The sequence below is a fragment of the Papilio machaon genome, chromosome 26, assembly GCF_912999745.1.
Source record: "Papilio machaon chromosome 26, ilPapMach1.1, whole genome shotgun sequence".
Classification (NCBI taxonomy): domain Eukaryota; kingdom Metazoa; phylum Arthropoda; class Insecta; order Lepidoptera; family Papilionidae; genus Papilio; species Papilio machaon.
Window position 1 is genome coordinate 2,030,977 of NC_060011.1, and position 112,699 is coordinate 2,143,675.

At 34.2% G+C, this 112,699-nt stretch overlaps 4 protein-coding genes across 7 annotated transcripts; 2 read left to right on the forward strand and 2 right to left on the reverse strand.

Moving 5' to 3' along the window:
• Positions 1–889: 889 nt before the first annotated feature.
• On the forward strand, positions 890–20,636 carry LOC106718665 (mediator of RNA polymerase II transcription subunit 25). Of its 3 annotated transcripts, XM_045684428.1 has the most exons (15): positions 890–1,190; positions 1,549–1,707; positions 2,560–2,723; positions 8,953–9,107; positions 9,366–9,466; positions 9,925–10,117; positions 11,237–11,407; positions 13,197–13,394; positions 13,715–13,858; positions 14,115–14,199; positions 14,884–15,038; positions 15,356–15,616; positions 15,961–16,086; positions 18,536–18,602; positions 20,467–20,545. In XM_045684428.1, exons 1-14 carry the CDS (start codon positions 1,069–1,071, stop codon positions 18,572–18,574), a joined length of 2,073 nt encoding a protein of 690 aa, XP_045540384.1. In that variant the 5' UTR covers positions 890–1,068; the 3' UTR covers positions 18,575–18,602; positions 20,467–20,545. The 3 variants fall into 3 exon arrangements, with proteins under 3 accessions (XP_045540384.1, XP_045540382.1, XP_045540383.1); XM_045684426.1 differs by lacking the exon at positions 18,536–18,602 and having other exon boundaries at positions 20,467–20,636; XM_045684427.1 differs by lacking the exon at positions 18,536–18,602 and having other exon boundaries at positions 14,887–15,038; positions 20,467–20,633.
• A 4,037-nt stretch (positions 20,637–24,673) lies between these two features.
• LOC106718664 (transmembrane protein 68) lies at positions 24,674–45,921 on the reverse strand. Of its 2 annotated transcripts, none has more exons than XM_045684536.1 (7): positions 45,698–45,921; positions 29,177–29,315; positions 27,242–27,336; positions 26,925–27,089; positions 26,444–26,637; positions 25,604–25,807; positions 24,674–25,115 (listed from the first exon to the last, which is right to left on the reverse strand). In XM_045684536.1, the coding sequence occupies exons 1-7, from the start codon at positions 45,753–45,755 to the stop codon at positions 24,918–24,920; spliced, it is 1,053 nt and encodes a 350-aa protein (XP_045540492.1). In that variant the 5' UTR covers positions 45,756–45,921; the 3' UTR covers positions 24,674–24,917. The 2 variants fall into 2 exon arrangements, with proteins under 2 accessions (XP_045540492.1, XP_045540491.1); XM_045684535.1 differs by lacking the exon at positions 45,698–45,921 and adding an exon at positions 36,042–36,330.
• A 343-nt stretch (positions 45,922–46,264) lies between these two features.
• Positions 46,265–49,215, forward strand: LOC106718663 (probable enoyl-CoA hydratase). The gene is made up of 6 exons (XM_045684547.1): positions 46,265–46,474; positions 46,705–46,937; positions 47,191–47,341; positions 47,725–47,874; positions 48,331–48,528; positions 48,927–49,215. Exons 1-6 carry the CDS (start codon positions 46,345–46,347, stop codon positions 49,043–49,045), a joined length of 981 nt encoding a protein of 326 aa, XP_045540503.1. The 5' UTR covers positions 46,265–46,344; the 3' UTR covers positions 49,046–49,215.
• Positions 49,216–49,677: 462 nt separating this feature from the next.
• LOC106718720 (proteasome subunit beta type-5) lies at positions 49,678–52,953 on the reverse strand. The gene is made up of 6 exons (XM_014512881.2): positions 52,725–52,953; positions 52,554–52,655; positions 52,009–52,108; positions 51,625–51,818; positions 50,641–50,779; positions 49,678–49,865 (listed from the first exon to the last, which is right to left on the reverse strand). Exons 1-6 carry the CDS (start codon positions 52,866–52,868, stop codon positions 49,693–49,695), a joined length of 852 nt encoding a protein of 283 aa, XP_014368367.1. The 5' UTR covers positions 52,869–52,953; the 3' UTR covers positions 49,678–49,692.
• Positions 52,954–112,699: the final 59,746 nt, after the last annotated feature.

Genomic DNA, 112,699 nt, shown 5'->3' on the forward strand with positions numbered 1-112,699 from the left:
GGTGCGGCGGCGGGCCAAAGTGTGCCCCCAATGATTTTTCCGCCAGTGCGTGGCAGGCCCTTCTCGACCCACCAGCATAAGGTTTGATTAAATCGCTATAACTTTGCGAAAACATAATATAGGTGTGTACTTTTTGGACCGTTAGAATAACCTTGAACCCACCTTCTTTAGAGTTTATTCGCCCCGGGATCTGCCAAACAGGAAATGAGAAATGAACCAGGGAAAGTGGCGGGTCGATATCGACCAGCACCGCACTAGAAAGTATTTTTAGTAGTGATGGGAAAGACAAAAATAAGGAAATATCGAAAATAAAATAGAATTGTAGAAAAGAAATGAAAAATAGTTTATTTAATTATTTATTTATGCTTGTCTTTAAAACATTTCGCACAAAGATTTTGTGTGCACATCCTATTTTTTTTCTTGAAGGAAAATATCTATTTTTTTCTTGAAGGAAAATTTCTATTTTTTTTCTTGAAGAAAAATATTTCCTCACTTTTATCTGCTTCGCGAATTAGTTTATTTTCCAAAATTTTTATTTTTCTTTTGTTTCCTGCCATCATGCGTCGTTAATTTTATCGTCGAAAAGAAAAAACGCGACGCCGACGTACAGTTCAGTTAGATGGCTCAACACTAACTAGCGAAGCGGGGCGCTCCGTGCGGTATCGGGTCGCCAACCGCCTGTTGGGACGGCGGGCCGCGATAGACCCCTGCCGCACCGAGTTGATATTTTTCACCGTCAGTGCGTGGTAGGCCGATAAAGGCCTGCCGTGATTTTTTATGAGATAATCGTGCCGCACCTAGTGAGAGGGACATAGTTTTCTTCGTCCGCACCAGCTGAAATTCCGCGGCAGGTCGATCTGGGCCTGATCCGCAGTGAACGTGTTAAATGTCAATTGTCAAACAATCGCAAACATCTCAAAGCTCAAACGAAATGAACGAAGTGTTGTGACAAATTGCAAAATAAAAAATAAATGTTTCCAATTTATATTATAAGAACATATTTCAAAACCACTTAAAGTATTATTTAAAGGTTTAAATGTATACTAGTTATTAGTAAATTACATAAATATGGTGGTTAACGCACCAGAATCTCCAATACAAGCTGAAATCATATTTGTTATAGAAGCTACATCAGCAAACAGCGCCTATATAACTGAATTGAGAACAAATTATATCGTGCCCACATTAGAGTAAGTATATAACAATTTAATTAAAGTACAAACCATTTAATTACTTTCCGTTACAAGATTGTTTCGATCATTGTAGAGTACATCTATAATGTATGTTTTTTCCAATGTGCTATTGTTTTTCTGTATTGGGACAGTAAAATAATGGCAGTTTTATTTATTGACAAGTGATAATTATGAATAGGGTTGAAGGGTTTATCAGTAGAGGTAGCACTAAGAATAGATGGATGGTTTATGTAAAAGGTGTTTAGGAAACAAGTGATGAAATTGAAATAATGCAAAATACATTGATATCAGGAACAAAAAACACCCCGATATAGAGTAGGGTAAGATTATTAATAATTAAATTTCTTTATTTCAGATATTTTCATGGCGGTGCACTAGAGGAAGGTGGGGGATGTGGTTCAGTTTACGGGATAGTTGCATACAAAGCAGCCGACTGTCATCCTGGTCTCCCTGTTGCTACATATGGACCATTTTCATGTCCCAAGAGCGTTGTAGAGACAGTTGATAAAATACAGTGAGTTTATATTACATGTGAAGCTAAATTTTAAGTAAAATTTTTTTAGGAAATTGTATGAATGGATGAATTTGAAACAATTGAAGTTAATATAAATAAGAATGGTATTAAGCTATTTTTTATTAAAAACAAAAAATCTTTGTTTATGGAATTATGATCGAATTTCGTCCAATGGAGGACTATTATTTAATAGAATTACGTATTGTAAACAAAATTGTTAGAATTATTTAATATGCAGAAAGTAACAATGATATTGCAGACCTATTTGAATCGAGAACCAAATAATGCTCCAAACTGAGTGGCTCAGAGCCTACCCTAAGTTAAGGGTGACTAGACAGTGATCAACCATGCTGGCTCAGTGCGAGTTGGTTGACTTCACACATATTTTTGAATTTCTTCTCAGATATGTGCAGGTTGTATCACAATGTTTTTCTTCACCACATCGGATAAATGTACATATCGACGCTGGAAAGCGTAAACGCTGTAACCCCGAAAGTATGAACTTTACAGGAGAGCCAAAAAATGATAACTCGTGAGCTGATACGCCTACAAGCATGCGGTATTTAGCAATGTTGTGTAGTTTGTGCTAACCTATAATAAAATCATTATCGTTTGATAATGGTTGAAATTATTAACGTGTGAAAAACATATTCGCGATTTCAAGGGTTACAGCGTTTATGCTTTCCAGCGTCGATATGTAAATCGAAAAACACATTGGTACATGGCGGGATTCAAACCCAGGACCTTGTTTTCCTACTCCATAAGAACATTAATGTTAGCCATCTGTTAAAAATGTTATCCAAATACATAATTTCCTGTAATAGTGATTATGGCATACAATTTGGTTTTTAGATACATTGGTGGTAATGCAGAGAACCGTGGTTGTATCACTGAAGCCCTATCAACAGCGTTATCTTGCTTCGATGAGCTGGGACGTACTGATCTTCCAATGCACATATTACTGTTGTGTTGTTCACCTCCTTATTCTGCATATGCTGGAGGTTTGGTACCACAGGGTGAGTTTGACCATTTTACTCTTAGATTTACTTAAATTAGACATTGTATGGTCTCTTAAAAATATTCCCAAGTGATGTTAGCCACGAGCAGGCAACCGGCTGTAAAAAATTAAGTCAAAACTTTAAGGTTTATATTACCTTATGTGCTTGTTTAATTCGGAGAGCGGGACCACAAAAATAAAACTCTTGATAGAACTTCACTACTATATTTAAATTTTAATCTAAACATCTTATCAGTGACATTTTCAAATAAAACACCACCGTGATTTAAAAGATTAGTAACTCCATCTATTGATTAGCTTTAACATAAACCGCCCACCAAGGACACACTTTGTCCTTCATTTTATTATAACTAAACATCAAATTAAAATAACACTAACATAGCATAAACAAAAATATAAACATTAAAGATAAACCGCCCACCATGCCACAAGCTATTTGGTCAGGACACAAACTTTACTCATTGGTCTTTTTTTTGTACCATTGATTGTCCTGATCGAAACTACTCTGGTGATATTATCTTTTCCAGTATATTTTTCTACTATAGTGCCTAGCTGCCACTTGGCTGGTGGTACGTTGTCATCTTTGATTAACACTACTTCGCCAAGTTCAGGTTCTTTACCTTTGTGATACCATTTGTATCTTTGGCTTATATTTGAAAGGTACTCCCGACTCCATCTTTTCCAAAAAATGGAGACCATTTTTTGTACCATTCTCCATCTATCAATTCCTACGACCTCACTTTGATCTTGATCTTGATCAGAAATGCTGATCAAGGGTTCGCCAACCAAAAAATGGCCGGGTGTCAATGGGAGTGGATCATTCGGATCACTACTAAGCACTGAAAGAGGGCGCGAGTTCAAGCATGATTCAATTTGAGTCAAAACCGTACTTAATTCCTCAAATGTGAGCGCACTGTCACCAATCGTTTTTCGTAAATTATTTTTAACACTACGCACGCCAGCCTCCCACAATCCACCAAAATTAGGTGCGTGTGGAGGGTTAAAATGCCAAGTAGTTGATTCTAATGTTAACAATTGGGCAATTTCTTCTGGCCAAGACCTTTGGGCCGCCTTAAGCATATCGAATAACAACTTATTTGATCCTACAAAGTTCGTGGCATTATCACTATATAGATCCTTGCAATGGCCTCTTCTAGCTATGAATCGTCTAAACGCAGCGATAAACCCTTTAGTAGTTAAATCCGAGACAACTTCAAGATGCACTGCGCGTGTGACCATACATACAAATAAACATATGTAGCCTTTGTACGCTTTAGATCCTCTTCCAGGTGAGAAACGAACATTTATAGGACCGGCGTAATCAACGCCCGATGATTTAAATGGTTTACTTGGCTTGAGTCTTACATCTGGAATTTGTCCCATCAATTGAGATCTGTTAGCGGATGAATATCTTCGACACTTGACACAGTTTCGATAATACTTCTTGACTTGAACTCGAGCATTGATGATGAAGTACGTATATCTAATGTAATTTAGCATAAGCTGTGGTCCGCCGTGGAGAGTCTTAAAGTGAGCATCTTGAATAACCAACCATGTAAGATGATTCTTAGCAGGCAGTATGATTGGATGTTTTCTCTCATACGTAAGTTCAGATCTCTCCAATCTTCCACCGACTCTTAACGTCCCCTTAGAATCTAATATCGGACAAAGAGTATGTAATGTACTCCGTTTTAGAACACAACCACGTGATTTGATAGAATAGATCTCTTCTTTAAAAGATATAGCTTGTACTACACCCACCAATGTCAACAATGTGTCGTTCATCTCTTGAACTGATATGGAACCTGTATTTGTCATTTGATTACCTTGAGGCGTTCTATAATGTGACCAACGTCTACAATATGATAAAACCCTAAGCATTCTTGTTAGAGATGAAAATCTTCCTATCAATCCTTCTGAATCATTTTCTTCCATTACATTCGCTAATAGACATATCTTCTTACTAGCTTTTTCTTCTAAACTTGTGTTCTTAAAAATTCCTTTACTGTATTTGATTTCTTTGTCACTTAACCACTTTGGACCCTTTTTCCATAGTTCTAAACCTATTAACTCCTTTGCTTTAATACCTTTCGATGCACAATCAGCAGGATTCTCTTCGGATGGTACATGTGACCACTGATTACTATCCATCTTCGTGAGTATCTCTGACACACGGTTGGCGACGAAAGTCTTCCATTTACTTGGATGACTGCTTAACCAAGCGATGACAACCGATGAGTCCGTCCACGCGTGTATATTCTCTTTTGGTACCTGTAACACCTGTGATACATCAGATAGAAGTTTGGCCAGTAATACCGCACCACATAGCTCCAGACGGGGAATCGATACCTGCTTAACAGGCGCAACCTTTGTTCTGGAACGGAGAAGGTTGACAATTACCTCTCCTTGATGATCGATTATTCGCGCATACACAACTGCAGCATAAGCAATATTAGAAGCGTCGCAGAAGCCTTGAAGTTCCAGTCGTTTGTTATTTATGCTACTTCCAATCCACCGAGGAATGCGAAATTCTGCAAGTGTATAAAGATCTTGCCGATATGTGATCCATTCCTTCAGCATGTTTTCTGGCAGTTCTTGATCCCATTCGATTCCAGCCAGCCACAATTTCTGTATGAAAGCCTTGGCTGTGATGATTGTAGGAGCCACCCACCCTAACGGATCAAACAGCATTGCAATGTCCGAAAGCACCTTGCGTTTGGTAACCGGAGTAGATAATGGAGATAACCTGACAACATATTCAAACCTGTCTTCACATCTATTCCAAGTCATTCCTAATATTTTTAGCGTCTCATCCAATTTGATAGGTATAGATTCTTTATCTGTCATTCCGTCTTGTCCAATGTGTTCCAACAATGTATTAGAATTACTGCTCCACTTTTGAAATTGAAACCCTCCTAACTTCATAAGATTGCTCAACTCTTCAAAAATAATAACTGCTTCAGACTCCGTCTCACAACCTGTCATTAAGTCATCCATATACAGATCGTTTTTAGTGATTTCTGCTCCAATTGGATATAACAGTTTCTCATCTTCTGCAAGTTGATGTAATGCTTTTACTGCTAGATACGGTGCGCAAGCTGTCCCAAATGTCAATGTTAACAACTGATAATGTTCAATTGATTCTGTCCTATTAGGTCTCCATAAAATCCGTTGATAATTCACATCTTCTTCATGAACACGAACCTGTCGATACATCTTGATCAGATCGGCTATAATAGCGATTCTGTGAATACGCCATCGTAACAGGAGATGTTGTAAATCTTGCTGTAACTTAGGCCCAACAAGAAGGTTGTCGTTGAGCGACACATCATTTACGCCTTTGCAGGAAGCATCAAATACTACACGGACCTTTGTCGTGTCTCTATCTTCTTTTACCACTGCATGATGTGGAAGGTATACAGCCTTGGGATTGTCGATGTCGTCTTTAGGAACAGGTTTCATGTGATTTAATGTCTTATATTCTTCTATAACTTTAGCATATTCTTCACTTAATTTTGGATTTCTGGCGAGTTTATTCTCTAAAGACATAAATCTGTCTTGTGCTATCTTCATCATGTTACCATATTGACATTCTGGGTCAACCGAGTTGAAGGGTAGTCTGACGATGTATCTACCATCTTCATTTCTCGTTGTTGTCGAAGCAAATATCTCTTCACATTTCTTCTCCTCTTCTGTCAATATCTTCTGATTTGTTTCTGTTTCTTGCTCCAACTCCCAAAACCTTTTTAATAAATCCTCTGCTCGGATTTGTGTGTGCATACTTATGACTCTTTCTGGTGAGCCTGATTCTGACATCTTTCCTGAAACAATCCAACCAAGAATTGTGTCCTGTGCGATTAATCTTCTTGTTGGATTCTTGATTACGTCGCCTTTTAAAATCTCACAGTAGACTTCAGCTCCGAGTAAAACGTCGATCTTACTCGGTGATAAATATGATGGGTCAGCTAGAGGTAGCATTTCTAGCTCGAGCCAGTCAGGTGAATGAATAAACTTTGAAGGAAGCATAGTTGTTAGGGAACTTAATACATAAGCGTTAACTTTGATAGAATTGTAAGGAGGATGGCGTGATGTGATATGCAATGATACCATATATTTTACTCTAGTATGACCATCTCCCACTCCAGACACCAAACCATTGATTGGCTGGCGTTTGAGCCCTAACAATTGGACAGTTTCTTCCGTGATAAAAGACGCTTGCGACCCTTGATCAATAAGCGCTCTGATTACATGACTAACACCATTAACTGACATAGCCCTAACGATTGCGGTTGCTAATAATACTTCACAGGGTGATGATTGTTTCGCAAACGTTGATACGATAGTAGTGCTCTCCTTAGATTGAGTTTTTATATTTTCTGTGGTTTCCTGCGCTTTCTCCTTCTCTTGTTCTCGTTCTAGATGTAGTAAAGAGTGATGACGTCGGCCGCATCTACGACAGCTGGTTGATTGGTGACATTTATTTACAGAATGATTTGGTGCCAAACAGTTAAAACAAAGACCTTTTTCTTTGACAAGCTCCGATCTTTCTTTAGGTGTTAAGTTTGAAAACTTCTTGCATTGATATAAGTAATGTTCACTGTGGCACATCCCGCAACTTATTGTTTTCTTATTTTCTATTGCGTGAAATGTCTTTGCTTTCCATGTCGTCGGCGTTTGTTTTACTCCTTCTAACATCTCCATTGTTCTATATCTTGTCTCCAAAAAGTCCTTTAGTTGGTTCCATGATGGTAGCTCATCCATACTAATCTGGCTTAAATGAAGTTCCCACTGCTTACGGCTTTCCTGATCTAACTTAGTAACAACAACATAGTTGATAATAGTATCCCACGATGTAATATCTATTTTCAAATTATTTAACGACTTCAGACAAGCTGATGTTGTATCCAATAATCGTTTGACAGCCGTAGATGACTCTGTGATAGTTTTTTGTGAAAACAGTGTCTTTAGCACCTCATTCGTATTGAAGCGTCGATTATTATATCTTCGTGTTAACTGAAGCCAGGCTTCATGGTAGTTGGCTTCGGTGATCGTAAGATTTTTTAATACTTGCTCAGCTTCTCCACGAAGACAGCTCTTAAGATAATGCATCTTCTGAACTGATGTTAGTTTTTCATTATTGTGGATTAATGATACAAACAAATCATGAAAAGACTGCCACTCCTCGTATCCAGACGTAAATGTCGGCAAATTTATTTGCGGTAGCCTTACATCACAACTGGGTGAACTTGCAATGACATTTGTGCTAGTGGCTGATGTTGATGACTGAGAGAAACTCTTTAAATCTTCCTTCATTTTCGAATGATAGTCTGTATATAATTCTTCCACTTGATCGTATAAGTCTTCCGTAAAATACTCCAATTCCGCTTGTTCACTTTTATCTATGCTTCTTGTAATATTGTCGTGATTATCTTGAAATTTTGCCCAATATGTTTTTAAAGATTCTAAACGTGTTTCAATGTATGATGAAGTTATTCGCGCCTTCGGAGACTTAGAATAGTTGTTGATTGCTTTCTTTATTAATTTTGATAGCTCTTCTTGATTACTAATAAGTGACTTTACCATTTTTAATTTTTTTTTTTTTAAGTTACAGTCAATTCTAAATTATTCTATGTTTTTTATGTATGACAAAATCCACAAACTACACGTAACACATGAAATTGTCCAAAGTCCAACACTTACTGCAACATATTCTAAGTCTATGACCACTCACGTGAAATAGTCCGGAGTCCAGATATAAACACACTGTTTTTCAGAGTCACATACACTCACTGAAACTTTTTCTAAGTAACTGTTCACTTCACTGATCACATTTCACTTGGAACTAACTGAAGCACTGCACTGATTCACTCAATCGTCCCTGGTTTCGGCACCATGTTTAATTCGGAGAGCGGGACCACAAAAATAAAACTCTTGATAGAACTTCACTACTATATTTAAATTTTAATCTAAACATCTTATCAGTGACATTTTCAAATAAAACACCACCGTGATTTAAAAGATTAGTAACTCCATCTATTGATTAGCTTTAACAGTGCTGATCCCACATAAGTTTGATAAGGTCAGGGAGCTGATGACATTCTGTAAGGTTTTAATACTAGGTTTAACTTTTTTCGTCTGGGGAAATCCTAAGTTTCCTAAGTCAGGAATCGTAAGGTGGTACTGAAGGTTATGCTTAGGGTTCACAAGTTGAAGAATGTTTTCTATAGGTGCTCCGGCTACAATAGAACAAGCTGCACGTTTGATCAGCGAGCGTGGTGCTCATTTATCAATAGCATCTGCTAAACGATTGCCCGCTCTGCTGGCTCTTTACGAACACGCGGGCGGGGAGCTGCATCAAGCGCAGCAGAGGAATTATGCTAAGGTTAATATTCTGTGACTTAGTGACAAATAGTTTTAATTATATAAAGGGAGCTTCGATATTTTAGTAATAAACGATAGTCTTTATAACTATGATTTTACTAGCTTTCGTCCGCGACTCCGTCTTCCGTTCTTTTAGACTGTGTTTTACATCTGTACCAAATTTCATCAAGATCCGTTGAGCTGTTTCGGAGATGATGGTATGTTTTATACAGATGTTTTGGTCTCAGAAACCATTGGTGACTATTATAAGGTCTTTCAGGACCCGCGACATCTGGTACTGATGCGGGGTTACAGTTTGAAGGAACGGCCACCGAGTCCCGCACCGCCGCCCGCACCCGATGTACAGCCTGACATATATGGGTGAGTTATATCTAATATTAAGACTATATATGGATTTTTTTTTATATTTGGCAAGTTTTATCAAAATCGTGGGAAATGCATTGAAACATAGATTTGCGCTAGCTTTTTTTTTATTTTTTTTAAGGTGGAAATTTAGCTAGCGATCACCTTAATGTCGAATTAAGGTGGCCACTGACCATAGACGGTTGCCCATAGACATCCGAAATTGCAGATACGTTGCTTACCTTTAAGACACACAGAAAGATAATATTTTCCCTTGGTTTTCCCTCTTTGGATTTGACACTTCCCTTTCCCATCAATTCTTTATAAGGAAAAGATGGAAAGGTCTAAAATTAGGCCCATTAGTACAACGAACGTTGTTATTTCTGGCATCTACTACTGTTTTAAATTGTTCCAAGAACAGCTATTATTCGAATACTGAAGTTTTCTTTGTATTTTATATTGATACATTTGTATAGTCCAGCGCGTGCGATGGGAGCGGCACCCCGCGCTCCAGCCGCGGGTCAATTCCAGCGAGACATCCGCGCTCCAGTGCGGCCCGGCTGGATGGGTGTGCACCCACAGCGACAGCCAATATACGCCAACAACTCTGCGCTGCTCACACAGCTGGCTCAGCCTTCTTATCCTCCACCTCCAGCCGCACATGCCCAGGTAAACAACAGTCACTATGTAAGGCCCTTTTAGTCAGTTACTCTAGTTACTAGTTACCTTTTACTTAGTTACTTAATACAATGTCAAAAAAGGTTGTACAAAGTGTAAACGTTGCCACTTTTTTATATCATAAGATGGCAAACGAGCAACTGGTCACCTGAATCCGCCTAAATAGTGAAGCGATCGCTGCCCATAGATATCCACAGTTGCAGATGCGTTGCCTACCTTTAATCGACAGAGGCACACAGATAAAGGATATATCTTCTTCCTATGCCTCCTCCGTCAAATACACTTCTCCTTCCCATCCTTTCCTTATAAGAACAGGGTGGGAAGGGAATGTAAACTAAAATTAGTCCTCGCGGCATCACACTCATCAGACTGTACGAGGAATTGCTTCCACTTCACGTCTGTCTTCTGTGTGGTCGTGGTATTGCACTGGTCGATTGGCCACTATAACATAGAGGCAGTTGTCCTACCATAGATAATTTAAAAATATCAATTAGACAAAAAACTAATTCGAATAAATGATAGCTGAATTCCCCCCCCCCCCCCCACCTCCTTAGACTTAGCCTAGATTATCGGCAGCACCAATAGTACACAGTACGGTCGCAGATAGACCTGTTTCTGACGATCTCTTAAACCAGTCGCTTGCAACCTGTTTGTCAAGATCGTAGTTAGAAAAGACGCTTTGCTTTTTAGTCGCAATGATTGTACTGATCGAATATCCGACTCGCGTCGACGATTTACGTTAGATTACGTAACCTTGTGTAAGAAGGTGCTAAGTAATACGTACTGTAAATAGTACAATCTATACTTTTTTTAAAGTATAAATAGGCAAAAGAACAAGCGGGTATCTCTCATCAGTGCGGGTTGGTCTACTTCACACATATCTTTGAATTTCTTCTCAGATATGTGCAGGTTACAGATGTTTTCCTTCATCGTAAGAACGTCAGATAAATGTACATATGTAAATCGAAAAACACATTGGTATATGGCGGGATTCGAATCCAGAACCTGCAGATTGCAAGTGCTCCTTTCACGATATGTACTTAGTACGTACTTTATGCCAAGATAAATGGAGATACGTTATCTGCATCTTTAAGTTAACTTTATTTATAGGGCAACATGCAGCGCATGCCATCTCTGATGAATCAAGGGGCTGGACCCTCCGCCTCTGGTGTGGCTCCGCCCCTCAAGCGCACCTACATCTGGTCCGGGATCCTCGAGTGGATGGAGAAGGGGAAGACATCTGGTGACCAGCAAAAGGTCACCAAGCATCTGCCGTGTCAGGTTATTGTTTTATCTATTAATTTTGTTTCTACTATCGACAAATAATATTCATATAAAACTAGCTATTGTCCGCGACTCCGTCCGCGCGGGATTAAAAAAAAAACGTAATAAGTAGGTTATGTGTTCTTCCAGACTATGTTCTACATCTGTGCCCAATTTCATCAAGATTTGTTGAGCCGTTCTGGAGATACCTTCAAACAAACATCCATCCATCTAAACATTCGCATCTATAATATCTCTATATATTAGGTCCTTACATATGAAATTGGCGTTTTTCGTACTGGCCACTTTAATCACGAATTTCTCCTCTTTGGTAAGGAATTCCAAATTCAAATTTGTACAGCTATAGACTCATGTATTTGTGGTTCGATGACCGTCATTCATTTGTTTTTTTTCTTCTGTTTTTTTCTGTTTGCGTCACTCATTTTACAAAATGGAAAACTTAAAATATCGCATTATTTACGAGTACGAGTTCCGCCGTGGCACTAGTGCTGCGGAAACGACTCGAAGGGTGAATGATGTGTATGGCGGTCGTGTTGCAAAAGAAAACACAGTTCGTTTTTGGTTCCAACGTTTTCGTTCTGGAAATTTCGATCTGCAGAACAAGCCCCGTGGATGGCCTGTGACTCAAGTTGATAATGAAGAGTTGAAGGCTATTGTGGAAGCGGATCCATCGCAAACCACGTCCGAGTTAGCTGCAGGCTGCGATGTTAGTGATAAAACTGTTTTAATTCACTTGAAGCAAATTGGGAAGATTAAAAAGCTTGAAAGGTGGGTACCTCACGAATTGACCGAAGCAAACCGGCAAACACGCGTCGACTGTTGCGTTACATTACTGAACCGGCACAATAATGAAGGTATTTTAAACCGAATCATTACCTGTGATGAAAAATGGGTTCTTTACGATAATCGGAAGCGCTCAGCGCAATGGTTGGATCCTGGCCAGCCAGCCAAATCCTGCCCCAAGCGAAAATTAACCCCAAAAAAGTTACTTGTAAGCGTTTGGTGGACTAGTGCCGGTATTGTTCATTACAGTTTTCTCAAATCTGGCCAGACTATTACGGCTGATGTCTATTGTCAGCAATTGCAAACCATGATGGAAAAGCTAGCGGCTAAACAACCTAGGCTGGTCAATCGCTCCACGCCACTGCTGCTTCACGACAACGCTAGACCACACACTGCGCAACAGACGGCTACTAAATTAGAAGAGCTTCAATTGGAAAGTCTAAGACATCCTCCGTACTCCCCGGACCTTGCTCCAACAGATTACCATTTTTTTCGAAATTTGGATAACTTCTTGCAAGGGAAAAAATTCAACTCCGATGGGGCAGTCCAAATCGCCTTCAAAGATTTTATTGATTCCCCTCCGACTGGTTTTTTTTAGTAAAGGGATCAATGAACTACCTATGAGATGGCAAAAGTGCATAGAAAATAATGGTTCATACTTTGATTAATTAAATATATTATATTAAAAAATATTCGACTTTTTGTTCCTCCCATACAAAACGCCAATTTCATATGTAAGGACCTAATATTTAAAAGAAAGTCGTGTTAGTTACACTATTTATAACTCAAGAACGGCTGAATCGATTTGACTGAAAATTGGTGGGCAAGTAGCTTAGAACCAGGAAAAGGACATAGGATAATTTTTACCCCGTTTTCTATTTTTTATTCCGCGCGGACGGAGTCGCGGATAAAAGCTAGTTTATAATATTAGTAAGAAGTAAGATTATTTGTACTATTTAAGGCCAAACTCTGATAAATCATAATAATGAATATATTGTTGCAGGTATCAGCTAACTCCAAGGATGTAGAACCGGAGCTGAAGGTGGAGACTTGGCCGAGCAAGTTGCTGATGCAGCTGATGCCCAAGCAGGTGATCAGCAACATCGGTGGTCAGTACCTCCGCGACAGCAAGTCAGTACTCTTCCATCTCCAGCCCAATGAGGTGGTGGAGGCCCTCACTAAGGTCATGGTTAATGGTTATGTGAGTATTACAAGCTCCTATGTAAATTGATGTAACTCATAATTTTTAATTTTTAAGAATAGTATTTTTTTTTTATCTTTTCGAATAACTATTATGTATTTCGTTCATCTGTATGTTCTTTAAATTAAGAAAAATTAAGTATTATTTAATTCTTTGTGTTGAAAAGTTTTGGTAATTTAAAAGTGATTTTCCTTTTTTTTAACTTTAAAAAATTTTTCGGTGAAATTTTTTTTTTATATTAGGGACCATTAAATTTTGATTTTATATAAATATCAGTCAATCTTTTTTTTATACGTATATATTTTACCTTTGGTGTGAAGGCGGGGTGCGTCCACTTCTCCCCGATGTCATCACCGCCGCAGTGCGACATCAAGGTGCTGATCCTCCTGTACACTCCTGACAAGAAGGCTTACCTCGGCTTCATACCCAACAACCAGGCCACCTTCGTCGAGAGATTGAGGAAGGTAGGCAAATCTTTGTTATACACTGTACAATTGTCTGAAACTGTACCTTTATCTGAAACTGTACCCTTATCTCAAACTATACACTTGTCTGCAACTGTACAATTGTCTGAAACCGTACAATTGTATGAAACTTTACATTTTTCTAAAACTGTACTTAATAGCAATCTTAATGTTACTTTTAATCAAAAAAAAAATCGATAAATATCTCCGTCTCTTTCTATCTCATTTGAGTTGATTGAGGAATTTGTTTTGGCAGGTGATCCAGCAGCAAAAGATAACGCAGATAATCAAACATGTCCCGGCAGCAGCTGCTGGCGCTTTGCCCTCCTCAACTATCGCTGGTCAGTTACATTCACTAATACCCTACCAATGTAATAGGATTTTGATTTGGCACGTCAAGAATAAGAATACTCTTGTACCCGACGTGCCAATTAAATTACTGAATACTAGATTATTATTACTAGTTTTAACTAGCTGTCGCCCGCGAGTCCGTTCGGGATTAAAATAACTTGATTAGTAGCCTATGTGTTATTCCAGACTATGCTCTACATCTATGCCAAATTTAATCGAGATACGTTGACTTGTTTTGGAGATACCTTCAAACAAACATCCATCCATCAATCTAAACATTCGCATTTATAATATTAGTAAGATTTGCCCACATTTCCAAATCACTAGCTATATATAGTTGGTAGTTAATCAGATTGTGTGCTTTTTTGCAATATTATTATACTAGCTTTTACCCGCGACTCTGTCCGCGCGGAATAAAAAATAGAAAACGAGGTAAAAATTATCCTATGTCCGTTTCCTGGTTCTAAGCTACCTGCACACCAATTTTCAGTCAAATCGATTCAGCCGTTCTTGAGTTATAAATAGTGTAACTAACACGACTTTCTTTTATATATATAGATAACTTTATAGTGCTATTGTATAAGTTGATGTTCTCAGGTAGGGACTCATAGGAAGGGAAAATATCTTTTTTCTGTGCGTTCTACAAATAAGTGATGAATTAAAATTTTGCCCAGCAGGGAGCGGAGGCATGCCCTCGTCGAGTATGGGACCATCTAACATTGGAGCGGCGCTAAGCAATGCGCTTAACTCGAGCGTGGGCGTAGTGGGCCAGATGGCCGGGCCCACTGGGCCGGGCATGGTGCAGCCGCAGATGCAGCCGCACAATCAAGTATGTATTGATAAGGTTTGCCCACGACTAGATAGTGGGAATACAAATTTTGTCCACTCACTCAAAAACGACCTCAGATAGATCCGAAACATAGGGTGAGATTGTTATTTATTCGAGAAATGGAAATTAAAATACAGACTAACAATTTCTAGACTAGATATTTCATATAAAGTAACACATTTTTTTGTAATAACGTGGTTATTGCAAGGAAAAATTTTCGATAAACGGAATACCGCGAACAAAATTTGCTGTTCAAATGTTATAGTACTCGAAAATGCTATCAGGTGTTGAATTTATTTGCACGTATCTGTGTACAGCAAACTATGATGATAGCCAACAACATGGGTGGGCAAGTGGGCAATGTGCCCGGCGTGGGCGTGGGCGGGAAGGGTCCACGGCCGGTGACACAGCTGGACGGGCTGGAGGCGGCGCGCCAGCAGAACCTGGAGAAGATCCAGCACTTGCAGCAGACGCTGGAGGCGGCGCACCAGCAGGAGGCGCAGTTCAAGTCCCAGATGGACATCATGACACACCTGCACGCCGCGCAGCAGCAGGAGCAGCAGTACAAGCAGCTCGAGGTTTACTTTTTAATCTTATCTAATTTTATAAATGCGAAAGTTTAGATGTATGGATGGATAGATGGATGGACGTTTGTTAGTAATTACCTCCAAAACGGCTGAACATTGTTTGGAATAACATAGAAGCTACTTATTAAGCTTTTGTTTAAATACCGCCCAGACGGAGTCGCGGGCGACAGCTAATCATTGAATAGTTTTCTAAATATCTAGAAAACACTTTCTCCATTTTTTTTAATTTCTATTGGTTTATAAAACAGCTGTGGGCAGAGTCCTTCCGAAATACATTCCAATAAATCCATACATTGGCATTTATAATATTAGTAAGATTACTATTATACTTTCAGGAGCAACAAAGGAAGCAGCAGTTGCAGCAGCAGCAGCAGCTGCAGCAACAGCTGCGCGGTGGCGCTGGTCATCCGCCGCGTGTGATGCAGAGCGTCAACCAGGGTCTGCGTAACTTGCTGCAGCAGGTAACATCGTATTTACAGTCGAATTCAATGGAAATGAAAAATCATGTTTTTTTTTACACATGTCACTGACTGACAATGTTTTTCAGTCTATGAATTTCGTTTTTAACAATAGATCTTTAAAATTTGTTGGGTGCATAAGAAATACCACGACCTTACAGAAGACAGGCGTCAAGTGAAAGTAATTCCAAGTACAGCCGAATTTTAGTCCTCTTTCCCTTCCCACCCTTTTCTTATTAGGAAAGCGTGGGAGAGGGGAGTGAATTTGGCGGAAGAGGGGACGCATAGGAAGGAGAAATATCCTCTTTCTGTGCGTCCCCTTCTTTAATTAATGGTAGGCAACAAATTATCTATAGTGAGAAAAAGGCAGTTTTTCTCCACATTCATGTTACAAACAAGATGCGAGCGAGATGAGATCTGCGATACAAGGCTGTACCTTGTATAGTTCTTTTCAAATATCTCGACGGCCCAAGATCAAAGAGCTACTCAGTTCCCCCCCCCGTATCCCACTACACCTAATATTGTGTCCTGCTTCAACGACTGACATGAACTTAAGAGCCATCAAAATTTGATAAAACCACTATACAGTAAAGTGGCTTAGTTTTGTTAAAATTTCTCATTTCCATTGAATTCGGATATTAACTGTATATATCAAATAGAAATCTCAGCTTATTTTTTTTCCAACTAGTCACATGTTATCACATAATTTTTCTTCTTTTACACAACAGACAACCAGTTTTTTTTATGAAATAAAAACTCTTTGTTGCTTTTTTTAGTATATTCTTTAAAAAATTATTTTTTATACTACATTTAGAATCACTTCGTATTAGCACTAAGCATGTTTCTCATTAATAATTATTTCACTATCTCTTTCATATTTTTTCAATTTTGGCAACTAAAAAAAATTATTTTACAAAATCATCACATATTTTAATTAATTAATACCATATTATTAGTTTAATGGTCATTTTACATTACTAAACATTAAATGCATTGTTGAACATTAACAAATCATGTTCAGTGTTACTGCTTTTCAGTATAACTCAGTATTGTTCAGCAATACTCAATATTGTTCAGTGCACCTAAGTATCGTTCAGCAATGCTACTGAGCATCATCTGCCTGACCTTTTTTTTTTTTTTTTTATACAAGGAGGAATGCTTAATGCATACTCCGTGCCTCGGGGAAGACACGCGAGTTATGTGAGATTCTCTCCCCGAATGGGAGCATACCCACTAAACCTCCTTGTTCCCTCATGGCCATAGTGTGGGGCGCCACGGGATCGCGTGAGCTTGCCACCGCGACGCCCCACTGACCGCCCCGGGAAGGGCCCTCTCTGCACCCCCGAAGGGGTGCTGCGCCCTTAGGCGCTCCTCAAGACGACACCGTGCAATGCAGGTTCGGAATCCCCGCCTCCCCCGCTGGTGCCGCCAGGGTTTATAGAGACCCACCTCTTGGCCCCCGTCTTGATCAAGACAGGGGCCCGCGGTCCCAGTGAAGATGTTGAGCCACCGGGATTACGCGTGGGGACGCAGGATCACACGCCATCGTATAACAGAGTGTTACCGAGGTCGTGCTCCCACGTCCCGACCGGCGGCCACGCCCCTAATGGGTCGCGCCACCCTCCACATTAGGCTTGCCCTCCCTTTTCGCTGCCCTGAAAAGGGCAGTTACTCGGTTTGGGTTCGCCGCCCTCTCATATGCGGACCCACAAGTGGGCCCGCACCCTAACCTAACTTAGCTAACTTAACTACCTTAAACCTAGCCTACTCTAAACTAACCTAAGTCCGGCGGCCGCGACCCTCGACCAAAGAGGTCGGGTCCTAGTGGTATCATCTGCCTGACCTAAGTCAACTCACGTGAGGTCAGCCACGAGGTTTTATAAACTTTAAAGTTTTGGCTTAATTTTACACAGCTTGGGAGGAATATTTAAGTGTCATGCTCAGTAGCATAGCATAGCAGTGATGCTTCTGAGCATTACAATAAAATAATATTGATTATTCAATGTAGCTTAGTGTTCAGCAATGCTCAGTATTGTTCAGCACTACTCAATATTGTTCAGCAATGCTCAATATTGTTCAGCACTACTCAATATTGTTCAGCACTACTCAATATTGTTCAGCACTACTCAATATTGTTCAGCAATGCTCAATATTGTTCAGTACTACTCAATATTGTTCAGTACTACTCAATATTGTTCAGCATTATACAATATTGTTCAGCATTACTCAATATTGTTCAGCACTACTCAATATTGTTAAGCACTACTCAATATTGTTCAGCACTACTCAATATTGTTCAGCACTACTCAATATTGTTCAGCACTACTCAATATTGTTCAGCATTACTCAATATTGTTCAGCACTATTCAATATTGTTCAGCACTACTCAATATTGTTCAGCATTACACAATATAGTTCAGCGTGGCTCAGCTGTGTGGCTGTATGTTTCTAGCAGCAGCAGGGGCCGCGCGGCAGCAGACCTCACATGTGACAACGCCTTCATAACCTCGCACGCATAAGTAATGCTTTCACAAACTTTCTGCTTTTACATTAGATACTTATGAATCACTTAAATACAATTTCCACTGGTGCTGTCACGTTTACTGTACTAAATGGCGACCTCCTAGTGGAAATTGGCACTTAATTTTATTAAATTACTCATGTTATGTAACTTTATTGTAGTTAACTAAACAGTAATTTATTCTGTTTTCACCAGAGACAATATTTTTTAAATGTAATTCGTAAGTATCTATTTTCTTTTTTGCACTAACAGTATTGAATATTATTACAATATTATCTGATTAATATTTATAAAAGCAATTCCTTTTGTATCCATAAAGTTTTTTTGCTCATCTGTTCAATGTAATTTTTTTTTGGATCGTAATGAATTATTATTTTTTTTTTTCATATGTTCATGGATTGGTTGGTCTTAAGATAAACATATGACTTTAGAATTTATTTATTAAACTTTAACAGACCCTTAAGTAATCTTATAATAATCATCTAATCTAAATAAATTCAAAACTTTTTTTTACGTTCCGTTTTCCGATGACACCTGTCAACTATATTGTTGACAGGTGACAACAATCAGAGAGCGCGAGTTTTTTTTTACTCTGTGGCTTTTACGCCACATGTTATTTTCATTTTGTTTTTGTTTTTAAAGACTTTTTATAGTAATAAAAAATAGTAATAAAAATGTGGTAAACATAAGTTTTTATAAATCTTACTAATATTATAAATGTGAATTTTTGGATGGATGTTTGTTTGACTGTATATCCAGAACGGTTCAACTTATCTTGATGAAATTTGACACATATATAGAAAAATATCTGGAAGAACACATACATATGCTACTTATTACGTTTTTTTTTAAATTCCGCGCGGACGGAGTCGCGGGCGACAGCTAATGTTGTAATAATGTTCAATACGAAATCATCTCATGAATACATTTGTATATAAAACCATTTAAATTATGTAGCATTTGTAAATAATTTGTTATTTAGATTTTTGCATGTCTTTTTTTATCTCTATCTTTAAATCAACTTTCTCGAGCATTTCTTCTATGTTTAAAAGAAACTTTAAAACTAAAGTGAGCTTTACTAACAGGGAATTAAGTATGAAGTAAAAACTACATTAAGCAGAAGTTATACTAAATACGTATAACAATTTGTTGAGTATTTAAATATTCAATATTCAATGACAAAAATTTGTGAAAGTAATGACAAAAGACAGAAATTGATGGCTCCTATGTAAGGGGCCAAAGTAAAAAAATTATAATTTTTACTTTTTCATGTTAAAAGCTACATCTTAGTCTAATTAACGACATGCACAAAACACAAATACACATTTACAGGTGTAAACGTGTTTTTTTGCTGAAGTAAAAGTGCCTATACGGTATCTTTTCCTATATGGGTGAAACTTTGAGAGCTTCTCCTGAAAAATTCTTTGCACATTGGCCCTTATTCGTAGGAGCCATCGAAATGACAGCCACAAATAGACAGAAAGTCTGACACTGACATAAATGACAGACAGAGATAACATTAATCACTGACCTCTATAAATGGACTGGCTATCAGATGCAGTTTTTTGTGCCTATTTGATTTTCAACATTTTGGCGCTGATGGTTGCGATTTGTAGCGTGGTGTGGATTTAAACTAATAAAATAGACAGAATTAACTGTCACGTAACATAAACAAAGTAAAAACTGCCATTTCCAAGCAATAGCCTATCTCTTTATAGAGATCAGTGACAGTAATAGAAAAAGGCGCGGATAGAAATGACAGATACAGGTACAATGTGAGACGTACGACCATGTTGTTGTTGTACAGGTTTTACTACAATGGAGACTGCAGTTGTGTTAATATTTGTATATTATTTGTCCAGCCTCAGTACAGGCCGGCGGGGGGCGCGGTGAGACCCACCGTACAGACACAACAGTTCGATGATGTCAACAATTACAACGACTTCCTACAGCCTTGACTGAACTCTAGTTCGTATAAAGTTAATTTTTTATTGATAAGTAAAAATCTTAAAAAATAAAAAAAATATTTTTTTTTAATCTTAATGGAATAAGTAACATGTAGTTACCAGATTCTTACCTGGATTTGGATTTCCAAGGAATACTTATAGACAAAAAAAAAAGAGTGCGAAAGACATATTGAAGAGTATACGCCGTGGTATTTTGTGCCCATTTGATTTTCGCCATGTTGAATCTTAAGGCGGTTGGTTGCGATGTTTTCAAGTTACTAATCGGCTAATAAGAAAGAAGGAAAACCTATTCAATATATATCTATAGATCAGTGCAAAGAATAGATTGTAACTTTCACAGTAATGTTTAGTAAAAAGTACAATTTCAGTTTGAAAATAAAAGCAGTTTTGTAAAGAAAATAGCATTTATTACAAATGTTCAATACGCAAAGAACACTAATTAGATAACACAAGTTTGTAGTTAACACTTTTCATGCGACCGATTCGCTCTGCGAGTCCAATTTCGCATCTTATAGTGGCATTGAATGTGTTAATACATTAGTCACTTAAGAGTAAACAAAATTGATTACATAATATACAAAAATTAGTACATTATGTACACAAATTTACATACAAAAATGTATTACATTATTTAAAAAAAATGTATGTATTTTTACTAAACTAGTTTTCTATTAATAACAATAGTAAAAATATAAAACGTGATAATTTGATTCGTGAATAAATAAATGCAAAATCGTTATTTGTAATTTATTTTCAATACAAAAAGATAAAATTTACTGTGGCTTTCGTCTGCAGTGATATTTTGACACATACTGTCATCCTTCACATTGTCTTTCAAAAAAAAAAAACAATACGCAATATTACAAGTGTCAAAGATCAAAAACCAAGTATCGAAAACCACAGTAACATGAAGCAATATTCAATTCTTAAGCCATCTTTTTGGCCATACATAAACTATTTAATTAACAAATAAAAAATCCTTTTTAAAACACGCTTTTATTAAGTTCGTTAATGAAAAAAAAAAAGACATTCGTTATGGCTATTCAAATGAGACCAAACTCGAAGATGTGTCGTTTCATTGCGAAGTTCCTATGGCCATCTTCCAGCTCCATCATCAGATCAGCACTATGTCATCTATCACGAGATTTATATAAGTATGCAAAATTTCAGCAAAAGGGATCAATTTTAATTTGCAACATTTGATGATAAACATCAGGACTGGTGAAACTAAATAAAAGCTAGTAAAAAAAATTACAATTTCATATAAGCCGTAATCATACGAAAAACTCTCAGCAGTCAAGTCAGAGCGATACAAACTTATGGGAAATACATACTTATCTCACTCTGACGCAATACCACAGAAACCTAATGATTTCGAAACTGACTAAGGAAAAGAGATTGCCAATTTAAACCAAAATCGTAATATTTATTGAATAAATAATAACTGCTTTATTGTAACACTCATACACAACAATTATGTAGGAGTTTTAACTAACTTTTTAAACTACTAACTTTTTTTTAAACTAAAAAAAAGTCTTGGTTCGTGAACTAGGGCAAAGACCTATGTGTCAGGAACCAATCCCCTATCATTAAATTTATTTTACATTTAGTTTTTTAGGCAGTTATATGGCATTCAATAATATGGTTCTACGGTTTATTTTACTTTACCGATGTCGTATTAAGTTTTATATAGTTATAAAAAATATTACTACAGTAGGAATGTTACAAAAATATTGAAATGTTGTAACAGACTTCTAGTCACTACTGATTTTGTGACAAAATATCAAAAAACATTATAAAAACTTAGTTTTTATAAATAAATGCTTTTTTTATAAATCTTTTACAATTAATAAATATTTAGGACAAGGCCCTTTAAATGATAAAAGGTGCTGTCACAGTTTTGTTAGAAAATATATAATAATACTTAGGCATATAAAATTATATAAAAGAACGACGTTTTGACACTTTTTGACATTGACATAAGAGCGTTAGGTGAGCTGTCAAAAGTTCGACTTAAACGTCTATAGTATGGGTTAATAAAAAAGAAAACAGCTGTTTAATATCTTAAAACTAAAACGTGGAATAAAATCTGAATTTTGGATTACTTAAATTTAATTTGTAACTAAAATTTATTTATGAAAATTAGTTAATAATTACATAAAAAAACATTAGTATGACTAAATTAAAAAATTACTTACTATTTAAAAAAAATTGGAATTCAACTTATTTTAGGTTTAAATGATTCGAGGTTGATATATTTTTTTTAAATTTCCAAATGTTTTTATTCAAAATTTCTTATTATAGGTACCTACGTAAATAAAATAGTCAAATTATACCTTTATTAACGTTTGTTTCTGAGACCAAAATCCCCTTTTAAAACATATTGTTATCTCTGTTTTTTCAAAGGTAATCTATAACTTATATATCTACAGGGATATCTATATCTTATATATTTCAAAGAAAGTCGTGTTAGTTACACTATTTATAACTCAAGAACGGCTGAATCGATTTGACTGAATCTTGGTGGGCAGGTAGCTTAGAACCAGGAAACGGACATAGGATAATTTTTACCCCGTTTTCTTTTTTTATTCCGCGCGGACGGCGTCGCGGGTCAAAGCTAGTGTTTTATACAAAGATTTTGGTCTCAGAAACCAACAGTAAGTAATGTCATATTGGGTGAATTGATATAAGACGCGAGTGAAATGTTCTATCTCTGTTACACGTGTATTTTGTGCATGTCTTTTTCACAATGACACAGTGTTTTTCTTTTAATACATTCATTATGAGGAAAAAAAACGTCAAAAATTCATAAAATTATATTATTTTTAAGTATCTATTCCATTTAATTAAGTTTTCGTCAATAACTTGTATATATTAAAAAAACTAAAAACAATTTTATTCAGCACATAATTATCACAATATTAAAAAATATTTGAGTTAATTTTTTATATTTATTTTTTAATTATTAAGTAGTGTATCATAAATAACTAATTAAATTAAAAAAAAATCATATAATATAGAACACTATATTTTTGTATATAATCAGTCATACTATAGAAGTATACAAGAATTAATGGTCTCAAGATTAAATAAACTTAATTTAACATACAGGATGTTCAGATATTCTTTGAACAACGGACCACAAATTAGGTTGAAAAAGAACGACTTTACTAGAGTCAGTGAAGTCGTGATTTTTTTTTTCACTTACTGAAAAAGGACCTCAATCGAAGGTCTGAAAATAATTGGTAATTATACCGGACTTCGCATAAATACTAAAGGAATTTTATTATTACTTTATTATGTCTCTCGAATTTTTTAACAAAATAAAAAGATATTTTTAAAATTACAGAGAAATACCTGTCGCACTCAATGAAGGTTATTGGTTACTCTCACTAAATTGACATTAACTAACCTATGATCACTAAGGGTAACCTTAAGTGTAGATTTATGGGAAACCTACAATAAAGGATTGCGTAAGTAGGGTAAATGACTCTAAGAGTGGTAGTATTTCTCTTTTTTACCAGCGCTCTAATAAGTAATCAGAGAAAGCTAAGGGAGCCCTACACTCCCCAACATTTATAATTTTGTACTTTATGTAACACTTTACTAAGCAAACAGTTGCTCTTTCAGATTTGGGCTTTGGCACAGTAATTTCAAGTTATTTCTAGACTAGATGTTATCCTATCGTAAAAAATCTATTTTATACTAATGAAAAAAATAGATCATGATACAATTTTTATATTCCAAGCTCGTATTATCATTTCTAGTTTAAAAAAGGGCAAACTTCTCCGCCATTTTGGCTTTTGAGTTTCATCCCTTACGCCTGTACATTTATGTCAACTTTTTTAACTCTGACGTTCGTATAAGTAATTTAGCCAGTAAGTTTAGTATAGTAAATGGTAAAAAAAAATTATAATTAAGTTAAATTATATGTATTTATAAGTAAGCAGGAACAAACAATGTAGCACAGGGATATTAATAAAAAAAAAAGATAACTAAAACCTGTGCAGAAAAGAGTACGGACCAAGCGTCTGTAGATGTGATTTTATAAAAAAAAAAAAAAAACTCTGACGTTCGCATTGTCATTTTAATAGTTGTTACGCATTTGGACAAAGATATACAAATTAGGCCAAGAATAAAAGTAAAGATTTTTGCTAATTATAGATAGGTCATGTTGAATTTATTAAACTAATTTATGGTCTTTTGTTTTTGGAACATCCTGTATTACGATCTCTATCATACTTCTAAAAATCCAAGCTTCTCAGAAGCTTATAAAATGCCACAATATTGTACATACAAATATATATATAACTTAACACTAAATTAATACAAAGATTATCCATAAATTAAGATGTTTTACTTTTGTCACTGTCACACTTGTCACTCACACTATCTGACGTGTCTTTCTGACATTTTCCATTGACTATGGTTTTTGTTTTGTCTTTCTTCTTTGGCATTTCATAAATCCTCTCGGCTAAAGCGAAGAAGATGTTCCCGGGAACTCTCTGGTGTTCCTCAACTAATTTTTCTATGGCACTTGCAACCTTGAGAATGGATAAAATTTAAACTAAATGTTTTTTTAAATTGAAATTTAGAACGATTAATACATTATTCTTCCTCGAGATATATATTTAGTAAGATTACATTATTAGAAAGAAATACAGAGATATATATATTATGTTCCGTCTCCCTCATGTAACAGAAATGCGCATAAAAGTGATGCGACCTTGAAAACATATTAAAGTTTATTAACAGGCATATTGCTTCATCTATATATATAAAAGAAAGTCGTGTTAGTTACACTATTTATAACTCATGAACGGCTGAATCGATTTGACTGAAAATTGGTGGGCAGGTAGCTTAGAACCAGGAAACGGACATAGGATCATTTTTACCCCGTTTTCTATTTTTTATTCCGCGCGGACGGAATCGCGGGTAAAAGCTAGTATTTATTAATATATTAGTATTTATTCGTAAAGTTTCAAGAACTATAATCTGGTGACTTATGGTCTTTCGTAGTATATTTTGTTACCTTCTTCTGGAGCTGTTCAGGTGTGATGTTGTCATCGTGTGGTATTGGTGTGCCAAGATGTGTGACAAGTTTGACAGGGAAGCCGCCGTACACTGGCGCGAGAGGAATTCTCGTCTTGGCGTAGATACGTAGACACAGACCGCGCAGCCACCCCACTGTGCGGAATGCCTCGCGCACGTTGCGTGTGAACATCGGCACTATTGGCTACATACATACATACATACATATAGATGATTACAAATCACATATAGGAATAAAAAAAATATAGGGAGTTGCTTTAGTCGGTATGAGACTCGAGACCAATAAGCCATAGGATATTTAGCTCCCATTTTTGATAGTGCCCCAAAGGCATTTTTTTCCTTAATTAGTCTTTCGTCCTAGAAAATAACCTAATTAATAAAGAAAACTTTAATAGATGAAATAGCGCCATCTATTGTCTACTTTTTAAAACAAAGATTTAAAAAAATAGTATAACTAAATAAATTTTAATGTGTCACAATTTATTATTTTTGAATATACTCGAAAACATCGAAAAGAGAAATTATTAATGAAAAAAAAAATTTTGGCGAGTGAGATTTGAACTCGTTCTGTTCACAATTTTTTTTTTAGAATTTCATATCTCACGTCCACTTTATATGTTTTATACCGATGTAATATCAAAATCTAAAAAATTAAAAAAAAACTCAGGGAAAGAAGGCGACTCGAAGGACATAACAACATCAGTTCAGTTGTTACGACTTTAGGTCATCACATAGAATTTTCATACATACAAACTCACATACATAAAAACAAACTGACAAAATAAATTACCCTCTTTATCAGTCGGGTAAAACTACTTACAACTTTAGCTTCTAGGGCGACTTTAGCGAATCCTATCCTAGACTTCCAATTGAGTCTATAATAGTGGTCTCCGAACTGAGCCTCGTACACTCCGCCCGGGGAGATGGCCAGCGAGTTGCCAGCTCTCAGCACGCTGGTACAAGTCTGCACCGTGCCGGGGATCACACATAGACCTTCCAGTAGAGTCTTCCAGCCTGACACAAGAAGCAGTCAGTTTATAAGGGGGTTTAAAACCCCCTAAGTTGATACTAAGCTTAACCAAAAATATGGACAGTAGCGGATTTAAGGTAGAGACGAAGAATAACGGAACTTAACAGGCGTCAGAGTCGGACATAAAGGGACTCCTAAGATGAGCTATTTTTGGAAGATTTTCCCTGACACCAGAAGGAAAAAAGGAAGCGACGCAAAAATCTCGCCCAAGGCGTATATGTTAGCTAGTCTTCAGTTTGTAATCTTGACGTCTATTCTCCGATCAACTTACCTGGTATCTTAAACATGAATCTATCAGCTACTGTGTGCATGTGCCGTCTCTTGAAGAGCAGCAGTCTTGCGGTGAAGTAGTACATGTCAATGGGCAGCGCGCCGTGGTAGTAGATGAGGAGGAACGGACCTTCTGGAATATTCTCCAGTCCACGGATCTCGTAGCCTAGAAACAGTAGAAAAAAAACAGTTTTAAAATAGCAACCCTAAGCCATTGGACTCTGACATATAGTTCCAGTAGCTACATCTGACGAATAGAGTTACATCTCTTATAATAACTTGAAGACATGTAACTTTTTTCGTCGTTTGGAGTGTTACCATGCCACAGCCAGCCGTGCGCATCCCAAAGTGCGCAGACCGCGAGCCGCGCCGCCTGTCTCCAGTCGCTCTCCACGCCGTCTATAACTCGCAATCTGAAAAAGACATTATTATTTGTAATAAACGACAATTACAAATATACATATTAAAGTGTAGATTACCATGATAATTACAGAAAATTATTAAAAAAAGACACACACAGAAAATGTCATCTATTTATAGTGCAAGTTTTTTTTTAATTATTTTATAAAATCACATCTACAGACGCTTGGTCCGTACTCTTTTCTGCACAGGTTATAGTTATCTTTTTTTTTTTTGTTTATTAATATTATCCCTGCACTACATTGTTTGTTCCTGCTTAATACATTGCTACTTATAAATACATATAATTTAACTTAATTATAATTTTTTTTATTTTTTTTTAATCATTTACTATCTACTAAACTTACTAACTAAATTACTTATACTATAACTTGTTTTTTTTTTTTTAATTTTGGACTGTGGCGACGGATGTAGTGTTTCTCATTTTTACAAGACCTTCAACAGTTAAGCCCCTTCGAGTTTCTTCGTCTGATTTTTTAAGTTACACATATCAACAGCAAATCGTGTACGAAGTCAGTTTGTAAATTGTCCAGGTAAATCGTTAAATGGGCAAATTGCACATCGAACGAAATCATACATAATTAATTATAAAGTGCCTTATTAATTTGATTACAAGATGATGTAAGGACAATATATATTTCACTTACTCTTACCGGTTGAACTTCAATCTCATTTAAAACTTTCATTTTTAATAAGGTATTATTGATAATAATAGTGGATCACGCAGTGTGTTCGCTACCTTCGGACCATCAACTCGAGGACACATTTGATAAGACGTAGACATAACAATATACCAGATATTCCTATTTCACTTGTCTGGTTCTATATATAAATTTAAATTGATTCCGCAGGCAAACTTATCTTGTTCCAAGCAAATGTAAGTAACCACACTCTCCATAACTCTTAAATTCACTCATTTAACATCACACATTACCAAACATTATTCATATCATACGATATATAACAATTTTCACAACCTAACTGAAAAAAAAATGTGAGCCGTCATGGGACGCCTGACAGATGTGAAACATCATGTGTGTACAACTAATATGCATAAAATATTAAATATTATAATTAAATAAATAAATAATAATATATGTATATACATATATATATATGTATACCTCAGTATAGCGTGGTGACCCGTCGCCACGGCAAGCGTCGCCACGCCAACAATTCGGTTTACAAGTGATCCTATAGATGTTTCACATCAAAAAAAATGTCAAATAGCATAATGGTCGACGTGTACGAAATTTAATATACCTCTGTTTACCAATTGAGCATTGGAGTAAAATGACATACAGGATGTTTATAGTTCATATACAGATGAACCTGGATAAGAATCCAAGGAACGGCAATATAGAGGTTGTTCTCTAACTTGAGTTAGAGTCGGGACCGGACAGTGACTCTCGCTTATAGAAGTTTCTTTGTTATCTAGGTTCCACTGCATACATTGCACAATGCCTATACAATCATCATCATCATCATCAGCTCACTATACGTCCCCACCGAGGGGCTCGGAGCCTACCCTAACTTAGGGGTGACTTCACACATATCTTTGAATTTCTTCTCAGATATGTGCAGCATCACGATGTTTTCCTTAACCGTAAGAACGTCGGATAAATGTACATATATAAATCGAAACTCGAAAAACACATTGATACATGGCGGGATTCGAACCCATGACCTGCAGATTGTGTCAAGTCATAAGGCAAGTGCTTAACCTCTGAGCCACCGATGCCTATACAATAGATACACACCTTTATAATTTGTAAAACCTTTAAGACATTCACTTGTAGAGCGTGTACAACCTGTACAATTAGTACAACGTACCTGTAGAGCCTGTACAAATGGAAGATGATGCTGCTGATATAAATGAGCACGATGATGACTGCGGGCAGCAGGAAGGTGACGATGACGGGCATCAGGAACCATGTCAGCCATAGACTGTACTCCGTATCCACGTACTCCACTGTCAACAAACGTATTTTGTTAATACAAGAATTTCCACTATTAATATACTTGTATAACAACATATTGTCATTTTTAGCTCTGTTTATTTTGATCAAATTAATCATATATCTAACTATATAGATTAATTCTTAAAGAAATGTTCTTGACCGAATTTATTACTTAATAAATTCGCTCGTCCGCGTGAAACTAAAAAAAAGAACTTAATTAGTAACCTATGTGTTGTTCATCCATGCCAAATTCCATCAAGATTCGTTGAACCGTTCTGGAGATACCTTCTAACAAACATCCATCCATCCATCTATCTAAATATATAAAAGAAAGTCGTGTTAGTTACACTATTTATAACTCAAGAACGGCTGAATCGATTTGACTGAAAATTGGTGGGCAGGTAGCTTAGAACCAGGAAACGGACATAGGATAATTTTTACCCCGTTTTTTTATTTTTTATTCCGCGCGGACCGAGTCGCGGGTAAAAGCTAGTTTATAATATTAGTAAGGAGTAAGACTAATAAGTTTTTAATACACATCAAATATAGTACACCAATTTGTTGCAAATTTAATAGTTGTAACTTTTTATTTACACAATAAATCTATAATATTGCCCTTAGTAACATCTATTCAAATCTACTTTGGCACTGTCCGGCATCTGGGACGTTATCAGTGTCGTCTGACCGTCGTCTGCCGCTGCCACGGAGACCTCAATTACACCGTCACGCGGCTACCATGGCTCCCAGATAATGTAACTTTGATCTTATACAAAAACACGACAAAATTAACAACACGTCAACCAATATGGTAATATTAAATAAACCGTTTAGAATCTATATTCCAATTTCATAGACACATTTTTAATATTTCAATTCATACCATAATTATTTCAGATAAAATGCATATTTCTTGTACTACTCGTCAATTTCCAAAATATTTCGAGTTCAAACACTTATTTTTTTAAATTAAAACCAAAAAAAAAATAACGACTTTTAACAGATCAAGGTCGACAATTTTAATTTGAAACATACATCCACACATACAAACGAAAAACAACAATCAATAAGACTAAAAGCAGACAGGTCTGCAAGTTTAGGTGAGCAATAAATATCTTTTAATGGCTCTACAACGATAATATAAATGTAATTTAGATTGCAGTTTCATAATATTGGATAGCCTCTTGACCAATGATACATGATCAATGCACATGTCTCCACAACATGTGACTTATATAATTGCGTTTTCACTGCAGAAACATATACAATAACATAATGTTATCTCTTTCATTGTATTTGATAGAAACTATGATATATGTAAGTTGGTTGTGTGAATGTTCGATTAATTGGCGAAGCACAAGTACCATATGGTACCCAATGGCGGATTTATTAGCAGGCTCAATAGGCTGGAGTCTAGGGCGGCAATTTAGGGGGCGGCTAATTTTACCCATTTTTTTTTTGTTTTACAGATTTAAAAATAAAAAAGGCCTCCGTAACCCTTCTAACACGCCTCACTTTTGTGCTCAGGACATCGAATGTTCCATGAAGAAAATTCACTGAACAGGTTTAGAATGAATGAAGTTTTTAATTTTTCATAAGATGTAGATTATATTAATAACAAAAAAACATTTTTTAGTGTTTTTATTCTAATTTTTTTGTATCATCTGTTTTGCCGTATAGGGTTGTTGTATCGAAATTCAGAGGTCAAAAGGGGCGGCAAAATCTGAATAAATGTTTTAGTCCTCCACTGATGTTGCCAAGTGAAGTTATCCATTTGATTTTATTTTCTTTGATCACAAATCAAATGGATAACTTTCTTACTTGATTATCAATGTTATTAGACTTCTTTAATAGATATAAAAAAATTGCAGTATCTGTAATACTAATAATATAAATGCATATGTTTGTAAGGGGGTATCTCCAGAACGGCTGCACGAATCTCGCTGATATTTAGCACAGATTTAGAACATAATCTAGAAGCAAACATAGATTAACAATTATTATTTTTATAATTCCGCACAGACGGAGTCGCGGGCGACAGTTAGTATCCAAACAAAATATTCGCATTTCGTGATTTATAACGAAAAACCAGTCTGTTCGCAAGACCACGTTTGTGTCGGGTTATCTCCGAAACTGCTCAACCAATTCGAGCCTTTTTACTAGTAGGAGAATATGAACAACTTTAGGCCAACTGACGAAGTCGCGATCAACGTTTACAGCATATTTATAAAATAGATACATTAATAATGACGAAAGATAATTTCATCTTTAATTTATTCTAATACTAGCTTTCGCACGCGACTCTGTGCGCGGATTTGAAAAAAAAACTTAATTGCCTATGTGTTCTTCTAGACTATGTTCTACATCTGTGCCAAATTTCGTGAAGATCCATTGAGCCATTCTGCAGATAATTTCTAACAAACATCCATCAATCCATACATACATACATCCAAACATTCGCATTTATAATATTAGTAAAATTTACCAAATAAACAACACTTTATCTTATATTTTTATTACATTTTAACATTTATATTTGAAAACATCAATTATTATGGTTATCGTCTTTTAGTTATATCAAAAAAGAAATTTTTACACGATAGAATAGCAATTTGTTTAACTACTACTAAATTCAGAATAATATAAATATAAGTACATTTTTTGTTAATTTTACTTACATTTCTTTTAACCATTTCAGGCAAGCTACTAAAAACTTCGGTGGTTCAGAGGTTAAGCACTTGACTTGCAATCTGCAGGTCCTGGGTTCGAATCCAGCCATGTACCAATGTGTTTTTCGATTTACATATGTACATTTATCCGACGTTCTTAGGGTGAAGAAAAACATCGTGATGCTGCACATATCTGAGAAGAAATTCAATGATATGTGTGAAGTCAACCTGCACTGGGCTGTGGTTGACTATGACCTAGTTACCCCTAATTTGGGTATGCTTCGAGCCCCTCGATGGGGACGTATAGTGAGCTGATGACGGATAAAAATTTGTATTAGTATATCACCGTCAGCCTTTGTTTTTGTTACTTGTATGATATGGTTCAAAACAATTGTGAAATGACGAAGGATTCGGACCTACCACCGCACACTGGGACAATAGTTCGACTTTCATAGACATTTTCGTCTGATATTTTAGTTTTTTTTTGTCTTAATGTGCCAAAAATATCCAAATACAACTTAGAAACATCGTCTTTCTTACTAATATTATAAATGCGAATGTTTAGATGGATGGATGTTAGTTTGAAGGTATCTCCGAAACGGGTCAACGGGTCTTGATGAAATTTGGCACAGATGTAGAACATAGTCTGGAAGAATACATAGGCTTATTACGTTTGTCTTTAATTCCGCGCGGACGGAGTCGCTTGCGACAGCTAGTGAGGTAATAAAGGGCAACAGTTTGATAGCTGTGTATACAAATTTTCAGGGGAATGATTCTAATAACGCATTAATATTCATTTTTACGTTATAAGATGTGTATTGAGTCACACAAAGCACATTCAAGCAAAAAGAAATATACTCAAAAATAACAGACGAAAATGTCTATGAAAGCCGAAATTATTGCCCAGTGTGCACCGCTAGATCGGTAGTCCGTACCCTTGACTATTAGGATATATTATTTATGTATAATGCAACTATGAGAGTGTCGTTATATCTTGAGAGTGATCGTTTCCGAGGTAAAGGTTATCTAATACCTCGAGGAAAATTCAACGTTCACTGATTACACAAACACGGACATAATATAAATATCCGTGAGTAATAGACAAACGTAAAAAAAGGAAAAACACCTCTTTAAAAAAAACAAACAAACGACGGTAACAGCGAGGTGATGATCATTGAAGTCCATGGCCATCGACAACACCAGAGGAATTGCAGATGCATTGCCAGTTTTTTTGAAAGGGGTACGTTGTCTTCTTGATGAAACTTAAGTAATACTACTTTGGAATTGAGGATAGTACCACAGCGCAAATCTGTAGGTACATCTGATTTCCGAAAAACCAAAATGTACACGCGCATTCGCTCTCGTATTCACGTTACGGAATTGCATTGCGTCTAACTTCTTACAAATAACCAATAAGTGTATTGTTGATGTTTTGATCAAGTAAATAATAAATATCAATTGTATCCCTGACTAATTTCTGTTGTATTTGTATTGTATTTAACATTTCAAGACATACAAATAATTCAAACTATTATTTTTTATAAAGGTGCCAGCTGAAAACCAGGGCAGGGGCAGTTTAGTCTGTCCCTGCTTCGCTGAGCTGGCTCCCTTTTGCCACACTTTGTGCCTTGTATGTGTGTGTTTTTTTTTCTTTTTTTGATTTTATATATATTTTTTTTTGTGTGTGGCAATAAATACTTTTTCTTTTTTCTTTCTTTCTTTCTTTCAAACGTTTTTTTTCTAGATGCAATACCGCCAATTAACGTGATTGTACATAGATTGAACCGGTATACAGCGATAATTATGAGAGCTCGGGTGACATTGAAAACGATCAGAATGTTTTCTTAGCGCGGGTTCAAGGGTATGTTTCCAATGATAACGCACTTTTGATCATTCGAACTATACTCGGTACCAATTCAATTAACATCACCGATTTTTTACAAACTTAGAATTACTATTAAAAAGAAAAACATCTTGGAATAACAAAAAGTTTTTATGACAGCTCATGATATTTTAAATTATATAATATCAGAGAGCGTTTATTAGACTTAGTAATTATACAAAATATTAGTGCATAATCAGTGCTTGAAGGTACAAAATGTAAAATTTTTTGTAATCAAAATTTACAAATTTTACAATACTTTTACACTGCCGAAACGCTCATACAAAAAACATACTACTGTCCCTTTCATTATTTCCGATAACAACTGAGATAACAACATATTTACGTACATATGTAAGGGTTTTTCGACAATGTAAAACCACGTTAAAGATGGCCGCTCGACATGTTTCCCGCCAATTTATGCTGACTCCAGTTTTGTTAATCCACTGACACACTTAACAGTCAGTTACAAGAATGATTCGTAATTTTAAATATTGACGTAAACAATTTATTGTTCTATATTTTAAATTAATTAAAATATTATTTTTTTAATGATTGTAAATAAATACTGCCGCGCAGTCTTGTTAAATACACTTAAGGTCTTACTTAGTGAATATTAGACGTCTCTGAGTATGATAGAAATTTTATAGAGATTCATGAGCTGTCTTTGGACGACGTCCGTTGACTTTTGACGGAATTTTTTATAATTTTTTATTAATCTTCAAGACTTATGTATGAATTCTTAATTCTATTTTTAGAAATCCTTTGTAAAAATACCATGATTATTCAATAATGTACATAATTTACTCAAAATAATACCGAAACGGAGCGAATCTGTCAAACTCATTCAACGGAGTCACATCTTTTGGTAGATTTTATAAGAGACTAGCTTTTACCCGCGACTCCGTCCGCGCGGAATAAAAAATAGAAAACGGGGTAAAAATTATCCTATGGCCGTTTCCTGGTTCTAAGCTACCTGCCCACCAATTTTCAGTCAAATCAATTCAGCCGTTCAATAGTGTAACTAAAACGACTTTCTTTTATATATATAAGATAGATAGATATTTTATTAGAACTATTTTCTTTGTATACGGTGCGTACGTGTTTACGGACACGATCTTCCACCTTTCATATTTCCTTTAAAATACCTTTGTTCAATCTGGAAGGTTATTGTCCTTGTTCGTAACACTTTTACCGAAATAAAGTAAACCAAATATTTGGCAACGAATGAAGTCGTGCGTAAAAATATCTTCCTTGTTAATTTATTTTATTATAATTAATGTCACGTAAGTTCAAAATTATTCCACAAAGTAACGTGACAAAGAACAATGTATAGTATACAAAAGAAAAATTTAAACTTTCACGACGAATCATAATGAGGTAGTCAGAGATAAATGTAGCTTTGCATCACCTTACCAGATTAACAATTATATCAGATACTGGCAGTTATTAATAAAATCTAGTAATAAATATAGTCTATGTCACTCGAGAAAAGTGTAGGTTTCCAACAGTAAAAGAATATTTCAACTCGGCTTAGTAGTTTCGAAGCATATACAATACAAACGAGCAATCAAATCTTTCCTATTTATAACAGCTATTCCCCGCGACTCCGTTCGCGTGGATTAAAAAATGTATAATTAGCATATATGTGTTCTTCCAAACTATGTTCTACAACTCTGTCAAAATCCATCCATCCATCTAAACATTCGCATTTATAATATTATTAAGAAAGTAAAATAGATAAATTGAAATGTTATAATTCAAAGAAATATTCATATGTTTCAGTTTTGCTGATATAATAATTTAACTAGCTGTTTAAATTTTGCTTAATTACGTAAAAAAATTGCTTATGAAATAAAAAAAATGATTACAATTACAGTAAATTCCCAAAGAGACCAAATAATAAGAGTAATTTAACCACCACTTTATATACCCCGGTTATTCGTTTAGTTAATGAATGTTTTTTCAAAACGCAAAAAAAAAACAGTTTCGATTAATGTAAGTAAAAGACTGTTAATGGTATTAAAACTTATTTAAACAAGTATTAAAATTTACAAATTATTTTGGTATAAAATATTAATTCAAGTTTTAAAAAAATCTGATTTTTTTTACTTAATCATCAAACCATCGTACTTTTACAAAGTAAAAAAAAAACACAATTTACTTACTATAGAAAAAAAAAAACTTACAGTAAAACATCCCTATATAAAATCCGATGACAGCGATTGACAATTTGACAACATCATTAGTCGTATCAAAATCGAATCTCTTGAGCAAATCACTCATAATGTAAGCTTTCACAGGTCCCGCGTTACACTGATTGTCCACCATTGTGCACGAAAACGTTTTATTATAATATTTTAAAATTTATTTATACGATAACCTGACGACCGATAGATAGAAAATGCACTCGCAAACCGCATGCGACAATTTTCACGTAACAAAACGTATGCAGCAACCAACGTCTGACATCAGAATGATTTGTCATGTCAAATGGTAGCTTGCTGACCCTACAAGTTTTATCTTTGCCATTTAAATAAATTATAACGTAGTAACTAATCTATCTCAATTTCACTCGATCTATCTGTGTTGACGATGTTTTTTTTTGTTTAGTTTTATTGATAAACGATATGAAAAAAAAAAAAAAATAAGTTTCATAAATTTTTGACAAAATTACTGGCTGAATTAACTTTAGCCAGTGACTTCGGGAATCGGACATTTTTCAACTCTTTCTTTCGATAAAATATGGTCTGCGTTATATACGTATTAAAAGTTATTATCACCGTATTATCAGAGAGAGAGAATGGGAGCGATCCAAATATGTTTTTATACAAAGGTTTCGGCAGTGGAATCTCATTATAACATCTGTCATTTTATCAATCTGATGTTCTTCTCTATTATTTCGCATATAAGGTCATTGACTTTCAACGAATTCTGTCAGAACGTCCGACCTTGACAAAGAAATAACAAGACTTAGGACGCTTCCACAGTTCGACAGTATTCATCCTTTTTACTCTCTTTGAAAATACGCAAATGACACTATTTTAATAAAAGTTTTTATGAAATGAAAGATTAAAAAAAAGATTAGTACATTTTTTTATTTATATGTATTAATATAACAGTAATAGAATTTATTTAAATAATAGCGGCCAGCGACTCCGTCCGCGCGAAAATAATTAAAAAAAACTTATGCTATGCGTTTTTCCAGATTATGTTCTACATCTATGCTAAATTTAATCTAGATTCATTGAGCCGTTTTGAAAATACCCTGTAAGATATATATCTGGCGGTCGCCTGCGACTTTGTCTGCTCGGAATAAAAGTAGCCTATTACATTCCCGCTTATACAGCGACTTTTTCGTCAAAGTTCCGATAAAATCCGGTAAACCGTTACGGAGATTACCCGGAACAAACGCAGACTTGTGGACAAACAGACAGAATTTTTTTTTAGTTATTTTTCGTTATTATAACGTCATCATTGTGAATTTTTCATGTATGCGAAATGTGTTTTTTTTTCGATATTACATACAGACAATCCAATTTTATCATTTTTATATTTAATTACGAAACTAATCGTAGCTTATTTTTTAATTAATAAATCCAAAGATAAAATGTATCCACTGAAAAGGCTTGATATATAAACTAATTGAATACTTCAACATAAATAAATTCGGTATGAACACAGTATTACGATGACTGAATTGATAAATCGTCCCGTGCCCTAATCAAATTTAAAAGTAAACAATTGTCAAAATGTTTTTCTTTAACAATGATAAGTAAAAATGTCGACAACGAAATAGAAGTACTAGTTATATCATATAATAAAAATATAAATCAACATATAAATCAACAAATATCAGAAACTGTGTGTGTAACTAGATACTTATAGTTGGTCACTGCATTTCACGTACAAGATTTGTTAATATACTAGCGATCGCTCGCAACTTCGTCTGCGCGGAATAAAAAAGTAGGCTATAGTATGGCCGCACACATCAGCTACTTTCCAGTGAAATTTCCGTCAAAATAGGACCAGCCGTTTCGGAGATTACCCCGAACAAATGACGGAGAAAAATAAAACAATGGTTTCGTTATAACTTAAGTTAATACATCACGTACAAGAAATCTATATATATATATAAAAGAAAGTCGTGTTAGTTACACTATTTATAACTCAAGAACGGCTGAATCGATTTGACTGAAAATTGGTGGACAGGTAGCTTAGAACCAGGAAACGGACATAGGATAATTTTTACCCCGTTTTTTATTTCTGATTCCGCGCGGACGGAGTCGCGGGTAAAAGCTAGTATGATATATTTTTTGGATATCATATACGGACACTTCTGTTTAATTAACTCTAGATAGATACTGGCATCCTTTTCATTTTTTTTTACAAAACGAAGCCTACAATATGTATTAAAACAAAAGTATGCAGTGGACTTCTACTGTAAAGCTATGTTCTTCAATTCTGGTACATTTTCACAGTCAAAGCGTTAATATAAAGTTACTATGAACTCGGTTTTACGAAGCAGGTGTAAGAGAATCACCTGGGCAAGTTCAGAATTCCATTGACCCGTCCTTTGGAACCTGTTGGTAACAAAAAAGATCTAGACACCTGTGCGAAGACGGTCCACGATCCGGTCTTATTGCATTAAAAGCTCCTACGCAAATAGACGTAACCCAAAAACTGCTATTTTTCAAAAGTGACAATTATTTTACATTAACGACATGGATGGGTTTCTATTAAGACTAAATTGTATTCAAAGTCTGGAGGAGGAGCCAGGAATATAATGATCTTGTTAGGTAAGCGGAGTTCGATAACTACGAAATTTAATTTTGCACAAAAAACTAGTTATAGCGATATACGTAGGAGCCCTTTATTTATCGAACCTATCCTTAAAATAATATTAGGTTTACCAACTTATCATTATAATTGATGAATGTACGTCGAAAGGTATTTTTTTTTTAAAGACGAGGTAATTTAAGATGCAATTTAAATTTATACTCGCTGGATTGTCTACTAACATAAAATAAGTATAGAAATTGTTATTTTTATTTCTTACTATTGCAAATAGATATTCTATTTTTCATCATCAACCTGCCCTTATCCCTATGGAGGGTCGTCACAGTATGTACTACTCCTCCATACATCTCTATCAGCCGTCATATCTGAAATTACCCTCTTACGCATATCCTCTTTCACACAATCCATCCATACTTTCTTTGGTCTTCCTCTATCTTTATAGACATCCAAATTCAATCTATTATTTTTATTATCTTTATATCGAGTGACATTTGGTTGTGATAAAAACCGAGAAATGTTGAGAGATTTTGTGAGTTTACAATTCCGAACTTCACCGTATAGAAGCATTATGCAAACGGCTATATACAATTGAATACTGAACTTTGCTTACATGATATAACTTTATCTTTTAAAATGATAAATAATTTCACCGGAAAGAAAGAAAAAAAAAGATAAAATTAATATTTTTTTTAGTCTGTGCATATCTTTGTATGTCCCGACAGGAGGTGCAAAGTCTGTGGCGATAATTATTTTCACTATTGACAAGTCTATTTTTGAAACAAGAGTAACGGTACTGATATTAAATTATAGATTAATTATTCAGTGGAAACTACACTTAACTAAGAGACGTTTGATGCTCACTTAAGCGTCCCTTAGTGTAGATTGCCCTTAGTAAATGAATATGTTTTTTTCATATTTCATAAACTTACGAGCTAACTCTAATTAAATAATTACCTTGGTACGCAAACCTTCATATGAATTCAATATTTTTATAAAAAAAAAATATACTAGGACTTAATGTACGAGAACATTGTAAATGTCTTGTCGTTCCCATCGTTAACTTAAAACTTCAACCTTTTTGCTTTTGTTTATACCCACGGTGTTTTTTTTTGTATGTACCTAATTGGAAAATTGTAAAATAAAAATTCACTCAAAAGTAACATAAAAAAACAATTTCAAACAAAAACCAATTTCAAACAAAATGCACTCAAAAGTAACCTAAAAAAACCAATTTCAAACAAAATGCACTCAAAAGTAACATAAAAAAAAATTCAAACAAAATGCACTAAAAAGAAACAAAATAATGTCATGAAAACTCTCTAAACTCTAGTAGTTAGTAGTAGGGGCTCAGTTTTCCGCAACTCCACGACAAGCGCGTATTTTGGGTGTCTCTAAACTCTAAAGAAAGTTCTCTTCTTTCTTGTAACATGTCTATATTGTATAATTATTGTTATTTCGCAGTCGGTGTCGGCCGAAGTAAATATATGAAATTTTATATTTGAGATGTATTAGACATACTTACGTTTATGTCCCTACTTAGGCCGAAACCGACTCCAAAATAACAATAATTATACAATATAGGCATGTTACAAGAAAGAAGAGAACTTTCTTTAGAGTTTAGAGACACCCAAAATACGCGCTTGTCGTGGAGTTGCGGAAAACTGAGCCCCTACTACTAACTACTAGAGTTTAGAGAGTTTTCATGACATTATTTTGTTTCTTTTTAGTGCATTTTGTTTGAATTTTTTTTTATGTTACTTTTGAGTGCATTTTGTTTGAAATTGGTTTTTTTAGGTTACTTTTGAGTGCATTTTGTTTGAAATTGGTTTTTTTAGGTAACTTTTGAGTGCATTTTGTTTGCGATTGTTTTTTTTTGAAGTCGGCTATTTTTTTTTCTTAAAATTTTTGTTTTATTTCACAATTTTTAGTGAATTTGAAGTTCAATTACAAATTTCCTTAATACATATAAAGACATAAATAAGACAAATAAAGAAAAGGACTTTCCTATTTGATATGTGTGTACTTCAATTCAAAAACTAATTTAGAATGCAGCAGATAACCACTTATCCTTTAAACAATGAAATAATTATCAAAATCGGTATACAAATTGAAAATTACCGAACTAATACATCGTAGCCTGCCTTTAATTTTGTCCAGCCGCGCGCCGCACTAGCATTTTTCGAATGCGCGTAGTTTTTAATTATTTAATATCTCCCAAACTATTGATCAGAATTACATAGTTTAAAGGCTAACGTAATCTGCATTTAATACTCTAGCCATCAAACATATTTATTTGGATAAGGATTCATATCGAATATAATATAATAGCGCCGTAAGCTTACGACGCTGTTTTTCTTGTGCATTTTAATCGAAGTTTGTTCACAATAACATGGTTTTTGTGAGACATCCATAGATGATAGATATATGCCACCGAAGACGTTTATTTAGCAAATTTAAGGATGTATAATTACTCCATACATCATTTTTATGTAAGTCATATAGTTTGACCTACGTAAGCCCAGAAAGCAAAATTGTGCTTTTCGTGTAGCATTTTTCGTTTCCGCGTAATTTTATTCTTACGATATCTCCTAAACTATTAGACAGAATGATATAGTTTCAATTGCAAATATAATCTACATTAAATTCTCTTGATAATGAACATGTTTATTTACATAAGGGTTAATACTGAACTCGAATAATAGCGTCGGAAATAGGGCATGAATTTAATTGATGTTTCTGAAGATAAAAATGGTTATTGTGAGAAAACTATAAAAGATAGATATATGCTATCGCGGACTTTTATTTAGCACATTTAAAGAGCTTCAATTCGCCATACATCATTTTTATGTAGGTCCTATAGTTTAGCCTACGTAAGCGCTGAAAGCAAAAATGTCCCTAATGTTCGCAACAAATTTTGAAGCTATATTCAAAATCTACTAGTCTTCTAGTTATTTTAAAAAAAAAACAAAAAAATGGGACCCACCTGCAAGCACTTCCTTTCGATTAAAATATTTTTCATCAAAATCGGACCACCAGGGGCGGAGTTTCGCGGTAACACACATAAAAAAAAAAAAAAAAAAAAAAATACAGTCGAATTGATAACCTCCTTCTTTTTGAAGTCGGCTAAAAATGCATTCAAAAGTACCATAAAAAACAATCTCAAACAAAATACACTAAAAAGAAACAAAATAATGTCATGAAAACTTCTTTCTTTCTTTCTTCTCTCTTTCAAAAACCCTCTAAACTCTAAAGAAAGTTCTCTTCTTTCTTGTAACATGTCTATATTGTATAATTATTGTTATTTCGCAGTCGGTGTCGGCCGAAGTAAATAGGTGACATTTTATATTTGAGATGTATTAGACATACTTACGTTATGTCCCTACTTAGGCCGAAACCGACTCCAAAATAACAATAATTATACAATATAGACATGTTACAAGAAAGAAGAGAACTTTCTTTAGAGTTTAGAGGGTTTTTGAAAGAGAGAAGAAAGAAAGAAAGAAGTTTTCATGACATTATTTTGTTTCTTTTTAGTGTATTTTGTTTGAGATTGTTTTTTATGGTACTTTTGAATGCATTTTGTTTTAAATTGTTTTTTTATGTTACTTTTGAGTGAATTTTGTTTGAAATTGTTTTTTTACGTTACTTTTGAGTGCATTTTGTTTGAAATTGTTTTTTTTTAAGTTACTTTGAGCGCATTTTGTTTGAGATAGTTTTTTTTGTTTTGAAGTCGGCTATTTTTTTTTCTTAAAATGTTTGTTTTATTTCTCAATTTTTAGTGAATTTGAAGTTTAATTACAAATTTCCTTAATACGTATAAGGACATAAATAAGACAAATAAAGAAAAGGACTTTCCTATTTAATATGTGTGTACTTCAATTCAAAAACTAATTTAGAATACACCAGATAACCACTTATCCTTTAAACAATGAAATAATTATCAAAATCGGTATACAAATTGAAAATTAACGAACTAATACATCGTAGCGTGCCTTTAATTTTGTCCAGCCGCGCGCCGCAGTAGCATTTTTCGAATGCGCGTAGTTTTTAATAATTTAATATCTTCCAAACTATTCATCAGAATTACATAGTTTAAAGGCTAATGTAATCTGCATTTAATACTCTAGCCATCAAACATATTTATTTGGATAAGGATTCATATCGAATATAATATAATAGCGCCGTAAGCTTACGACGCTGTTTTTCGTGAGCAATTTAATCGAAGTTTGTTCATAATAACATGGTTTTTGTGAGACATCCATAGATGATAGATATATGCCACCTGAGACTTTTATTTAGCAAATTTAAGGATCTATAATTACTCGATACATCATTTTAATGTAGGTCATATAGTTTGACCTACGTAAGCCCAGAAAGCAAATTTGTGCTATTCATTGTAACGCGATGTAGCATTTTTCGTTTCCGCGTAATTTTATTCTTACGATATCTCCTAAACTATTAGACAGAATGATATAGTTTCAATTGCAAATATAATCTACATTTAATTCTCTTGATAATGAACATATTTATTTACATAAGGGTTAATACTGAACTTGAATAATAGCGTCGGAAATAGGGCATGAATTTAATTAATGTTTCTAAAGAAAAAAAATGGTTATTGTGAGAAAACTATAAAAGATAGATATATGCTATCGCGGACTTTTATTTAGCACATTTAAAGAGCTACAATTCGCCATACATCATTTTTATGTAGGTCCTATAGTTTAGCCTACGTAAGCGCTGAAAGCAAAAATGTCCCTAATTTCCGCAACAAATTTTGAAGCTATATTCAAAATCTACTAGTCTTCTAGTTATTTTAAAAAAAAACAAAAAAATGGGACCCACCTGCAAGCACTTCCTTTCGATTAAAATAATTTTTATCAAAATCGGACCACCAGGGGCCGAGTTTCGCGGTAACACACATAAAAAAAAAAAAAAAAAAAACAGTCGAATTGATAACCTCCTTCTTTTTGAAGTCGGCTAAAAATGATGTACAGAACTGTACACGTATGGCAACATTGTTATTGTAGTTACGTATGCGTACACCACAACGATGATATTTTTCTTTTATAAATAAACTACTAATTAAGTAAACAAAACAACAAGCCAGTTTTCTGTACCTCGACACACCGGAGAACAATACTAATGGAATGACATCTAATTCTTTATAATTGGGAAGTCGCAATGGATCAAACATACTCTCGAATAGCGTTGCCAGGCGTCCGGATAAAGCCGGACATAGGTAGGCTTTTTGATTGCGTGTCCGGCCAAAATAAACGGATTTCCGGCTTTTGTTAGGCTTTTTACATATCCCAAACGAGAGTGTACCTATTAATACTGAGAAAAAATAATATAGAGTGTCCGACCTTTCTACCCAAATGTCCGGCCAAACTGGCTGGTCTGTCCGGCTAGTAGGTTTGGCGACCTGGCAACTCTACTCTCGAATATTTCCATTCCAAACAGTCGGAGGAATAAATACAGGCGAAAATAAGCCAATGAAATGGTAATTATATGGCAGTGTTATTTAAAATGCGTTCTTTTCAATTATATGTATATGAAAATTAAGCAAATAATATGACACCAAATAAATTCCAATAAATCAACATACAATACAATATAACCATCAACAATACAAGATCCTTTGTTTAATTCCAACTAGCTTTTACCCGCGACTCCGTCCGCGCGGAATTAAAAAAATGCACACAAGATAAAAAAGTTCCTATGTCCGTCTCCTAGTTCTAAGCTACCTCCCCATCAATTTTCAGCTAAATCGTAGTTTCAGGTAAATAAATAGCGTAACTAACACGACTTTCTTTTATATATATAGATTATCATATTTTTTCTTTGAATGATTCGAATTTAAATTACCTTGCATGCATTATTAATAATCAAAAATTAGTTAAAGTTGAAATTGAAAGAGCAGAGGCTTTACAACCGAATTATTCGAGTTCCAGATAAACGATAAAACTACTAGGTATATGTATCCTATCCTATACACGAGTGAAATCAGAACGCGTCGCTGTTACAAAAAAAGATACACCCTTACAATTATATAGGTAAATACGAAAGAAACTCTTTCTAACTACTTGTCTGTCTCGCTTTTACAAAACTACTAAACCAATTTAAAATAAATTTGGTACACTGATAGTCGAGGACAAAGTCAGTCAGGATTTTTACATAACAAAATTGAATTATTTAAAAAAATATTCAAACCAACTAAATAACCAATAGGCAACCCAATTTTGTATTAAACATGCTATTAAATAGTAAGTAAATGTATTCATTTGAACAAGCAAAAGTCCAAGAAACCGCAATATTTATTCACTTATAGAGGTCTGTAACATGAGCTTCTCGCTCATAGAGGTTGTCTGTCAAGACCAGACAATGACTCTCACTTATGCAGATTCATTTGTATAAGTTTTGACTGAAGCAAATAACTGAAGAAGACAACATTACTTAACTATGAAGATTTAAAATTGGGAACAATGTTTTTGTTGGAATATAAACATTGATGTGATCATAATTTAAATTACAAGTGTCGTCGAAGAACACCTTGGTGTTCCCGCTGTTCGTTTGCCCCCTTCTCTTATATAAAAAAAAAGTGTATAATTATGTTAACATACTATCAAGATTCTTAGTACCATGGACTTTGGTTCATTGAAGTAGTTACAGTAGCAAAAAAAAATCTATAAGCAACAAGTTTTCCATGATTGATAATGATAAAAACTTAATTGTTTCAAGGTAATATGGTAGATATTATTTATATGATTCATATTACCTTCAAGTAAAGTGATAATATGATAAAATCTATTATATATCTAAATCTATTAGTTTCTGTTTTTTTTTTCAATAACATAGTTTTACAATTTCTTTATTATAATATAATATTCATTAAAAAATCATGCAATAAAGTTAGTTATGTTTAATTTTGGTAAGACCTGCTTTTATCAAAGCAAACCGGAAATTAATCACTGAGAAAAATACTACGTTACTTTTGAGATTTTTCTGTGAAATTGATTATTTGTGTTTATAATCTAATACTTACCTATAATGTTATACAGGCTCGCAGTATAATTATCCACGAAATACGAAAGGTAACTCATTTTACTTTAACAGCTGATCGTAAAGTTTGAAAGATTAAAAGTTCCGGTTCGCTAATAATATTCTTTAACTGCATTTAATGTTAAGTCACGCGTCAGCCATAACACAAACTTATTCAGAATTTTATAATGGATAGAAACTATGAAATAGTTTATTATTATATTCGCAATTAACAAAATAATAATATTATTTAGTTGAGAAAATCGAATCGAAGAACAACGTTCTGACATTGACAGTTGGCAAACCATAAATTTGGGAAAGTGCATAGATATCGTATAAGATAGAGGTCAGTGTTGAAGTAACTTTAATTCTCTTCTTTGATATTAACAGGATGAAAAAAGCAAAATTTCAAAATTTTTATTAATAGCTAGAAATAAGTCATAATTTTACGTTCGTTATTTTTTATAAAACTAAATTAATTACAAAAATAATAACATACTTAAGGGGCGGCAGTTGCAGCTATAATAAGTGAGCATTGTGCGTTCTACGCAATTCCTATTTGACATTGACATATAATATAATTTTTAGGTTAAATTGTTGGTTTGCGTTTGCAATTTTAACCGGCAAATAGTTTGCAATAAATAATATATCATGAAATCTATGTTAAGAGTTGTTTTATCAAGAAATGTGTCATTTTCACGTATTAACATTATTCGATTCGCGTCGAACGATGCCAAAAAAAAAGAGCAGGAACCACAAAAAGTTGAAGAAATTGTTAAAAGTATGTAAAATTTTACTTCGTTTTACACAATACAATAAAACTATACAATATTGATTTTGAAATATTAGAAGAAAAATTATATCTAGCTCAGCTTAGTTTTAAATGCGACTACCAAGATTAGACTAACAGTTTTAATATATACGGTTATAAGAGTAGTTACGAATTTTGGTCATAAATTATTCACTAATAAAACCAATGTTTCAAAACATTAATATAATATTGTCTTTCAGATATTACTATTGAGAAATATGGCGGCATCACCACACTAAACATAGATCGCCAGAAGTCCAGGAACAGTCTGGATGAAGCCACACTACATGAAATGACAGCTGCAATAAATGCTTTCGATAAAGACCCAGAGTCCAAGGTTCTTGTATTCAATGGAGAAGGTGGCACATTCAGCTCTGGTTTTGACCTTGATGAGATGGGAACCAAAGGTTACAATATTCTTCGAGATGCAGCTGTAAGTTTAGTAAAATGTCTATTTATAATATTAGAATTATTTCTAATAATGGCAATTTTCAATTAAATTGTTGTAAAAACATAAACGGCCTCACTTACTTTTAGTTTTTAAAGTCAGACCCCATATGAATCATCTCAATTCCTGTCACCCAGAAGAAAAACCCACACCATCACAAAACTAGTCTGTATAGACATTGTATTTGCAATATAGCGGTTTTTATTTACTTTTTAGTGATTTCCTTTGGTTATTTCAGTCCCGACTTCTCAGACGACCTCTATGTGATAAGCCTACTATAGCAGCGGTAACAGGCTATGCTGTAGCTGAAGGATTTGAATTAGCATTAGCTTGTGATCTACGTATCATTGAGGATACTGCAGTAGTTGGTTGTCTCGGCAGAAGATTTGGTAAGTTGTTTATCTTATACTTTTACTAGAAATATATTTTTTGTATGCATATGAATATTAGGCAATTTATTAGTTAACTAGCTGTCACATGCGACTCTGTTCCCGCAGAATTACATAAAAACGTAATAACTAGCTTATGTGTTCTTTCAGACTATGTTCTAAATTTGTGACAAATTTAATCAAGATCCGTTGAGTTGTTTCGGAGATAACTTCAAACAAAAATCCATCTAAAACAGCAATTTAACATACTAACAAGCTTCATGTTTAAATTACATATAGTTTGTTGCATACCAATATATTAATTTCATTTCATGCTTCATTATTCTTCAAATTTATATCCATCATATTTTTTAATTGCCATAAATATTGTTGTTTTATTTCAGGGGTGCCACAAAGTTTATATGGAGCTAGACGTCTGACAAGTCTGATAGGGCTGTCGCGTGCACTAGACTTGTTGATGACAGGTCGCCTGATAACTGGCACCGAAGCACATACAATGGGACTGGCTTGTAAACTTACTTCTACTGGAACTGGTAATTGTGCTATTTCTTCACACTCTGTTGTCTCAGGGTTCGGAAGTGCTCCCATCAATGCTTATAATTATTGGGCTCAAAAGCAATCCAATACATTCTAGGTAGTTTTTTTTTGTAGGGTAAAATTTTTGTGTAAAAAAATAATTGTGTAGTGTGACTTACAAATTCTTTACATAATTAATGTCAAAAGTTTTTGAAGATAACGACTTAAAATAACATCCATCTATATATATAAAAGAAAGTCGTGTTAGTTACACTATTTATAACTCAGAACGGTTGAATCGATTTTACTGAAAATTGGTGGGCAGGTAGCTTAGAACCAGGAAACGGACATAGGATAATTTTTACCCCGTTTTCTATTTTTTATTCCGCGCGGAAGGAGTCGCGGGTAAAAGCTAATATTTAATATTTATGAATGCATATTATATTTTATATATAAAATACTTTATATTGTAGCACTTGGTGAAGCAGTTAAATTAGCTAAATCTCTGGTCAAGTTCCCACAAAATGCATTAATAATGGACAAGTTAGCTGCCGTAAATTCCCAATTGAACCCCAACAGTGAAGAGAGCATGAGAGAAGAGGCAATCATCGCCAGCCTACTCGGAGGTGCTATACAAGATATGGATGAGGGAGTCAAGAAATTCCAAAAAGGTAAATCATAAAAATCTATTAAGAATACAGGGTGTTATGTAAAATTGTTCCAGATTGTCAAGATATTTTTAAATTTGAATACATACATTTAACTCAAATTTGCTTTTTATACAGGGTGGTTTGTTTTTACACATTCATTATTGAAAATCACCATAAAATAGCGAGAATAGATTAACTAAATCTTACTAATATTATAAATGGGAATGTTTAGATGGATGGATGTTTGTATGTATCACCGGAACGGCTCAACAGATCTTGATGAAATTTGGCACAGATATAGAACATAGTCTGGAAGAAAACAGACTACCTATTGTTTTTTTTTAATTCCGCGCGGACGACAGCTATATATTTACAGTTTATTTGTATAATAGATTAATTCGCGTTTGTTTTTTTTTAAGGTATTGGTAAACATGGCAAGTTTTACAAGCTAACGGAAGTGCCTTTAAAGGATTGGGAGCTCGAGGAAACATATGAAGAAGTAACGGTACAAACTGATAAAGGGGAAAAGAAACCTTAATATTATTATTATGTTAGTTTTCATATGTAAATTGTTTGTAATATAATATTTCTAGTCGCAAATAGACTTTAATTGAATGTAGGCCTTTATATTCTGTAACCTTGACAGTCTTCAGTGAATTGTCATTGTTGTATTAACCCGTGGTTGGTGAATTTTATTTGTTATATTCTGGTTGTTATTAAAAATATTTGCATAGTATTCATGTGAGGTTAATTTAAATTAAAGTTGATTTAATTAATACATTGTTAATTACGTAATTAAGTTGCGACATTTTCTTGTCACAACAAACTTAATTTTGTATTAATTAGTTTTTTAAGTTACATGTTATTAGTGTTTTAGTTAATGTTTTTTTTTTTACTGAATTTAGAATTAATTAACAATAAAAGCTGTCTTCAAAAATTTTTCTTTCAATTTAAAATAAATTTAAAAAATCTTAACAACGTGGTAAAGGTAGTAAATGAATAAAGGTAGTAAGTGGCCACCTAATGACACTAAAATGGCGAAGTAACCGCTGTCCATAGACTGAAAGTTTGAAGATCCATTGGTTACATAAGAAATTAAATTTCTTCAACAAGTGTTAATCATGTTTGTAGGGTTGTCACAAATAAAAATCATATAAAAAATTTAATGAATTTATAATAAAGGATTTAAAAAGAATCATCAGACAGTCCCTTTTCTGCTTGATATTTGTAATGCAAGTCGGAGCAATCCTCATTGGAGATGTTGACCCAGCCATTCTCACTAATGTGATACACTCGGATAATGCCACCAGAGTAAGCGTCGCGGTGAGTCGCGTGGTAGATGGCGCGGCGACCTAACTCTGGAGAGGTACAATAATAAAATTCAAAATGACTCCACAATAATCAAAATTAACATCAATAAAATATTGGAAAAATGAAACATCCTGTAAATGATTTTTTTTTCTTTAATTCTATAAGGTCGTTCGGAAAGTCATTTTGTTTTTCCTCGATTTAGGTATTCGTGTATTTTCGATAAAAATTCACCACATCTTGGAAGGTCGGTTGGAGCTGATAAATTCATTATTAAACATAGAAAATAGAAATAAAAACGAAATGACTTTCCGAACAACCCAATATGTATATATCAAAATATTTGTTTTTCAAAATCTGTGTCCATATTTAAAATATTTTGACACATTTAATCATTTATCAGGGAAATAAATAAAAAAACTTGAGTGGTGTCAAGGGACACCCGGATGGAACGAAGTTCCTCTCAATTAATTAGTGAAGGAACCAATGTTTATTCTATGAATAAAAAACTTAAGTCTTCACAAGAAGTTCATTTTATTTCTATGAATTTTCGTTATATATTGTCACGTCGTTGCCATGGTGAAGTAGCGCTCATTCGTCGTTAACATACTTACTATAGCAAAAAGTGTCGTGACAACTTTTCGTAAGAATTTTTTCCGTCTAGCCCCCTTTTACAACGCGCGATAAGGAACTTCGTTCCAAAAATTAGTAAGAAAAAATTTATAAGTATTGAAAATGTAAACAATAATAAAAAAAATATAAAGTAAGATGAACTTTTAAGGCATAAAAGTAAATATGACATATGTATAAATAAAATGTACATACCCTGTGCTTCCTTATCCTCAAGATCCCACTTGTAGCCAGAGTCAAGTACACCGAACGCATACACAGAACCTGAGCCCACAGAGAAGACAGTTCCTGGTGTTCTTGTACCTTCACTGTCCACATAATACAGCTGTGCGCCCTGAAATATTTTTTATTATAAGTGTTGGCAACAAAATATACTCCTCGCATATATGAAATCTTATATATATAAAAGAAAGTCGTGTTAGTTACACTATTTATAACTCAAGATCGGCTGAATCGATTTGATTGAAAATTGGTGGGCAGGTAGCATAGAACCAGGAAACGGACATAGGATAATTTTTACCCCGTTTTCTATTTTTTTATTCCGCGCGGACGGAGTCGCGGGAAAAAGCTAGTACTGCATAAAATAGAGTCAAAATACAGTCGTAAAACAGTTTTAGTACTAATGACTGGACAATCTCACTGGATCTAGATAAAGGAGATACTCCTATAAGAGAGAATTGTTGATGAACAACCTTAATATGCAAGAAACTCATGTTAGAGATAAACTTCTAAAAGCAAGGAATATAATGCACTCTCTTAGACTCCTGCCTATCCAAGTTCCACTGTATTTCCACTGGGTTGAAATTACAATGACTATGACAAAGAAGTCATGCAGCTAGGCACTTGTGGAAAAGGAGTTTTAGTTGGTAACTAAGACTCCTTTTCCACTAGTAATATGCTTTAATCTCCTGCTACATTTTGAAATAAACAAAATTAAAATAGGCATAGAAGAGGTAAGGCCTTCCAAGTAGGTTAGGTGACAGACAGGCTGACATAAAAAATTAAGCCAAAACTTTCAGGTTTACAAAACCTTGTGCGCCGACCCCACATTAGTAGGATAAGGCCAGGGAAATAATGAAATGATGAGGCCATAGAAGAGAGTGAAGTTGAAAGCTGCAATCACTGCCTATCTCTCAGGTGTCACAGTGAGATTTATATTGCGGTAAATTAAGTACTTACTCTCTTATCAAAACCAGCTAGCATCATACCCATACTGAGTCCCATGCCTTTGTAGTTATACACCATGTTGGACATAAGCTTGCTGGCCGCGGCCACTGAGATACGCTCACGGTTACGGAGTTCGTACAAACGACACTGCTTGGCGAGCACACGATCCCAGTACACACAGTCCGCAGCACCACCCGCCAATGTACCTGGACACATACAAAGATATAATAAAGAGAACATTTGAATTTTTTATTAACTAAAAAACTAAGAATTAGTTTTTTTTTAAACAAAGTAGTTTAGACTATATTTAATTTATCTATTGACATCAAAATTGAATCTATGTAAAAACAGTATTCCGCAATTTATTATTTTTTGTTATTTGATAAATAAACTTACCCAAAAGGTAGTCATTGATTTCAACAATTTTTTTCATGGTCTGAGAACCAATGAACTGACCACCAGTAGCTCGGGAATCCACTGCCAGCAAAACTCCTCCCTAAACATATATATTAATTTAAAAGTATAACATAGAAATAACATTTATAGATAACTCAACTAAAATTGACCTGTAGATCAGCTTACAATTTATATATGTATAGCAGATCATTGAACTGGCTTGCAAATCAGCTCAATTTGTTATCCAAGTAAGTTATGATTGGTCTCTCTGCAACTCACAGGCTGCCAATTTAGATGTTGAGCCACAGGTCAATAGTTCAAGCCTATCTTAGCTGCAGTTTAGAACCGATTAAGAGCTGATCTACAAGTGTCTACATTTTACATATTTTTACAACTATCAACATTGGCCATGTTAAATTGTAGGTAGGAAATTCTTATAATAAACTAGTCATGCATTGGATAGATGATAGTTTGCTTAAAAATCAGCCCGATCGTGGAAATCCGTTTCTGGTGGGATCACGAGAAACACTAAAAATGCTTCTTACCTTATACCGGAATCCCAAAGTTGTAGTTCCATGGTCGAACTCAATTTTAATGTCTCGTCCAGTCTCATCTTTTGAGTTAAACTGTGCTAAAGTTTGGACCGGCTGTAATATAAGATGGAAGTATTAAAATTATGCTGATATGTAAAATAATAAAAAATAACCTGAACTTACATTAGCAAACGGCGGAGTCGCAAGTTGAGCGCTGTTCATAAAGTTTTGACTGTACCCGATAACATCATTTTGAAACGAAGCAAGAGAATCAACGGGTTTTAAATTAATCTTTTCGTTGAGATGGCATAAATCTAGTAAAGCCATTGTTTTTAAATTAGCTTTAAAAAGTTTAAATGATTATTACAAATTCGGATGACAAGCGAAATCTGAATACAAAAATGTTTGACATATCAATTTAATGTTGCTCACAGGAAGACCGTTTTTACATTTGGCAATAAAGAATTATGTTTTTTGTTTTTTTTAATTTCTTTTTATTTTATTGTTTAAGCATTGACTGTTTTCTCTTATTTATTAAATCTAATAAAAATATAAAAAATCTTAAAAGTTAGTTTTCTGATTTTGATTAGATTTTTGCACTCTAGCTTCGAATATTGTATACCTTTCACATTGTTAGTGTTACTCTTCACCACTAGATGACAAGTTTATAGTTAAATTTAATTTTTGCATCATTATATTTTGGTTTATTACAAACTTTCATTAAATACAAAAGATACAAAAAAGTTATTTAAAATGATTAACTATTGAACCAATAAAATTTTAAATTTCCCCTACTCGCCATTAGATGGCGATGTCCACTGCCGAAAATAATTTTGTCATCAATTTATTTTCTACTTCTCGTCATCGTGGACTGGAATAGTTTAATGTATTTTACATATTTAGTAACAAACATTTTAATGTCAACAATAATCATAGTTTGCTAGTAAATAAAAATAGTTAATATAAAATATAGTAAAAAACAGTATAAAAACAAATTTAAGATGTAGTAAAAAAAATTACAGATACTAATTATCTGTTTACGGTTTAACCCATACCCTATATACCTTTAATTCTAAAAGCTAAAATACTTAAGATTTAAATAGATAATTATATAAAGTTAAACAAGAGAACATTTGAATAAGATTCAGAGAACTGGCTAACGATAACTTGTGATAAGTTAGCGAACCTATTATTACTATGAGTCAGAGTCGAAGGAAGTCAAGGGAAGAACGTTGTCGATGCGATGCGATGCGATACAATCTATAATATCGATTAAATTGGAAGATTTTGCATAATGTCTGACATTACAGACTATATCTCGATACTAGATAATGTATACAAGACAATTATAATGTTACATGCAAATCGAAATGTACTAAGTCTGATATAGAAGTAAAGATACATATATATGTTTTCTATAACAAAAGGTGTCAAAGAGCAAGCGACCACTTTTATTCGATCGTTGCCCATAGACATCTGCATTTGCACATCCGTTGCTTACCTTTAAACTACAGAGGAGGATGCACTGGAAGGGAATATACCACTTAACTTATTTACTTTTATTTTATATTAATTTAAATTTAAATTTTTCATTTCAAATTATTTTATATAATTTTGTGGGACATAGTTGTATTTTAGGTTATCATTGTATTATAAATAAATAAATAAATAATACCGTTCTATGCGTTCCCTCCTCTGACAAATACACCTCCCCTTCTCATTCTTTCTTATAAGAAAAGGGTTGGAAGGGTAAAAGTACTAAAATTAGGCCTCCGGCATGCATGTGTAATTATTATTACTTCTACTTTGTGGTTTTAGGTGATTAAATCAAGACCTAAAATTTATAATTAAAAGGCACAATAACTTTAGTTTGTTTCATCTATTGACACATCTATTGATGGATAACGTCTTTTGTCTTTGTTTTTGCGACAGAAATATCCACATTTTAATGCAAATAGATACATCAAAAAAAGATAATACTAAACTCTCGTTACGTTATTATCTAGCAAAGAATCACAGTTGATTTATTCTTAAGTAAGGTAATCTTCAGTAATTAGACGTTTAATTTTGACAGCGAAGGTCGGCGCCATGTTGCCCTCCCACACAAACATATTCAGAAATCGTGAATGCCCAAAATGATGAAAGTCACGACTCTGTGAGGGCTAAAGTGCGTATTAAGAACTAACCTAGTCCCGGCCAAATGATAGCCTAAACACGTATAATTGGAACTTATGTGTGGATGCATTTCACACCGTAGTGTATTTGAAAACGAACATGGTACAAATAGAGATAATACTGATTGGTTTTTATATCAATTATTAGCTTTTGCTGTTACCTATAAAGATAATTTGACTAGTAAGTATAAGAAAGAAGTATTAAATTCATACAAGTAACGTTTTTAGGCTACGACTTTTACTATATAAAAAAGTGCGTTATCATTCGTTTATTTATTTTTGCAAAAAAAAAACACATAGACAAATATAATTAAAATACCATTCTAGTCATAATTCTTTTCCATTAAAAACAGTTATTTTGAAAACAGTTCCGTTACACGTCGGTGTAACATGGTGCGAAATTTGAAAGGTTATTAACGCATTCTTGTAACAAATCCTTGCAATTCGCGTTAGGGCGAGGGCGGAGGCATTGGGCCTCCGTTCCCATAGGAAACCGTATGCATCGCCACCGTCACGCGATACTTGTCTCTTCTGGTATGCCAATACGTTCACCATGGGTTTATGGCACTTACGAGTTTTTGTTAGATTCTGTTTACACTACAGCAACGAATTACGAGACTAGATAAATAAGAAACGACTAAAACTCACGCGTATATCCTGTGACGGCACTATTTTCGAGCCCATCAGTGGGCCCTTCTTCAGGGTGAATTTCGCGGTCGCGGCCCGTCTCTCACTCAGTGAGAGTGCATATACCGGTGAGTGTTAATCGTTTCATATTTAATTTACAATGATATCTATTCAGCTATTTCAGTAAGGAATGTAAAGTACTATTTTTGGCGGAGAAGTGTTCTTATGTTTTCATGTCTTGAGCCGTGGAAGTCCCCTTGCACTGATGTGTAAAAAAGGCAGAGATCAAGGAGTGGCTGCGTCTTGTAAAGCGACTCTTTGGTACATGTGGTCACCATTAACCATTCTGACAGGACTGCCAACTAAACAGAAGTTTATAACGGAGTAATATTTAAAAGTACTCTTTGGATAGTCCTTCGCTATTGTTCTGTTTATTTTGTCTTTTATTTTGTCCTGATTTATGGTGACTCTAGTTAGTAAGTGTTTGTGAGTCCGGCCCGCGGCTGTGACATAATGTCATGCATTTCGGCTGCGCTAATGATGCCCGAATGAACCCTGCTCGTTACTATTGACATATAAATTGTGGATAAATTATTATATTGTCTCAAAGCGACCGATACAAATGTATTGATACCAATCTTTGCAGACAGAGACAGATATATTTATTACATTGTAAATTATCTTTGTCTAGTGAAAAGTTTTTTAGAAGAAATAAGTTTTGAATATTCTTTCGAATCTTTACCTCTCAGCAATGGATTGGAACAATTTGCCGGCGTCTGTGTTTTCGTCCAAGTATGACAAAGGCCTTCAAGAGTTTATTAGGAATTAAGTTAATTTACTAAATAAGAGGTAGATTTGGGCTCCTAGTACAAAGATCGTTCTTTGTATACTAAGCGCCGAAATCTGCTGATCATCTTGAATTCAAATGTCGTTTTGTAAATTCGATAGTGCGAAGAGTTTGAATATATTGATGATAGATAAGTGTGAGGGGGACGGGTGACGATGTTAGTCGATGTGAAATACGGCGTAATGTTGCACGCTCCTTATTAATATTCGAAAATAAAGAATGTTGCCATTCGCCCCGGGGAAAGGGGAGTAAATTTTAATGCGAGTGATGGGATACTATACGATATGGTTATCGATGTTGAAGATTTAATTTGACATTTTATGAGAAATAATTTCGTGGATTTTTTAAGATTGAGCTAGCTGCAAATATTTTGTATTCAAATTAGAGTAATATGTATAACCAGAGTGTTTATTGTATTGTATTCGAAAAAATTTAACACCAGTTTTTCTTAATTTGTCACACTTTAATGTCGTAGAGATTTCTGTAAAAGTATGTGAAACTGGCAAAAAAATCGAATAGAAAGTAAAAAGAAAAAATTGCAGGTATAGTAATTAGTTGTAGTGTTACATTTTATTTTAACGTTAAATATTTTTGAACTACTTTATGATGCTAAATATCTCAGTATATCGACATTTGATAGACCCGTAGCACATCACTATTGAAGGCAGACACGATGGTGAACGATAGTAGTGGTCGCGCCGCGGGCTGCGTGTGCGCCACCCTTTCATTTTCTAATTATATAACTGGCAACACCGGCCCGTGCGCGACTGCTCATCGTAACTTCTTCAATTTTGAATTTAGAATTATTATCGAACATTATGCTCTCGGACGCGGCAGCGAACAGACGTGCGTGTTGTTATGTCGTTACATTATTGTCATGACATGTTTTGTAATTGCATTTAGCTTTTCTTATTTTACCAAGCAAATATTTTATTGATAGCCATAAAAATACTTCAATCAAATACTTAATATCAACTGTCTGTGAGATTACGGTTGGCATTACCAGCTTGAATTTATCTGGTTCGCATAAGACACCAGCGGTGTCACAAATCTCAATTCTAAATTCAATTTTGCAATATTTTGAGTCTCTCATTATCAATATTGTTACTGGGCACAAGAATCGACTATGTAAAGCCAAGTTACACAAACAAACATTACAGTCTACGCTTAATTAATTTACCACGTTTCGTGATGTTTTCATGAATAACAAATACTTCATAGGGTATAGATTTTATAGACAAGTAATCACTTAAACTTTGATGACGATATTTTCTTATTTTTAAAATGGCCAATATTATGAAAACTTTACAACCAAAAACTTAAAAAGATAACTTTATATAAGTTTTAAAAATATGATTACAAAACAAATCTCATTCGGTAAGGTGTCAAAGAAGTAGTTTGAGCGTACTATTTATGGATTGGCGGTTGTATTATTATAATCTGGCATACCGTGAAAATGTTTAATCGAATGGCATTATTCAAATTGCTAGCCGGCGGCTGCGAGCGGAGAGCGCTGCCGTTATCCGAACGCGAACGCTGGTGCGTCAAACGCGGATGACGTTTTGAGATGGCACGCATTGGCGAAATGGCGGGAAAAGTTAGTACATTTTCTAGGTTAAGAAGATAACAATCAAATAGGATTTGTTATAGACTACAAAAAGTCTACTAAAAATAACAATTTTTTAAGTAATAAGTTACATATTTTGAAATGTAAAACGTTGACAAAGTTGAATTTTAGTTTGGCACCCAAATTATGATCTTTCGTTTTAAATAATCACGTTGCTTTAAAGAATTACTGCAACAACTTAATATTGAATCTTATTTTCATCTAATAGCGTATCGGACTTTGAAATTTTGTCAGGATTTTTAACTATTGACAAATTAAGTATAGTAAACATTACAAAACAATTTCTTGGCAATAAATTTGTTTGCTTTCATTTTCTTTCAATAAAATCTCAATCTATTAATTGATTAATCTCTTACAAAAAATAGTAATTAAGCATTTAATCAAAGGTTTATCGGTAACGGATTGTGTTGCCAGTTCGCACTGACAAGTTGCTGCCTAGAGCGCCTTACTAAATATTACGTGCTCGAAATACGTTCATTGTTAATTGTAATTTGCCCACATGATACAATTAATCAAACACTTTATTATGGGCAGTGACGGACGGTTTAGTGTTGTATTAACAAAATTATATATTAGGTCCTTACATATGAAATTGGCGTTTTTAGTACTGGCCACTTTAATCACGAATTTCTCCTCTTTGGTAAGGAATTCCAAATTCAAATTTGTACAGCTATAGACTCATGTATTTGTGGTTCGATGACCGTCATTCATTTGTTTTTTTCTTCTGTTTTTTTCTGTTTGCGTCACTCATTTTACAAAATGGAAAACTTAAAATATCGCATTATTTACGAGTACGAGTTCCGCCGTGGCACTAGTGCTGCGGAAACGACTCGAAGGGTGAATGATGTGTATGGCGGTCGTGTTGCAAAAGAAAACACAGTTCGTTTTTGGTTCCAACGTTTTCGTTCTGGAAATTTCGAGCTGCAGAACAAGCCCCGTGGACGGCCTGAGACTCAAGTTGATAATGAAGAGTTGAAGGCTATTGTGGAAGCGGATCCATCGCAAACCACGTCCGAGTTAGCTGCAGGCTGCGATGTTAGTGATAAAACTGTTTTAATTCACTTGAAGCAAATTGGGAAGATTAAAAAGCTTGAAAGGTGGGCACCTCACGAATTGACTGAAGCAAACCGGCAAACGCGCGTTGACTGTTGCGTTACATTACTAAACCGGCACAATAATGAAGGTATTTTAAACCGAATCATTACCTGTGATGAAAAATGGGTTCTTTACGATAATCGGAAGCGCTCAGCGCAATGGTTGGATCCTGGCCAGCCAGCCAAATCCTGCCCCAAGCGAAAATTAACCCCAAAAAAGTTACTTGTAAGCGTTTGGTGGACTAGTGCCGGTATTGTTCATTACAGTTTTCTCAAATCTGGCCAGACTATTACGGCTGATGTCTATTGTCAGCAATTGCAAACCATGATGGAAAAGCTAGCGGCTAAACAACCTAGGCTGGTCAATCGCTCCACGCCACTGCTGCTTCACGACAACGCTAGACCACACACTGCGCAACAGACGGCTACTAAATTAGAAGAGCTTCAATTGGAAAGTCTAAGACATCCTCCGTACTCCCCGGACCTTGCTCCAACAGATTACCATTTTTTTCGAAATTTGGATAACTTCTTGCAAGGGAAAAAATTCAACTCCGATGGGGCAGTCCAAATCGCCTTCAAAGATTTTATTGATTCCCGTCCGACTGGTTTTTTTTAGTAAAGGGATCAATGAACTACCTGTGAGATGGCAAAAGTGCATAGAAAATAATGGTTCATACTTTGATTAATTAAATATATTATATTAAAAAATATTCGACTTTTTGTTCCTCCCATACAAAACGCCAATTTCATATGTAAGGACCTAATATTATAAGTAAGGACTATGAATTAAAAAAAAACTTAATTGTCGCCAAAGTGCTATTCCAAGCTGTAATCTAACCCTATGCCGAATTTCATGAAAGTCCGTTCTGGAGTTACAACACATCTATTCATCCAAACTTTCGCATTTATAATATACTAGTTGTCGCCCGCGACTCCGTCCCCGCGGAATTAAAAACAAACTTAATAAATGTGCCTATGTGTTCTTCCAGACTATGATCTACATCTGTGCAAATCATGATCCGTTGAGCCGTTCTGGATTTGAAGGTAAATCAACAAACATCTATCCATCCATCTTCCATTTAATTGCAATATAATTTTAACGGAAAAATTGTGCTATGTCACCGAGAGCATTACCGGTTTTGAAAGATTTTTTCGTGCTTACATTTTTGACTTCCTATTTACTTCATAAATAGGAGTGTTGGAGTGATGGTGGTAGCACTGCAGGGACTTACAGAGCATAGACAATTTTGCGCGCGAAAGATCACTATCTGTTTGCGGGTGGGTCACGTGGCGCTCTCATCGGCGGTCACGTGACCCTGTTTGCTCAGCAAAAAGCCCTTTATTGCCTACAACTTTGCTCTTGCCCACTTTAAAGTCAAGCACCAATATGGAAAACCAGTGGAAATGTTTACTTTGGTTTTTGATTAACTGTAAGGCAAAAAACTTTTTTTAAAGTTGCTCTATTACTGGCAGAACAGCGTATCAAGACAGTTTTCAAGGTACGTATAACAATCTTTTTGGTGTATTTTTTAAGTCGGTAACTTTTAAGATACGAATTATTAGAGGTAGCCTTAATAATAGTTAGAAATAAAGATGCAAAATATGAGTTAGTTGTGAAGTTAAGTACCAATTCCAAAGATTTGTTGTGGATTTCGTTTTCAAACAATATTATCTTCGTGATTTGGAACATATTTTATAATCTATATTTTTCTCACACAATATTCATAGAGTAATAAAGCTCAAGAGCTGCAAACACTATCCGACTCGTCCGTACATAATCTGTTGTGTCAATATTTCGCGCCAATTCTGAGTGACACTTGACATTCGGAAAGCGCTAATCCCGATGGATTACAAGGGTGAATGTTAAAATGGAGGAGGCAATTTCGTCATCGATTTTTTTTGTAAGGAATTGACTTATTTAGACTGAAGAGATTTACGACTTTTGCCATTTATGTTTTGTCAACGTTTTGTTAAAATCTATGGTTTCTGTATACACCGTAGTATGGAATGAGTAATGTAGAGCTTTAAAGTCTAAAACATTTTAAGTACTAAAGTTAAAGTCATAAATAATTTATACTTATGTACCACACAATAGTTGTGAACATACAACATAAGTCAAACGAATACTTATTGTACCGTAAAATAATGTATGTTTGAAATTAATTGCACATCTTTTAGTAATTGCCGCATCCATACAATCATATGTCGTTGTAAATCGCTTGAAATGAACAGCATTGGGGCAATGTAAGTGTTGATTTTTGTTCTCAACTGCACCGCGCAGAGGGATTCAGTATTCATCCCGTTTTCCCAGACTGTAATGAAATATATAACCTCTTGGGACGTGCGCTGACAAATTTTTCGGCTAATAGTAAGCTCGTTATGACCCTAGTGCGGTTTTGCGGAATTTTTGGCGGGATAATACCAAAGACTGTGGTATGAGCAGTACAGAAAATTGTTACATTATAAATACATAGATATAATGGAGTAAAGTTACTGTTCAGTTTGTTTAAGAGTAATTTCTAAACTTTAAAAGTGCTCGTAAAACCTCGATCATTTACTTGACATGTTGATTTTTCGTTACATTTTTATGACACTCATATTGTGCTACAAATTAAGAGCATAAAACTTTTCTAACAGTCCCACACGTGGTATTATATTTTTCATTTTTTAAGAAGCATAAAGTTTGACAGCATCCACGAATTATGTTTAGTTCGCCTCAATTAAGTGACACGTTCTCGTTATTTATAATGAAAAATAATGCTGGCAACTGGTGATCTATATCCTCTTTGTTCTTAAAATTGCAACACAGTAAAAAAATAATAGCGCGTTACCAAAAAGTTTCCGATACGCCTCCGCCCCGGGCGTAGAGACCGCACCATCAAAACGCATCATAATCGGCATCATTACCAAATCTGCATAACTTCATTCCCCGTGCAGTACTGTCACGAATTCAAACTCCACAGGGAACGTTTAATATTATAAAAAAAATAACTGTATCAACCTAAACAGTATTACACGAATATAGAGCTTATAGTAATAAAAATATGATTTCTTTTCACTTGTATTTTGTTTGAATTTGGAACGTTCTAAAATTGTTACATGCGTATGTCACCCCAACTGTTATTACATGCAAATAATACGCATAATTTAGGGTTTGGTCTATTCCGTGTTTTATCTACTTATCTGTGAAATGGCTCAATTAACGGAGCGTGCTTTTGGTCTGCGGTCGCGCGAGGGTCGCCATGCAAATTGTGCTATCATTTGAAATATGCTAAATTATTAATTGTACTGAGATACCTTTTTAAAATTTTGTTAAGAAAAAACTAAAATATTGTTTTCGATTTTTTTAATTACGGCAGCATCTAAGCGGCAGCATGAAGATAGGTATTAAAATGTATCAATTGTTACCATCTACTCTACAAATACAATTATTTGACATACGATAAAGACAATGAATGCAAATTCGACTCAAATAATATTCTAGAGATGTTTTTGGACAGTTTACAGAATGTGTCAAAATGAATAAATAGTGTATTTTCTTTGTTATTAAAATAAAAATTCATAAACATAAAAAATATATTTTTTAAATAATTGATAACACACATTTGTAACCATTAGCGTCTAACACAAAAACCGTCCCAACCACTAATTTCACCGAATCTATAAAACTAAATAAATCAAGAAAAAAAGCAAACACAGACTATTAATATCTCTATCCGTATACTTAAAGTTCGGAAATCGGATAATTACAGTTTACGAACGTCGAGTTTAACGTTCGAAAATTAAAAGAGTTCAGAGCGTTCTAAAACGCGCCACGTATCATTATGTTTGCATTATTTTGTTTTTATTTTAACGCGACCCGAGGTTAAGTTGGGTCACGACACATCCCAATTAGGGGTGATTAGGTATTGTAATTTATTGAGTGCGTTCGGAAACGCGCCGCGGCGCTGCGGTTCTCTTTGCTGGCTGAATGTCGTGGAACTTTTGTCATTTATTTTTAAAAGGTGTTGATTTGCGAATAGCTTCTTGGAATATTTGAAAAATTAATGTTTTACCGCCTGGATGTTTAATAATCGATCTTTAATGACTCATCATAAGTTGTCTGCACATTTCATTTTGTTTTAAATTAAGGTTCATTCTGACGCAGAAGTTTGTATAAATATTTGTAACTGGTCTGGTGCATATTAATCCGTATTTTGAGTTTGAACATGTGACTGAAATACGAATAAATCTACTTTTTTAATTCAGTTTAAAATGCTCCTATTTTAATTTTGATGGAAATGAAACCAAAAATGTGCAAATACACTAACTACATTCACACATATAATAATTAATTAATATATAATTTTGGCATTAGTTTGACCTAACCCTTGTCCCGGGCATTACAAGGCATTAATTACTGGCAACCCCGTACAGCGCGGGAATGGTAAAGTTGGCGCCAAGCCGCCCTGTGATTAGGCACTGGCCGTTCACGATGCGTGCCCTTTGAAAAAAAATCTCGCACGTTTATAACAGTTTTTAAGTTTACGCATTAGACTTATATAAAGTAGAGTATTGCCATGTACAATTAAAATATATATTTGTAGGTATCATAACCTGCACATTAATAGGATGGCATGTAAGGTTAAGTCGGTTTTTAAGATTATAAAAAGTGTATGTGTATGACGAGAGTAATGTTGGTAGTGGGCAGTGGGCATTAATGTCGTAGCCCAGCGATGGGCGATAACGATCGGCTAACGGTTGAGCGGCCAGTGTGGGCATAATTACTGGCTGTCCGTCGGTTATAGTTATTATTAGTTATTAATCTATTGCTTATCGAGAGAGCGCGTGCGCGACACCCGAAGGCGTTTTGTTCGAAGATCACTAAAGATTAAGACTTCGACCAAAGGCTGTTTGTATCTGTGACAGTGGGTCTGCACTGTGTGTCAGGCGACATGAAAGCGTGCTGCATGTTGCAAATAAACGTCATTTACCAAGAGCGCCATCTGAGTAAATTGAAAAGATGTTATGTGACTCATCAAAGGAATTAAAAAGGCAAAAAAAAAAAGAGAGTGCTGGTGTACATCTTCTGCTGTTGATCAGTGACAAAATATAAGACAGAGATAAGTTAGGACTTAGTCAGTGTTTCGTTATAGGTTATGTATAGTAAGTTTTAAGTCCAATGTTTAAGTAGTCGCACGCTTACGGGTTAAGTAAAAATACTTGGTCCACAACAGTTAGGTGCTTACGTCAGATAACGGCGACTTATCATTTCAGTTCTATTATTTGATTGTATTCACGTGAAGTAAGTTAATTTGAGCCGTGATTTATAAACGTCTAGTCTAGATTTGTAAGTATAGGACGAGATGTGTGTAAAACAGCTGAAATATCACGTGTTTTTATGAAAACTTAAAAAAACAACATAACTCAAATGGGTAGGCAAAGACGGACTTCGGCTCTCTGACCATTTCATCAGTCAAGATGGTATAAATCCATCTGAAACGGCCCTGACTAACACTACCACTGACTTTCGCGCTTTCCTTTGTTAATCTCCATTCATTCATCCTTTTAATGTATTCCAATCAAAGCATAAAAGTCATTAAAAATATGTTTTTTTACAATACTTTCAGCAGTAGAAACTCATTATTACATTAAACTAAATAATTATCTTTCCATCAGGATAAATGATTTAACTAAGCTGTAGGTTTCCGATTATATGAAGTTAGATTAGTACATAGGCGTGTCGTAAGTAAATAAAGCAAAGATTCCTAGATTGATATGTAAGGTAGTTGTAGAATTGATTTACAACATGTAGGTAGTATATCTTTTGATCAACCACTGTAATAACAATAGCATAAATCAGAAGACTAGTATCTAACGACTGCATCTGTCGAAAGTAAGATCAAAGATTATTGGTTGGAACTTGGAACGTAGTTACTGTAAGCGTTTTCAAATCTTTAAATTTTACTTGTGTTCTAAAATGGGTTTGCATAAATATTGCTACGTGCTTATGTAATCTTTATTTACCTTTTTATGTTCAGCTATATGTATGTGATCGCACTCAGAGACGTTTATTGATTTAATGATTTAAGGGAGTTCCTTAATGAAGTTATTCTCATAAAACTACACTAAGGGAGACGAAAGGAAGACAACGTGCGGCTTAAAGTTAAACTAACTAATGTAAATGCGGATGTTTAGATGGATGTATGGTTTAGTTAGAAGGTATCTTTGAAACGTTTAAACGCCTCTTGATGAAACTTGGCAAAGATCATCGTCTGGAAGAACACACACAAACTTATTGAGTTATTTTTTTAATACCGCGCGGACAGAGTTGCGGACGACAGTATTATAAATGTGAAGGTTTGGATGGATCGATGGATGTTTATTTAGCAGGTAACCCCAAAATGGCTAAAGCTATCTGGATAAAATTTGCCACAGATTTTTTTTTCAAATTCCGCTCTGATGAAGTCGCAAGTAACGGTTAGTTTTTGTAGGCAATAATCACAATGAATACAGATGGATTTAAATAAAAAGAAAGTTTTTTCTATGATTTGAGTACGTTGAAATTATGAATTTCTATTATTTAAATCTTCGCCCTAAAGATAGTTAGTACAAATTACAGACATTTGGTAGCTAGGTCAATGATTATGACCTAGCTATTACGCGTACTACCTCGGGGTTAAAAGGTAGAAAATTGTATTATACATGGGCTCGTAATTATTTTAATGATTGCAGAATTGTCAACGAATAGTTAAAGTGTTGAGTCATAAAATGACAAGGCACTGTTATTGATGTATATAATTTCGTTAGGTAGGTAACTTTGCTTCGTTCGCTGACCTCTTCTTAGGACAGTGGTTAAACTAAAGAAGTTTTAAATCAAGGATCCTAAGCTCAGTGGTATTTTACTTTGATGTTATAAATGCGAAAGTTTAGATGGATCGATGGATGTTTGTTTGAAGGTATATCCGGAACGGCTATACACATTCTGGAAGAACACATAGACTACTTACAATTTTTTTTTCTTAATTCCGCGCAGACGAATGCGCGGGCGACAGCTAGAAAAAAAAAAACTTGAGAGGTGTCAAGGGACACCCGGATGGAACGAAGTTCCTTTCAATTAATTAGTGAAGGAACCAATGTTTATTCTATGCATAAAAAACTTAAGTCTTCACAAGAAGTACATTTTATTTCTATGAATTTTCGTTATATATTGTCACGTCGTTGCCATGGCGATATAGCAAAAAGTGTCGTGACAACTTTTCGTAAGAATATTTTCCGTCTAGCCCCCTTTCACAACGCGCGATAAGGAACTTCGTTCCAATCGTTCCAAAAAGTTAAAATTCAATTTGGAATGTTTAAAATATAAATTTATAACTTAAAGATAGATGGAAGTGTTTAATACGATAAGATTGACATTTAAACGAGATTTAATATTCGAAATATCATTTTGTATTGTAAATGGCAACACTTAGGGCATTTATCCATAGGCCTCAGCAGGTATTTTTTACGCCTTACTTTTGTGCTACTTTTCAGATATCTATAAGTACATATACCTTAAGGTAGAACCTGATAACAACAATTTTGCAGATACGTTGCCTTCCTAGGACAATCTACTCTGTATTTTCTGCCTGACGATGCTAAGGCGTATTAGCATCATTGTATTAACACGTGAAGCAATAAAAATGATCGTGAATTATGTGGAGCAGAAGTGTGAAGTGAAAAAAAATTGATAATGGTTATGTTTCGACCAATCAGCGACCATTAGTAGTATAACTATGTTACATATATTACTACAGTTGTTCAGAACTCTATACAATATCTAAAATAAGCCAATTTGTATATTCTTAATAATGAAGGGATGCGGTAGAGTCGCTGTAATTTAGTTACGACCGCGCTGCGGGTAGGCGATTGGCAAAATTTGTCGTTTGAAGACCGCGGGGGTGAGTAATGACATCTTTATCACGATCCCAGTGTACACCCTTACAAAACCCCATTGTTTATTCAACCCCGTCCACTGCTGAGGGTTTTTGTAGTAGGCATTGTTTATCTTTTCTTTTTATTATCTGCAATAGATTTTGCATAAAATAATGTTATTGTGGTATTTTTAAGTTTATCGATAATTGAATAATATTTTTTTTATAAAAAGAAAATATTAAAATTGTGAATTTATGATGTTTGAAATTTGAATAAATTAGTTATTATTTTCTATAGAAGGTGAAATTAAAGTTATCAATATAAGTTACAGTTTACTTAGGTTGAGGCTAAGTTTAAGTTACGGTTTACTTTATTTATAACTTTAAATACAACAGAAGTTTTCTAAGTGTGGCAATATACCATTAATATGCTTGAAGTGATTTCGTTTAATCTTACTAATATTATAAATCTGAAAGTTTAGATGGATGGATGTTTGTTAGAAGGTATCTGAAACGGCTAAGCGGATCTTGATGAAATTCGGCACAGGTGTAGAACACAGTCAGGAAGAAAACATAAAACAATTATATTTGTTATTTTCCTATTAAGTTGTAAAACTAATGATCTGAACTAAGTATGTGTTTAGAATTTAAGCAATTTTTTGTAATTTTTAACAATATAACCTGGCAACACTGGTCATTAGAGCAACAGTCATTTTTACAAGGTTAAAATGGATTACCAAACTGATTCGCTAATCACCAGTAATAAACAGCAATGTTTACATCTTACAAGGCGTAACTGAACGCTAAAATCATGATTATGGTCCCAAAATGTCTGACATTTTCGGACACGGCCAAATTGCGTGGCTGTATGCGAAGAATGCCTTTAACAGCCGAGTCGGAAAGAAAAGAATATTTAGAACGAAAAAGTCGTGATAGCTATTCAAAAAAGGAACGCTCCGCAATTACTGGCACGCGAGCACAGTCGCGCGCCGGATACGGTTCTGTTCACATTTGTGTGTTTTTCATATTATGTATAAAATATATGTATTATTACAATCAGTGTAGTTTTTATAATATACAAAATAAAAATGCACACTTGTATAAAAGATAATGCATTAAAACTAAATACTGATAGGAATATATAGTACTGTATAGAATCCGAATGGAAACCAATGTTTATAAATACGAAAAAGTACTAAGTGCTCTTGAAAATTTCAATAATCGTACCTTTCATTTTACATAGAGCACGTTACTGACTGGTAGGATACTTAAGTAGGTATTTAAATAATTTTGTATACACTCAACGTCTTATTTCCATTGTGTATGTAGCCTAATCGATCGTTGTCGTGACCGCCGCGAGCCGCTGACTGATCGCCCACCCCGCGCCCCGCGAGTCAATCCCTTAGCAGCTCTGCGCTCCTAGTAACTGTCCGGTCGTATCGGAAGACAATCCTAGCAGGTCTGCGCGCCTGGTATCTTGTTCGATGTTTAGAGCCGGTTTCATTTTACTTCCTAGCATTTCTGATGCCCTGTTTATTCAAATTGACTTTGTCCTTACCCCCTATTTAGAAAGAATTAATAGAAAATTATTTTTTTCTTACTTTTATTATTTACTTTTCTAGTCTACTTAATTTAGTTCTTTGCTCTAGTTTTAGTCGCCAATTGTTACAATTTTCTTTAAATTTAAATTCTGTACCCTAAAAAAATAGATTTTCTTTAATAACTGAAAAAAAAATTGAAAAAGCAAAACAAGGTTTAAGAATATTTAGCAGTACACAATATTATGGTCCATTACAAGGGTATTTATTTCAGTATGTAGTTCTCCGACCGGAATGGCCTGAAGCTGTCACGATTGACTGTAACTACTGTAATGAGACCGCACTCTGCTATTCAATTCTTCCTGCGCTCTCTTTGTTTTCAAAAGTTCAAGGTCCTATTGTAGATTCAATGCAATTCAGTCTATTAATTACTGTTAGCAAAAAGCAAGGCAAGCAAGCAAGCACAGTTAAAGAGCATCCCATGTTGCATAAACAAAAATTTAAATAAGTAGAGATGAATACTAGCTTTTAGTTCCTTGAAAAATGCTTAAAATAAGTTTAGATACGATACGATGATGCGAGAGTGAGAGGAAGTTCGGTGATATTAATTTTACAAGAAAAAATGCAGAATTTTAAACGAAAAACGAGAAAACCTAGAAACAGGTTGAAATGAATAGCTCACTAGATGGCGCTGGACCATATAATATATATTATACAGTATCGGTATCTCAATGTACATACACTGTATTAATAAAACCTTGTCTCATCCAATAAATACGATAAAAAGCATCGTTATTTGCAACGGAGTCATTGTTAGGGTGTTATTAAAGGGGGGGCACAGATTGTCTTATACCAATATGCCTACATTCGCCACGAGTAAATACCTCGAGGCACTCCCCGACCCCACGTCAGCTAAACAAAGCTGCAGCGCTGGCTGAACGATTGATCCCCGAGAATATGTTTCAATTAAAAACAAAACTCGAAAGACGAACGTTCCATTTTCAAATTTAGAGACCAACTAGACCTTTAGAAGTAAGTAGCCAGTGTTAACATTGTTTAAATACTCAAAATGCTTATTTTATCTGTTGGTTTGCAATGAAGTGTTACAAAACTCAACCACTGTTTTATCTGGAGTTTGGCAGAGATAACAGACTTCCAACTGGCGCGGTCCTGGTACACCTCTTATGCTTCTTTGACGATTATTTATATATATATATATATATATATATATATATATATATATATATATATATATATATATATATATATATATATATATATATATATATATATATATATATGCGCGTCGATTTCGGTATGAGTATGTCTAGTGCGATTTCGACGGATCCGAAAGTAAAAATAATTCTAAGATGTTGAAATTCAAGCCCCTGTATCGCACAAATTCGATAGCGCGGGAGACACTACCCCGCGGGTATTTACTCTGCAGTCGAGGTGAGCTGCAGGGAGCGGATTATACATTTCATTACCTAATGGTAATGCGGGGTGGATGTTTGAGCTAACAACATGCACTTCCATTCGAATTCTAATCTCCCTGTTATATTTTCATCAACTTAAAAATGTTTTAAATGAATTGTACATTTTAAATCTGTTTGTCGAATTGGCATTGTAAGAAAATGCAAGAGACCCCCGCTCAGCTGTGCGTTGCAATTTTAAAATTGCCAATCAGAGGTCAATAATTTTGGATGTCACGCGGGACGTCGATCGACCACTCATCAAGCACTTGTGTTTATGTGGGTGTGTGGTATTTGTGTGTGTGGTATGTGTGTTATGTAAATGTGTGTATGTGTAACTATGGAGTGTTTTTGGGAATATATAGAAGGTCACCTACAAGTATACATCCGTTATTATTATCCGTTATTCTAGTGTTATGTAACAGTCAAAGTCAAAGTAGAGCCGGTGAGAGGCGCTGCTATCGCGATTACTTCTGTCACAAAATATGTAAAAGCTTCATGGGCATAGAAAATGGCAAAAAAAATGAAGTGACATACAGTACGAAAAGGACACATTTTTGACGGTGACACGGGGGCGCTAGTGAATATAAGTTACTTTGACTAATGTTCAATGTTCATTGGGTCAGATTTCTTTGTCAGTCTATTATGTATGTTCAGACCAGTTCCGACTAAAGAAAGCAACAATCAAAATTCAACAACCTGTAATATCGGCACAACGCATCCATCTAATATATACGAGTAAAATTCTCGTGTCACAGTTTTCGTTCCCGTACTCCTCCGAAACGGCTTGACCGATTCTCATGAAATTTTGTGAGCATATTCAGTAGGTCTGAATATGCTCACATAGTTAATTTTTTTTTTTAAATCGCGCGGACGGAGTCGCGGGCGACAGCTAGTTTATTCTATAAAAAAAATTGTCTAAGGGCGTAAAAATTACAACCGGCCAGTGTTGTCCGTCGACGTATGAATCGATAAATCGAATCGAATTTTAATGAAATGGCTACAAATGCAACATAAAAACAAGATATCAGCGGTCACGCAGTGTTGCCAACATACGCTACTCGGTTGTTAAGCGATGCACAGCGGGTGGTGGCATCCAGCAGCGCCGAGGTCGGAGCTACCGCAAGATTTTTCATTACATTTTGACATATCGATGTGATTATGATTTACAAATTATTTTTTTTAGGTTACATTTATGTCAAAGTAAGTAATTGAGTTATTAAAAACAGTATTTGTGGAGAGGATCTTGAGGATTCTTATAAGAATTTGTTGTAATTTATAATGTTGTTACTTGGTTGGAATGTATAGAAGTAAATGTTGCGAAAAGATAAAAGATCCTATCTGTCAATGGGGCATACGTTTGCTCACCATAGTGGTGTGCTGGTACAAAGCAATCGCGCCCTCTCCCTTGCGTCAATTAAAAATATCTTGAATAAGTAATTGAGAACGACTTTATGTTATAAGTGATGATTATTTTTTTTATTTTAATCAAAGCATGACATTTTATTGTTAGAAGTTAATACGGTTCATGATAATATAGTGCCAATTTGTAGAGTTGTTGAAAGATACTACAAATCTATTCGTTTCATTTAATTAATTTGGAATTTGAAAAAAAGTACATACATGTGCTTTATTTATGTTTAAGGTGACTATTTGTTTAATTATTCAAATAATGTAACTTTCTGCATTAGGTGCGGTGTAAAAAATAGCGTGAAATAAAAAATAATAGCTTAGTGCACTTTTGCATTACACATTTCCTGCGTGTTTTATCACACATATCAACCCTAAAGGTTTCAGGTTCCCTTCAATTTTTGCCAAGTCATTTTCGCAACGATAGATATTTATATAAAAATCAATCAAAACAGTCAAAATCTGTTTTTACCACTTTGACTAAAACATACAAACATTTTCGCTTTATAAAAACCCATACACTCTAAATCCATGCATGAAAGTATGAAATATGAATACAGGATGTTTCAGTGACTATAACAAAAAATACCTACATCAGCCCCGCCTCTTGTTCTCGACTAATCAACTGACATATGCGAAGTGCCTACAATGTTCCAGCACTAAGAGGTTTAAGCACTTTCACAAATGAACTTCTTATTGCAAGTTTAATGCGAAGATAATGAGCGAACGCGAAGGCGAGTGCAGCAAAATCTGCGCGGCTCGGAGTTCGCGCCCGCCCCGGGCACCGCCATCTGTTACGGTTTCAAGAAGTTCCACTAGACGTGTAGTGATGTGCTGTGCTGTTCATCGATTATTTTTAAACGTTTTAAATTAATTATTTACTTCATCTAAACGATGATGTACGAATTAAATACGTAATATACCCATTCCTTTTTTACAATTATTACAATTAATATTATAGATATCATATAGTTCAAGTGTTTTATTAAAATATTTACTAAATTTAAATTATTTTTTAAGAGTCACTACTTTTAATAAAAAACCTAGTTCAATACTATTATACTATTTGTCTATCTTATTACCGTACACGTACCATGAAAATTCAATACAACTTGAGTAACATAAAATCGATATTTCGGTATCGGTATCAAGCACATCCCTATTCACGTCGGACCATGTAAATTATTAAATAGTCAGTTTTTTAACCATCATTTGTAAACAAAACGGCGCGACAGATGGCACTGTTTACAGAAAATTAGCTGTCAAATGGTTTGTGTAATAGATCCGGTGGGATTGATTGTGGGGAACTTTTTTACGTCTTAAAATATGACTGCTTATTGCGGAATAGTCTAGTAATCGTATCTATGTGCTTACTATGAATTAAACTCAGTTATCTCTAATCTCAGTATCTCACTTATACTTTGTCACTATTCATAGTGTAGTTGACGTTAAACTTTTATAATAAGCATCTTTAAAACTATTACTATAGTTAATATATACTATGAATATAGTCCTTCTCTTTCCTATTAAGTTTTCAGATTAATTTTTTGTGCGTGTTTGAATGCGAATCTTTTGAAACTTCAATATAATGGAGGTCGCAATGGAACTAGTAGAGAAATTTATAATACAGCCGAACCTGGATGGATTTCTCGCTTTTAGTGGCTTCTCGCTTGTCCAGGTTCGACTGTTTTATGTCATAAAAGGCCGAGTATTATTTGAATATACTCTTCTAATTCAATATTAAGCCTCTCATAATACTTGCTATATAAATCAGAAACCTTTATTTAAGGGCCTCAGATATTCGCACCCGAGCACTCAATATACGGCCCTTTAAGAAATGATTCCTTGAAGTTTTGTTTGTTATAAGTCAGTATAAGAAATAAAATTGAAACTCACATCTTTAGTCTCTAGTTATTCTCGCGTGACTTATAGATTATCGGCACACATAATTGTGTTGTACACTCATAAAATCAAGTGAGCATCGAGATATTAAATTATTATTCACCTGTAATGTTGCGATTAATTAAATGTTGCCAGTTACATTGTTTTTATTCTTGAATAATCAGAGAGGAAACATTTATGATCATAACGAAATAAGTCCGCGTTTAAAATCATGGTAATAACAACATAGTGGGCAATTATTATAATCAATAATTTAAAGAAAAACAAAAAAAATATCATTGTGTTTTTAACTGATAGACGAAACATGATAAAATCATCTCTATTTAAAAATATACATGTTCTAAAATTTTACGTTACGTGTGTATTAATGTTTTTAAAAGAATGTTAGGAGAATTTTAAATTAAAACGTGGCAACACCGAGCACAGCGTGTGTCGATAGCGTGCGTTAAATGTTATCATGCGATGACACATGTACTGATAAATATAGAATATGCCAATTTTAACGACCAAAGTACTGTTTTAGTCAAATCAAGTTTACATTTTATAGCAACTTTATTAATTTTGTTTACAAGATGGCTTTGCTTTCAAAATTTTAGAATAAAAATCAACATTTGTGGTAAAAGAAAATGCAATATTTATATAATTATAAACATATTAAGAAATATAAAATCTAAAAACTTAATCTACGGTGCTGTTAAATCCATTTTAGGACTGTCTATTCAAAAAATAACCTATGCACAAGTAATCAAAATAATCGTCTTCTTGAAGATCGACAGGTGAGTTAGGCGAGCCTAACGGCGTTCCAGATTCAGTTCCTTATTATGGTACAGAACCCTAAAACAGTTATCAAGGATGTTAGTAAAGATGGCGGCAACTAGCCTAGCTGGATATATCGTGCTCACGGAGAATATATCAAGTGTTTGTGCGCTGTTGGTGCCTCAAAATTCCACTACGTTATATTACACGTTTTATGACTCACTAGCTGTCGTCCGCAACTCCGTCCACGCGGAATTAAAAAAAAAACAATAAGTAGCCTATGTGTTCATCAAGACTATGTTCTTCATCTGCCAAATTTCTTCAAGATCCGTTAAGCCGTTTCGGAGGTACCTTCAAACAAACATTCGCTTTTATAATATTAGTAACATGTACTTCAGTGAACAGTGGAAAAGTTTGGTTCGATTTTCAAATTTTATTTTTGGAAAATTAAAATTTCTGTTTTTGGACTAACTGGTCAATGATAGCTAAATAACATCACTAGTCAACGATACGTAGAAAAGTTTCAGCAGTCACTGCTTTGTAGTTTTTGCTGTTTTATACTGAAGTTTAGATCATATAGCCATTTATTATAAGAGCTTTTATACCTACTCGTTTGATTTCAGTATCATTCTCACTTGGAATTTCAAATTATATTCTCTCAAAATAAAATCTTTTATCCATTTGTAATATACAATGGTACGGCGAGCTTGTCTGCTGTGACGTAGGGCCGTAATCCTACAAAGTGACGTCACAGGCAGGCGGGAACGTTTGATCTGCACAAAGCTGCGCTAGGGCATGTCATCTGCCACAAAGATTTAGGGTCTAGCAAATTGTATTTTAATTAATTATAATATTACACTTATTTCAATATGGAAATTGTTTCACAAGACGTAAAAACCGGCAATAGAATATTTAAAACATTTTAATCGTAGATCAGAATAATTTTGTTATTTTTTTCCCAAAAAAAGTCCTCTACTACTTACCTAGCAACACTGAGCAACAATTTAGTGATGAAAAGTAATAAACCGTTTAATCATCTCCTAAACAGTTATACGTTAGGAACATGTTTGCATTCCTTGATTCCTTGCGTGTGATGCCCAATAACGGCGCAAATTGATTTGTGCCCGCGCATCGCGGAGAGGTTATAATTTTCGCGCCACGCGGCGCGCGGGCACACGCTGCGCCACAGACTACGATTAACTAAAGAATATGCTACCACAGATAAAATTTTAATTAAGCTCTGTTTTACATTTAGTAATATTCCATTTGAGTTTATTTTGTTTCTTTACAGAGTTAACTAAGTTAATGAATACACTAGGTATCACGCAATCTTTTTAAACTCAACTCACTAACTTAACCTATACCTTAAATGCACATATTTTCTGTCATTAATATTACTGTTTATTCCTATATTTAAGCAAAAAAACAACACCAAAAATTGTACATTTATTACTTTGCATTGCACTTAAGTTTTAAAAATAGAAAACGAATGAAAATGTACTAGATTGAAAAGAATAAAATAAGCAATTAATAATTTAACTGTAGTTATTCGGAGTTTAAAAAAATATGGATACAGCTTATCTGTTATCCCATTTTCAATTATTTGTCCGTGCAAAAAACTGTGATACTTTTTCTAAACCAACGAAAGTACCAGGGCGTCAGAGACTGAAAAGGGTCGTGGCTTCTCGCATACGAACAATATACGCGGCCTGCGAGTAGAAAGAAGCGCTAATGACCTCTGAATTATTTAATACGACCTCTATCTATGCGCGCCTCATGCAAAAGCCTTTACACTGCCTGCCGTTGAAGCGCTCTTTGACTTTTTTACATGTACAATTTTCCTTTTATTTAAAAATAGACCATTTCTCTCTTGGAAGTACGCATTTCATTGCAAGTTGACCGTATGCTGACTTTTAGTTTAGAAAAGTTTATTTATTCAGAGAATTTTTCGTTTTTAAATTAGTTTACTTGGTCACTAAAAATCATGGAATTTTTGTACGTGTTGTTTATTTTTTTAATTTACTACTTCAGAAACGAAGTTTATTGAATTTAAATTTAATCTTACGATACATGGGAACCTGTAGTTTGATACTTAACAAAGAAATCAACCATTCAACCTACAATTTGTGACGCTTCTCCAAATTTCACAAACAACTGAATAAAGACCACAGACAAAACAAAAAAAAAATACATTCGATTTCAAATCATTCGAATAATAGTTCCGAATACACCCACGTATAAAGATTTATCGAAAAAAGTAAAGTGTTTTTAAAATTGTATAGGGTTCCGTAGTTCTTTATTCAGGAGAGTTCATTGACCGTTTGTTTGCGTAGTTTTTTCTTTTATATCACAGAGGAAGAGAAGGAATATGCTTTTGTAAGTGTTTTTTGGTAGTGAAAATCCATGGTTAAAACTCTCGATGACAGAAAATATACGCCTAAAGCAAGTGACGGCTCGCGTCGTCCTCTTGCGTTGCGAATTCGTTCGTCGCCACAACGCACATATCGCTAGCCGATCGTCGTCGGTACGATGGAACAACGTAACTATTTTTATTTGCTTCTTTTTTTATAGTTTATAATATATTTCACAATATGTTTTTGTAATTGTGTTTTGTTAGTGGAAGTAGTTTTTTGTGTTCCACTGCAATGTGACTTGACACATATTGTTTCTCTGTTTGGTTAAAGAGAATAAAAGGTACAAGTGCAAACACACATTGACCAGGAGCTCATCACTCGTAGGCACATAAAAAAGCCTGTATGTTTTATGGATTTTTTCTATGAGACAAGGAACTCCAAAATCGATTGTAGCAAACATTGATACAAGCAATACTGATCAATTAAACGCTTGCAATCAAGCGTGAAGTGCTTTTTACAGCGCGAAGGGTTGGTAAAACGTTTCACAAGTAAATGGATTAATGTAACATCCTTTTAAAAGCCTCTACACATTTTTAAATTGTTTATTTTACAATTGAATGGTTATAAAGGAAAAGTGTTTTTGGATATTTTTCGTTACGTAATCTTTTGTAGACGCTTTCGTTATAAGACATAATGTAGAGGATGTTCATAAACACCGATTTCCAGTTGTTCTATTCCTATCTGTTTTGTTTTATTCCTTTAATTCCGCACGGACGGATGCACGGGATACAGTTGGTAGGCTATATTTGTTACTAGATTTTTTTCATTCGGCAGTTATAAAAACTGTGAAATTGCAAGTGTATTGATCATTGATTGTAAAAGATAGGTTTTTACAAATGTATTGAGAATATACAAAAGGTGAAATCCTACTTTAAGCCTACATTGAAAAGCTTAAAGTAGAGGTCGTTGCGGCAATTAACGATGACAACTTTTTTTGTGGGAATGGAGAGATAAACTGAAAGCTCTAAGTAGGTGGCGCTAGTGCCAAGAGTTAACTATCATCTGTCATCTGTCAAAGTTTTTATACGTCATTCTAGCGATAAAAATGCATTCGTTTTTCATTTTTTGTCATTAATAATTTATGAACTTATATTAAAAAATACTTTTTTTTTTTGGAGTGAAATTTGACGGAAATCGTTCCTATGATTTCAGTCCGCAGAGTATTTTGTACTTTTGAATATAAAGCAATAAAATGTTTTTTGTTTATCTGTGGTACATTAAGTGCTACGTCATTCTTGATCATGCTGACATCTATAGTCAGCAAAAGGCAGTTTTTCTCCAAATGGAAAAATTTCGTTTTAGAGAGTTGTAGTTGTGGTTAATTATTTGCTTAGCCTCAAGGATTTGGTGTGAGCATTGATGTATGTAACTTATAGATTTTTATTTTAAATTAAAAAAAAAACAAGTTACATACAGAGTATTTCACATAATTTTACTGTAACAAAGTACTTGGCACATAATTTCTACTAATATTATAAAGAGAAAAAATATTATGATTGCAATGAATAGGCTCCGAAATTACTGAACCGATTTGAAAAATTCTTTCACTATTGGAAAACTACATATCAACGGGTGACAAGCTATATTACTATATTTTTTTAAGACGAAGCCGCCGGCAACTGCTAGTTATGTATAAACATTATAGTTGTACGTTATACCAGGAACGCATAATGATTCGATGAAATCTATCCCTTTATACAGTTTTCGATTAAACTTTGGTGGGATGTTCTGAAGATATTAATGTTTATATTTTTAAATAACTAAAAACGCATGTTTTTTTAGCTAGTATACGAGTATTACATATATCTATAGACGGTACAACACAATTCAAACATTACGCCCCAAAAATGTAACTACCCAATCAGTCACTCTTTTTGACAACAGTGACACATAGCGCTACAGAAGATTAGTTAAAAATCATTTAAATGATATGATAGTGCTCGTGATGTCCATTATATACCTAGTATTAGGTATATAACTTCAAACTTTCGTGTTTTTTACTAATACACTGTTCGTAAGAAACGGGATTTTTACCACGATTAGGCTGTTTGAGTTCCCGATATTTCAGCGCAGTTGCATGCGCCATGATCACGGGTTGACTGGTGTTGTGCGGTAGTGTGAAAAATGTTAAAGATAACAGTATCAGTCTAACTTCTTTCTGTTTTGGCGACTACTACTATTGTCCGCGTTCTCACTGCACATTGTAAGAATCCCGTTTCTTACGAACAATATATTAGTATTAGGTATATTTCAATCTCTTTGAAATAGATATATATATATATATATATGTTTTTTTTGTGGAAGCAATTTCAAATCTTCAATTCTTTCTTTTCTTCCATATGTTGATTTCTGTGATTTTGCCTTGGAGCGTATATAAAAAACACGAAAATCAAACCAACTTGTTTTTACAAATTATGTTCTTTCAGAATTTCTTTAGGGGAGTATTGTTTGCAGGGATTCTTAATAGAATCGTAACATTGAGATGAAAGGGAAGACTTTTAACGGTCAGTGCAAACAATTTTCAACTTTATTCCATTGGGATAAGGAAGTCAATAACTGCTGATAACATTTGTAATATGTTCAAAAGAATTTTGTAGGCGGGTTAAAGGAATTTGAACTTTATGCCATACAGTTAAGAATGGTTTTTAATTGATTATGTTAGTTGTAATTTTTTTATACCTAAGTATCAGATCTGACAGTTTTATTAATTTTCGTTTTTCACGAAACTCTTATTTCTCGTATTTTTCTTGTCTTTTCCTTGATTGTCTTTTGTTATGAAATTATAATTTGTTTCAGATCGTAATTTAAATTTATTCAACAGAGAAATAATATCTTTCAATGTTCATGAAAGACATGTTTATAGATCAGACTAGCTGTCGACCGCGACTCCGTCCGCACGGTGTTTAAAAAACTTGATTAGTAGCTTATGTGTTCTTCCAGATTGTTCAACATCTTTGCCAAATTTTATTAAGATCCGTTGAGCCGTTCTGGATATACCATCAAACAAACATCCATTCATCCATCTAAAAATTTGCATTTAAAATATAATTTTTGTTTCTCATGTTTAAAATTTGTGTGGATAAAAGTAATACAGAATATTCAGACTTATTGGAAAATTAGACATTATCAGTTGCTTCTATAATCACAAACTACCACACTCAGAGTGCACATTTAGCATTAATTTAGTGTAAGAAATTTACACTCAGGCAGTGGTTCAGTAACCAAAAGCTATATGTAGCAGTAACTAATTTTCTCATCAGTGTACCTAAATAAAGTCCGCTCTGACTTTCAAAAAGGTTGCTAGTAGGTACCATAAAGCGATTCCGTTTCACAACATATCCTTTCTTTTGATACTGGCAATAAAAATAACAATGGCTGAAAACAACTAACGCTTTTGCTTTTTTCCGATAAAAAAAAACAGTACAGTAATTGATGAAATCCCGTCAGACGCGACGCGCGTAACCGCAACTAGATAGGTGTAGTTCGAAAATTTCCACAAAGCGTCCCCCTCCCCCTTGTGCCCACCTCCCCGACAGCGATTCCGTTTTAGAGCCTTAATCCCGGACTCCAGTGCGAATAAAAGGCATATTTCGTCCGCCGACGCTCGCGAAATTGTCATCGCAAATAGCTTTCGCCCCGGGCAAATGAAATGTACAATTCCAAAAGTACTTAACTTTAAATATAATAAATAATCTTCAATCTTATACCATTACAATAAAGTTACTTATCCCTTGACGACCCTCCCATTGAGAATCGTAACAATGAAAACGCCAGCATTGCCCGCGTAAATAAAATTGTTATGAATTTAATTCTTATAGACTTTATGTTAAACGCTTTAAGGCTTAAAATGTTTTGAACGACAAATCTGAACTTGAAACGTCGCCTAGCCTGACGCTCGATATCAAATAAACATCCGTGTATTTACAAAACGCCTTAAGCGACGCACTCGGATGTGAGTAATTTTAAGCTTTTGCAGCGAGTGTTAAGGTACAAAGTGGTCAAATGATGGGTCAACACTAGGATTTTAGCCGGGGGAAATGAAGGAGATGGCTTGATAGGATTCATGTGAAGTGTAAGCGGGAGGATGATATAGCTCGGAGCGCTGTGATTGGTCAGGAAGGCCGCAGGCTGTGAACAGTAGCCCGCCCTATGTCTACTGTAAACGTTGACGCTTGCTGTGAATAAAGATGTAACTCGCTGAAAAAAATATTGGTAACAGTTATTTAATTTATCTAAATAGAGTAGATTGAGGTACGACATTTTATATGAAACGTCACTTTAAATAGAAAATATCAGGTTACGAAGGCGAAGTTTAGAATAAAGGATATACTTCCCAAAATTTTCTATAAACCTATTAAAAAGAAAACAGTATTTTAATGAAAATTAGAGTCAAAAGCTTACCTTAAATCTGTAAGCTAAGCGGAATCTCTAACAGGAAGTTTTTTATACCAACTAAATAACAATATTATTGTGTGGTAGCAGATTTCACTTACACCCTTTTCCCAATGCGTCGCCGCCGGCGACACCGAGGGCGAAGTCTTCAGCGCCGGGGGCGAAGTCTCCCTGCCTGGGGCGGGGCGCACACAGACGCGCACCCCACATGTACGCACCCTTATAAGTTTTCCAGTTTGACTTGTCTACCCCGTATGAATGTATAGCTCTACGTATTAAGAAAGTCGAAACGACAAATAAAATTGAATCGATCGAGTCTTTTGCCATTTGAATACGTACGATTACTTTTTCAAATCCGATGTACCCAAATATTTCTTTTATATACAGTCGGAGACGTTTATTTCCTACCCACGTCACTCACAATGTATTCAGGTCGGAAACTTGACATTGTAAGATATACGTGTTAAATTATAGCTCAGTGAGCCTAGTACGAATGATTGCTACACTCACCGTCGTATTGTCATCGACAAATAATATTGTAAAAAATCTTACACTAATTTTGACATAATTGACGATGACGATACGAATGTGAATGTCATAAATATTCGTGCTAAACCCACAGATAGTTTGCTGTACCTACAGTATTCGATTCTAGGTGGGAAGCGAATTTAATACTTGAACTATGGGATATAATAGAAACAGTTGTACTAAAAGCAGTTAGGAGATACGGCCCTCACGGCTGTAACTCTGGAAGCCCGAGATGGTCTGTACTGGACACGCACAATGCTACTACGATTTTCACTGCTCTATGTCAAATTAGTACATATGGTGTAAGTTATCTGAAAGTTTATATAAAACACTTCTACGCTCTTCTCCTGTTTTTCAATAATATGCTTCTGACCAAGGAATTTTAACATACCTATTTTTTTTAATATCTTTTTTATATACGATAGTAAAAAGCCTGTATTAATTATTCAAGTCAACAATTTTCTCGTAATTTAATAACACCGACTCAAAAGATACAAATAATCAGAGGTATAAACAAAGAAATAAAAAACAAAAACTGAAAGGCGAAAGGTAATCATTTTCCTTTGTAATCTTGTTAGGTAAATGTTTGAAGGAAGTAAAGAAGCGTAATTATTTAAGAAACTCTGCCCACAAAGGCAGGGGAGGGGACCGCGAGGAAAGACAGCATCGTACCCTTGTTGTAATTATTTTTCCCATGAAAACTTTCGCCTTTTACAACTTCATTTTAGGGAAAAATTGACGAAAGAAATAAATGGATAAGACATAACCTGATCGTAAATCATTGCGTCTGTTGATTTCCACTGTCGATATACTTGTATTAAAACATGTTTTTTCAAAGATAATGTGCGAGTCGACGATATGTTTAGACACTACAAATCAAATAAGAGAACTTTAATATTATTTAATATCATGGGAGAAATAGCTTACCTTGGCTACCTAATGTGTGTTTAAGTTTTTCACAACATTTTTTTCTGTAAATTTGTTATTCCAACTTATCATTATTTTTGCAAATTATTTCCCTATTTACCTTCCTTTATCTCGCAAGTAGGTATCATACGTCCATTCGTATAAAAGGCAATGTAAATCTTTGAAATTATTATTGTATCCTTGCGTCGCGTATATAGCTTCGTGCGCGCTCCGTACGCATAACGTTAAATCGTCGACGCGAGTCATCTATTCGAACAGTATTAGGCGTAGCGACTACATGTTAACTGTATAGATTTGCTTTGCCTTCATAAAAATCGCTTTTCTTCTGACGATTAGCAAACTGTTTGCGAGCGACTATAGACCAAAATTTCGGTGACGCTTACTTCTGATATTGTGTTGCCTGGTTTAGAAAATTTATGTTGCATTGCATAAGGACTTAAATAGTTAACTTATGTTTGTGGATATAATTAGGAATGTCCACAACAATCTAAAGTTAACAAGTCCGCTTGTTATGAAAAAGTTTATATCCGACAAATACATGTAATAAAGGGCGAGGTTTCATAAACTTTTAGGTGAATTATGAGGAAGTATAACTAAATATATATATTCTTATATATTTACTCAAATGTTATATATTGTCCTTTTCGCAGAAAAGGACCGACTGGGAAGCAGTGGGTCGAAATATTGTGATTAACGGTGAGACGATTTTCTTATGTGTTCAAGTTCCATCGTTAGTGTTTAAAAAGCGTTCACCGACGCAATATTGTACCGGTGTTCGATTACCTACAATAAATAATGCAATGTGACATATTAAAATGGGCCATCTACTTTATGTTGTTCTGAATACTATTTTGAACGAACCGAACGTCGTTAGAACGTTATTTATTTTTGTAATTACATTACAAAAAGAATTTATAAAATAGTGAATCTCTAGAGCATGCAACGAATAACGTATTTTAAAAGTCTTTTGTGTTTTTTTTTTATGAAATTTCCCGACGGTAAATACAAGGCTCCACTAGTGAGGGAGTAAATCAAATAGTGAAGGCACCTGGCGCGCCGGAAGTGGCCTTCATTGGCGGAAATGGAGCGGCCGACCGGAAATCGCAATTTACACCGACTCGTTTACACTTTGTTAGTTCATTTGATCTAGGAAATGACGTTAGTTTGTACTCTGTTAGTTTTTCTCGGACACATTTAAGACAGCTTTTTTGAGGAATCAAATTTATTTAAATGTACTAGAAAAATCTTCCTTTTTTGGAGTAAAGCTAATGGAACATGAACATATTCTAGTGTCGCATTTAATTAAGTAAACTTTAAATATGAATGCGTGAAAGGTGATATGATCAAGAAGGGAGTGGAGACTGACATTACGGATGACTGATCAATCTGGTGAGCGGAGCTTAAGAGAATTGGATAAGGACAAATGCTAAATAAAGCTTCTTTAATTTATTGCTAGCCTTGTATGCATAAGATATACGAGGAATAGAACAGAGTTATAAAAGAAAAGAGGACAGCGCCCATAGTAGACCTACATTGCTTTGAAACACAGAAAAATGAATACAGATAAACCTGGATAAAATCTCTAGAAGCTAGAGGCATTGGCCGGTTCAGACATACTGTCTCCATAAGCGCGAAACTCGAGTTAGAGAGAAACCTCTGTAAGTAAGGAAAATATCGCGGTCTCTTGGACTCTCGCTTAACCAAGTGCACTTCTACTTCACGTCCGTATCCTCACAGTATTAACACATCCAGAGCCGATGCGATCTAGATCGCTTTAGCATTGAGTGTGTTAACCAGCTATCATTTAGAACTGACCAAATATATTGCTCCCCTCACGTCAAGTATCCGTGACTAAACACCACCCATAATCAATTATACGCTTTATGGGCATTTGTTAACTGTGCTTACACTTTATTTGTAACTCGATGTAAAGCAGTGTTTTGTAAGTTAAATACTTTTAAGTTGTTATTTGATGTGAAACATCTATAGGCTCACTTGTAAACCGAATTGTTGGCGTGACGACGCTTGCCGTGGCGACGGGTCGCCACGCTATACTGAGGTATACATATTTTATTTTAATAATTTTATTTTAATAATATTATCTTTTATGCATATTACTTGTACACACACGATGTTTCACATCTACCAGGCGTCCCATGACGGCTCACAAGTTTTTTTTTATTTTGTTTAAATAGCACCGACGGCCCCTACGTAAAGTTAAGTAACTGCAAAATTGGAATTTTACAGCACAGTGCGATATACATTCAAAAATGTTATCCTGAATTCTATTTATGGTGACATATTCGTTGTCTAAAAAGTATCATCACAGTAAATATCATAATCGACATAGTTTTTTATATTTTCTGACATCTAATGTTTTCGTATTGATCACATGTTTGTTTTTTAATGCTGATTGATACATTTCCTACGTAATAGACATTATTTAAAGCCGATAATAACATCTGATTCGCTTGAGGTAACTACAAAGTCTTTAATATTCTAACCAAATAGTTTCCAAAGACGCCGTAACTAAATCAAGCCAAACAACATCCCCACCTCATTACACGCAAGACTTTTCATTTCTCTGCCCAACAGGCGTGTACAATCGCCTTAAATACCACATAATATATCTTGAACTTTACACTACGAAATTATAGACACTATTGCACTCGAAATAAGGATGTTAACATGAGTTATATGGGTCTTATGTAATTGGTTGTTTTGGGACATCATCAAGCGAGTTCTCGGTTATTTTGGCGCGTTAACGCCAGTCCCCGACGCTGTTGTGGGGTAATCGTCGATGAGATGACGTTTTCCTGCGTTTTCTGTTGCCATGACAACGATGCGAAGAGACGCCGATCGATAACGTCTGTTATACCTGGTTTACATTATGCCAATACAATAGAACAGTAGCGCTCAAAATTAAACCTGGCATACAACTGGCGTAATGTAAACACTAACTGGTAGCAGTGATCCCATATAATCATTGTCTTGCCAGCAGTACTGGCCTACTGTACTGGAATAATGTAAAACAGACATTATAGAAACTTTTTCATGATATACATGTTACGTTACTTGTATAATAGACAATCCATTTCACGTCACTAAGCGACAAATTAGAATACAAAGGATATATATAAGAATACAAAAGAATGTCCTTAAAAAGATACATTGACATTTGTCAATGTATCTTTTTAACCCTGGTTTTAAATAAAAAATTGAAAAATATCACTGCTTTTACTGGTGATTTATAAAAAAAACATTTTCTAACTACTTAATCTATTTACGTACTTTTATGATAAGATATTTTTACTTTTTTATCACCTCTTAACTCTAAATAATATCATTTTATTTAAATGTAACTTTGATATAGTCATACAATGCAGAATTGTCGTAGTATTGTTATTTAAGCCTTGCCCTCTATTGATCCGCAACGAAAGCTTCGCCGGGGGCCGCGGCTACGGTTCATGTATAGGTCTAATAACTAATAGAACTGCCATATTAAAAATAAAAGCTGTGTGATTAGGCTGACTGTAAGATTGGTACTGTTGTCTAGAGGTGTCATTGGATACGAATTCTTCTCTAGAGTGTCATACGAGTATCAACGGTCGGTCTGTCTATTGTAATTTTTTTTATGTTATTTTTCAAAATAACGTTAAAGCTAAAGCTAGCAAATAGAGGGGTCTAGGCTCCGAATATTAATTTGTTCCATTCGGTGTTGAGACCCTTGGTCCGCGGGGTCCTAGCGCTAGAAGGCTTTTTGAGGAAATAGCAAAAAGGTTAGTCGACATTACAGGAGGCCGAAGAGCTGGCAGCTACCTCGGACAAAGAATTAGTCTAGCCATTCAAAGGGAGAACGCTGCCAGTATCTTCGGAACCTGGCCTAAAGGGACTCCCTTTAATGGTATATTTTAGTTTTTATATTATATTTTTAAGGTTTTTAGTTTTAGGTTCTAGCGTAATTTATATTTGAGATTTCCAGATAATACTATTGTTGTAAATAACGTTATATATTTTGTGATCAATTTCATGTCTATCACATTCTTAAGTCTGCAGAGAAGGGTTAAACAACCCTTTCCCTTTCTATCCGCTATTATACCGCGACGTTCATTCTCTACAAGTTTAAACTGAATGATTGTCCCATTATAATACTTTGACTATGCATATGGAAAAGGTAATTGAGAAAATTTTCATTTCTAATTTTACTTAACAAATAACGTAAATTTTTCTGTTTATATAAATGCTAGCTGTCGCCCGCGACCCCGTCCGCGCGCAGTTAAAAAAAAAACTAAATGGGAGGGGCGGGGTTATGAAAAATAGATGTTGGCCGATTCTCAGACCTACTGAATATGCTCACAAAATTTCATGAGAATCGGTCAAGCCGTTTCGGCGGAGTTCAAGTTCGAACCCCGTGACACGAGAATTTTATTTATAAGAAATACTTTTATATATTATATAGTAGTACTTATGTACGAGTATAATAATAACTGTCGCACGTAACTCCATCCGCACGGAATTAACATAAATAGTAACCTATGTGTTCCTCCAGACTCCATTCTACATCTATGTCAAATTTCAACGAGATCTATGCATACATTCTGGAGACACCTTCTAACAAACATTGATCCATCCAAACATTCGCATTTATAATATTAGTTAGATACACTTAGAGTAAGATAACTTGTTTTTAAATTTTTTCATTAAATACTTAGTTAGAGCGTCTGTGGCACAGAGGTTAAGCACTTGACTTGCAATCTGCAGGTCTTGGGTTCGAATCCCGCCATGTACCAATGTGTTTCGATTTAAGCAAGGTTCCGAAGATACTGGCAGCGTTCCCCCTTTGAATAGCTAAACTATTTCGATTTATATATGTACATTTATACGACGTTCTTACGGTGAAGGAAAACATTGTGATGCTGCACATACCTATCTGAGAAGAATTTCAATGATATGTATGAAGTCAACCCGCACTGGGCCAGCGTCGTTGATTTTTGTTTATTAAGATTGGTCGAATGAATTTCCTTTTTGCTAACGATGCACTCTTGTGTTCTTTATTCTGGTGCAATACGGTAAGGTCTCGGAGGCAGGGGAGGGGAGGCAGGGGACTTCATGGCCGGCAGCGGCCGCGGGCGCGGATATTTTCAAAATAATAATTAAGAGGATACATTTATTATGCCGCGCATATGTAATGCGCGCCGAGATAACCTACTACAGGATGTTCAAAAATTACTAAACATATTATAGAGTGGTAATATTTTCGATCGAGTTTTTGACTTAGGAATGGTGACTTATCGCGCAGATGGTAGCGCATTAAATTGGTAATTAAAGAAACACAGTTGTCTTTTAAATTAAAAACCATGAAAATTATCACACTCATCAGATGAAACGTTGTTAATTTTACGCCTATCTTCTATGTTCTGATAGTACTTAGGGTGAACTGGCCATTCGTGTAGCAGCTAATTCGGATTTGACCATCGACAAACTGTTAAGTATTTTTGTTTTTTAGTAACTGAACTGTTATTTAATTCGTCTATGACTACTATCAAAATGTATTGATGTAAAAGCTACGTTACGAGGATTGCATCGTAATCTCTGTCTACCTCTGGTGATATAAACCGGTATGTTTGGTTACTATGGTAACTATATGGATCGTCCTCTAGGCGGCTGCGCGGGTAAGCGTTCATCACCGCGGCAGCTGCGCGCGCGTCGCCCCGGGCTCAGCCAGCGTACGCCCGGTACCATCGACAATGCTTTGATTTTTTTTTAAATCCGTCGATATCTGTTCTAAAGCTGAATAAAAAATACCTTACAAATATTTCTTTATAATCTGTTGTAGCAATTAGATACCCTAAATAAATGTACTCTTCTAAATATTCGATAATCGTGATAATAACAGGAAAATAACAGGCAACGCATTTGCGATTCCTCTGGTATTGCAAATGTCCATGGGTGTCGATGAACACCTTGCTGTTCCCGCTGCTCGTTTGCCCCCTTCTCTTATAAAAAGAAAAAATAATAATAAAAATCGTATTATGAAGACTCTAATCGTTACATGTAAAGAAAATGTAAACAGAGCTCTTTTCTCTCGGAGGTTACACCTCGAAGAAAAATTCTTCTAAGCAACTGCCCTAGTAATTCTTGCCATGCTCGAACTCTATTATCTACGAAAAGACGCAGTCGCAAAATTATGTAGCAAAATAGGTTTAAACTTCCAGCATTGTGCAGAGGCTATTACGAAGTGGTGTAAGTTAATTGTGCATCATTTCAGTCTTCGGGCAGTCATGATGCGGACGCACGAGACGCCGCGGGGTCGCTGTTATAGTGCGTGACCTGATCGGTTATTGACGGCTAGTGCGTAACATTGAATTGATGTATTTGTGCATCAATTATGTGAAAACTACTGAATGATTCAGTATGTAACTATAATAGATCATCGAATCGTTCTATGATTGTTATATACAACTACAGTACGACAAAGGATATTGTGACATTTTTTTATTATTGTCAGGAGGGCGCTAATGAGCTATTATAATTTAGTTCCATTTATGCCCACCAGGTCAGATAACTTTGTCAGTCTATAACCTATTTAAATATCTACTACATAAAATATATTCATCTGTTTGGTATTACAATCGTACATTTGGAATCTCACGGCGTAATCAGTTCGAGAGCAAAACGCGAACTTCGTGATACCTCAGAGCGTTGAAATTTTTGACATTTCTCGTGATTTTTCCTCGCATATCCACCCTCGGGCGGATCGGGCCGAACAATTAGATACAGGCTTGATTTATTATTACACAAATCTGCGTCAGTAGGAACGTGCGAATGTTTTACTCTGTTTTGGTGTTCACGGAATATCGTGACAGGTCGTCATCGTTTTAGCGCCAATTACCTTCAATTTGAAAACGGCCAATTCTAATTTTGGTTTACTTTTCTGATTATCGTGATGTTGCAATTAAAGATATATGTATAGGATGGTTTTATTTTAAGTTAAGACACAATTGCAATTTCTTGATTTATTAAAATGTTACTATATGTTACTGCAGTCAAAAACAGTTTTAATTTAAATCGTGAAAGTTACTGCTATATTTTTATTTTAAAACTAAGTCATAATTTACAGTTTAATATAAAATTGTATGAAGGTGTAACATATTTCAAAGAGTAACGTATGACAGCCGCGTTAGCATCGCCTGGGGTAAAGTCGCGGTCCGGACGCAAGCTTCCGCCAAGCGGCAATTATTGTTTTAGTGGAAACTGATCCTTACTAAAGTTACGTTAAAATATAGTGAGATGTATTTACATCTAGAAATATTACGATATTTAGGTAAGTAAAATGAATAAGTAAAGATGAAATAGGAGATTTACCATTACTTCGGTAAACTGTGTTAAAATACATTGTAAAATTTAAATTTGTATGTATTGCTTTTTTGATGTGTATATTTACGAGTATTATGTCTGCTTTTTCTTCAAGGGAGTAAAAGGGAAAACGAGCGGTAGTGGATACCCACTTTTAGAAATTAATATGTCTATTAATCTTACTAATATTATAAATGCCAATGTTTGGATGGATGCATGGTTGTTTAAAGGTATCTCCAGAACGGCTCAACAGATCTTAATGAAATTTGGCATAGATATATAACATAATCTGGAAGAACACATAGGTTATTTATCAAGTTCTTTTTAATTCCGCACGGATAGAATCGCGGGCGACAGCTAGTTATATATAAATATAAGGAAAATGTTAACGTATGTGAATTATACGTCAAGACGGAGCTCCGAATTAAGTACTGAAATGTGTTTTTATATTACGAAATATAATCTTTGTAATTTTACTTTCTCAGCACTTTCATTTTTACGACCAAAGAAAATATGCCGCACAAGAAGGAAAGAATCTAAGCGTGAAATTATTTCTGTGAAAGGAGGTTTCTTATTGTTGCAGGTCTCATTGTGTTTTTATACCTCCTTCTTTATCTCCCTCCGTCCGGTCAGCACAAAGGCGAATAGCGATATATGTAATCAACTTTTGTTTATTTGACTTTTATACCGGAACAAATGCTCGGAACAAAATTACTTCGTTGATGCGGGTTTTTGGCAGTGACGTTTCGTAGCTTTACGAAAGTTTACTCGTTATGTTGAAATATAAATATGCTTTATTATACAACATTTTAGTATAAAATTTTATTAGAACCTTGACTTCCGAACTAAATCATCCTTTATTTCATTAAATCTTATTTTTATTTATATTATAAATCTGAATATTTGGATGTATGCATAGATATTTGTTAGAAGGTAGGAACACAACGAGTGTAAGGTTGTGAAAGAAATTCAGTAGAATTGTATGACACAGTTTGGAAGGAACTGAAAATTGAACACATAGGCTATCTATGATACCGGAAATGTGTACGGTTTTTGTTCACGTTTGATTAATATATTTACTCGTTAACTTCGCAACGAGTCTTATTAAAATTTGGCACAGATACAGACCATAGTCTCAAGTAATCTATGAAATGATTTTCAGCCTTTAAACTTTTTAACTCTGCGCAGACAAAATCGCAGCCAAAAGCTAATTATATTATAAATGCGAAAGTCTGGACTGATGGATGTTTGTTTCCACGTAACTTAAGAACGACAGAAGTGTATCAGGGATCAGGGTTAGAATACAAACTGGACATAGGATATTTACTAAGATTTTTTTAATTCCACGAGGACAGTCGCGGGCATCAGCTTATAATAATAGTGCACAAAGTTTAAATCCGGTTATGAAATAACTTTTTCTTGTGATGGCGGATCACCGATCATATCTGAAGATAGTATATAAATGTTTGTTGCATATTGGATGCACAGTAATGCACCTTGCGAGGCGTGGTCTCACCGCCGCCGCCTTCAATTTTACTCCTGTGCTGTTTTATTTACAAATCTAAAGGTAAGTTTACACATATGTTTATGTTGGAAGTGGATTAAGAATTTAAAACTTACTTTATCATGATCATTGTAGCTTTACTCTTTCATATATCTCTATCAGCCGTCATCTCTGAATTCCTCTCTTCTTGTACATATTCATCTTTTACACAATTCTCTATCTTTGTAGCCATGTTACAAGTTACTTAAAATATCAATATTTCAAATGACAAGAAAATGTAATATTAATGTTCTATAGATTTGATAATTAGTTATTTAATGAATAATAAAAATAAGGTGAAAATTTCTATCATGGCTTTAATTACGTATTATTGCATAAAGTAAGGATCCAAAAAAATAATTGTCTTTTAGTTCTCATTGCGTTTAGGAATTCATAGATTTTCTTTTTTTATTATCATACAAAGATAATTGATATTACATACAGTTTTCAGTTTTATTATACTTATAGATATTTCAATATTTAATAGTACACCTACTTACCTATTTACTATTGAAATTTAAAGTACGTTTTTTTCTGAGTACTTAGAATTTTTTTCGTAGCAGTATTTTTGCACGTACTGTACCAGCCCTTGATAACATCAAAGGCTTGAGTTTCGCGCCCTTTTAGGGTTGCGCTCAATATGCCAGTGCAGCGATGCGCGGTTAGTGACGTGCTTCACAATACCATAACCGGAACAAACATATGTTTTTTTTAATAAAATCCATTTTATTAAATTTAAGATTCCAAAAATTATGAAACACTTTATAAACAGATGACTATTAAAAATCAACGAATTGTGAATGAATTTTAATGTGGATATAGATTTCAAAGTTTATATTTATTTCTTTTCTTAAAATTATTCTACAATGCTAAATAATAATTCAGTTAATTTTATTTACGAATGCAGTTTCAAAAATGTTATGTGATAAAATATTATCGATATAATAACATCGATATTTCTAGCAACAATCGTGTGACAACCTTATTAAAGCGCGAATGCATTCTGATAGAAATTTTGTTTTTAATCGACATTAAATTGGGCGCGGAATTAGTTCGGACCCTCGCGTCCCATTGCTGGGGCAGACGGCTTCATTTAAATGCTAAATTAATATCAAACAGCTTTCATCTTTGCCGCATATCTCTATAATTCTTGTGACTAAATATTTAGAAAAAAAAATAATTACTTTTATACGTCACGAATGATAAACTATCAAATAATTCACAGCCATAAATATATTTTAATCTCTTTATAAAATATCTATTAATTATTCAATATGTATTAGATTTGTACAGCGCGTCTGTCGAACGTAAAATAAAACGACAAATCTCATACAAATTTTGACATATTTTGTTGATTACGTTACGACGCATATCACAAATATTAGTGAAATAACCTAAATTTTAGAATTCATAGCATAAGACAGACTCTTTAAAATATTATCTACATTTAATATTTTAAACAGTCTGTCTTTAAAGATTAAAAGTTCAGAAATTTTATTGAATTCAGTATTGTTCAAACTAAAGCAAAACCTTTGATAATATAAACTGCATAATAAGAAATGCTTTGTTCAATCTTTCCAAAACAAAAAAAAAACACTAAATCTATAGTTTTAATTAATTTGTAACAATACAAATGTTACATTTTGGTAAAAAAAACTTAATTTCCCGCTCAAATCTGACAGAACTATTAAATACTCTTTGATTGTCTGTGACGAGTGACATTTGTTCAAATTGTCAATGTTTTACAAATAAATCAAGCCATTGTAACACATACTTATGCATTAAGTCGTATTGTTTTCAAAATAAAGACCAAAATAGTATACTTTATACGCAAACATCTTTTGTCGAGGGAGGCGCTTTTTACCGACTCGTTGTGCGGTTAATAAGCCGTGTAAATGAGTTCTTTATCGCAGTGCGTTTCTAATGCCTTGTTTGTGCAGTTCCGAATGACAAAGGGTGAATAAATTAAATAAATATGCAATTATTTAGATATTTAGGGGCATTCATTTGTAAAATAATAAAATGACCGCTGGCTTTTGAAACGTACATGTAATGTTTATTAAGGTTTTACTTCATTTTTAAATTTATGCCCTATTCTAAGAATCTATGCCCTATTCTAAGAATCTATGAAATAACGTGTTCTAATTGGCTCTTGAACAACCGCCACGCTACCACAATCATGTTGAAATCCAGAATTACATACATTTACGTTACTAAAAGTATTTTATGTCGTCCTGGTAAAGTTTCTTCGACTTTCTTACATATGTAAACGCTATTGGTTTTTTTTTGCTTTTTTTATAGGATAAGGGGTAACAATCAGCGAATCGCCTAATATTCGTATCACTGACGTTCATAGATATCCGCAACACCAGAGGAACCGCAGATGTGTTGGCGACTTAAAAAAAAAATAAGTATGAAGTTTAAACCCATATATGCACTGTCGGAATAGTGGGCCTAGCGCGAATATTTTTTTACGATAACAATGACAAAATTTGTGCAACAATCGGACTTAAAGTACACCAAAAATCTCACACTAATTTTGAAGATTATCATCATCTTTGTTGATTGTCAAAAATATTCGTGCTAGGCCCACAGTTAAAATTCACGATTATTCCCACGTAATATTATTGTAGAAATCCAATATACAACACGTTGTAGTCTCAATTTTGTCAAAAAATAATGAAAGGGATGGCAATACATATTAATACAATCGTCACGGCAGTGGAATTCTAAGGCTACTAGGCTTGCTAACAATTATTTCTCTTTGACGGCTAGGGTGATTACAATAGGTACTAATCTAGATCTAGTGCTTAATAAAAGCCCGCAATATCTGTACCCTTGTAAAGACGTCAGCGGTTTGGGAGTCTTCATTTGTCAACTTCGAATAGTTCTCGCGGACGACCTCGTTATTAAAACTTTGAGATGTTATACTTCGAACAATACAAATAGACTTGTAATTATAACTTAAGTTTCTTCATAACATATTAGAAATTTATTGTTGTCTTCTTTTAGCTTTGGTATATTGATTATTTTTCTTTTCAAAACAATTAAAAATCCCAACTTTAGTAATTTTTGGGGAGGTCTATGTCCAGGAGTGGGATTGGAACGTGGCTAAAAGGATGAAGATCATATTAAAGTCACAAAACAATAGTAAATAAAATGTTTTCGATATCGTCTTTAGACCATAGACAGGTTTCCCTTTTCCTTCCAAAATCCCAGTCAGTTTTCTCATAAATAACTAGCAAAGATTTAAGTAGGAATTAATAATAACATGGCTAATTAATGGCTTATATGATTCAGGGTATGATATTTTATACTTATAGCCCATCTGCAAAACGTTCTGAGCCCCAACCGGCGCTGTTACCGAAGTGGCAGATCGCAAGCGGACCGTCGCCTCGAGCTATCACGACGCGCCTTTACGCACTATACACCTTTTGTCTTCAAACTCGTCCCTTATTGAATTGTTTCCAAGCAGGTGCATTAACATATTCTTTCTTTTCACATAGAAACTATCGCCGATTAATAAATAATGAGGATAAAATGTAACATCCAATAGACATCGAAAAAGTAGTAGACAAAGGCATCATGGCAGAAAACATGGCGGCGATACTAAAGTGGCGGAAATTTTTGTTACTCATTGTCACTTACAACTCAATAACTTCCAAAATATGTATATTTTCAAGTCTGGGAGATGAAAATGTTACGCGGCAGACCAAAAATAACCTGTTTTCCCCAATTGTTTGTTCTTTTTTCTGTAAATTTTATATATTGAATTCAAAAGCGAAAAACTGTAGTGTGTGTAAATGGATAAATAAAAAAGTTTAGTTATATTGAAGTGAGCGAGGTAATAGTGGAATAGTGCGCGAGTGGCAGAACGTAAGCCGTACGCCCCGGGCCGTCACGACGCCCGGCCCTCGCCCTCGCCGCCCATAGACCATTTCACCGGACTGGCCACTTCAAAAACGAACACTTTTTTCTTTTTTTTTTCGTTTACATTGTTTTCATATTTTTTTAAAAAAGGAACGAATACTTTTTTAAATCCTTGAATCTTGATGCAGCTTGTGATAATATTTATGATATCGCATTGTGCAGGTATTTATTATGAATAATTTACTTGGAAGTCTTTAGTCTTTACATATTTTTTACGTAGACTATTATATTTATGATTCCAGATGTGGCTGTTCAAGTTATGTTATGATTTAACAGATTAAAAATGAAAATTATTTAATATTTTCTCTTATTTAAGAATGTCCATTATCACGATAATCTAAAGATGTAATTACATGTCAATGATTGTTTTCTTTTTATTTTAAAACGTCCAACGATATTTATAGCCTTGTCGTCCGGTGCGCTGTCCAAGAGAACCGCCCACTTTGAACCTGATTTAAAAATAATACGACTTCCTGTGCCTGACTCATCAACAATGATTTAACTCGTAGATGGCTTAATATTTCAATAACATTTTTTGATTAACAATTACGCTATCTTATAATTATACTTTAGACATTTTTGTATCATGAATCATATTGATTTTAAGTTACTTTTATTTGCCGACTTAAATAATTTACACGGATCCGAAATTGCGCCGTCAAAAATACCCGACATAGCAAAATAGCACTTAAAGCATTCTACATTCTGTAATTTTATTTTCCATAGATTTAAGTGTTTTACCAAAACCTCATAGATACCTATTTATCAAAAACTCAACAAACAAAATACAAAGATATTATTATAAGCTGTCGTAAACTAACCAAAAAAATAGAAACATCACAAAGACCCTCGCAGTCTAAGCGGACCCCTAAATTACGCATCGACCGTCTATAATTACGGAACACTATCGGGTTTTTTATCTCGCGTCCCCGCACTATATCGGTCACAAATCTAATACAGCTAATTACGGTATTCGGTACGGATCTTTGAAGAGTGTTACATTTGGTACATCCATTGTGCCATAGAGTAAAATTAATACTTTGTGGTTAGATTGATCATAAGAAATCAATTCAAAATTGTCACTTGTTTCTTCTTTATAACGTTTGGTAGAACCGTTCGCTTTCCGTGGATCTTGACAAGTATAAAGGATGACTAAAGTTAGTATGGATGGATTGTATGAAAGAGGATACGCGTAAGAAGCCAATGAATTCAAATATGACTGCTGTATAGAAGAATTAGCGCCGATCCGTCGAAAGGAAAAGAATAGTAAGACGATGTGTAAAAAATGTCGTCTATTCCTTCTTTCTAAATCTAGTTTTTTTTAATAGTGACGAGGCATAAGTCATCAATCAGAGGCGGATCAATAAACTAATTACGTCAATAAGGTCCAGGAGCGCGCCGGCAGCGTTCGCGCCGCGGGAGACTGTTGGCGGGCTTGTCATTCGCACCACGACGCCATTGTTTTTGCTCACCTTTTTTATTGCGCTGCGGGAGGCAAAGGATTGCGTGTTACTGCCATTATTGTCAAAACCATATTGTTTACATATTTTTGAATTTTAATGAATCAAACAAATTAATAAAATATTAATTAAGTACTTATTTCACTATGAATATGGTATAAGAAATTTTAAGTAATACTCGGATTTCACCTTTAAATCAATCTTTAAGACTTTCACTTCCAACATTTACTTATCCTATTATTTAATTAATTTGATGAAAATAATGAATTTGATACATACATCTAATTATCTAAAGGAAAAGCCAAACGAGCTAATGTAGTCGTATAAGGACCTGTCAAAATTAATAAAGTAGTGGTATCGAGTGTTGCCGCGTGCCGAACGATGGGTCAGCTTTTTTATCCCTGCCAACCCCCTAATGGGCGACGCGTGGCTGTCTAAGAGCGTATTGTTTATGCAACCCTAAGCAAGAGCTATAATATACCAATGCACTGTACTTGGAAAGTAAGCATTAATTCAATTTTGTTAGACGTAATCGAGTAACTACGCATTGGTTAGCGTGGAATTCAGAACCATCTCTTAAACAATTAAAAATAAAACTTTCAGAAAATAGACCTTCAATCACATGTACGCTAAATTTAAGATGTTTTCCAATAGCAGCCTTTGATAATAAATTATGACAATTATGAGAGATATAAAAACATTCACGCTTCATACTAAACCGGAGTGGTGATGATAAAAGGTGTAATTTTTCATAGTTTAAAACTTTCAAAACATAACTAAATAAACTTACTAAATAACTGATTAAATTTTAGTTCTCTGTAAAAAAGCTGAGCGTCACGGGACCTTTGCCTTTAAAATAATAATTTGAATCACATAAGATGGCCGCCCACTAGGGAAGCAAGAAAAGAAGGGCGCGAAAAGGAAGGGAATCGACGCTTGAAATCGCATTGCATCTTCAATTTGTGTTGATTTAAAAATAAATCTTTGAAGTTTTACGCAATCTGGATGTGTATTTGCTTGGTTTTTTTATTGAGGGTGTGCCAAATGAGAGATTACGTTTTTTTACATTTTTGGTTTTTATTAATTTTATCTTTAATTTTATTAATATGAATTTGTTCACGAATGTAAAGTATATTGCCGATATACATACTTAAAGGACTTAGTTAAATAGATAACTACTTGTCTTTTGATGTAAAGATTAATTCAAAAATCTTCAAAAATCAATGTTGAAAGAATGTATAAATAGAAAATGATCGAAAATCTTACCTACGACTACTATATATTTTCGACAAATCGTTGATGTAGCCCGCGACTCCGTCCGCGCATATTAAAAAAAACATAATAAGTACCCTATGTGTTCTTCTATGAACTACATCTATGCCAAATTTCATCGAGATCCGTTGAGCCGTTCCAGAGATACCTTCAAACAAACATCCGTCCATCCATCCATCCAAACATTCGTATAGAAGGATAATCAACTTATCGAATTTTATATACGCACAAAAAATACCAACAGTCTCATAATATTCACCAAATAAACTCTATGACACTAAATTTCAAATGGTATTTACTCAAAAGTAGCATAATGTATGTTGGATCTTGTCTTCTTGTTAGGGCCCTTATGTAATCTGATACACGTTTAAAATGCACAAAATACTTCTAGAGATGAGTATAATAATACCTTTTAGTTTTCTCCAGATATCTCAGAACACCTGTTCGTGATCGTTTTAAGAATCGATTTCCATAAACGATGATCTCACGCGATGTGCAATATGGATTAAATGCAATGCTAATAAAATAAAACAATAATCGATTTAAATAAAATTTTTGCTATTTATAATTTTCTGGTTAATTTCAGTAACATTAAATAAATAATTTCTTCCATTTCAAGCTTTTTATTTTATTAGCCAAGGACTATTTTTTTCTTTAATTGATATCTTTTATAAGTGTAATTTGTTTTGTTTTCGATTAATAAATTGTATTTTGTTTTTATTTTATGTCTATGGGCGTCTGTTATTTCTTTACTTTAAGTTCGTTTTTTATTTAAAAAAAAAGCTTTAGCCAAGTAGGTAATATACATAATTTGAAAGAGAAATTCATCTAAAAATAATCGTGGTTAACTTCAGTACATTTAATACCAATTACGTTATTGGTTGGCGTTTAAAAAGTTTTATTCGTGCAATAAATCAAAAATAATGATTATTGTGTGTCGAACATTTTTAGGTTTTAGTGGAAACGAGTGCAATCTCTATAAATCACGTACAGTGAGCTGAGCCAAATTGATAACATACAATTTTTCATACAAAGCATTATTGTAATCTTACTAATATTATAAACTAGTTGTCGCTCGCGACTCTATCCGCGCGGAATTTAAAAAAAAAACATAAAAAGTAACCTATGTTTTCTTCCTGACTTTGTTTACATCTGTGCCAAATTTCATCGAGATCCATTGAGCCGTTCTGGACATACTTTCAAATAAATATCCATCCATCCATCTAAACATTCGCATTTATAATATTAGTAAGTTTTAATGTTTACATTTTAAATGGACGATCTTTACATTTACGTATCTTCAGATCAGCTAAAATGATCTCGCTGAAATTTGGCATACGTGTTAATCTGGAAGAACGCATACGTTACTAAGTTTTTTTTGATTCCTCGCAGATAAAGTCGCGGTCAAAAGGTAATTAGTATTATATAAAATAAATTGTTAATGTTCAGTGGGTCCCTAGCACAAATGTTTGTGCCATTGCCATCGTATTGTCATCGATAAAATTTGTGTTAAAATTTGTGCAACATATCGGGCGTAAAGTACACCAACAAATCTCATACAAATTTTGACACATTTTGTCGATGATGTTACGAAGGTGACTATCGTATCTATCGGATAATCTTTAAAACAAATTGATAAACAAGAAACAACTGTTAATTAAACTAATAACTGCTGTACTGTGAGTCGTGTATGAAAAATATGCACTAAGGACAGCTGTCCTAAGTACTGTGGTTGAACTCTGAGTGCAGCAGTTATATAAGCTAACTGAAAAACTGCCACGAAATCTGAACAATCGAAATGAGAAAGACTGCACAAGATGTGTAACTATTTCATTGCCAGTTTTAAAATTATACAATTCTATGGCCATTGAAAATGAGAAATTATATTTACACATGTCACTGGTTGACAATATCATTTATTGTCTGTGGATTTATTTTAGAATTTTTCAATGTTCAAATTGATCGTATAACCATATAATTTTTTTTAAATAAGTTTGTTATAATTTTTCATTTTCGACTTTAGATAGAACAATTTAATAGTATTATCTCGGTACATTAGGAGCGAAGCGTTTTACATCAATTTAATCCGATACCACTTTATTGTACAATTGAAGACTTTCGGGACAATTTGGAGCGATCTCTAAGACAATATAATTCGTAAGTGATTGATAGCTCGGAGCGGCGCGTCGCGTCGCAAGCACGCGAACCCAGCTGGAATTTCAAATTGGACCAGAGAGAATGAGCAGTATAAAAAGGTACTTTTACATGATCTCTGGATCGATGAATTAGGTTCTTTTTTATGTTAACATTTATAAAGAGATGTTTCGTCAAGTGAAAGTATTTTTTAGACATTTTAAAACAATTAGCTAAGTATTTTCATTTTTCAATTTAATACTTAAATAGAACTCCATAAATCAATTAGCTGAGCATTTTCATTTTTCAATTTAATACTTAAATAGAACTCTACTGCTATGACACTTGTCATCCTTTTCACTCTTTTTGTAAAAACAGAGACAATATGTGTTAAAATCTTACCAATATTATAAATGCGAACGTTTAGATGGATGTTTGTTTGAAGGTATCTCTGGAACGGCTCAATGGATCTTGATGAAATTTGGCACAGATGTATAACCTAGTTTGGAAGAACACTTTGGAAGGCTACTTATTAAGTTTTTTTTAATTCCGCACGGACGGAGTCGCGGACGACAGCTAGTTGAAAGATAAACAACAAAGATCCATTTTATAACATTTTAGGGCACCAATATTCACGCTCGCACATGTTTTACTCGTATATTGCTCGTAGTTCTTAAGTACACTAGTTTATGTGACGAAGAATTGTATTTGAATAATTGTAGTTGTTAAATTTTAAAAAATACTTCGTGAGATTAACACCAATAATTCTTTTGATGCAAAGAAAATAAAAACACCAGCTTTTCATCAAAAAATATAAGGGACGGGTCAATCGAGCGATTATCAGATTAGTCCGAGATGATCCTTTATTCGAATTATAATAATTTAGTATCTTGCCGCCATTTTGTTTTTATTTCGTGTAAGTTAAACGAAACGCTGTGATTTGAAACGTTTATGTGTTGTTGAGTAAATTTTGATTGATCGGTCTGTGATTTCATAACGATGAAGGAAAAAAACAAAGTTTACATTTGAACTTTATGGTTTTAAAGTTTATAAGAAACTAGTTGTCGCCTCCGACTCTGTCTGCTCGGAATTAAAAAAGTAATAAGTAACCCATGTGTTCTTCCAAACTATGTTCTACATCTGTTGAGCCGTTCCGGAGATACCTTCAAACAAACATCCATCAAAACATTTGCATTTATAATATTAGTAAGATATTCACTTTCAAATCACGTTATCTAGAATTTTCAATATTGAAGCATATTGTCATTCTTCTCTTTGAAAAATGTTTCGAAGATAAAGAATTATTCAGATGTTTGGAAACCCATAGAAATAAACAGAAATTATTGTAGTTGTGTCCATTACGAGATTGTAGGTACTCCTTACTTCTATCTCTTACTAATTTTATAAATGCGAAAGCTTAGATGGATGATTGGTGTTTATTAGAAGGTATCTCCAGAACATCGAAACTGATCTGGAAAAAATGTGGCATAGATGTAGAACATAGTCTAGAAGAACACACAGACTACTAATTAAATTAGTAATATACTAGTTCTACTAATATATTATAAATGCGAATGTTTAGATGGATAGCTGGATGCATGTTTATTACTAAGTATCTCCAGAACGGCGAAACGGTTCTCAGATTATTTCTAAATTCCACTCGGAACAAGTCGCGGGCAACAGTTAGTTTATATTATAAATAACTAAATATTACTCGACTTAATTTCCTGCGAATAATACTTACCAACTGTAAAGTTTTGTAGCTATTAGCAACGTTCTATGTATTTCTATTTTTATTAGAATCACTTGAACTTTGAAGAAACATTAAAAAAAACAATATTTATCCTAACAAATCTTGTAACAAAAACTTTAACCTCAAACAATAGGTTTTAAGGCCATAAAATACAAGAAAATGACTATGTTTTAGAGACAATTAGAGGTCGGGGACCGAAGCATCGAGGCCCGCTCTCTACCTTGCAATTATAAAGCGTTTTGTGATTTACGGAATAGGAAAGGTTCGTCTTTTAGTTAGAACGACTGTTCCCTGTTCAAGGTGATTCTGATTTACCTTAAATTTACAAAATAATGTACATTTTGTAACAATTAAAGTATATTATAAAAAAGTAAAAGTGTATAATAGTAGGACTAAAAAAAACAATCGCAAACAAAATGCACTCAAAAGTAACCTAAAAAAACCAATTTCAAACAAAATGCACTCAAAAGTAACCTAAAAAAACCAATTTCAAACAAAATGCACTCAAAAGTAACATAAAAAAAAAATTCAAACAAAATGCACTAAAAAGAAACAAAATAATGTCATGAAAACTCTCTAAACTCTAGTAGTTAGTAGTAGGGGCTCAGTTTTCCGCAACTCCACGACAAGCGCGTATTTTGGGTGTCTCTAAACTCTAAAGAAAGTTCTCTTCTTTCTTGTAACATGTCTATATTGTATAATTATTGTTATTTCGCAGTCGGTGTCGGCCGAAGTAAATAGGTGACATTTTATATTTGAGATGTATTAGACATACTTACGTTTATGTCCCTACTTAGGCCGAAACCGACTCCAAAATAACAATAATTATACAATATAGACATGTTACAAGAAAGAAGAGAACTTTCTTTAGAGTTTAGAGACACCCAAAATACGCGCTTGTCGTGGAGTTGCGGAAAACTGAGCCCCTACTACTAACTACTAGAGTTTAGAGAGTTTTCATGACATTATTTTGTTTCTTTTTAGTGCATTTTGTTTGAATTTTTTTTTTTATGTTACTTTTGAGTGCATTTTGTTTGAAATTGGTTTTTTTAGGTTACTTTTGAGTGCATTTTGTTTGAAATTGGTTTTTTTAGGTTACTTTTGAGTGCATTTTGTTTGCGATTGTTTTTTTTTTGAAGTCGGCTATTTTTTTTTCTTAAAATTTTTGTTTTATTTCACAATTTTTAGTGAATTTGAAGTTCAATTACAAATTTCCTTAATACATATAAAGACATAAATAAGACAAATAAAGAAAAGGACTTTCCTATTTGATATGTGTGTACTTCAATTCAAAAACTAATTTAGAATGCAGCAGATAACCACTTATCCTTTAAACAATGAAATAATTATCAAAATCGGTATACAAATTGAAAATTACCGAACTAATACATCGTAGCGTGGCCTTTAATTTTGTCCAGCCGCGCGCCGCACTAGCATTTTTCGAATGCGCGTAGTTTTTAATTATTTAATATCTCCCAAACTATTGATCAGAATTACATAGTTTAAAGGCTAACGTAATCTACATTTAATACTCTAGCCATCAAACATATTTATTTGGATAAGGATTCATATCGAATATAATATAATAGCGCCGTAAGCTTACGACGCTGTTTTTCGTGTGCATTTTAATCGAAGTTTGTTCACAATAACATGGTTTTTGTGAGACATCCATAGATGATAGATATATGCCACCGAAGACGTTTATTTAGCAAATTTAAGGATGTATAATTACTCCATACATCATTTTTATGTAAGTCATATAGTTTGACCTACGTAAGCCCAGAAAGCAAAATTGTGCTTTTCGTGTAGCATTTTTCGTTTCCGCGTAATTTTATTCTTACGATATCTCCTAAACTATTAGACAGAATGATATAGTTTCAATTGCAAATATAATCTACATTAAATTCTCTTGATAATGAACATGTTTATTTACATAAGGGTTAATACTGAACTCGAATAATAGCGTCGGAAATAGGGCATGAATTTAATTGATGTTTCTGAAGAAAAAAATGGTTATTGTGAGAAAACTATAAAAGATAGATATATGCTATCGCGGACTTTTATTTAGCACATTTAAAGAGCTACAATTCGCCATACATCATTTTTATGTAGGTCCTATAATTTAGCCTACGTAAGCGCTGAAAGCAAAAATGTCCCTAATGTTCGCAACAAATTTTGAAGCTATATTCAAAATCTACTAGTCTTCTAGTTATTTAAAAAAAAAAACAAAAAAATGGGACCCACCTGCAAGCACTTCCTTTCGATTAAAATATTTTTCATCAAAATCGGACCACCAGGGGCGGAGTTTCGCGGTAACACACATAAAAAAAAAAAAAAAAAAAATTCAGTCGAATTGATAACCTCCTTCTTTTTGAAGTCGGCTAAAAATTACCTTGAAGGTTTAGATAGCTAGCCGTGGGTTTCTGATACCGAAACCTTTTTTTACAAGAGAGGGGGGCAAACGAGCAGCGGGAACACCAAGGTGTTCGACGCCCATGGACATCTGCAATACCAGAGGAATCGCAGATGCGTTGTAATACGCTCGCTTCTTAAAGGACTCTAAGCGGTTTGGAAATACCGCTGAGGACAGACAATTCCTCAACGCAGCAGTACGCGGTAGAAAGCTACGCGAAAACCGCACGTTTGTGGATTGCCAGCCATCGAAATGGTGTGGATGAATCTCTGTATACAACAAGTCATCCCTGTAAACAGAAATTTTGGTCTCAGAAACCCGTGGTAGGTTAAGACCTTCTTTCTGCCATTACCTTATGCCTTTAATAGATGTAATATTTATCGTTAGGAATTAATGGATTGGTTATGAAATATGACATTAAAAATAACTTACGCTTCATACGTCTTACTAATAAGATGCGCGGGACCATCTTTTAACATACTTTCTTTTCATTACTTTTACTATAGATTTTATTCGGTATTTGTTAGTTTGTTTGCATTGAATTAGTACCGAAACTACTGAACCGATTTGAAGAATTCTTTCACTATTGGGAAATTATACTAACCCAGGGTAACATATATTTTTAAGGAGATTTTTTTTAATTCCGCGCGGACGAAGTTGTGGAGTTGCCATTATGTAATAAACCAAAAATATGACAATAAAACAAACATCAATACGAGTACCATAGCGTGTATCAAATTCCAGGACGTCTAATCTGTCCTAATACATAATAAATGATAGATGTTGGACTCCAAATTACACCAGCTCAATATAATAGACGCGCCTCCTCTCTATAGAGTATAGTTTACTGCATTAAATATTGACTATAAGGGACGCGCGGAAGCGTTAGGGTATCCACTACAGAAACATTTGTATACAATACTAGACACCGTACCCGCGGATTTAAAAAAAACTTAATAAGTAGCCTATGTGTTCTTCCAAATTATGTTCTATATCAGTGTTAAATTTCATCATGATCCGTTGAACCTTTCTAGAGATACATTCTAACAAACATCCATCCATCCATTTAAACTTTTAGTAAGATATTGTCGACCTTCTCGTTATCTATGAATTAAAGAGAGATAAAATTATGTTATAGAATTAGGTGTGATTAGGATTGCCTGGCCAGGACTGGTTGACTTCACACAGAGCTTTTAATTTCTAATTTTTTTTTAAGTAGTGTGAAGTTTTTCTTACGACCTTTTACTTCATCGTAAGAATTACGTACATTACTTGAAAAGAGTTTAATTTTTGAGTTTAACCCTTACATAAACACAAGTCTTTCCTTTTTATATTTTACCCGACTGGCAAGAGGACATAAGTTTTTAGACTAAACCGATTTTGACGATTGAAGTGTCGTTCGATTAGTATTTGTCCATAAATTTTGTTAATTTTTTTATTCGTAGGTGGGTTATCGCTTCCGCTTATAACATAATCCACAATCAACAAAAATACGTATTAAATCGAAACTCGCGTGGCCCAAGATATTTGTCTCGTATAGACATACCTCAGTAATTGGTTACTATCACCGAGATGCGATGGACGAAATGCTTGAAATTCTTCCAAAATTACACAGCTACCTCTTAATACAGCATTCTTTACGTAAGGTTACTATTTCACTAGTGTTATTTTACTAGGGTTTTATTAGGTATTACACTAGTGTTAGTCGATAGGGTTTTTTACTGATCTATGGTATGGTAATATTTTCTTTGCCCCATTATTTTTATCCGACGTTCGTACGGTGAAGGAAAACATCGTGATGCAACCTGCACATAACTGAGAAGAAATTCAATGATATGTGTGAAGTCAACCCGCACTGGGCCATCATGGTTGACTATGGCCTAATCATCCCTAACTTTGGGGTAGGCTCCGAGCCCTTCGGTGGGGACGTATAGTGAGCTGATGATGATGATAAGTATTTTTATTGTAACTTAAAATGCTTGATTTTGAAGAGTGACTTTTTGAAAACACACTGATTTTATATGTACGAGAATTTGTGACGTAACAGCATGAATATGTAAAAAAAGTACAGCAGTAGCATGTATACGTAGGGTTGCCAGGTCGCCAAACCTACTAGCCGGACAAACCAGTCAGTTTGGCCGGACATTTGGGTAGAAAGGTCGGACACCCTATATTATTAAGAATTTTGTCTCAGTATTAATAGGTACACTCTCGTTTGGGAAATGTAAAAAGCCTAACAAAAGCCGAACAACCGTTTATTTTGGCCGGACACGCAATCAAAAAACCTACCTATGTACGGCTTTATCCGGACGCCTGGCAACGCTAGGTATACGAACAATAATTTTACTTAACTTCTATGAAAATTAAGCATTATTGAAAAATAAAAATATAATAAAGAAATATCTTACGTCAATGTTCATTACCAAAAAATAAATTAAATAAAAAACAATAACCTAAAAAAGGGATAGCAACGCCATTATTCATTTCCTACAAATCGAATCGTAACAAATTTCGGACACCATCCGTCATAATGCCATTCGGAGTCGGGCGTTTTTGAATAAAAAATAAACCCATAACGTACAGTTTCCCAAATTTATGTGAACCATAACGGAACCTTTGAAAGTTGTAACAAATTAAACGATAAAAAATACATTCACGCGACTTCGTTTAAATAAAAACGAAGAACTTCTCGCATTTTCTATTGTTGAAATAAATGTTTACAAGTTCAAGACATTAAATTGACTTATTAAAACTGACTGGAAAACTATAGCATGATAAATTGATACATGCGACGAAAAGAGATACATGTAAACTTAATCTAAAGTAAACCAAGTATTTGTGTTGTAAATTAACTTAAGCATTTCTTCGCTACATTTTCAAATTTACACGACAATTGTACACTTACGTTAAAGACACGTTAATTGACAAAAAAATATGCACAAAATGAAGTCAAACGTTTACGGCTTGTACTGGTAAGTCGCTTTGCAGTTTTATTTTCATGGCATGAGATAAATGATATATCAAAAAATACATACACTTTGTAATGTTTTTTTTTCATTATCGAACAAATTAGTTAATCGAGAGCCGTAACTAATTGTCGGTTAAATCAAAACAAGGCGAAGAAGGAAAACGAGTAAATTCATCAGCGGCATCCGACACTTTTTGATAATTGTTAATTGGGCGCGAGCACGGTCTCCGCGGTACATTAGATTCGTATTAGCGGATATAGGTAATGCCCTTAGATTAAAACAAAAAACGATCCACTAATGTGTTTTAGCGATTAGTTTTTTTAGCAAGTATTATTAAAGTATATATATTTTTTTTTCGACGATAGCATAACGTCTATTCGTAAGTACTGGGAGATATGACTGGCTGTTATAGCTTTTGTTTAATCGTCTTCAAGTAATATAATAAGTTTAAACATTTCACAAAAATACAACAGCTATTATCATACGCAAAATTAGAGCGTAAAACTTTCTAGATATTATAATAATGTAGCCAAGTTTACAACTCACCGCAGACCAAATGTTCGACACCTCGGGGCTGTTTATTAAAACATACATACAAGGAAAAACTCGAATTGTTTCCGCGCCAATTATAAACTAAACGTCAAAAGTACATTCTCAATGCCACATGAAATACGAATTTTGGGACCGCACAATGTTTTTGACAGATGTCATATCGACTTTAGTTTTTTTATTTGCGGCCAGCCCGCGGCATTTCGAAAGCTAGGTACCCCCGAAGCCCTATGTCATGAATTTCCCTAACATTATTACAATATTATTTTATCTGCAAATGACAAGAAAATTGTACCAAGTTTATGTGCAATAGAATAATTTAGTTGGTATTTTATTACTTGAAAGTAATTGGCGTATTACAGGTAACAAATTCTGTCTCTAGATATAAAACGGTTACGAAATAAACATTAAAATTGACCAACACATTGATTCATTATTAAATGTAATTTATCAATATCTTTCCTTTTAAAACAATTAGGTGATCATAATCATAATTGATGACGTGAAAATTCGCATATAACTATAGTAAATACATGCTTTATTGAACATATTTCGAGTGGAATTAAAAATAAAAACTTAATTAGTAGCCTATATGTTCTTCCAGACTGCGTAAAACGCAATTTGGCATAGAGGTAAAACCTCTATGCCAAATATCATCGATATACGTTGAGCTGTTCTGCAGATACCTTCTAACAAACATCCATTCATCCATACATCCATACGCATTAATATCAGTAAGATATTTTATTGGATATTTATGTCATATTGAAACTTCTAATACAGATGTGCCTTAATTTTTTTTTCATTGAGTTCCTGCAATGAGGTTTAATATCATTAGACTCGTAATTTCCCTGGAATATTAGAGCTAATTATTTGTTTAAAATGATAAATTTCATAACTGCGTGTCATCTCGTATATGTTCCCACCAAGGTGCTCGTAGCCTAGTCAAGTTAGGAGTGTTTATCAGTAGTACCATATATTTATTATATAGTATATTTAATATATTTATTGGCTAGGTCTAATTTTTAGTTAAAAAAACTGAAGTGTTCAATGTGGGAACCTATTTAAACCATTAAAACTATTTGTAAAAGAGTTTGTCTGCAATTATAGGAATAGATAGCAAGACAATATCATCCTCAAGGTAGCTAGACAGTTTATATTTCACATATCTCCTTGGAAAACTTATACAGTTATGGTTTTAAATCGGTAAGGCACATTGAACCCATTCTAACTTGTACAATAGACGAATTACCATCAAAACCATGTATTTCAACGCACCAAAGATAAAAGGGTTGCAAAAACGATAAATTCGAGTATGTTTGCTAAAGAAAAACTTCTCGAATGTGGACTTTTGACAACAATACTTGTATCTTAAGTCAACAATCAAAAAATTGCACACAAAACTCTCTATAAACTACACAAAAAATACCCTTTTACGTGAATAAAAGATGAATAGTAACATAAGACAGGTGTTGCGAATTGCGAATGCATTGATCCTATGCAAACAGATTCACTGGAGATGTTCACCGATTCACAGCCGTGTCTATGGCATAGCGCACTTAACCTCCAACAATAACCATTGACAATCAATCGCGTCGAGAAATGCCACCGCGCCTAAAAAAAACGTCAAAATATTGTCGACAGAGGCGCTGCGCCCCCACCGACCTCGGGGGCTCATGACTGTCCAATAGCGGTACGGTTTAGAGGTGCACTGCCTCTTTTTGGCCAATGGCGAACCCCGGGGCGGGGTTTTAAGGTGCGCGTGGCGCTTCGCCCCCAGCGAAAACCTTTTTAGCCTCCAGTCGTTTACAGATAAGCCCGCGGGATGGTCGATTATTATTACATCGGTGTATACGCGCGATAGAATCGCCTCGGGCGCGACGAATCGATACCCAGTGATGGTCATCGACCGACTGACGATGCTGCTTAAGATTGTGTGTCATCTGTGATATGTTTGCCTTATAGTCATGAACATTTACATGCAATGCCACCGCGAGGTATGACAAATGATATATTACATTATACATATATGTACAAGTGAACTATAGCTGTAATATTTGTGTGACTATTCTGTGAGTAAAATGTTTTATACTATAGATTTAATTAGCATGTAATAGTAAAACTTGTTTACTTCATATCTTAACGACACTATCTAATAGGGTGAGCAGAGACAGTTGATTTGTCTAATTAGACCCGGTTTTATTGTTTGTCGAAGAATAAAGACTTAAGAAGAAGACTTTGACTTTAATTTAAAAGACATCTGAAGCCTTTTAGAATAAATAGAACAATTGAATGCTTCTAATTTAAATAGCGACTGTTAGTGAGTTTCGCCGCTTTAAGTTAAATTAAAAATAATTAATCTTATAATGAATTAATCTCTGAATTAATATTTTAATTAACAACGATTCATATCATAAGCACTTAGATAAATAGGCTTTTAGTGGTTTCAGATTTTTACACAATAAATTGAAGATCAACTTTAAGTTTTCATTTTTCGACTTGTTACCGCCGTAAAATAAAACAAAATCTATAAATTTTAACTTTTAAGATTTAACGAATAATGGTTATGGAATTAAACGGAATTAGAAAAAAAAACAATGTGTGTGTGTGTCAATCCAGCTGAATTATAGTACCTACTATTACATATATTAGAACATAGGTAAGATTCCACCAGGATAAAAAGCCTTATAAGTCAAATATACGGCATCTAAAGTTGCCTTAAAGGTGAAAGGCACATATTACCTACAAGTAGGAGACATCTTGAGCTTTAAAACATGTACATAAATAGCACTATTTAATTATTATTTAATACACGTTTATTATCTGTGGCTTTACCATATTGTTTGATTTTATCGAGTGCTTATTTTTAATATCCAAGATTTTGTAGAATTATTGTCCAGTTTACATTATTCCAGTCCTATGAACGAATCCAGCGCTGACTTATATAAATGGAAATATAACACATGCACATGCATATTATAATTTTCCTCTTAAAATCAAGCGCTGTTTTATATCACTGTAGTGGAATAATCTAAGCTGACCATAAGTTGATATTTCATCATAATAAAACGGAATAATACAAATTTATAACCAAGTATACGTCAACAGTGTAATTATAAAAATGTACAGACGGACCAACAGACGGCCGTCGTCTTTAAAACATTCCTACAAAACATATAATTATGCACTCTAAGTTGACTGGACGTGTATTTACAAGAAAAAAAATAATAATCCGACACGAATTATTCTACACACATACTTTAAACGAGTAATAGAATTGAAATTACGTATGAATTCAACACTTTTAAGAAAAAAAAAATCAATAGAGAAAGACCCGCAGCTGTTACTTTTTGCTTCCTGAAAATAAGGTAATGTTTTCACATGTATTTGTTTTATAACGTACTTACCTAAAATGCAGTCTCCACAATAATATCAAAGTAACTTAAAACCACAACAGTCTTTAATTTCTTAACCGTACAATTCAACAACAGTTTCTGATTTTTTAGGGGCATGAAATAAAAAAAATTATACACAAGATATTGTATTCACTTAATTTTATGGCACGTTTCACTATATTTTTTCGTGTAAATCAATTAGTTATTTAACCATTTTAATTTTCACTTGTTTAAAATGGACCTTTAATCTATCTATATACAATATATAAAAGAAAGTTGTGTTAGTTACACTATTTATAACTCAAGAACGGCTGAATCGATTTGACTGAAAATTGGTGGGCAGGTAGCTTAGAACCAGGAAACGGACATAGGATAATTTTTACCCCGTTTTCTACTATTTTTTTTTATTCCGCGCGGACGGAGTCGCGGGTAAAAGCTAGTTTATTAATAAAAACTTATCGAAAAACAACTGCTGTCGAATCCGCCATTCGAACTACAATAATTTTGAATTTAGAACGACTTCAGTGTTGCCAAAGCAGACGGTTAACTAAACAATTTGTTACATGACCCTCTTATCAGTCGGGAAACAATTTGTATATCTTTTTTTATATCAAATTACATAACCAATGGAAATATGCGCTGTTTAAAAATAATAGTTATGTTGATGGCAGGTAAATCTATAATTATACAACAAAGTAACAAAACGTGGATTTCTTTAAATCAACTTAATCCTACAACTCTACGGCAGTTTTATTGATATATATTGACGTCTTTTTCAGTATCTATGACAAAGCAAAGATACAAAGCAGATATAAAATATGTATTAATTAAAGTCACGGCAGTCAAAATGCACAATAAAATAAACTTCTGCAGAGCTACATATATATTGGTACAACCAATATTCTAGAAATCATCGAACAAACTAAACCATTTTATCTTCTTAGAATCGTTTTAAAAAATCTTTCTTAAACGCAATAGTTAATTTCGAGGTAATTCAATGTTTACAGAAAAAGACTAATTAATTACAGATAATTGTATCGTTGGTCATCGAGAGTAAATAATACATATAATGTCAAAGTAAAATAAAAATACACATGAATTATTAAAATCAATCTGTCAGCAACATTAAAAACAATTTCCATTTTAAAATTAAACAGTAATTAATTAAACCGAATAACTTTGCACAATCAGAATTATCCAAAAATTTTGGAGAATCCAATTATACGGCAAAACGTTTAAAATATTATTTCTGGCTCACTGATTAATTGCGTCTTGTAACTTAATTAATTCTTTAAAAAAAAACATTATCCACTCAAATGAAATGGAAAGGAATATTTTCTTTAAAACAACCGGTGCGATCCCATTAAAGCGCTGTCATCGCTGCGTTGATAAGATTTAAATTAGCCGCGCAATAAAGCTCCTGTCAAATCCGCCATTAATTTCAAATCTCGAAATTTTTTGAATTTGGAACGGGAGCGGTGTTGCCAAAGTGAGACGCTATTCATCCGCCCATTCTGTATAGCGAATTTTTACAGTGAGGATTGTTAAGTGTAATTTTGACAAATTAATTTTATGACATCCACGTGCTTTTTCATTTATCAAAGACAAGGCAAAAATAATCGTCCTATAACAGTAGAATTCTACTGGAGTGATAATTGTATTAATAAATATTGTCAACCCTTTCATTCTCTTCAGCAAAACAGAGACGACAATATATATTAAAACAAGTGTCAAGGCAGTATAATTCTACGGTTAATTGTAACGAAAAGTAACAAAAGACGTCAT

What these genes read in the sequence shown, in the direction of transcription:
- LOC106718665 (XM_045684426.1), top strand. Translation starts at nt 1,069, where the DNA reads ATGGTGGTTAACGCACCAGAATCTCCAATACAAGCTGAAATCATATTT. An exon ending in GTACAGCCTGACATATATGG is followed by an intron (nt 9,467 to 9,924) that starts GTGAGTTATATC and finishes ACATTTGTATAG; the next exon opens with TCCAGCGCGTGCGATGGGAG. An exon ending in AGCAGTACAAGCAGCTCGAG is followed by an intron (nt 15,617 to 15,960) that starts GTTTACTTTTTA and finishes TTATACTTTCAG; the next exon opens with GAGCAACAAAGGAAGCAGCA.
- LOC106718664 (XM_045684535.1), bottom strand. Translation starts at nt 36,183, where the DNA reads ATGGTGGACAATCAGTGTAACGCGGGACCTGTGAAAGCTTACATTATG. An exon ending in CATTTGTACAGGCTCTACAG is followed by an intron (nt 27,337 to 29,176) that starts GTACGTTGTACT and finishes TGTCTTTTTCAG; the next exon opens with ATTGCGAGTTATAGACGGCG. An exon ending in ATTCATGTTTAAGATACCAG is followed by an intron (nt 26,638 to 26,924) that starts GTAAGTTGATCG and finishes TTCTTGTGTCAG; the next exon opens with GCTGGAAGACTCTACTGGAA.
- LOC106718663 (XM_045684547.1), top strand. Translation starts at nt 46,345, where the DNA reads ATGAAATCTATGTTAAGAGTTGTTTTATCAAGAAATGTGTCATTTTCA. An exon ending in ATATTCTTCGAGATGCAGCT is followed by an intron (nt 46,938 to 47,190) that starts GTAAGTTTAGTA and finishes TGGTTATTTCAG; the next exon opens with TCCCGACTTCTCAGACGACC. An exon ending in AGTCAAGAAATTCCAAAAAG is followed by an intron (nt 48,529 to 48,926) that starts GTAAATCATAAA and finishes TTTTTTTTTAAG; the next exon opens with GTATTGGTAAACATGGCAAG.
- LOC106718720 (XM_014512881.2), bottom strand. Translation starts at nt 52,868, where the DNA reads ATGGCTTTACTAGATTTATGCCATCTCAACGAAAAGATTAATTTAAAA. An exon ending in TAGCTGGTTTTGATAAGAGA is followed by an intron (nt 50,780 to 51,624) that starts GTAAGTACTTAA and finishes AAAATATTTCAG; the next exon opens with GGCGCACAGCTGTATTATGT. An exon ending in TGAGGATAAGGAAGCACAGG is followed by an intron (nt 49,866 to 50,640) that starts GTATGTACATTT and finishes GTACCTCTCCAG; the next exon opens with AGTTAGGTCGCCGCGCCATC.